General features: G+C 39.7%; 1 protein-coding gene and 1 pseudogene across 3 annotated transcripts; one reads left to right on the top strand and one right to left on the bottom strand.

Moving 5' to 3' along the window:
- The first annotated feature begins 38,003 nt into the window (after nucleotides 1-38,003).
- Nucleotides 38,004-116,439, top strand: IGF1 (insulin like growth factor 1). Of its 3 annotated transcripts, XM_012936127.2 has the most exons (5): nucleotides 38,004-38,169; nucleotides 42,746-42,902; nucleotides 94,074-94,255; nucleotides 95,747-95,798; nucleotides 110,099-116,439. In XM_012936127.2, the coding sequence occupies exons 1-5, from the start codon at nucleotides 38,107-38,109 to the stop codon at nucleotides 110,122-110,124; spliced, it is 480 nt and encodes a 159-aa protein (XP_012791581.2). In that variant the 5' UTR covers nucleotides 38,004-38,106; the 3' UTR covers nucleotides 110,125-116,439. The 3 variants fall into 3 exon arrangements, with proteins under 3 accessions (XP_012791581.2, XP_004602834.2, XP_004602833.2); XM_004602777.2 differs by lacking the exon at nucleotides 95,747-95,798; XM_004602776.2 differs by lacking the exon at nucleotides 110,099-116,439 and having other exon boundaries at nucleotides 95,747-95,848.
- A 15,313-nt stretch (nucleotides 116,440-131,752) lies between these two features.
- Nucleotides 131,753-132,626, bottom strand: LOC101540879 (cyclin-C-like; annotated as a pseudogene).
- Nucleotides 132,627-144,179: the final 11,553 nt, after the last annotated feature.

Genomic DNA, 144,179 nt, shown 5'->3' with positions numbered 1-144,179 from the left:
CTGAGTACCATCAGATATGGCCCCCAAATAAACAGAGAAACACAAAACCATTCAAAAGTCTTTCCATAGGAAAGTCTGTTGTAAGAACTAGAAAGAAAACACTTGGCTTGCATGTGCCTGACCTGGATTTAGTGTTTGGTCTCCATGCCCCAAAACCCCAGGAGTAAGCCCTAAATGGTATTAGGCACTGTAGGGAAAGAAATAGAGGAAGGAAGGAAGGAAGGAAGGAAGGAAGGAAGGAAGGAAGGAAGGAAGGAAGGAAGGAAGGAAGGAAGGAAGGAAGGAAGGAAGGAAGGAAGGAAGGAAGGAAGGAAGGAAGGAAGGAAGGAAGGAAGGAAGGAAGGAAGGAAGGAAGGAAGGAAGGAAGGGAGGGAGGAAATCTATTATACATTAATTTCTTTTTTAGCAGTTATTACCATATTAAAACATGACTAAAATCTATCACTGTATCACTGTCATCCCATTGCTCATTGATTTGCTTGAGTGGGCACCAGTGAGATTTGTTGTTACTGTTTGGAGCATATACAATACGCCATGGGCAGTTTGCCAGGCTCTGCTGTGCAGGCGAGATACTCTTGGTAGCTTGCCGGGCTTTCCGAGAGGTTCAGAGGAACTGAACCCGGGTCGGCCGCGTGCAAGGCAAACGCCCTACCTGCTGTGCTATCGCTCCTTCCATGTGAACTTGATGTTCTGCCCTACTAGTGACAGCAGTACTCAGTCTTGAGCAATAGCACGAGTATAAGCACAGTGTGAAGGCAAATGAATAAGGAAATAGCATGTGCTTTCTGAAAAATCTAGAGGGACTTCACTTTAAAACAGGCCAAGTGCAGGTAAATTATATATTTATCTATTTGGGGGGTTGGGGTCCACATTTAGCAGCACTTGGGAATATGAGGCACCAGGGCTCAGCTGGGCCCTGTCACATGCAAGGCAAGTGCCTTAACCCCTGTACTAACTCTCTGGCCCTTATATTTACTAAGGGCCAGGCCTAGTCATAAGCAGTCCATTAGGAACATAAAATAGCTAGCTAATGTTCTCTAAGCACTTAAGATGTCGTGCAATTTACATGACACAATAAGCAATGTCACCTCATTTAAACTTTACAATTCCTCATTTTAGAGACAACAACAATGAAGTACAGAACTGGGGTTTAACCGCAAAACCCAGTTCTCAACTTTTAATTACTATTTCAAGATAAACCCTCAAACACTGTCTCGTACACAGTCGGTACATTTTGTCATTTCAAACCTAAATACCAAGATTAAAGCTATTTCTGTGGGGTCAGAGAGATAGCATGTGTGAGGCTCTGAGTTTGATCCTAAAAGTATAAGGTGTGCCCCGTGGTGGTACCTGGGCAGTGAACAGGGTGTATGTTTCAGTGGCCACACTGAACACCCAGTGTGGCCACTATTTATTTTAGAAAGGGGTTTCTTGGAGAGAGAGCTCACTGGGCCCTGTTTGACTGCCCCAGAACCACGAGGGACCCACGCACTGTTGACCACGCACTGCTGACCCCCAAGCAGAGTCAGATGCAGCCAGTGAGCACCACAAGATGTAGCCTATAAAAATATTGGCCTGGGGAGTCACTCCTATTCCTCTCAGTAGGCACAGGCTAACTAAAATCAATAAATGGGTTAACCTGATTAGATTTGCGATCCTATTTTTAAACAATAAATAATTCATAATATAACTAAAAACAAAATTTAGCCTTAAATAGTACTTGATTTAAGGAAACACAGCAAATCGCAGAGATTTCTGAAATGATGAAGACACAAATGGGCATCATGCTTATAAAATATATAAGGATTAGTCTTGGTGCTCGTTCCCTGTTCCCTTTGGACATACACTTAATGAACGTTCTTGGGAGTTTCCAGGTTACCTTAACCAGTTGCATTAAATCCAGTGTATTCAGTGGAGTGCCAGGGAAATAAGGATTCATATAAATCAATTTGTCTCACTCCTCTGTTTCTTTGATGGAGCACTCAAGCTCAGAGGAACTAGGAAATTGCTCTTAGAACACGGAGCTCGTCTTGCCTTTGTACATGGCACAATTCAATAAAGGCTCATGTGATTATTAGGGAAAGCTTGTCGATGGAAGGGAACCCTTCACAAAACTATGCACTTGGAAAAACGTGAAATATAAAAGATAGCAAAGAAACAAGATAAAAATGCCGTCCTGCCAGCATTTCTCTTGGGAGATCACAGTGTTCGTTTCAAGAAACGTTGTGATAAGCTAACTTGGACTAGAAGCAAAAACTGTAGAGCCATGGAATGACAGGAGCCAAGACTCCAGGAAAGGGGAGAGAGGACTTCCCTGCACAAAAGAGGAGAATTGTCTCTATCCCTTTGAAAAATGTAGAAAGTGACCGAGGAGAGAGACAGCAATGCTGGTCATGAAGCAGTGAATAAATCATTTTTCATGAGTACTGTAAAACAGAGTTCTGTATTCACACTAGGGCAACCAATAGACTTTTCCCCAACTCAATCAGGTTTAGCTCGGACTTTCTTAGTTACAGAAGTGGAATCCCTGAGGAGTCCCTCAGCTCCTGGCCCACTAGAGTAGTTCACTATATGTGAGCTCACCTGAGAGTTTACATACAGTTATGGAAGTAAGAGACCTCATCTGATATCTGCTACAAAATAAACTTAAAAATCCAAGAGGTTTTGGGTGACATGAAAAGAAAGTCAACAGAAGCTCTGAATAGCAGAATAATTGAAGCTGAGCAAAAGATCAAGAAGCTCCAAGATGGAAAGGAAGAAATCAGCAGGAAACAGCAGAATGTGGAAAATGGTCTGATGAGAAATGAGTAGCATAACAGGGAACTATGGGAGAGTTTAAGAGAAGCAATATAAGAATCATCAGAGCTCCCAAAGAATAGGAAGGCAAATGTGTTGAAGAAACAATAAAGATATTATCAGTAAGCATTCCCCAGAGTTGAGGATTACAGGCACTGAGATCCAAGTGGCCCAAAGGGTCCCAGCAAAAATGGACTCCAACTAGAAAAACTCTAATTGTACTCAATTCAACTCAGTAGAGTTCATAGAAAAACAAATTGTACTCAAAATGACAAAATTCAAAGAGCAAGACAGAATACTAAAAGCAGAAATATCAAAAAAAGAACTTATACACAAAGAAAAATCCATAAGATGTGCAGCAACCCATTTGTGGAATATTATTTTAAAAAAAAGACAAATGATGGTATGAGACTAATACCCAAGGACAGTAGAAACAATGGCCAGAAAACTGGTCCATGTTTGGAAGGTTGCCACAGTGGAGGGAGGGGGTGAGGGGAAGGAGAGATGGGGACCACAATGACAATGATAGTTGGAAATCATTACTCTGGATAAGAACTGAATGCTGAAAGGAGGTAAAGTGATATACATGATAATCTCAAGTAACTGTACTGCAAACCATAATGCCCATGGGGGGAAAAAGAGAGAGAGATGAAGAGAAAGAGAGAGAGAGAGAGAGAGAGAGAAAGAGAGAGAGAGAGAGTAGAGAGAAGTACCTGCCATAGAGGCAGGCTAGGGAAAGGGGTGGCAGGAGAGAAACTGGGAACATTGGTGGCGGGAAATGTACACTGGTGAAGGGATGGGTATTGGAATATTGTATGACTGAAACCTAATCATGAACAACTTTGTAATTTTGTATCTCATGGTGACTCAATTTTAAAAAAAGATACTGGGACTGGAGCGATAGCACAGCGGGTAGGGCGTTTGCCTTGCATGCAGACTACCCTGGTTCGATGCCCAGCATCCCATATGGTCCCCCAAGCACCACCAGGAGTAATTCCTGAGTGCATGAGCCAGGAGTAACTTCTGTGCAATGCCGGGTGTGACCCCAAAAAAGCAAAAAAAAAAAGATAAATAGAAAAATGTGCAGCAGATCTAACAATTGAAACTGTGAGCCATCAGAATATGAAGAGATATAGTACCAAAACTCAATAAAATGAACACCTCTTCAAGAATACTCTATCCTGCTAGATTATAATTCAAATTTGAATGAGCCATACAGAGATTCATGAACAAACTTAGGGAATTTATAGCCTTGAAACCAGGTATGCAAGAAGCATTAAATGAGATTTTTCTAAAGGATAGGATAAGCTTCTCCACTGCACGTAGTATGGCACTCCCCAATGCTGCATATGGTTTCCCTTTGCTGGATTAAGAAAGATATCTATAGGCCTAGCTTGATCACTTAGCAATCAATCATCAAAAATTAAATTTTCTTGATTTATTTTCTGATAACTATTTTCTGTTCCTTGAAGGTTTTTTTTTTTTTGAGCAAGTGATATGAAATAAATTTGCTACATGCCTGCTAAGGGGCAGGCTGGGGTGGAAGGGAACCTCGGTATGTTGGTGGAAGAAGGGAGACACTGGTGGTAGGATTGGTGTTGAAACATTTTATGCCTAAAACAACTATTATTAACAACTTTGTAAATCACAGTATATTCATTGTATCACTGTCATCTTGTTCATGGATTTGCTCAAGCAGGCGCTGGTAACGTCTCCATTCGTCCTAGCCCTGAGATTTTTAGCAGCCTCTCCTTACTAGTCCTTCCCAACGGTGCCACATTGGAGGTTCTTTGAGGGTCAGGGGAATGAGACCCATCATTGTTACTGTTTTGGACATATCAAATATGCCACAGGGAACTTGCCAGGCTCTGCTCTGTGGGCAGTGGAGGGAGGGGGTGAGGGGAAGGAGAGATGGGGACCACAAGTTCTCCAAGAGGGAGAACTAGACAATAAGAGGTAGCTCGGCCACGAATGCCATTGATGAGATTACGTGGCACTGGGGGAAGTTTTGGGTGTGACTGCCAAGCTACTGGCAAAAGGGGGATCTGGGTGGGGGAGGCCCAGTCCAGATCTGAGCAGGCTTGGAGATCTCAGCCCCGGGTCCCACACACCTGGGTTCTTCTGCTGGTTCCTTCATGCGTGAGGCTCCTCTGAGCCTCCACTCTCCAAACGTGGAGAGTGGCCTTGAACATGGCTATGGTTTGGCTGCCGGAACTCTGCTTGGGGCGGGGAGGAAAACTCAACCACCACCCCCCAAGAGGCCCCAGTGAAGACAGTCAGGCTCGGGGTAGGACACTGGTGTTAGAATTGGTGTCGAAATATTGTATGCCTAAAACAACTATTTTTAACAACTTTGTAAATCACCGTATATTAACAGAAAAAATTAATACAAGAGTACTGTCCAATTTTGCAAAAATTACTAAGCTTTGCTACAGGTGAAATGAGTAAAATGGGAAAGAAAACATCTCTTCCAATATTCAAAAATTCTATAATTTTTCAGCAAACATTTCCTAAGCCATAGCTATGATTTAGATGTCTATGGATGTGATGACATTTGTTAGAAATGTCTCTTGCCTTTCTTGTGCCTGAAAATGAGCAATTAAATTCTGTTCTTCCAAGTATGCTACTCACCCAACCTATGTGATGCATGCAGAAATCACAACTGCTGTAAATAAAAATACATTCCATTTGTAAAATGGAGATATAATGAAGGGCCTCAAGGCTCCAAGAAACTCCATGAGGTTTTTGTTTGTGGCATATCATCTTTACCACATAAGGTCCCTTGAACCCCACCAGGAGTTATCTCTGAGCACAGAGTCAGGAGTACACCTTGAGTACCACTGAGTGTGGCCAAAAACACATAACCGGAAAGAACCCCCCCCACTGTCATAGTGTCAAGTGCCATCCCTTTCATGACCAAGGTGTGCTCCCCAGAGCCACAACACATGAGACTTCCAGTGACAGTCACCAAGAATAATCAAGCACCAAGAATAACCAAGCACCAAGTCTGTGAGCCCCGCACATTGCAACAACAACAATAACAGTGAGTAGGCCTGTGGAACAATTTTTTTCTACTCAGAATAAAAAATTACTGAGGTTTAAATGAGTTCATGTGTCTCATAGCTTAAAAATTGTGTTTCTGTGCTTTTGACTGGTTAGAGCTGTTTGTATTTCTGCTGCATTTTTAGATCTACTGTAAACACTATGTTGAAGGCAGATGGTGAGTGTAAAATCCCAACAATCCCAGCGCCGTGCCAGAGCTGCTCCCAAGCCAATTAAACTGCCAAGTTCTCATCTCCAGCTCTTCTTACCTTTCTCCCCGCCTTCCTCACCCCCATTATTTCTAATTCTCTTTAGCTCCAGAGTAAAAGTTTAGGTTGCCACTGCCTGTTTTCCTCCCTCCGCGCAGAATAATAGCATCATACTAGGGAATATTGATCAGATGTGCTTTCTTTCTGGTCATTTCATCAAAATCTTCCCCCAAAATCTCTCTCATGACATCTTTGTGGATACAATGGAAAAATTAGGCAATAAGGCAGAGCGCTGGGTGTCAAAAAACAGCCCTGAATAATGATATACATGAAGCTGTTGAGAGAGAAGGAAAGTGCCTGCCATAGAGACATAGAGGCGGGTTGAGGGAGGAGGGCTGGCAGGAGGGAACTGGGGTCATTGGTGGTAGGAAACGGCCACTGGTGGAGGGATGGGTGTTGAGTCATTGTATGACTGAAACCCGAACATGCACAGCTTTGTAACTGCATCTCACGGTGACTCAATTAAAAAAATAAGAATAATTAATAAATAAATAATAAGTCAATGTGAGTTAGGAGAACCTGATGTTAGTGGGTAGTCAGAATCCCCAAGAAGTCTCCCTTAAAACAGATATGCGCCAAGGATCCATTACAGACTTCCTCAGTCTGTAAGTTGGTTAGAGTGTGAATGAAGCTTATCTTCCTAAAGTCACACTGTGAAATCTTCACCCCAAGGATATTGTTGTAATCAGGAGATAATTGGGAACACCCCTTCATGGGAGGCATTGGTGCCCTTTTACCATCAGGATGCCCCTTGTGCCATGTGAGGACACAGGAGACAGCCCTCACCTGCACATACCCTGATCTTGAATATCCAACTTCCCAAACGGCATGGAGTATATTTTGTTGCTTGTAAATGGCAGTCTCTTAAACTTTGTTATAGCACCCAACAGTTTCAGAAATATCAATAGTTTTAGCAGGTTCCTGTGGGCTTAACCCTCTCTTTGGGTTAATTCAGGGGCTAACTAGTGTCTAAAACTTTGTGTGCAAGCTACTTGTGGGGCAGTGGTCTTGAAAGACTTGCTTCTGAGCCACCTAGACTGCAGGCCACACCTTGAGAAAATCTACAGTGCTCAAGAGCAGTGGCCCTGGCATCTGCTATCCAGAACAACTGGGTAGAATTTTATCTTGACCTCTTATAAATGATCAGGCAAATTACTTGATCTGAGTTCTCACTTTCCTTACTCTTAAATTAGAAATGAATAAAGAAGTTGCCTGCTCTCTGAAAAGAGATAATATTTGCAAACTGTCTGACAGCCCAGAGGAGTGCTATAGTAAGTAGGAGGAAATGCTCAATACATTATGTCTAACAAGTCACTCTGTGTCTCTAGATCCTCTTCTATTCAAAGAGAGCATTCAGAAAGTTCATCTCTATTTTGCCTCTTAGTTCCAACTCTTTATGATTAACACTGTAGCACTGTAGTCCCATTGTTCAGTGGGACTTGCTCGAGCGGGCACCAGTAACATCTCTATTGTGAGATTTGTTGTTACTGTTTTTGGCAATTCAAATACACTACAGATAGCTTGCCAGGCTCTGCCGTGCAGGTGGGATGCTCTTGGTAGCTTGCCGAACTCTCTGAGAGGGACAGAGGAATCGAACCCAGGTCAGCCACGTGCAAGTCAAACGCCCTACCCGCTGTGCTATCGCTCCAGTCCTTTATGATTTAGTAGGGTGAAAAATAGATATGGTAACTCTTTCTCTAAAAAGAATATCTAGCAAATATTTTAGTCTCTTTCACAACTACAGACTACCATCATAATGTAAAAGCATCCATAGACAATAAGTAAATGGATATATATGGTTGCATTTGTATAAAACTTTATCAACAAAATAAGGCAGTGGGCCAAATTTGGTACAAGACTAAGTTTTCAGAATTCGCATATAGTGGATAAAGAGAGAAGGTAGGATTTTTCCTCTCTGTCAGAACAAGTTTAGCATCACCTTCTGAACACGATACATTTAGGATCTTCTGAGGCACTCTGAAATTACATCAGATGCCCATGGAAGCATATATGTTTTCAAATACAACCCTAACAAAAATAGCACAGCATTTAAGAAGAAAAAATGCGTTTCTATAAAGAGTTTTTAAAAATATTCTTATCAATAATTGGAGTTGAAGCAGAGAAAGAGAAAAGCAGCTAGGACACAAACCTAGCATGCAACTTACCAGGTTCAATTCCTGGCACCACGTGATTCCCCCAAGCATCACAAGATTCGGCCTTGGAGGCTCCCCAGACAGTTGGGACAGCTTGGGTATTTCTAGGCATCATAGGGCCTGAGCAGTTTTGAATCCTCAGCCCTTAACTGAACTATGGACCAAGTTGTCCAAGCTTGCAAATGGAATCCCCAAACCTCCTGAGCACTGCTTGGGAGGCTTTTCCCAAAAAATAGAAATTGAGGTTCATGTTTTTCTCTTTAATTCTGGACATACTTATGATTTTAGTAGTGGGAATCTCACCCGACTTTTGAAGGTGAGGTCATAGAAGGTGATAGCGCTTCCACTTGGCTCTCTTGGGTACTCACCTTTGAGCCCAGACTCCAGGATTTGAGGTAGAGGCCCAGAGGTAGAGATTCTAATGAGTAGTACCAAATTGCCAGTCATTTGAATAAACCCTTTTATAATAGAATCCAAGCTCTGCCCACGTTGAAGACCTGCAGACAAAATAAATGATTTGTTTTACTTTAAGCCATAAATTTGGAGGGGAATATTATGAGCAATAGTTAAATATTTGTACTGATAATGGAGGGGGAAAACTGTAACACATTGTTTTGAGGATTGGGAAGTGGGAAGCTACTGAAAGGGTCTTACAGAGAGTACAAACGTAAGTCTAATGATCCTTCAGAAGACCATTAGAAAGAAAAGTGAACATTATTCTACTCAAAGCTGAGAAAAAGGTTTCCATGTTACATAGTAGCAGAGAATTTGGCAGTCTGGTGGGATTGACGGTGCAGCTAAAAGGATTTCCAAGAAGAACATTGAACGAGCCATCTTGCCTCTTCTCACAATTTATGATTAAATGTGACAGGAGAAAGATGAACAAAAGAACAGATTGTTATATGCCAATGAGCCAAGATTTGCAAAGTTTGAAAAGAAAGTGGTCTCATTCCCAGCCTCTCCAAGATTCTCAAATCTATAAATGGCTTAAAGGCAAAGATGATCAAATGCAGGGTATTACTGCAAATACCTTTGTTAAGACTTCAGAAATATTTAAGGTGATACCTCAGAGACCTTTTCAGATAAAAGGCCTTCTAAGGATCTGAGGAGCACACATCACAGGTGGCTCTCTGTTAAATAATGGGGTTTCCAAGAATCTTAAGGGTGACGTACTTCAGGAACCTCCCAGGGAGCCAAAGATTAAGATCCGGCTTCAAAAAGGTTTGTGTGTGCAGCGTTCATCTGATGGATAAACATGAATGTAGCTCATAGAAAATCCACAATGTTTTCAGTATAATTTTTGGGGTGGAAACCAGCCAATTTGAGTAAAAGGGACAGAAACCATACACAATTAAACCAGGCGTTTGAAATGAACAAAGAAAACTACTCTGCTGCAAACATGAGCTCCAGTTTATGGAAAAGAAAGGATCATTCAGAGGATGGAACAATGATTCAGAGGGCAGAACTAAAAGCTGTGAAAAACCGTTCCCAGACAGGAGGATGAACTCTAATTAAAGAACTAACAATATGTTATGTGAATGAATCCCAGAATTATTACGGCCCTATAAAGTGTGTGTTTCTTATTATCCCCCTTCTCTGAGTGGAAATGACTATAAACTTGTTTAATGACCACATTATATGTTGATCTGAGGAGAGAAAAATTGCTTGCCTCTTTAGTCACGGGACTTCAGAAGGTACTGAAATGACAACGCTTGATACCATAATAAAATAAGAATTAGAGATCAGGATAGAGGGGGATGGGTACATAAAAAATAAATATGAACAGTTGAGTTCAAACTAAATTGTGCAAGATTATATTTCTTAAAAATAACAATAGTATAGGGCTGGAGACAGAGTAAAAACTTGCTATTAGTGGGTAGGATATGGTACAATCAAGCAGTATGGTGGATGGGATACTTGCCTTGCATGCAGCTAACCTGAATCCAATCCCTGACACTACATATGTTCCCATCATCACTGCCAAGAGTGAGCCCTGAACACACACCAGGAGTGGGCTCTGAGCACTGGCAAATGTGGCCCAAAACAAAGCAAAATACAATAACAATAGCAATAGCTCTAATTTTACCTCTTCTTATTATAATGCAGCACTAATACCGCTGTCAGAATGTGATGTTTTATGACTTCTGAGGGTAGGTTATAAAAGGCAGCATAACTTTTGCCTCATTAGTCATTGGAATCTAGTCACCATGCTATGGGCAACCCTAACACCCTTGTGAAGATTTCCCTGTGCATCACCCTCTTAGAAGTGAAACTTTGTAGCTTAGATGATCCTTTCCAGTTTACACCAGGTACAGCAGAAATGAGCTGTCTTAATTGAACCCGACAAAAATTGAAGACTTTTTATACAAATAAACAGTTGTGGTTTTGCAATTTATTATGATTTATCATGGTTTGTCACATAGAAATTGGAAACGAACACTTAGAAAAGGCAAAACTGGCACTATAGCAATAGCACAGTGGGTAGCCTTGCACACGGCTAACCCGGGTTCATTTCCCAGCAACCCATATGGTCCCCTGAGCACCACCAAGGGTAATTCCTGAGTGCAAAGCCAGGAGTAACCCCTAAGCATCACCGGGTGTGACCAAAACAAAAAACAAAACAAAATAAAAAAAAGGCAAAACTAACATCAGAACACAGGCATACCCACACTGAAATCCATACTAGTTAATTCAGAGAGCTACACTGTCCAGGGATCAGAACTGAAGTGCATAGTGACTGAAGTGCTGAAGGAAGTTACCCATCCATAGTCCTAGGGGCTTCTATAGTAATTGTTATTGACTGATGTGAGTCATCCTGTCCAAGGTCATAACTCTTTCCTGGGATAGTCAGTATCCAAAGCAGACTAATGTCCAGATACAAAACTTCAGTCTCCTTACCCCAACTTGTCTATCTCTGCAGAACTACCCCAGCTTCAGAAATCTCTGTAGGATCAGTTAAGGCCTGGTTGAACAAAACCCATGTTCCCTTTTCCCAGTCATCTTCTCTCACTTTCTTTGCAGGAGTTCATCCTGCAAGACCACCACCAAGACTTCTGAAGGCAAATCTCCATTTTAGAATCTTCTGGAAGAACTATAACACAGTGTTAGTCTTAACATAATTAAAATAAGAGGCAAGGAATGTGGTGTCTATAAGGGTGACAAGTTGGAATCACTGTATCATTGTCATCCTGTTGTTCATCAATTTGCTTGAGCGGGTGCCAGTAATGTCTCCATTCGTCCTAGCCCTGAGATTTTTAGCAGCCTCTTCTTACTCGTCCTTCCCAACGGTGCCACATTGGAGGCTCTCTCAGGGTCAGGGAAATGAGAGCCATCATTGTTACTATTTTTGGTGTATCGAATATGCCACGAGGAGCTTGCCAGGCTCTTCCATGCAGACAGAATACTCTGGGTAACTTGCCCGGGTTTTCCGAGAGGGAGAACTAGAGATCTAGACAGTAAGAGATCTAGACAATAAGAGCTTCCAAAAGCTTCATTTTATAGTCTCTGGATCTTGGACAGTGATGGGATTACATGACTTCCAGGGGCAGTTTGTGGGTGTGACTGCCTAGCTACTGGAAAATGGGGGATCTGGATCCGAGTCCCAATCAGAGCAGGCTTGGAATCATTCTAGCAAAAGCTCTTAGTGGAATAAAAAAGTCAGAAAGTCAATGCAAACAACTTTGTGATGTTGTTTTGTTTTGTTTTTTCTTTGTTGGGTTACACCCAGCAGTGCTCAGGGGTTACTCCTGGCTCTGCGCTCAGGAATTACTCCTGGTGGTGCTTGAGGGACCATATGGGATGCCGGGGATTGAACCCGACCGGTTGCATACAAGGCAAACGCCCTACCCACTTTACTATTGCTCTGGCCCTTACAAACAACTTTTATTGAATGGCTGCTGCATGGGTAAAAAAACAGATAATCTTTGTCTAGAAAATTTTGCCCTGCAATAAAGGACAAGGAAATATAAGGACATGAGAAGCACATAGAGACCTAGAAATACTGCCAGAAATATTAAAGTATGGACACGTAAGTGAAGTGACCTGAAAAGGTGGCAGTTACTTAGGAGGTCTAATAAGTGAAACATATTCACTTTTAGGAAAAGTAAATTTTATAGATTAAGAAGCTAACTGTGAGACACATATACAAATATATATTCTAGAAAGATCACCACAGCCACATCTTGGAAAGTCATTTAAGTGGGAAGACTAGAGACAGGGAGTGTATTTAGGGTTATTGTAGCAATAATTCAGATGAGAAATTGTGATCTTGGCCATTATTCTTCAATGGTACCTCTTCCTCAACTTCCTGCCAAAGAGTCAACCATCTAATTTGGATGGTCTACACTAACTCTGGCTGCCTAAATTAATTTACTGATTTACTGATTAAATTGAGCAATTAGCTGATTAATCTCTTCTGTGGAGAGGCTGAAAAAGGCAAAAGAAACAGCAGCAGCTCACAAGTTTCAAGATAAATGAGTTCCTCTATAACACAGCACTCCAGAAGCAGCCCCGGTCCCTCCAAATGAAACGGTATTAATTGGACACTTATGTGACGCATCTCTGCCCAGCCAAAGAACAAAGAAATATTAGGGCATACCAGGCACTGATGAGGAAGAGATTCCCTGCCTGAGAGTACTGTCTCCAGGGACTGTCCTGGGGGATGAGAACATTTCTGCTGACAATATATTATGAAGAAAACTGATTATGGCTTGTACCAGAAATTACTGGTCCTTTGTGTTTATCTTGGGGGAGGGAAATTCATCAGCTCCATTTATTTGGTGCACAGAAAAGCAAAGACCATGAAAAATGCCCGTAAGGAAAGGAGACTGGAGGAGGTACTTTTAAGATTTGTTTCAAAGGCTGGAACTCAAACTATCAGGGCATCTAATAGCTTCCCATACTTGTTGAAATTCAACTTGCCTGGTTTAAGTGAGGAACAGGAGTAGGGAGAGAGTCTTTTTTTTATTATTTTTTTTATTAACTTCAGTCCATTATAACCACCTCAATATACTTTTAATTAACAACTTTTAATTTCTTAAGGTAGGTTACTCATGAATATATTTTTAAAATTACTGTGAAAGATTACTGTAAAAATATTTGAGAGTTTAGGAAGTAACTCAGTGGTAGCATACTTTTCTTATATGTGTGAGGTCTGGATTTGATCACCAGTACAAACACACATGTGCACACACACACACACACACACATTTCTCTCTCATCATCTTATCTGCCTTTTCTCCTTTTCCTAATTTTTATGCCATGGAAACCAGTTTCCAATTTCAATTTATCCTTCTCATGATGTTTTATCCACATATAAAACATGTATCTACTTGCCTTTTTATGTACAAACAATAATGTACTATTCAAACCACTATGCATCTCTTTTTAATTTATAATTATGTGTTGGAAAAAGAGCACACCACTACCATAAATGTTAATATTATTATAGCAATGTCACCTAACTATAATACAATCAATTGATATTAAAAATAACAAAAAATAGCTGGCTCCATATTTATTTTAAAAGATAATAAATAGAGCTAGCTATACTTTACTTACATGTATGTATAATATAGTATTGCAGATTGGGTGCTTGCCTTTCATGTGGCCAACCTGGGTTCAATCCTTGGCATCATATATGGTCCCTCGTGCCCCATCAGGACTGAACCCTGAGCACAGAGCCAGGAATAAGCCCAGGGTACCAATGAGTGTGGTCCCCTAAAAAAGAATAGGACAAATAAACAAATAACAAATATGTAATGAATATGGAGATGTTTCTGTATCAGTACACTAGAATCCTCTTGCTTACTGAGCACTCACATAGAATTTCAATATGTGGTCTTCCTACCAGTAAACTTAAATTGAGTTCAAAATAATTTTATAATTATATGTAAGTACATACGTGCGCATTTATCAAATGCACAAAAGTGTGCACATCAAAAAACCTAAAAGATGTTGCCAGATAAATTCTCTAGTTCATTCTGTATGGCCGACATATACATTCCTCAGTTCCCCATGACTTCCTACTGCAAGCACTAAATACCTCTTTGCAATGTTTGCTTGGCTCTGAGGGTGTTTAGTCCACCCACTAAGTAGGTCAGAAAAGTTGGAGTGAACATACCAAAGACCAGTTCTCACTTGGTGATAGCTGGCAAGTTGGTATACAGGTGCGACACTTTCTTCTCCGTTTGATGGGGAAAGACTATAGACTCTCACACAGATGTAGGTGAAGCTTAACTTCAATGGCACAATTGACATACTTTCTCATTAGAGCCCTCCCCTTTTCTCTGTCACTTCTTTATCCCTTACCTGAGCTACCTGGCATTGGCTACAAGTAAACTACTTGCCCTCAACTCTTTGATTAACTGAGAAGGTTGACAACTGAGGAAATGTAATTAGAACCTTCCTTTGGAAAGATCTGAGCAATTTGCATTTTTGCTAAGAATATTTGTTACCGTTCCCCACTGCAATCCCACCCCAGCATATTTTACCGTTGTTTTATTATTTCTCATTCATTTGCTATTTTGTTCAATTCATTCAATAGATACTGAGTATTTACAATGTGCCAGGTCCCTTGCTAACCTCTGGATAAAATGCAGAGCACTGGGGACATCTCATATCTATTGCCTGCATTCCCTTTATGTTGACACCTACTCTGCTTTTAGTAAAGATTAGTTTAGTGTATTTCCATGGTTAGAATCAAAGTATTTAAATGCATGATCTTAGGGATGGAGATATAGTACTTTGGTTATGGTGGTTGCCTTGCATGTGACAGACCCCCATTTGATTCTGGGTACCACATAAGATCCCCAATAGAGCCAGTAGTTAGCCCTGAGCTAAGCATTAAAATAATAATGAGAATAGTAACAATAAAAAATGAAATTCATAATGTTGACTTAAGCAACACATGAGTGAGAAGTTCCAACAGTCTGCAGTGAACAGCCAAAAAGTCTGTGCAGGTTTGCTCAGAGACAGCACTAGATAGAGTTGAGGATGTTGGACCCCTGAAGAAGGTCAAGAGGACCTAGGACAGATGACATTCTTCAGAGATTTTCCATGTTGCTCTAGACAGGAGTCTGGTCCAGGGTTAAAAAAAAAAAAACCTGCTGAGCCACTTTGTCATAAGACTACAACTGTTCTGCTCTTGATTTATGGATGTGTTTTTGTTATTCAGATGTCCCCTTTTCATAATAAAGAGTTTTATTCCAAAAGTGCTAATTAATGGAGGTCTTGCTGTTTTTGAGGAAGGTCAGTCTTCCTTACCACTGTTAAATTCCCAGTCTGTCTTCTCTGCTCCTATAGGAGGGCAAGTGGGCTTTGCTCAGAGGCGACCCTTTCATTCTATCATCATGATTTCCAACCCCAGTTGGGTCAATGAAGCTTTAAGGAAGAATTTGTGCTAGATGATGTTCTCCCAGTGTTCTCAACCATTATCTCACACTTTCACCTCTCTCTCTAAAACCTTTCCGCTCTTGTACTTTGTTTCTTGCTCTAACCAGTGCTTCTCCAAGGTGAGTGATGCCGCCCCTCCCCTGGGTGATTGCTGGAAAGATACCGGGGAGCAGAGTTCATCATTTTGGCAGTTGGGAGATGCTTTCTGTTTGTTCCTTTCTAGACGGTCAATTTCCAGGGGGATGTGGAAAAGAGACAGTGGCCAAATAAGTTTGGGAATGTCTCCTCTAAACACATAAACAAGTTTTTAATTTGAAAGGGGAACCTGGGGAATTCCTACATGGGGACCCATCAACCACAAACCACTGCCCCCATCCCTTCACCTGATGACCTCGCAGGCTTCTGCTGGTTTCCCCCAATTCACTTCTCTAGGGCTCACTTCCTGTACCTCCTATGATTAGGTTCTCAAGGTTTCTCTAGTTCCTTTAGTCTTCAACAAGTAACCAGGTCCAAACATCTCCCTCCCATCATCAAAGAAAATAATTTCCCTGCCACCCGTTCCACCGGCTCCTGCTTTCTTTTGTTTAGTAATGTAACACTCTCCTCACCACATCCCTTTCTCCTCCTCTCAAACATTCCTCACTTCCGCAGTGCTTTTCCATTTACAGATAGACAGGTAGATATAGTCCACATTCTTCACAATTTCAAGCAGAAAACAAAGAAAAAAAACCATTTTAAACATCACCTTATGCAAATTCTCTGTGTTAGTCCTTTTAGATTACTAGGATCACCTGGAAATTTGTGAAAAGCCTAAATTATTTGACATACTGAATTAAGTCTTACTGAATTACACACTGGAGTAAAATCCCCATCTGTGTTTTAGCAGATCCTCCTGTGGACTCCAATGAACAGCTTCGTGTGGAGTTCAGTACTGCTAATTTTTCCTCTTCCTTGTTTGAACTTCTTTCTTCCCTTGACGGACTGGAGCGATAGCATAGCGGGAGGGCATTTGCCTTGCATGTGGCTGACCCAGGTTTGATTCCTCCGTTCTGTTTGTTCTGTTTGCTTGGAAAGCCCAGCAAGCTACCGAGAGTATCCCACTCACAGGGCAGAGCCTGGCAAGCTACCCGTGGCATATTCGATATGCCAAAAACAGCAACAAGTCTCACAATGGAGATGTTACTGGCGCCCATTCGAGCAAATTGATAAACCACGGGACAACAGTGCTACAGTGCTACGGTGCTTCCCTTGATATCTTTGAACTAAATAGTATAGGTTCTTTCACATTTAATCTGTTTCTCTGCAGGCTCTGTCCATTAACCCATAATGTGATTGTTCCTATGGGCTTGTTCTCAGACCCTCTGTTCTAAGCCATGCAACATCTTGTATACACAATAGTTCCCTCACAATCTGCATTTGTCAGGAGTCTTTTGGTTTAGTAATCATAGAAAATTCAATACAATTAAACAAAGTTGAGCAAAGTTAAACAAAAGATAGACATTATTGGCTCCTGTTACATGCTTATCTTGATCCAGGATCTTGAATATGTCATTAGGATTTGACTATATTCTCTTTGTCTCTCAGTTCTGTTTACAAGTGAGTTGGTTTTATTCCCAGTTGAAGTTCCTTGCTGTGACCATTTGAAGCCCCAAAAGTACATGTTCACAGTTCTGGGACACTGTTGGTTTAGGTGTCCATTCTATACCAATCCTGTTGCCAAGACAGATGGCTTTAAAGTAAGATGGCTTTCTTAATTCTTAGTCACATCACCTTCCCTGGAGGAAGGAATGAATCAAACTTAACACAACTGGGATTTAAAATTGTCACCTACAATGCTCCCCAGGCACTTCTTGCTTCTGAAAATGAAAGAGTGAACAACAATTTCAAAGTCCCATTTGGAGTTTGTATTCCAGAAGGACATATAAATGATAAACAACAGATAAGCATTAAGCAAGGGAAGAAATAAATAATGTCTGGTCTGGAAAGTTCCTAGAAAATATTAAAATATCAATAATTGGAGCTGTGGATTCTCAGTGGAAAAAACAATATATACAATTCATACAGTCCCCAGGTTTACATATTGAACTTTTAAATCTAATTGTCTATTGCATCCTGTGAGTAGTGAAACTAAAATGTCCCCAACTGAAATTAGTACATTCCCTACTTTTGACTTCCTACTCATTTTCTTTGAACTAATTTTCTTGTTGATCATCATCATCATCATCATCATCATCCCGTTGATCATTGATTTTCTCCAGCAGTCTCAGTAACATCTCCATTTATCCTAGCCCTGAGACTTTTAGAAGCCTCTCTTTACTCATCCTTCCCAACAGTGCCACATTGCAAGCTCTTTCAGGGCCAGGGAAATGAGACCCATCATTGTTACTGGTTTTGGCATATGAATACTCCACGGGGAGCTTCCCAGGCTCTACCATGTGGGCAGGAAACTCTTGGTAGCTGGACAGGTTCTCCAAGAGAGAGTACTAGGCTATCAGATGTCTCGTGGCTGCATAGCGCCAATCTTCTGGGAGTTTGGTTTTATAGTCTCTGGGTGTTGGCCGTTGGTGGGATTACATAGCACTGGGGGCAGTTTCTGGGTTTGACCACCTATCTACTGGAAAATGGGGGATCTGGGCGGAAAAGGCCCAGTCCCGATTCGAGCAGGCTTGAAGATCTCAGCCCCGGGTCCTGCGCACCTGGGTTCCTCTGCCCGTTCCTTCATGCATGAGGCTCATCCAAACATGTGGGGAGGGGCCTTGAGCATGGCTGTGGCTGGGTTCTGGAGGTCTTCGGCTGCTGGGGCTCTGCTCTGGGCGGAGAGGGAAACTCAACCCACCCCCCTCCGAGGGTTCTCAGTGAAGACAGCCAGGTACAGGGGGAAGAGACTCTGCTTCTTGTTGATATATATTTTTAATTAATGGGAGTATCTTCTTTCTAATTATTTGGGAGATAATAAATAATAAATATAGTAAAAATGGAAGGTATAAAATTAAAATAAAAAGGATTAATAAAAAGGAATAGTGAGATGGTACAAAACAAAAAAAAATATTTTATTTTTGTTTGGGGATCACTCCCGATGGTACTCAGGGAGCATACTGTGCCTGGAATTGAATGCAGGCCTCCTGCATACAAAGCATGTGTTCCAGCCCATTGGGCTAACTCTCTAGCCCCAGTGATGATTTATAAGAAGTCTGATGTGGAAATATTGTTAAAAATGAAGTTCAGTGTGGAAACAAATTACTTTCCTAAGAAATTCTTACCAATCTTTCAAAAAATAGTCTAAAAAATCTGAAATTTTAATTGATTTAATTGAGTAATTTCATCTTGATGTTTATGAGATGAGAAACATTCATTATATAGTTTCTCAAGCCCACTTTCACTCACCAAATCATACCAATTCTGCATCTTAAATGTTTCTGGGACGTATTCTCTGTTGTAAACTCCTATACTCTACTATATGAACTTTATCTCCTTTATTAATCTCTAATTCAAATTCTACCTATTTTTTAACCTTTTGTCTTCCTCCACTTTATTTATGCAAAGTTCTCGAATCTAGGTAGTTTTGAAAGTTCCCTTTATGTTTGTAGTAAAAATTTAAAAATCAGTCAAATGTGGTCACTCAACCTGATTATCTTTTTTTAATTTAATTATTTTTATTTTTTATTGAACCATAGTGAGAACTAAAGCAAGATTGTTAATGATTGGGTTTCATAAAACAAGAAAACAGGCCTGAGAAGTTTAGGAAGCAATTCTTACAAAGAGCAGTGTTGTGATGGAATTCATAAGCAAACCAAGTCTATACTTTTTGTAACTTATTAATAACAAATCTTGCACACTCTCTTTCTACCCAGATAACGATACAATGTATTTTTTATTAATGAGTCACCATGAGGGTACAGTTACAGAGTTTTGTGCTTGTGTTACAGTCATACATTACTGGAGTACCCATCCCTCCACAAGTGCCCATTCTCCTCCACCGATGGCCCCAGGGTCCCTCCCACCCCTCACCCTGTCCCCCCCACCCGCCCCACCCCACCCCTGTCAGAGGGAATTCCTTTTTGTTCTCTCTCTCCTTTGGGGTTCAACCTGATTATCTTTTGACTTCAGTCAAATAAGTGGTTCAAGTACAGGCATGAAGTTGATAAAAATCCAGAGTTCAGGTTTTGCCTGACAAGTAGGATAGGAAGAGAGAAACACACACACACACACACACACACACACACACACACACACAGAGCAAAGAGGTAAATATGGAAACATCAAAGAATTAAAATCCCAGCGGGAATAAGGAATGGTTACAATAAGTCCTAAAAGAAGTGGGATAGAAATACAGAATGCAAAGAGTGAGTTATTTGCATTTTTTGAGATAATTCAATTTACAATGTCCTGAATGTCCTGAATAAGACCATGGAGGTTGAGAGCTGAACTGGGGTAAATGGAAAGACTGAATGAATACAAGAAAGTCCAGAAGGTGAAAGGTAAAATTGTCAGATCAATTTTCCATATGAATGCTGAAATCAAGATGACTTATAAGAAATCTGATGTAGAAATATTGTTGAAGGTGAAGTTCATGTGGAAGTAAATCACTTTCCTATGAAGTCCTCTCCAATCTTCCAACAAAATACTTTGGACAAATATGGATAAGGATGCTGGTAATAACAATACTGGAAAGAAAAGCAGTGATTTAGACAAAAAATTTTCAGTTAATGAAGACAAAATGATCAGTAAAAATAAAATGGGTCCTGAGAAGGAGATATTTTCTTCTATCTTAACCTCCAAAATTGCTCAAAATAACATGATTTAAGGAAAAGAGAAAAAAAATCATCTGTAAGTATACATAAGAAAAATACCTATCTATCATCTCAAACCCTGTTATGCATGAAATCTGAAAACAATAGAGAAAAAAATACCCAAAGAAGACTGTGAAAAATTGCTATTTTCAAGAAAGATGGGCTTCAGTTACAACAAACTGTGAAGGCTGAAGAGGAAGAAGTGGGAAGTTTTGTTGATGACACATCTTAAGTTCTAGAGGGTACTATAGAAAAATAAGGGGAAGGAATAGATATTAAATTTTATCAAATAATGTGTAAAGCAATAGAGTTCCCATGAAGAAATGTAACCTGGAATGTAAACAGGAATCTAAGACAAAATAGTCCTCTTGGTCCTTTACAAGGACATCAGTAACCAGCTTTGAGTGTAGTCTCCTTTCTGAGACTGGCCTCCAAAGTAGTTTTCAGTGATAAGGTGAAAAATGTTGAACACGGTCTTTCTAAAAGCATTAGAAGATCTTTCAGTCTTATATGAATTCCAAAGAAATTCCTATTAAGTTCTAGATGAGAAACATGACCTTTCCAGAGATTGTTTATATATTTAAGGAGGCTGGAGCGATAACACAGAGTTAGGCTTTCGCCTTTCACGCAGCCGACCCGAGTTCAATTCCTCCGCCCCACTTGGAGAGCCCAGCAAGCTACCGAGAGTGTCGAGCCCTCGTGGCAGAGCCTGGCAAGTTACCCGTATGTATTGGATATGCCAAAAACAGTAACAATAAGTCTCTCAATGAGAGACGTTACTGGTGCCCGCTCGAACAAATCGATGAGCAACAGGATGACAGTTCTCCTTAAATCAAGAAAGGAAAGATATTTTCAGACTCTTCATCTTTCTTCTGATTCATCTCAACTCCTTACTTCACCTAACTAATCACTTCACTGTATCACTATCACTGTCATCCTGTTGCTCATTGATTTGTTCGAGCAGGCACCAGTAACATCTCCATTGTGAGACTTGTTGTTACTGTTTTTGGCATATTGAATACGCCACAGGAAGTTTGCCATGCTCTGGCGTGTGGGCGGGATACTCTCGGTAGCTTGCCAGGCTCTCTGAGAGGGATGGAGGAATCGAACCCGGGTCGGCCACGTGCAAGGCAAACACCTTACCCGCTGTGCTATTGCTCCAGCCCAAGTAATCACTTAGAGAGTTAATATGATAGTACAAAAAGGCAACAGCAACTGTCCCAACCATTTTGGTGATTTGATCAAAATCGAAAAAAAAATATTATCTGTCTGTTGTCTTTCTCCTTTATTGCATGGTGGGGAGCACATACCTATAAGTGCTCTGTGTTCATGGTTTATTTTTGACAGTGTTTGGTGGACTATATGGTGCCAGGAATTAAACTGGTGTCACCATATGAATGCAAGTGCCTTAATCCTTATACCACCCCTCCAGCCTTTCGTGTCTCATTGAATTATAACTAGTATATAAGACGGAAAGATCACTGAGACTATTTGTTTTGAATATAATTTCAGAATCCAAAATGCATTGTGGCAGCTAAAGATTTGGTGTACACTGTCATTAATGACAGGATGATATGTGTTATAGTACTTGACACCTCGTAAGGACTTTGGAATCATTTGTGTTAGCTGAATTATTTCTCAATACTTAAATAAACCAGTTTGAAACAGGTCACCTTGACCATGACCTAACTTTTCCACGAAGGAGAGGTCATCAAGCACTCTGTTCACAAAACACAACACCTAGCACAATGTAATAGGCTGCAAACTGGAAAATATTGAAGGCTAGTGGTTTATACTCAGAAAATAAAAACATCCTTTAACTAATAAGATCTATACTAATTGCACTATTTGTCTGCTTAATCTGCAAGATAGATATTGATATCTCAATTTTAGAGGTAGGGAGTTTCCCAGATAATGAATGGAATAAGTTGCCTGAGGTCACATATAAATAATCAGTGATGCTGTAATTTTAATCTCAATATGACTCAACCTGGAATTGCAGATAGGAAAAATAACAGAGAATGAACAATTTTCTCATGGCCGTCAAACCATTTGGAAATATTTCTTGGATTTATTCCCAGGTCTTAACTTCTATAACATTTATTTTGAGGGGACAGGTTTCTACCCTCCCATCCTGATGCCTTTACCCCCCACCCCAACCTGGACTATCTTGATGCTTGGACTAATCTCCCCAAAACTGTTTCTAAACTTCATTTTAGTATTTTCTCTTTTGATGAGGCACACAAATCCTGAAAAAAATTATTTGCTCAGACAGAGGCCCTGTCAGACAGGTTAATGTTAATGGACAGTCCAAGAAGTCATTCTGTTTATTATTTGCTTCTTCTACAAAGCCCATATCAATGAACGTATGTAACAAAAACACAAATTTGTTCTTACTTGTTCTCTTGCCTCACTGATATCTCTGTACACTCTTAATTTATACATGATCCCTCATCATATATTTCTTTCACATTTTAATCATATGTCAATTGAATAGGCATTAAGAGAGGGCTTCCAGGATTCCTTCCATATCTGAACATCCATTAGTCTAGCCATCCTCTACTTGTGATTCTTATCTTAAAACATGACACGTTAAGCACTGGTAGCAGGTATGCACTTTTGCTGCCTCTCCGCAAAAAAATAAAAAGCATAGTAAATTATTTTAAATGTTAGATCATATTTCTATAGTTTCTTCTAGGATGTAAGGTAATACAATTTGATCATGGAAATAAGTTATGGCTTTCTGAATTTACCTTCCAGGGTTACAAATATTCAGTAATAAAATGAAAAACTAACATTAATTGGCTTGTCATAAAGGCAAGAATATTGTCTTTTTTGAGGGGGTCACACCCAGCATTTCTAGGAGGCCTCTCAGCAGATTATAGGGTGTCAGAATGATCTGGGAGAGCCTACGATGCCATAGTTCGTGCTTCCTGGGGCTCCTAGATGTACAGCATGAATTCTAGTCCTTTAAATCATTGGTTTCTTTTCTTTATCTAGATATCTATGAATTCACCATTTTAGAAATTGTCTTGGCAATTTATCAATTGAACTTAGTCATCTTTTTGTGATTCTTCCACATAACTACACCTACCTACTCCGAATACAATTTTGCTATAGTACTGTAAGACAAATTATCCCCCTCTAATCAAATAAAACTATCATTTATAATTCAGATATATAAGTGGCAGAACCCAATTGGCCAACAAGTTACATTCAGTGTTCTAAACTTCCATTAATTACAAGAAATTAGAGCTACACAACCAAACTGAGGACTCAGGACACTAATCCATTTGCAGATGAAGTAATGCAACAATGAAGTCATATAACAAAGCTATGAAGTCATACAACAAGGCCATGAAGTTATACAGCAATGTGCAAGTTTTAATTCAAATTTTCTCTTTACTTTACCTACTTTTAAGAAGCGTGTTCTTTTTTTTCTAAGAAAAATGCTTCATTTCTTTCCCATTGTAATCAGACCTTTAGAAATTCTTACTACTGAGAACTAGAGCTTCCCAGATACTATAACAGTAATTTTTTAATTAACTGGTGATAAGTTAAGTAAGATAATGCTTATAGTAAAAGAGAGAAGAGAAATGAGGTGGCAGTGAGAGGGAAAAATAGAATCAAAGTGGGAAAAACTCAATGTATTTATATGTTAATGCAGAAGCAGAAGAGAAGAATTTCTGAAATGGGGTTCTTAAATAGTCAGAGGGAATACAAATATTTGGCCACTAAGAGAAAAAATATAATATATATGTGTACATACCTGATACAATGGGCTAGAGCTATAGCACAGCTAGTACGGCGTTTGCCTTACACGCAGCTGACCCAGGTTTGATTCCTCCGTCCCTTTCGGAGAGTCTGGCAAGCTACCGAGAGTATCCCGCCCACACACTCCTCATGGCGTATTCCCTGGCAGGCTCTCTGTGGAGTATTTGATGTGCCAGAAACAGTAACAAGTCTCACAATGGAGACGTTACTGGTGTCTGCTCGAGCAAATCGATGAGCAATGGGATGACAGTGATACAGTGATTTGATACAATAAATAGTTGGGTAGGAATGCATGGTGGAAGCAGTATGTAGAAAGACTCTTTAATTTTATACCATTAATAACACAGGAAATAAGATCTTTAACTAAGAGTGAGGACGGTGTTGTACGTGTTAAGAGAATTTAGAAGAGACTCTTCAAGATTGTATTCTTCCTTAACACGTAACTCACTTGTCTCTTTGCTTTTCCACTTGGAGAAGCCGTATTTTCTCTTGAAGACATACTTCCTCTCTTTCTCTCCCCTCACATTTTTTTCTGAGGAAGTTTAAATGAAAACTACCTTACTTCGTGTGTGTGTGTGTGTGTGCATGTGTGTGTGAGAGAGAAAGAGAGAGAGAGAGAGACTCCATAGGAGGTGAGTTAACAGATGTGGAAACGGTCATCAGTGGTGTCAAGTCCCCAATCTTTCCTCTCTTCCTCCCATAACATTCAACACATTACAATATTCATATTTAAAAAACTGACTGAGCATTCAACTTAATACTTCATGGCTATAGGAATTTCTTTGTATTTATATTTAGTGTCCCTTACTAAGAAAGCTGGCTCCTCGCAGTTATGGAAAATGCCTTTTATTTCTTTGTACCCCTATAGTGCCATGAATCTAAGCACACAGCTTTTCCATCAATATAAATAACATTACACTGGGCTGGCATCTCTCAACTGGGGACCAGATGACCCCCATGATAGTCCTCCAGGATATTCTAAGGGCACCACATATGGAAACTGAGTAAATAAGAGAGGACCAGGGCAGGAGTCTAAGGGTGGGGCAAACCACAGGACTGAGGCCATAGGAAGGCAATAAGGTTGGAAGTCTTCCAGTCCCCAGAAGTTTGAAGCACTGTGTCACTGCGGACTTGAATCAGAAACCAACCTGGATGCATCCCCAGCATAATGCCATACAGAAAGAAAATTGGGTTCAGGATTCTAAGTTCTGGGACCTTTTCAATGTTGAGATATTTTTTCCCCTCGGAGCAGGGGACTGAGGGGGGCTCTTAGTGAAGAGGGCACCATCTAAAGAATCAGCGTCCCCACTAGAGAGTCATGTGAAGTGTTCACACTGACTTCAGACCGCCCAAGTCCCTTTAGAAGATGTTGATGTTTTCATTATAGTATTGCTGGATAAATCCAATGAAAGTCTAACTGACCCATGGCACATACAGTAAAAGCTTTTCCCGTAATATATAGGTGAGTTTACTGAGGACTATTTTTAGTTCCTTAGCTTGTTCATTTCTCAAGTACACTTGGAGACTTGTTTTCTACCTCTGTGGTTTCAATTTATTGAAACTCCAATTTTGAATGAGGGGAACATTTGATTCCCTTTGTAGTACTGAGCTTATCCTGCCAGCTAAGAGGCTTGAGGCAACTTGAGATTTTAGTTTTTATTATTGCTTCTTAAAACCACGATGACTACAACAGGTAATTTTTTTTACATATTTTAAAAGAATTACGTTGAGATCCTCATATTTCCAAGCTTTTTATCAACTCTAATGTATCCGTCATCTCTCAAGCCCAGCGCATTTTCCACCTTCATTAAAAACAAATTACTTTGGGTTCATGTTGTTCATTTAAAACCCACAACTGACACTTTTCCTTTGTGCTGCTAGAAAGGAAGGACCTCTTCGAAAATGAGTCAGTGCCACAATCTATTAATGGAGGTACGAGGCAGAAGAAAACAAGAAGAAAATAGGTGGTGCTTCTAGTCTTCACCGCATAGTCCATTGAGCTCAAGAACGGTTTTGTAAGTGAAGGGATAAATACATAAATTAATTTTTTAATACTTAGTATAGATAGAAGAGTAGAGGCAGGAGCGAAGTGCTATGCATATGGAAATAAGCAGGTTGGAGAACTCTACCAACACAATGCTGACCTCCAAAAGAAAAGCACCCACATGGGAACATTCTTCTCCCTTATGCAAAGTCCTCTTTGGCTAGGGACAGTGTGTCAACTTCCACTAATTTAACCCCACGACTGAGAACTATTTGACTGTTCCGAATCCAGTTAGCCTGCTTTATTTTCCCTACTGAACTGAGCTCTCTGAAAAATTATTTTAATAATGCTTCTTTATTTTCCATCCTTTCTACATATACACACATGAGCACATACATACACATCACACTTGCGTTTGCTCACAAGAATGTAAGTCCCTTAAATACAGTGACTTTTTCTCACTCACCACTGTTCCCCAGAAGCTGGAATGATATATGGCATGTAAGAAGGTTCAGTGTCTAATGAGCAAGGCAATAACACACAAATAAATGAATAATTCAAAAGCCTGTTCATCACCCGTGCTATTTCATTGCATGCAAGTATTTTGTTCTTCTAGCTCTGCTTAGAATTGCAAGGGGACAAAGAGGGTTAATAAATAAAACCTTCCATCATGGTCCAGACATAACTAACCCCTCTGCTTGGACATCAGTTTTGTGAGAGGACCCTCTTTTCTCATTCCCTCATGTGATTTTACTACACTCTTTAAATTCAGACACACAAACCCAAAGAGCAATAAAAATAGTAATTTTCTATATTACACAGAGCTCAGTTTATGCATGTATATACATTCAGATGATTATTTAATCACCATTTATGCCACTGAACTAGGCAGGCTCCATGAGAGGAGAGATAATTCTTGGTTTTATTCTTCATTCTATACCTAGTTTTAAGCAGGCTTTCCTTTATACTCAATAACTATTTTATGAATAAAGATGTGAATAAATGTCTACACAGGCATATGAATTCCTATGTGAGGAGAAGACATGAATAAAAAAAGTGATGTGGTGATCACAAAGAGGAGCTATTCCTTCCAGATAACACAGGAGTGGAGACACAGATGAGAGGGTTGAAGGATGAAGGGGGAAAATGTAGCAGAATCTTCATCCAGAAGAACTAGGGCTGAACCAGGCTGTGAAGATGCTCCAGCAGTTAAATCTACAAACGGGGCAAAGCATGTTCAGATTGCAGGACGTCATCCAGGTTGGCCAGAGAGCTGAGTGAGGTTATGTAATGTAAGACCCCTCTATCTTTTCCGATCAGCCCAGGCCAAGATGGTTGATAAAGGTCTTGGGCTGTCTTGTTGATTCTACAATAACGCCAACTGCTGCTGTCTAAACGTCTAAACATTTCTAAGAGGACTCGGTGGTGCTTAGAACTATCCCCTCTTTGGGGGGATTTTGGAATGCAAGCCACCCAACAGAACAAGTGTCTCTTCTTCTGATCACACAGATTACTGAAGGGTGTGAGTCTATCAGACCAGGGCAATTAGTGATTGTTAAGTTGATCTATGATTGCATTGACTTCCCTGGTTCTCTGGCCTCTGGATTTTTCCAGATGACTGTGTATGTGTAGGGCCGTAGCAGGGTTGGGTGGGGGGGTGACGGGGATTGACAAGTGGGGGAGAGGGAGTGTGGGAGTGAGGTGAGGGGAACAGAAAACTGTGAAGAAATTCTCTCAGATAGGAATGTCATGGAGAATTGCCTTTGCTTGCTCTTTCTTTTCTTTCTCTTGTTTCTCTTCCCACTTCTTTATACATGTTTGTTTTTCTTTCCCTTTTCTCCCTTTCTCTTGCACACATATACTTACTTAACTGAAACTGGGGAATTTAGAATTATAATTCCAAACATATCAAATTTCAAGTGCCTCTCTGTCTCAATTACTAAAATCAGACTTCCTGGGCAGAGAGAAAACCTCCACTTTGCTCCCAGCAAGTGATTGGGACATAATGAACATCTGGAATGTATACTCAGCTTCTTTACATGATTACTGATAGACCCAATCCCCTTGCGTTCTTCCAGGACTATAAAAACGTGTTAACATGGTTACATCACACACTTCAGCTGGTTTGTATAAGGCATGATTTTGCCACATGATATTTATTTAAGAAAGTAAATAAGAGCCTCATTCAAAGTGATGCTGTAGCTCAAGGCACCCATGTCAGCCCAACCCTGGCATTTCCTGCCCATTTTCTGGACTTAACCAAATTGCTTGACACTGAGCTATGTAAACTTATTCTCTGGGCAACCTAGTTTTAGGAATTCCAAGAGGATGAAGTTTTTTTGGTAGATCGGGGTGATCCCAAATTCACAGTATGTGGTTGATCAGTACCAACTGACCAGGTGCCTCTTCCAGTCATGCATTTCAGAAATGGACTTTTTGCTTTATAGGGAGAGACAGACAGACAGACAGACAGACACACACACACACACACACACACACACACACACACATCTCTTGTGGGGGCAGAGTAATACTGTACAGGGCTCGATGTTCTCCCTACAGGGTTCCCATTGGTATTTTCCAAGAGATTTCACTGGACAGCCCAAGAAACTATTATTTGTAAACTGCAAAAAGGCAAGGGTATCTGTGCCACTCAACGCCTCCAATGGCTACTGTTGGATTAGTCCCGGTGACTTTCGGCATTTTCTCTCTCTCTCTTCTTCTCTCCCACTGCATAGATCCCCTTCACTCCCTGGGAGTCTAAGATTTTGGGTTAAACCCTTAGAGTTAATCAGGAATGGATCACCCACCGGAGCCAAGGCTGGCCAGAGGGACAACACCTGGGGAATCGTCTGTGGCTTCTAAACACTGGAACATGCATGAATCTGCAAAGTCCACAAAAGTGAGTGGGTCATAAAAATCCAGATGTTGGAAGATTTGCCCCAGATAGCCTCTGGGGAGAAGTGGATGCCCCCCCACCTCCACAGGCCAAACTTCTCTCCCAACTTTTGCAAATGCTGCATTTGCCTCTGGAAGCCTGTTGCTTTCCAAAGCAGTGGAGTGAGTTTAACAACCTTGGCACCTTGCAGAGAAGCTAGCCAGGCTCAAATGTGGGATTACTACCTGGACGGGAACCCAGGCCTGGAAGCAACCTGCCAGCTGCTTTGGCGGGGCTCACATGGCAGCAAGTTCCAAATCTGAAGTCACCACTTTCCTTGGGAAGAATTGGGGTGTAAAGCCAGAGACCAGTTGATTAAAGGGAACTAATTCAGCTAGTATACATTAGCCAAGGAAAGAGGGAAAAGGAGGAGACGCAGAGCACAGTGAATAATTGGAAGCCAAAGTCCAGCATAGTATTCAGAAATCACACAATCTGGTGGAACAATCCTGCTTGAACTGCAGGAAAATGAGCCAGACATAAGAAACTGTCCCTAATCCACCAGAAGCTCCACTTGAGAGTTGCTGGGCAAGAAGAGAATATCGTTCCGAGTATCTTCTAAGACAGACTCAGGGGAGGTGTTTGTCCTTAAGAAGTCTTGGCCCCGTCAAAGAGAGAGTTGGCCTTTGTTTCGAGAACCCAGAGAAGTCGAGCAAAAATGGTTCTTCCAGAGAAAATATGAAGGCCTTCCGTGTCATCAGGGCAAAGTTGTCCAGATCAGAATGAAATGTAGTGAATAGAGGAGGGCTGGCACAACTCAAGGCTGAGACCCACACCTACTGTTTCACTAAGACCATACCCCAGAGAATCTAGTTTCCGCTCTGACCATTCTCAGAGGAGCGTACATGTGACTTCTCATCAGGCTTTTCTGCAGTATCTATTTTGCAGTTTTGGCAGCTGGTTTTGTTTCCTTAGAGGCAACATAATAAAGCAGCCTGGCAGCAGCACAGTCCCCAAACATCATTCAAACATCATTTAGATTTATTAATGAAAGTCATTTTAGATGAAATTAATATTGAAGTCAGTAGATATGAATAAAGCAAATAAAGTGGATGAGTCTCATTGAATCAGTTGAAGTCTGAAAAAATGGCCCCCCTAAAAGAGAGCAATGTGCCTCCGGACTCAAACTACACTTCTCCCCTGGGTCTCAAGCAATCCTACAGATTTTGAGCTTGCTACACCCACACAGTCATGCGAGCCAATTTCAAGAGGAGAAATTAGACATTCGCTGTAGGCAGAGAGGTTGGGAGGTGAAGGGTGCCGAGGGAGGGTGTCTTAGTAATGGAATTCTGTGTTCCAAAGGCCTCAATGACCTCCTGAGATGGGTCTTTGTCTCAAAGGCCTCTCATACCTTTGCTTAGGTTCCTGGCAATGTTTTTCCCAATAAACATTACCAGGAAGTCCACCCCCAACTGTTATCTCTCTGCCTGCAATAGGTAGATAACAGATGATAGAGAGATAGGGATGGATGGATGGATGGATGGATGGATGGATGGATGGATGGATGGACGGTCAGATAGATACTATTGCTTCTTTTCTCTGTGAACTCTAATCCAGCTGGTTTTAAATAGTGAATTCTAAAAGAAGCAGGGATCTGGAGTGAGAATGCAGTGAGCCAGACCACTTGCCTTGCAAGAAGAGGCTCTGAGTTCCACCCCCAGTACTGGCTGCTGCTCTCTGCCCCAACCCTAGCACCTCCTTGTACAGCCTTGGCAGCCTCTAATTCTGCTGGCCCCAACAATACTTCTCTGTGGGACCTGAGTTTTTAACCATCCAGCCTAGTTGACTGACTACAGTCACAAGAGACCCCTGGCCCCCTGATCACTGCTTGGGAGGCCCCCTCTAAAAATTTAATAAAGATTAAAGAAGCTGAGGCCACACCACGGGCTTGTAGGAAAGCTGAGTTGTATATGTGAGCATCTACAAGACATTCCCGGGGCAACTTAACTCCACACCCAGGCATCCGTGCAGAGCAGGGGAGGAATGATAGCCTCCAAAGGCTGGCAATTGCCAAGGGGGATCAGTAAGGCACCCCTAGACTCTGTCTCCTTTTACATCAATTATTAAAGCTTCTGCTTATGCAGGGACCACTAGCAGCAATCTAAAATTCTCCCTTCACCCCCGGTCAGGCATAACTAGAGCAATGCTTCTGAACATGGTGCGCCCAGCTGACCTGAGAAAGAGTGCAGTGCTCTGATGAACCAGTGCTCCTAGGTAATTCAGGGCTCACCAGAAACAAGAGCCTTTTCCTTCCTTCCTTCCTTCCTTCCTTCCTTCCTTCCTTCCTTCCTTCCTTCCTTCCTTCCTTCCTTCCTTCCTTCCTTCCTTCCTTCCTTTTGTCTTTCTTTCTTTCTTTCTTTCTTTCTTTCTTTCTTTCTTTCTTTCTTTCTTTCTTTCTTTCTTTCTTTCTTTCTTTCTTTCTTTCTTTCTTTCTTTCTTTCTTCCTTCCTCAACCCTGAATATGGAAAATCTATATCAGGTGTAATTATTTCATTTTCCATTAAAATCCACTTACTAGAACACAAACACCACTGTGAAAACTCTCAAAATGGAATCTCTGGCAGGACCACTGGGCAATTACTCTACACCTTGGTTCTTCTTACCCAGGTCTGCTCTGATTGACCTGGTGCTAATGTAACCGAGTCTGTGGTGCATATTTACCTGGAGGCAAACTGCCATCCTTAGAGCTAATCACCCACTCAGTTATATACAGATCTTCATATACATGGGACTCTTGAGGGAATGAAGGCTGATTCCCAATCTGGCAACTATGTGAAGGTTACTGATAGAGAGAGGAGGGAAATAAAGGGTTTCCACATGGCAGATTTTGAAAGCACGACCTCAGCTTCATCTTTCACAACACCCACCTAGCGGTTCACAATTCTATCTCCCTCTGCCTTATATGGGCTTTATAGCTTTGGGGGACTAGAGGGAGATAGGGGAGGATGGAATTTCCATAATGGAACTAAATTCACATCCTAACTCAAATGCTATTTTACCCTGCCAGCCTTTTTCAACATCTTTTCACCTGATGAAATTTAGAAATGAAAAATGAATATAAACTCAAAGAGTATTGAAATTATCAAGCAGCATGATCAATACACTTACATGTTGCGTAACTATATTGATTAAGCATCAACTCTCTGTTCCCTGCTTTATTTATCATGGTGACTCTAATTTTCACATCACGCCTCCAAACCAATTACATCATTTGTCTTTTTGAGGGGTCAAAACTGTCAATCACCAGTGATATTATTGACTTCGATGAAGAATATTTTAGATTTTGATACATGTCTGTTTTAAAACTAGGCTTTATATATCTGTTTAAAAAGTATCTTGCTTCCCCTGCCCTAAATAGAAGGCATTTCTTTAAAACATATACTATAAAAACTCAATGAATTTTTCAGAATTCAAATTGTTAAAAGCCTGTGAGGTCTGAAAAACAGACCCCAAAGACTTTGAATTTAAGGTCTGCTCTTGTGTTGTTGAAAAGGGAGATTAGCAAGTATTCAAGAGGTTCTGGAAGCCACTAAAATGCTCTTTGGGAAGTTCTAGGTGGGAAAAGATTTTACAACAGAGTCGCTTTGCAGCTGGGGTGATTCTTAATATCTTATCTTCGCCTTTCAGGGGTCCAGCCCTCCATCCTGAACAAGGACTTGGAGGAAAGAATGAGGAACAACCACCTTCCTTAGATTTCCCCCCACAGCATCTTAGTCCCTAAAGATATGTCTCCTTTCTCTCCACACCCAAACCCTCCCTCCTTTTCCTTATTTCTAAAATGAGGAGTTTAGCCATTTCGTGCTCGGAAAGCTTGTTTTCTTTCTGATGTGTAGTATTTTACTTTTAGCATTATTTACCCACAGATTTTCGTTAAATCGACAAAATACTGTTGCTCCTTTCAACATTGGAGATACAATCAGGAAACATCTAAATCCTCAGAAGATTTTCTTTTCTCCAGCCCGTTTTAAAAACTGCAATGAATCTAAAGTCCGCTGGATTTATTTCGAAAGGAACTTCACAAGGAAACGTTAAGTGCAGCTTCAACGTGATTTGAATCCAGAACTTTTCAAAACGCCCATTCCTCATCGAACCTGGAAAATATGGTGCAGTTTCTCTAAAGCCCACTAGAGGGCGCGCACATTTTTTGATTCTTAGAGTAAGTGTGTCTGTGGGGATTGGCCCTGAAATTTGGGATGTCTCCTTTCCCGTTTTCTTGTTTAAATGGGAGCAAGTGTGGTGAGCCCCCACGTTCCCTCCCTACACCAAGCTATCCCCATCCTATTCAATGACTCCTCATCTGCCATTCCGAGGAGTTCTTTTGCTCCCCTAAACCACAACAGTTTCTGTTTTCAGCATTTGCCCTTTTGACGTTTTAGAAGAAATAAGATCCAAGTTTGATGTTGAAAAGAAAGCATTGATTTCTTTGGTGAGCGGATCACTTCTCTCTGTTCAAGTTTTCCCTGGCTGTGGGGAAAAGGCCCCTTGAAGTGTTTTTGGGGCAGATTCTTTGAACTCAAAAGTCTTTCTGAGAAATCAGCTCCCTCCAGCTGATCTTTTGAGTTTACCTTAGTCCCACTTCAAGAACATGTTGTATCTGGAGGGGGTGGGGGCGCCTCCGACAACACTCGGGGTGTCCAGAAGCCACTCCTTGGCCATCCTAAGTCAGCCAGGCTGGATTTTTCAGTGCTTGGGTCCATGTTAGTGCTGGGGGCCACCAGAGGTACTTCAGTGATGCTCAGAGCACCGGCAGGGATGGCCTCGGAGCCTTACGTGGGCTCCAGCCCTTTGAACTGATCTCCCAGGACCCTGTGTGTATTTCTGAGGACAGATTTTTTCATCTCATTTTATATCCTAAGCGGACACATTTTTTAATATATATATCTCACATATCAGAGACTTCACCCAGAGACCTACCCTTGAGGTAAATCATGATCTAGAGAGGACACCTCTAAACAACATTTCCAAAGTTGCCCCCAGCTCATGGAACTTGTCTTTTATTAAGTTCCGAAATCCCCTTATACGTAAATACCTATATTTTTATGTCTTCCCTGGGCTTCCTGCAAATTATGGTTAAATGGCATGGGGGCAGGAAGTCCCCACTGAGATGGGTCTCTGCCGTTGACAGAGGGAAACCCAGGGGACTGAGTGGGGCCAAGTTCCTGTGTGCCTCACCACCCCCCTTGGAAGCTTGCAGGTCTCAATTAGCCTGCTGCTTAAGGAGATAAACACATTTCCCTTTTTTTTTTCTTTCCTTTTTTTTTTAAAGAAAGGTGTCAGAAGTCTTCTGAGGCTGCAGATTTATGCAAGTTTGCTACTCAAGAAGAAGGCTTTAAGGGAGAGTTATTTATATCCCGTAGTCATTGCACATGCAAAAGGTGAAACTGCGAATCTCTGAATTTCCAGGAGTGGATGTTCTCATGATGAGCCACAGCCTTGCAGGTAGCTATTTTGGGGGCCTACAATCCCCATCTCAGAACGGTTAGATTGTTCCAGGCAGGGGAGGACATCATCATTCAGTCATTTTAGAATGACCCTGTTTTCTCGCCCCAGGGACTGTATGACCAGAGATTCAATTTACTCCTTCCTTGGACTCTCTAGTAATAATAGGTGTGCTCATTTCTGTCGCTCCGAAGCAGCTGTAGCCCCCCCCCCCGCCCCACAGCCTCCCTACCCCAGTCATCAGTCAGAAGGCATCATGCATGAAACATGCATGAGACGGAGTGTTGCCCTACTATTTCCATTTGATGTCTGAAATGAGTCAAGGAAAGGAGTCCGCGCCTCTCGAAAGGAGTCCACACTGGGGCTGCCTGTCCCTGCCCAGAAATGCAGACCAGACCATGCCCCACACAGAAATATACAATAACCGCTTCAGGAAATTGCTTTCCCTATTGGAGCCCGCGAGCTCTCATCAGAATGTTTCCACAGCACAGCTGATGAGAATTACGACTCACTGAAATATCAGTTTTCTTTGATTGTGACATAAAAACTGGGACATAAATTAAAACCCAATTATCCTTTAAGGGTAATTGGGGTTATAAAACCAAGAGCCTGTGTGAGTCAGTGTGTGGCTCTCGCTGGAGCAGCGTCTGAGGGGAGACTGTGGGCTCTGCCTTCCCCCCCACTTCAGCCCCACACGCGACATCCAGGGAGATGACTGCCCCCTCTTAGCCGCGCTGGGGAGGGCCAAGGGAGCTCCCCACAACTTGGGTTCCGGCTTTGGGAAAATGCGGGGTGCTTCTGGGACGTCTGGGTGACCACTGACACTTGCTCCTGTGACCCTGGGGAGCCATGTGACCTTCGCCCAAGAAGGGGGCCCAAAGTGTAACAAAAGGGGCAAGAGCCCCCCAACTCCAGCCAGTCCCTGCCCCAGCGGGGAGTTGGGGGCAGCATTCTCCTTCACCATGCTCCACCTGGCAACGTCTACTCAGAAGGCAGAAGGCTGAACTTTCTTTGTACCAGGGACAGGATCCACAAAAGTGCCAGGCCAAAAAAAAAAAAATACACACACACACACACGCATACCATACCACACACAGAACACAAACATAGCACACACACAGAACACAAACATAGCACACACACATTACACACAGACACACCACACATACAAACACACAGACACCAAACATTCTCCACACACATACCACACACACACACACACCAGACACACACCACACACACCATACACATTACACACCACACATACAAACACACAGACAACAAACACACACTCCCCACATATACACACACCACAGACATGCACACACACACACCCCTCCACACACACATACCACACACACACACACACATGCACACACCCCACATGCACACCACACACACTCCCACATCCCCCCCTCACACATCGCACGTACACACCCATACACACCCCATACACATGCACACACCATACACACACACACACACACGCACGCACATATCTGGGAGTAGGAGGGAGGATAAACCACCTTGAAAAAGGAGAATTTCTAATTTCTCCCAAGAAGCCTGGGGATATTGTTTCAAACCAGCAAGCACCCCCACACCTGCAGAGACCGACCTGGCCACCGGCAGCTGAGGCATGTTTGTATAGTTTTCCACCATCCACAGGGACACCTTACCCCTCCCAGGCCCCGCCTCTGCACTCGAATCCAACCCTGATCTATCCTGCCCGCTCCCGTGGTCTGGAATTCCAAGTGTTTCGCTTCCCTGCCTTTCCCAATCTGTCCTGCCCTCCCAGTGCGCACCGCACTGCGCATGTTTAAAAAAAAGAGCACGACCCCCCTCCCCCACGGCAGTGACACAGAGACTGTGTCTCTGTCACTCTGCTGACAGTCCCAGGAGGGCAGCCGGGTGGGGGAGAGCTGCGGGGAGTGGGGCCACCTAGCAGATCCTCAGGAAACCAGGCTGAGGCAGATGCCCCACTGCCACAGCCTCATTCCAGAGTCCTAACTTTGCTTTCTGGAAAATCCACATTGCTGGGAGTCCTGAGCCACCCAGAAGACTTGCGCCCAGCCCCCTCCCAGAGCAAGCCCCGTTTTCCCCCGGGAGAACTCTCACCTCAGCAAACAACTTTCTGGCCCCAGGACAGCCTAAAGATCCTGGGTGGGGGGGAGGGGGGGCGGAGAAGTATGCCTGGAGAGACATGGTAGGTCTGAGGCGGGCTTTGGCAATCTTATTTCCTAATCCTCTTTCTCATTTACCTCCTCGCAACGCCTAAGAGAACTCGGTCCCAACTCTTTCAACAGAGGATCGCCCGTGGAATCTCAAAGCAAAGGCAAGTATCCATTATAGATAGCAAAACAGCTGGTTTGGGCGACACTGCCGGCCACTCACCCAGTTGAGGGATTGGAGTGACATCATAACCCTGGAGAAGGTATTGCCAGCCAGCTGGTGTTATTTAAAATACACACAAAGTGGAGGAGGGAAATGTGCGTGCTTACACACACACACACACACACACACACACACGTTCAAGTTATGCAGAAAAATATGAACAATGGGAAAATAATTTGCCCCTCGGATGCCCTTCCCCTGTGGGGTCTGGGGGTGAAAGGCAGTCTGCTCTAGGAAGGAAGAAAAAGATTTCATTTTATTTTTTCAGTTGGCTTTAGGCTTAGTAAATGTGCACAGAAAAATCATGTGACAGTGTCCAAAAAGGCGTCAGTGCATGTTACCTGCCCCTCTGTGGGTTCAAGGAAACGAAAGCGTTCCCCTCACCTGGCAAATAGGACAAGGGGTCATTCCAGCTCCGTCTTCCGATCTAATTCACCCCAGAAATCACAGGGTTAAAATCCTAAGGTTTGCTGGAGTTGGTCTTTTCTTTGCTACTTTTCCCTTTTTAAAACCTTGCTTTTTCCCTATGATGTAAAATCTGCTGCCCGAGAGCCCCCCAAATAAACTCCTTTAATGCTAGTAAGGTGTGTGGGCAGATGTGTGTGTGTGTGTGTGTGTGTGTGTGTCTGTGTGTGTGTGTGTGGCTGGCTGGCTGGCTGGCTGGTCAGGAGAAAGTTAATCAGAGAACAGATTCTTATATTCTCTGGCAGTATCAGTATTTTAATGTCTGCTAAGCCTGTCACTAACACACATTCTTTTAAGGGAAAAAAATGCTTCTGTGCTCTAGTTTTAAAATGCAAAGGTATGATGTTATTTGTCACCATGCCCAAAAAAGTCCTTACTCGATAACTTTGCCAGAAGAGGGAGAGAGAGAGAAGGCAAATGTTCCCCCAGCTGTTTCCTGTCTACAGTGTCTGTGTTTTGTAGATAAATGTGAGGATTTTCTCTAAATCCCTCTTCTGTTTGCTAAATCTCACTGTCACTGCTAAATTCAGAGCAGATAGAGCCTGCGCAATGGAATAAAGTCCTCAAAATTGAAATGTGACATTGCTCTCCACATCTCCCATCTCTCTGGATTTCTTTTTGCCTCATTATTCCTGCTAACCAATTCATTTCCAGACTTTGCACTTCAGAAGCAATGGGAAAAATCAGCAGTCTTCCAACCCAATTATTTAAGTGCTGCTTTTGTGATTTCTGGAAGGTAAATATTTCTTACTCTTTTAAGTCATTGGGGAATTTTATTTAAATTGTGTATTGTTTGCTTCTGCCTAGGAATGTTATTCACTTTAAAATGTTCATTGTTTAAGAAGTGGGAGTTATTTATAAATTGCTGAATGTGCAATTTTGTGGGATCTGAAGAAATAGCTCCGGGAGATGAATGCCTTTGCATAGATATCTGTATGAGTGAAAACTATTGCAAGGTACTTATGCTAAACCCTCCACTTCTGCAGGCTTCGGGGGGTCATTATAGAAGATTCCTTTAAATCCTATCTATAGTTAAGGGCTAGAGAACATGGATAGGAGCAGTTGGCTTTTTTTTTCTTGCAGGTGCAGATGTTTTATTTTTAAGATCATGTTCCGCTGTGTGTGTGTGTGTGTGTAACTTGTCAGGACTTTTATTATAAGGCATGTCATATAAAAAGAGTTACATTTGGGATGTTATTTAAAGCTTTTAAATATGATCTTTGGAGTTCAGGTCCCGGAACTGTTTGCACTTAAGCCCGGAGAGTGAAAGTTAAAGTGAAGTTTAATTTGCTCTGTTGAAAAAGAATGCGTTGACAACTCTTGCTGACCTTGCATATTCGGCTAATTTAAACAAATGCATACTGTAGACTGAAAGCGGAAACTTTTCAGTAACTGCTTGTCCAACTTTTCTCTTTGGAAGAAGGCTTTCTCCAGCGAAGTTTGGACTCGGAGGCTGGTGCTGTAAAGCTCTGGGGTGGTTTTTTTTTTTCTTCTGGCTTTGTTTTTTTTTTATGCTTGGGGTTGTAAAGTCTCTTTAGGTGAATTTGGCTGCCTGTGTCAACGGACCGGCTTCTTGTTCCTATCTCTGGCTCTTGTTCAAGTTTCCATTTTCAGCAAAATGATATCTTTCAAAACGTGTGTTTTTCCAATTTGCAAGCACTTTCAAGCCACTGTCACTGACTCCTCCGCGCAGTCGCCTGAGGGCTCAGTTCACTAACTTCACTGCCACTGAGGGCAACATTCTTTTCTCTGCTTTCAAGCACTCCACTGCTAGCACTTTTCCTAGACAAGTAAGTGGCTTGGGAGTTACGGAATCAGCTTTGTGAGACACCTGATTCTGCTGCCTTTGAGATGCCAAGGCAGAGTGCTGGAGACCTTGGCTTCTCAAAGAAATGTGTGTGGATCTCAATGAGTGGGTGTATCTGTGCCTAGGGACACCCACACTTTAAGTGACACACATGGACACGCGTGCACATCTACGTATATTTGAGCATATGTATATGTGTGTTTGCATATATGTGTATATATGTTTATATGTGTTTATTCATGTTACTATGGTATAGCAACTGGGATTTTTGTTTCTCTGTTTAGATGCTCCTTAGAGGCTGTTGAGCGTGATCTTTGCAACTAATTAGAAATTTGAAAAGGTGCCCAGAGGAACTTTTCAAGCTGCTTGTGCTGAACCTTTTAGGAAAGCTTACTTTGTTGCCGCTCAAGCCTGTGCTCAGAGCAGGAAATAGTTTGAAGGAGCTGTGTGGTCCTTCCAATGGGATTCTAGGGAAAGAATCCTGTCTACAGAAAGAACTAGTGAACGGAATGAGCTCTGAGTCTCCTGGTATTTCCCAAGGCTTGAGGCAGTGGGAGGAGAGTAAGGGGAAGGATTGGAGCTTAGGTCTTGGCTCCTGGTGATCACACTAAGTACAGTGGGGAATTCAAGGCAGGGCGGGAAGGGGGGTGATGAGGAAGGGGGGGCTGAGGGGGGGAGGGAGATGGACTCAAATACCAGCTGTGCAATTTGTTCATTGTCTGAATGGACAAAAGGCAGTGACAAGCCTACAGCACACCTGCTGGGTGTCCACATGTAACTAGATGCTCAAACAAACCCCACCCACAAAGCAGCACATGTTTTTAAGTCCTTGGTTTGCTGTTCACACAGCCTCATCATACCCACCCCGACCCGTTGTTAAAGATCCGGGAAACCCCAAAATGGGTACACCTAAAGTGAGTATTTTCTTTTTCAGTGACTATTGCCCTCAGTTTTTGCTGGGCATTTGTAATATAGCTCAGACCTCTGGATTCAGTTGTTCTTCATTTATTTGTGATCAAAAAGACAGGTCTTTGTGATTTTGGATTCCTGGATGATTTTTTCAGTGACGAATGCTCGGATTTTTTTCATTTTTAGCTCATTCTGGCTCTTCCTGCCTTTCTTCCTATTATACCCTCCCCCCTGCTGCCTTCGTTCCTTCTGTGTCTTGCAAAATAAGAGGCCCTGGAAATGATGAACATATGGGGCCACTTGTTTTAGACTTTCAACTCCTCAACAAGTTCATTATTGTTTTCTTTTCGGGAACATAATGTGATCGATTCTCTGGTGTACTGGACTGTTCTCTGAACTGAAGAAAAAAAGGCACTGTGGAGGTTCTATTTGTCCTAGAACTATAAGAGCTGATACTTATCTGACAATATAACTGAGGGTGGTGGAATAAAAGAGAAAAAACGAGAGAAAAAAAAACGAGAAAAGAAAAATCTATTTAAAAATCAATTTTAATATTTTAAATGCTAGAGATTCATATTGCTGGGCTTAAATGTGTAACATTAGACAAAACTATTAAAATCTAGCATAGAGATTTAATGAAGAGCTCAGCTCACTAAAGTTAATAAGTAGCTCTTACTCTGGATTTCTCTATGGAAGAACTTGTGAGCATCTACAATGGCAGGTGCTTAACCAGTGTTACTCTAAACACAATAAAGGAAGGGATGGAGAAAGAATGACTAGAATAGTGTATGTCCTAACCCTGGCTCCTTGCCAGAGCATGGATATATGTTCAGAGAAATCAATTTTTTTTCTTTTGAAAGAAGAAAAATGAAGTGGGATTTTGCTGAGTTTTCTATTGGACCCCCCTCCATTTTTTCTAAAGATGTGTGGTAGGGTTGGCATTTAAGCAACCACACATTTTATTGACTAGAGAATATGAACTCTGGGTGATAGCATGCTAAAAAGCAGGGAGCATTCCTGGTGGCTTTGACTCAGGAAAACAGGAGGGATTCTACGTGGAGGTTCTACTGGGAAAGAAGAAAAATGCTCAGGGACACTGTCACCACTCCTTCTGTCCTATGCCTATTATTTATGATGATTTGCAAACAGAGGGGCTTGTTGTCTTTGACTGTTTTGCAAGTATTAAATAATATTTACATTGTGCTAACAAAAGCCAGGGGTTTAGGATCTTTTTTTTCCCAATAACTGAGCAGAAGTCTAACCACAGACATGGAAATCTTAATGAGAATGATGCAGCCAACTTTGCCATAGATGCTGAACCATGATGCTGAGAGTTTACAGAGTTAGGAAGGAGGAGAGTCAGAAAATGAATTACCAAATATGTTTCTCCAAAAGTGATGGGTTGAATGGATCTGCCACTGCAGGGAGGTCCTCTAAAGCTTTTTATTTTATGACAGCTTCCTAGCATTACTTTGTGTTCCTTTTAATAGAGTGCTTTGCTTTGCATCCTGCTAGCGACTCAATGCTGCTAAAAGTCGATGCATCTGAGTTAGTGGAGCATCTCATCTTGGGAGGCTTCCTGGAAGAAGCACCATAAAAAGAAATATCCTCTAAGCATTGTTTCTGTTGTACTAGAATAAGGACTTGAAACCTTGAAGCCCCCCGGCCCCCTTTAAGCAGTGGTAGTGGTAGGAGTTTATTTGGCTGTTCTTATAATAAGGAAGTCTCTATACAAGATAAAATTTGGGTTCCTGTGTGATTGGGGGTGGGAGGAGGCAGGTCTTTCTGTGGGATTTGAATTCAGTTCACAGGAGGCACTCTCATCACCTGTTGATCTGAATGGCTTGATCTGAGAGGTTTCAGAGTGCAGAAAGAACCGGGTCTGCTTAGCAGAGCCCATTCCATTCCTAAAGCTTCACATACCCCAATTGCTGGGTTTAGTTTTATGTTCTTGACTTTTTTTTTTTTTTGCTCTACTTGTGGTTATGTTAACTGTTGGGGTGTTTTTGTGTCTTTTTCTGCACTTTTGTCCCATTTGTTCTTCTATTTCATCCTCATGAATTAAAAAGCAAATCTGGAACGCCATGGAGTATTTTCACAAGCCCTAGTTTAGCCACAGTATATTCCTTTTCATCAGTAAGTGAAGAATGATGTCCTGCTTCATTTGATATTCTGGTCAATAATGAATGCATATGTCATCTGGAAATGGCCAATCTTTAGAAAATGTAAATGAATAGGATACATTGGGTCCCAATTCTGGCCTGAGCACCTGTGATCATTCCAAAAGTTTTCCAGGTTCTCTGCATGGTTCAAGAGTCACTCTGTTCCCCCTCCAGAGAAAATGTCCATAGTGAGTCTGGTTCACGGAATTGTAATAAGGACCCATGAAGAAGGAGCGTGAGAAGGACTTCTCAAGGTTCCTCATCTATACTGAGGTCAACATATGCTCAGTCTATGACACCTTATGATCTCCTCTGCCCCAGCTGTGCTCTGATTGATGACAGTCATGGAAGGCTGGACTGAGTGTGCCAGAGACTCCTCCCCGCTGCAAGACCCTGGGGGAAAGCTGACTCTCCCTCTTTTTTTATTTTGGCAGGTAAAGATGCACATCAAGCCCTCCTCGAATCTCTTCTACCTGATCCTGTGCTTGCTCACCTTCACCAGCTCTGCCTCTGCTGGACCAGAGACACTCTGCGGGGCCGAGCTGGTGGATGCTCTTCAGTTCGTGTGTGGCGACAGGGGCTTTTATTTCAGTAAGTTGCCCTATCCCTCGCGGCTCCTGTGGCTTTGCAGCCACGGGGAGAAAAGTGTGAGTAACTGAATGACGGCTCATGCCTGCCTGGCAGCTGTCCTCCGCCCCTGAACTTCCTCACCTTCCAGGAGCTGGATGGTTTCAGATGAGGTCTGGCAGGCTTGGCAAATTTAGGATAAAACTTTCCTCCTTAGCACTTCGTGTTTGAAGTCCTTCCTGCTGAGTTTCCTCACCACAATTTTGCTTAACCCGCCCTGCCCTTTTCCATTCCTTTCCAGTGAAAGGGCAGAACAAAATGACAGCAGGTGGGAAAAGGGGCTTTTTTTGGGGAGAAGGGTCAGAGGTAGGGTACCTAGGTTCATATAGACTCACGGAGACCTATTAGGGTGGTTTTAAGCAGAGGTGATTTGGAGCATAAGAGAAAGGTCTGATAGGAACTTGGGAGAAGAAGGAAGGGATCATCATCCCAGATGTCCCTGAAGTATGAAATCACCAGGAACTCCTCTCAGAGGCATGTTTGCACCTACTCAGGCTTTCTCTAAACTGCAATGCCTTATTAAGATGCCCTCTATGCTAATCGACCTTGATATTTTTTTGTTGTTATTGCTTTCCTCCTCTGGGGCTTTCCTGTGATACCTCCATCTGGAAGAGGGTTTCTGACAAATGCAGGGTCACTTGCCCTCTAAGTAGGTCTCTGGTGATTAAAAAGTCTCCAGTCAATAAAAATGTAGACAGAGCGGAGGCTTGCAAATAATGAGCACAAACAAAAGCCAATATTGCCCAAGGGGAAATGATCACTTACAGCATCCACCTCAGAGTTCTCTATCTCCTCAAAGGTATTACAGGAGAGAGACAGATTGAAAACCGGATGCTCATTCTGTAGAATTCTTTGGAATTTCTGAGAGTTCCAGGAAACTGATGCTCAGGACTTTGGTGAGCATGAATCATTCTTAGAGGTTCACATTGTTTAAGTGCAGACAGCTTACCTGTTACCCACTCAGCCTTGAATAGCGTCTGGATGACTCACACACTTCAAGTATCTTTCCTCTTCCTCCCAGGGAACTTGGTCTGTGTGTGTGTGTGTGTGTGTGTGTGTGTGTGTGTGTGTGTGTGTGAGTGACTGGGGGGGTGGGGGTGGGGGGGTCTGTGCTGAACCAGAATGCAAAGGCAGAAAGACAGGATTTGAGGAAATAGCTTTTAAATAACTAGTGACAGAGAACGATCCACACTTTCTAAGATTTGAGTGGGCAGTTTCTCCTTTTAATTCCAGCCAAGGTAATCCAGTGCCATTCTCAGTTGCAAAGCAAATGAACGAAGACATGGGGTGAGTGCTTTTCAAATAGAAATCTTGTTTTACCTTTAAAATGTTCCATGGAAGGTGAATGTGTCACTTCAGTCTCACTCAGAAATGGGTTGTCAGTATTCTTTACTTTCTTGATACTGATTCAGAAAATGGATATGTGGAACATAATTTTTAAAAAAGGAAAAAAGAGTCCAAGAGAATTTTAATCCTTAAAAGTCCATTCATATGACTTCCTTGACCCGTTTCATTAAGTGATTGACAAGCTTGCCGTGTCTTCTACTATGTATCAAGCTGAATTGTCTCATTTAATGTAACATGTTATGATGGGACAAGGCAGACTACATCCATGCACAGTGTCATGGATACAGGACCCTTCTGTTCCTGAGCCTTTATATTTAATAATATATGAAAACGAGATGCAAAGTGAGAACGGAAAGAATGGTTTGGTCCCATGGATCAAGAGAGTTAATACAGAGGTGAAGGTGCTTCCTTGCTTTGCATGAGATCAGTCCTGGTTGGATCTATAGCGCTGATCCCCCGGAGTACCGCCAGGGGTCACTCCTGAGCACAGAGCAAGGAATAGCCCCTAAACCCCACCAGGTGTGGCCCAACTCCACCCCCCCACCCCTATTTTTTAAATTTAAATTTAAAACAAGAAGATAGATTCAGTCACAGGTAAGTATATGTGGCTCTAGACACTTAGAAATATACATATCAAATGTAATGAAAACCAATTTCAAGGCACTAAAGGATTGTTTCATTCTGTTGCTCTAATTCTAGCAAAATTGTGTATTCTACCTTAATATCTTGAAAGTGTCATGTTATATAAGGCAACTCTTGATGTGCAGACTGTGACTTCGGACAGAAAATGGCCTTTTTAAACTATGCATTATTCTTGTTTGTTACTGAGATCTATGTTTTATAAATTCTGCCTTATTCTGTGACTTATTTGTTCTTAATGTGGCATAGACTTTCATGTGCAACAGTATTCTTGTCCATTTTATAGCCAGCTAAACAATCATTTTTCACCTCCTCCCCCCAAATTTCTAGCTCTTTCAAACTCTTCCTTTTGAAAGATTAATGAAAAAGCTGCTGTGTGTCTGACTCTATGCATGAATGAGATATCTAGAAGTGAATGAGAAATTGACTTTTGCCTCCAAAGAACTCAAAATTTAGTTGGAAGATTAAAATTTTCATTACCAAATATCATAAGATTTTAAAAAACTAATAATGAGAGAGGGGCCAGAGTGATAGTACAGCAGATAGCGTGCTTGTATTCATTCCCAGCATCATATATGGTCCCCAGGGTACTGCCAGGAGTAATCCCTGAGTGTAGAGCTAGGAGAAAGCCCTGGGCATTGCCCATTGTGACCCCCAAGCAAAACAAAACAAAATAATCATGGGAGAATAGGTTATAGTCATTTATGCATTTCCTAAATATTTCATCCCATTTTTAAAATTACCTATCAGCATCTATCCTAACAATAGTCAGTCAAAAGCCATATTTACTTACCAGTGATTCACAGTATTCAGTCCTAGGCTGGGCTGATATAGTAACAGCTCATATTCGATGGTTGATGAGATTAAATAGAATGGAAACCATTTGAATAAGATAGAATTACTTGTTTGGAACCTTAGTCTTCAGAACCACTCAGGCTTTGGTTTATCAAGTACTTTTGTGCAATTCTTCTCACATTCCGTCAGCTCTTTGATAAAACTGAGTTTTTTTAAAACTGAATATAATATATACTAATAAATACCTAGAAGCTGCATTTTTGCCTTCCCCAGGCTACAAAGATGATCTGTTTTGTGTCTGAGCCAATTATTCTTATAGGCATTAACTGTTGTCAACAAATTTTATTGAGTTTCCTTTCTGTCTCCTGAGATTTACTGTGTGTGGAAATGTCAGCTTTCGGCATTGAAAGTCTTTGAAACTTTTATTAGAGGAAAATGGTCTTACCTACCTCTATCCCCTGTCAATTGACTCATTATTGTTTTTACTTTATTTTCAAAGTTTGTGATTTGCCTTTTATATTTTAAGCCATTTCAAATCTACTTTGAAAGCTTAGATTTTTTTTTAAAGTAGTGGAAGGCAGTTTCTGCCTTATTCTGAAATCTAGGCATCTGGAAATAAAAAAAAAAAGTCTCCAGACCTATATTTTTGTCTGGACAAAAGTGCTTAACAAGAAGACATATTTTCAACCTTCTTAGGGACAGTAGAGCTGTCCAATACAACAATATCTAATGGAAATCTTCAGAATAAAGTTTTTGTAATGCTCTCTTTGCATTAAATGACCCAATGTTATCACAGGCTTTTATTTCTCTCCAATTTATACAAAAGCACAGTGAAAGAAAACTTCTCAAATGTTTTGTGAACATCTTCCCAGGGTAAATAGAACAGTTTTTCTATAATTAATGTTGCTTCCACAGGCATTTAATGAAATTACATTTCAATGAAGAGCTAATCATTAATTCTGCCCTATGCCTTGGAGGGAGGGGTAGAACCTATAAAACCTGATTTGAGCATAAATCTTCCTTCAAGAAAAATGGCAGTCTGGTAGAGGTGGTAGGTAAATTTGGAAAAATCTTTTGCCAACCTGAAATAGCTCTCTTAGAGAGCAGCTTATTTTATTTATTTATTTTTTATTGAATCACAGTGAGATAAATGTTATTTTCAGTGAAACAAGCAAAAGGGAAAGAGTTTGAAGTGAAATAGAAGCTAAGCTTGCTCAAGACCCAATTTTTGACAGCCTTGGTGATTAAGCATTTTAACATGTGCTTTAGGGGCTTGTGGAGTTTCTCTCCTTAGAGATTCTTTAAAAGTGGATGAAAAATCAACCGTTTGGGATGGTTTCAATTTAGAACTACCCAAAAAAAGTGAGTTTCTAGGGTTCTTTTTAGTTTTTAAGAGTCTATAAAATGTCCCTTAAATAAACTGTATATGCTTTACCTAGGAGGTCTGGGAAAAGGGAGAAGTAAATCAATTAAAGAAGAAAGTTGGATACCCTTTGGGCTATTCTGAATTTATAGCTTTTGTAAAACATAGATCCAATGCATAGTTATTAAAGGCGGCCTGGTATTTTTTTTTTAAAAGGCATCCTCCATGTGTTGAGGCATGCTGTTTTATAAAGAGTTTAAGTCGAACATTCCAATAAATTTCATTGCTAGTGATTGCAACAACCTTCCTATATCTAAGTTATTACGTTATTGCAAACTCTTTTATTTGAAATATAGTGCTCAGAAAACAGCTTCCACACTGTCATTCATTAGATCTACAATTTTGGCAGGCATTTAAATTTCCTGGGCTAAAGTGTCCTTGTCTATAAAACAAGAGAATTTTGTTAAAGTAAATGACCTCTTCTAACTTTTATAGATTGTGTTGTAATTAACAAGGATTTTGTGCTATTCAAGTACAAGGAACCTTGGATTAAAGTAGTTACCAAAGGAAGTTTAAATCTTTTTATCTTCTTTACATAGCTTCTGTTCCTTTCCCAAGATGGGATATTCCATCTATTTAAAGAAAAAGAAGAGAGCATCTTTGTTTTGTTTTGTTTTGAGTTGGGTTCCAAGTACCCTTGGGATTGACTAGAAGCTCAACCATGACCAAATGCAAACAGGTCATCCAACCAAAGACATACATAACTCCTGAAAAGAGATTGTTATTTTTCCTTGCTGAGAAGGACTCACTGATAGTTCACCTCTTTACATTTGCCTTTCTCTTGAAATTGAGAACAAGTGAATATGTCAATTTTTGGATTTCCTATATTAAATTAGAGCAGCAAAGTAAAAGTCTTTTGATTTCTAAACCAAGACAAAAATCTTTCACCATCCAACTTATATGGACTTTTCAATCAAAGGAGAGTTTTATTTCAGAACACTTAAGATTCACTCATCCACAATTTGCATTGCTCTGAGTGGGATTAGATTTGATTCGGGTCATTTGCATTTCTTGGCTTGATACCCTGTAGACCGCCAACCATGTACTTGTGTGACAGCTGGTGGAAATTAAGGGTACCGTCTATGGCTATGGGAAAGCTTTTCTCTTTGAAATGAATTAGTACATGTGGGATTTGACCTTATGATCCCTGTCTTATTAGCACCACTAAATTAATAGGCCACAGATATTCTTAAAGGAAAACAAAGAGTTCTTGTGCTGACCCTAAAGGAGTGCTACTACTCTTAAACATGCCCAAGAGAACCAGTCTCTGCCACCAAAGCACAGACCAGTGTGTACTAGGAACGTAATGGTCTCTGTGCACAATTAGAAAATAATTTGAATTTTTCTAACATTTGAATATTCCAAGTTGACCTCCTCCTGATAAATAATTATTAAAAATAAAAACAAGAAAGCAAAAAAGTTTAGACCAAGAACATGTTCTCTACTGCTAAGAATCTGGGTTTTTAAATCCCAGCTCTGGAACTTACTTGGTGGGTGGCCTTGGGCAAGTTAGCCATCCTCTTGTTCCTTAGTTTATTCATGTAAAAATGGTACTTTCCTAAGAAAGTGGTGATATGAATAAATGAGTTGCTATGTTCGAACATGATCATTTAGGATCCTGCCTAGCATAGAACTTCATATAGATGTTACCTTCTGTATTTAACAATCTCTTCGAGGTTAAGGTATCTGAGTATAGTAACTAGTGTTATACCTGTTTTCTTTCCCTAGAGAGAGCTGATAAAATTTGTTCATAGTAATAGCTATCATGTACTAATATCCGTAATACGACATCTTGGCTTTGTCTTATATTTTTATTTCTTTTAAATCCAGTTGTGTCAGCTGCCTTACTTTGTCTTTTATCTAATCACGGAGGACAAAGATTTGGACAAATGTGATATGTGGGACCTTGAGATCATATGGCTAGTTCTAGGACCCAGAATCAAACTCTAGCTCCTTTGTTTCAAAGCATGTTCATAGCTTTTTTGTTTCTAAGAAGCGTGTTCATTTGACCACTCATATTGTCTAGAGGCTCAAAGAGTAGTAATATAGTGAGATACTTCCTCAGTTTCCCTCTTCTGAGATAAGTATCAGAAATCTTTGGGTGACACATTTAATTCTGAACACTTCTTTGAAAGGAGATAAAAGAGATGAGACAGAGAGAAATAGAGAGAGAGGCCCTTATACTTTACTTCCTAGAAAAAGTCCACAAAAAAAAAAACACTTTTACTTAGGGTTATAAGGACAGTCTTCTTGATTCAAGACTACTATTTAAGAACCTTCAAAGACAGTTTCTTGAACCCCATTCAGATAGAACAACGAAGCACACCCACTCCCTTCTTTCACAACTTTAAGTTTTGTTCTTTCTCCACCAGCAAAAAACAACGCTTCATTTCTTATAGCAACCAGAACTAGTGTTGAGTTTTCTCAAAGACCCACTGAGGAAGAGAAGTATGTTTGGGCCCAGGATTTTGCAATGGGGCCTATGAGAGAGAAAGAAAGAGAGTGGTCACAAAGTACCATACGCCAGAGAGTGAGCCAAGCAGGAAGAGAGGTCCCAGCTCAGCCATGAAGGGAGCAATAACTAGTGATTAGGTACTAGCACCTCCACCTCTAGGGGAAACTCTGAATCACTTACTTGAAAATCATTTCGGAAAGTCTCTTATCTTCAGCAACCAGTAGGGTAGACATTTTGTAGCTCGAAGAGATTTGCAGTCTTCTTTCAACTCTCAGGGTTTTCACGAATTTTGTCTAGAGCAAGGCTTCAGAAACGTTTTCCATTCATGACCCATCTTTACCCAAGAAATTTTAATGCAACCCAGGTATAGGCATACAAATTTAAAAAACATAATGACAGTAAGTTATAAATTAATTTTTAAACTAATTTTTTTCATGATCAAGGGTCACAACTCACAGATTGAGAAGGTCAGGGTGTTGAAAATCATGTATCATGACAAGATTTTTCAGGGCCTCATCCTGTGAGGAACCAATTTCATTTTGAGGGTATCCCTTCCCGTTTCACAGCTCATCCTAAAGAATTAGACACTGATGCCAGGCACAGGGTTTGTCCCATGGAAAGTTCTGATTGCTTGTGACCATGGACTTCCCTTCTTATTTATTTAGCGTTTTTGTAAAAAAAAAAAAAAAAAAAAGGTTGGGATTTTGTTGTTGTTGTTTTTGTTTTGTTTGAGTTGCTGCCCTGGCAGAGTTTCATCTCGCACCTATGTGTGAAACACCAACAAGCTCTTACATCACAAAGAATTTCTTTGGTTGCTGTCAAAGTTCAAATCCCCAGGCCTTATTAGCTGTTAGACTAACGAGATGACAACACAACATTTTGTTGGTCTCTATCTACACACAAGATCGTGTTTTAAATATAGGAAAGAGCTGTTATTTGACATGCCATTCCTTAACTGCACTAAGTTCTATGCCTATTTAATGCATTGTTTAGTCTCACATTGGCTAAAGTCACTTAAAGAAGCACTTGGCAAGTTCTGGCTTTTCATTCTTGGCATGGCTGCCCCTCTCTCTTACTTTTTCACTGAACCTCAAATACCAAGAAAAATCCTCCAGTTACTTTATTGCTGGCACATTGCTTTCTGCAGTTAGCCAGGACTTTTGCACGTGGCCTCTCTACGTCTTTTTTCCTAAGGTAATTAATGGCTTTGCAATATTTGATCAGTAGCAGCACAGACACAAAGAGAAATTGTGCAACCAGCAGAGACCACACAGTCTTTTAGATTGAAACCTTTTGCATTAAATGCTCAGGCTTTCTCCAGGGATAAAGCCAGGCAAGGAAAGGGGCAAGAGGATAGGCAGGGGGCTGGGGGGGAGGCAAGGGGAGAAACCAAGTGAAGCCCTCAGGAAGACACCTAAGAACCTGCTTACTAAGACTCCCTGGTTCCCATGCTCCCCTGGGCAAGATGCCTAAGTTTTCAAAGGAAGTAAAATTATGGATGTTTCCAATGAGCAAGGGAAACAGTCTACTCGGACCCTAGGACTGAAACTTAGAAGAAACATGTTCCAGTTCACAGTGCTAATGAGAGACAGAAAGGAAAAAGGGATGCGGTTGATTTCAGGTTCTGGGTCTAGTGAAACCTGCTTTCCTGAGCAGCAAGGAGACATATCCATGTCAGTGTTACCTTATAACTTTAAGTGACCAGAATGACCTCCAGTTAAGTTGACCTAAAAGCATATAGATCTTGGTGGCTCTTTAATTCAATAAACTCACCTGAGATTGAAGTTCACACTTTTGTTCCCTTGCTATAGAAATTTGTACAAAGTACTTTCTTGCCTGTTCTCTGCACAATACTCAGAGTTATCAATTGTACTTTGCATATTCCCAGTCTGCTGAAGGCCATCATTTTGACTATTATCATATATTATATTATCCTGGTTCTTCGGTCACACTCTCCAATGTCAACTTGGGTAAGAACTGCTTTGGAGTGACTTAGCAATGTTGTATTCCTGGAAAACTAGAAATAATCTGACTAACTGTTGGTTCCGGGGGCTTCTCTCATGGCACCGAGCCAATAGAAATTTATGCCTGATTTGTAAGTTTTTGCAGATTCCAACCAAATATTCTATGGACCTCACTGGATTTTCTTCTTTCTTCTATGATACGTTTAAAGATCTAGAAAAGCTACTGGGGTCTGGGGGGATGAAACTTTGAAAATGTGTTTATGGTAGATTCAATCCAGTGAATATGGCTGGGAAGAGAGCAATACCTCTGTGCCATTTGCCCTGATGAAATGGGTCTTTCATCAGAGGCAAATGATTAAGAAAGTCTGCACTGAGCCAACTCTGATGTAGCCAAATCCCGATGATATATGAAACTGGGGGAAGGAGCACCAGGAGTTAAAAGTTTTGAATTAAACTGCTTTTGGGACATGGTCAGCCTCTTCTATTCTCCTTGCTCCCTGTCTGCAGCCCCTGTGTGAGACCAAGTGACCGGTTTTTAAAGCCTTCATCCTCTCAACCTTTCCCGATCCCTGAAACTAACCTGTTACTGGCAATGCCACTAGCATCAGTGTTTCTCAATCTCAGCACCATTGACCTTTTACGGCAGGCAATGTATTCCTGGTAGTGGCGGTTCTCCTGTGCCTTATAGAATGTTTTTGTTGTATGTTTTGGCTTCTATCCTCTGAATCCTCTGAAATAAGGGAAATTTCTGATTTCCCTTATTCTTCAAGATAGTAAAGAACTGTCAGGCATTGCTAGGCATTACTTGGGGTAGGGATAATAAAAGTTCACCTTAGTAGTTGAGAATTGATAAATTTAAGACTACAAAAATGATTAAATAAATGAGAAGCCATGAATGAAAGCAAGACATGAACTATTCACTCAGTCCGTAGACAAGCAGAAATCTATGATCACTGCCGTGACAGAGTCACTTTGAAAACTATTTTCTGAGGAAAAAATGTTTTTCCTAGAGGTCATAGTAAAAGCGATTTGGGGTAAATCCTTTTCACCTTATAGCTATGGAAATAGCATTTATTTTAGTAGCAGCAGTAAGGAAAAGCATAAATGGGGTAGCACAAAATTGTTATGTTGGATGTGTGATTGCCACTACTCAGTGCAAATGAAAAAGAGATCAGTTGCCTTCAGCCTCAGATTTGTAGTGCCTCCCTTCAGGGCCATACAACAAATAAGCTCTCAGTTCTTCACAAGTGAAAAAACCTGTTTCAGAGTTCATGGACACAAATGTACTCCTTCCTTCTTGTATCTTTTCATTTTGTGGATCATCAGTCTTTTTATTGCCCAGACACAAGTCCTAAGGAGAAGATCAATGGAGATGACTTTGGAAAACGAACATTCCACTCTGGGTCCCACCCAGCTCTCTTTATAGCTCTGTGGCTTTGGAGAAATCACTTGCTACCCTTGGGTCTTATATTCCTATTCCTCATTGGTAAAAACGGGAAGAAAACTATCATCTCTCAGTGTTATTTTGAGGATCACTTTAGACGTATTTTGGGAAGCACAAAATATATTCCTAGTAATTTATTGAATGGTTTATTTTGTCTTGTCCCTCTTATCACGGCCCGCATATTAGTTCAATGGTTCAACTTTATTCATTTATGATGTTATCTGTAAATTCAATTATGATATAGAAAAATTAAATAGACAGTATGTCTTCTCACCCTTACTAATGAAAAAGAAAAGTATGCTGGTGTCTTCTATTCGCTTATCACCTTGCATTTTGACTACCTAAGTGTTAAAGAAGAGATCTTTAGAATGTTTTCTTAATATTGCTATTTATTTCCTCATCAGAGGAAGCAGAAAAACAGCTGGACCTATCATTTTACCACACTGAGCTTTCTTAAGGAGTTTCTACAAAGTGGCAAGGTAGACTAAGGTATCACACACTGGTAAAAGATTTTTATTTTCCCAAGTCAGCTTAGGAAAGACTTTCAGACTAAGTAAGAAATGGCTTAACCTCAAAAGGCAGAGTTCAGTATGTGAATGTAACTCACCAATCAGAAAGAAATGTCTTTGCACTCTCAAACTACCTAGCTAAACTACTTCCAGTCTGACTTTTTATTGATTTGATTTTTGTTTTGTTTTATTTACTTATCTAATTTTATTGATTCACCTTGAGATATAGTTACTAGCTTACATGTTTGGAAGCTAGTATCAATCTCACAATGATCAAACACCCATCCTTCCACCAGTGCACATTCCCCACCACCAATATCCCCCAGTATACCCCCACCCTTCCCACCCTCCCACTGCCCCCATAACAGACAATATTCCCCATACTCTCTACTTTAGGGCATTATGGTTTGCAATGCAGATACTGGGAGGTTATCATGTATTATTTTGTTTTAAAACATCTTAATGAAAAAAAACTGTTTCATCAGTTATAGACTAGAGAGCACATGGCTCTTATAGCCCAGAGATTTCACGTACAACAGCAACCAGAAACACAATTTGACATAACAGAGACATCTCTGAGCCACACAATCAAACATTGGTTACTTCTGCTATAAATTTTCTCCTCTCCAATTTGAACACTTTGATGAAAAAAAAGAGTAAGTTTGAAAGTATTTTTATGTCCTCCACAACATCCCAGTAGTGGACTATGAATTAAACTCATTGATTTAGTTAATGTTGAAAAAGTCATGGCAAAGCAATTTTTTTAAATAATGATCAGAATGTGACCCCTGACTTTTCATTTAACATAGCTTCTTCTGCCTTTAAGCTCAGGTATTAGATTGAAGGTTGAAAAGGAAGAAGAAAGACGTGTATTTAAGACGTCACTTTTTGGGAACCCTCTTCACTGTTACCAAGGGAAAATTTTTAGCTCAATATTAAGCTAATTCTAGTCAAAGGAGAGTTTTTGAAGGCTGTCATCAGAGTCCTCACAAAGATTCCACCTATGGAAATAGCTTTGGTGACAAAACCTGGGTCAATTTCTCTCTCTTTTTTCATTGGAGACATTTACACTAAAAGGAGTGATGGTAAACTTAGGACACCATATAGGAAAGTGTGGAACAAATTTAATCTTGACAGTTATGCTCCAAGTTATGTACCAACCCTCAAAGCATACTGTAGGCAGTATCTATTTCCTCAAGTATAAGGGGTCCAATTACTCTGTCTTCACCAAATGAAGGAAGTGAGATAGAGAAAGAATATAATGTATTTGAAATCACTGGACATGCTGGTGGCCATTCCATCACTTCACTCTCAGAATAGGTCTCTTCTTGCACCTGGACGCTTTGAACTGAACTTTTATAAGCTCAGCTCAGTCCATAACTCAGAGTGAACTGCCAGACAATATTCTAGTAGCTCATTAAATCAGACTTTGAAAAGGCACCCCCTTAACCGTTCTTTGCAATTTCAGCCATGCATATGAAATTTTCTTAGCCCAAGTATGGTAAGCCTGACTAGTTCTGTGGCTCTTCCTACATCTTAGTGGTTGAATGAATCAAAAGCTTCTATTAAAAAAAAAAAAGCAAAAGTCTATTGCTTTTTTGAAGGCAATTTTAAATAGTGTAATATTTTCAAATTTTGTGTTGTTTAACTCAGAAAATGCCCCAAACAAAAGGTATTGTCAATGCATTATTTCTGTTTCCACATATTTCCACACACTAGTCGTCCATGAAGGTCTTCCATGAAGAAGCTTAAGTTTTCCTAAATATTTTGAGTTTAATATTTCTTTCCACCAAAGTTTCCAGTCATTCACAGACATATTTAGTTTGGCAGAAGGTGGTGGTGATTCATGGAATGAAGAAATTTGAAAGCAAAGCTACTGAAAATGGATATAATTTATTCCGGGGCATAATTTAGGAGTGAGAAATTGATAATTTGTTTAATTTTTCCTGGTTTCATCAACTGCCATCCTGCCAAATATTTGTTCTGTATGAATGCTTTATTATTTCTGAAACATAACAAATTTTAGCTACAACTAATATCAAATTTGGTTCATTTTTTTCACTGTTTTTGACTCTATACCCTCAATCAATGGTTATTGAATGAATAAATAGAAGCATATTGGAATCGTTTTCAGCACATTCCTTCTTATGGATCCAGTCACTTCACTGAGTTTGTCAACCATTGAAAATGGTCCCTAGTAAATGGATGATTATAGTTCTGGCATAGTGCTGACTGCCAGCTGACTGCATTCACCTTATAATTCCACTCTCAAATAGGTGAAATCACTGAAGATTTCTTCTTTTCTTGTATTGTCCTATGGAACAGATATTTGTGGCTAGGGTCTGAAACAATCAATGACATACTCAAACAAGAGGCATCGTTTCAATATTAAGAGAGGTGATCTGTAATCCTGAATCAAAGAAATTTTAATGATTATTTTTTACCAGAGAAGCAAAAGAGGGATTAATAATATTGAACAAAAATGCCATGATATGTAAGCTAAAGACAAGCTAAATCTAGTTCAGACTCAATAAGAAGTAGGAGCTAGTTGGTCTCAGTATATTAAAATCATTCAATAAGTGCTATGGTCTGGAGTGATAGCACAGTGGGTAGGGTGTTTGCCTTGCACTCAGCTGACCGGGTTTGATTCCTCTGTCCCTCTCAGAGAATCTAGCAAGCTACCAAGAGTATCCTGCCCAGACGGCAGAGCCTGGCAAGCTCCCCGTGGCATATTCGATATGCCAAAAACAGTAACAAGTCTCACAATGGGGACATTACTGGTGCCCGCTCAAGCAAATCGATGAACAATGGGATGACAGTGCTACAGTGCAGTGCTAGTAAGTGCCATATTTATACTCAATATAAACAATTGTTTTAAACCCCAATTTTTTTAAAAAAGTATTATATTAATCAGGAAGAAGGATGTTTACTATTAGTAGAAACTGGATTTAATTTGTTGGTCTAGAAAGTGTTTTGAGGCAAAAAAATATAATTTATAATGGGAAATTTGGGCTTAATAATGTTCTGTGAAACACCTATCAGTGTCACTTAGGATAAATCAGGTTTAATATATGAAAACAGATCTCAAACCTCACTACTCAAAGTAACATGAGCATTTGTTAGAAAATTATAATCTGGGACTAAATCCTAGATAAATTGAATCAAACCTGCACCTTTGGCTGGACACCCAGGGATTTGTGTGCACCTTAGAGTTTTAGGAGCCCTGGTTCAGATAATTACAGGAAATAATGGATTCCTATGACTTAGTAACTCTTAATTTTAAGAAAGAGAATACAAACTAGAGATGAACTTTCACTGAAGATTTGAAAAGTGTTGTTGAGACTAAACCTGCTTGTGTTCATTAACTATATTGTAATTCAATTTATCAAGTCCCAATTCTCCAGTTGGTTGAGCCTATTCTTATAGGAAGTGTAGAACTTTTCTGGGGATAACTCCGTGACTTGACCTTCTGTGAACTGGTCATTGGAGCTCCTGATTGTTGTGGCTGCAATTTCCAGACCCATCACTGGGGCCAGGAACTTAGGTCCAGTCCTTAGATCTTGCCAGCTTCTTTTTCAATAGTTAAGTTTTTAATAGAACAGCCAAGCAAGACTACTTTAAAAAAAAATCTGATTGCATTGAGTAGATAAATGTGTGCTTTATTAATATCAAATTGCTTCTTTTGTCATACTCACCCAGGTCCTGATATTAATTATTATTATTACTATTATTCTGGGCTGGAGAGATAGCACAGCTGGGTAGAGCGTTTGCCATGCTGACTTGGTTTCGATTCCTCCGCCCCCCTTGGAGAGCCCGGCAAGCTACCGAGAGTATCCCGTCCACACGGCAGAGCCTGGCAAGCTACCCGTGGCGTATTCGATATGCCAAAAACAGTAACAACGAGTCTCATAGCGGAGACATTACTGGTGACCGCTTGAGCATATCGATGAGCAATGGGGTGACAGTGACAGTGACAGTGACTATTATTCTGAGTTGTTGGTGCCATTAGGAACTTCTACTGGGACTTTGAAGGAGTGCTTTTTTTTAAGTTGAGAAAAGTGGGTTTCTGTCACTTGTTGGACAGGGAAGGTTTAAAAGTGCATTTGAAAGAGACAACTTGCTCTCCAGCTGAAAACCTTCAATAGACCCATCTCAAGTCATTAATGAAGGCTGAGGTATCTAAAGGAACTTGCTTCTCCAGGAATATGTTATCTCACAGCAGGGCAAGTAAAAGTGAGACAGGAATAGTTTACAATGTCTTAAATGACACTAGAGTGAAGAGGGTTTTAATTGGGCTATTAGGAAATCTAGGTTTTACTCAGCACTCTACCACTAAGTACTTGCTCAATTTGATAATTAGTGTCATGGTTCTTTAAATCTGTTTCCGCTGGAACAGTAATATTAAAATGAACCAGTACATTCTACTTCTGAGATAGGATTATTACAATTTTCTTTCACAACTTTCCAGAGAAAGGCAAATTTCACATACATGCACATAGGTTTTCACACACCTTAGCTTGATAATATTCAGCTCTCTAGAATTAGGTGGCAATAGACTCAGCCCACAAGTATATATTCAATGTGTTTGTACTTAAGCCACAATATTTTGATGTAAATGTAACCCTGGCTTTTCAGATCTCTGCCCACTGAAAAAAACTATTATAGATAAGGTAAGAACTCAAAAATTGTTCCAAATTAGCATTTACTATTGTTTTATAGAAAAAAAACTTAAAGAAATCCAACTGGAAATTAAGCTTATTGTATTTTTCTTATTAGCACTCTTCTTTTATTACTTTTTAATGGTTCTTGGGTAAAATATATGGAAGTAAAAATAAAGTGCTAACCAATTTAATTAGAAGAGCATTAAACTGGGTACCTGCTCTATGCTAAGCAATAGCCAACAAGTAATAGCCAACAGGATAAAGCCTTACTTCCTAAAAGGCCTTACATTCTTGCAAAGCTCACTACAGTCATGTAATTCCAGGCTCGAGTCAGGTTAACCCTTTATTATTCCACTTGCCCTGTTTGAGTTTCCCAAACACTAATGTTGATAGGAATGGAGTTAATACTGCAAAGCTAATTTCACAAGATGTTCTGGACCTACTCCTAGATAACAGACATGCTTTATTTGATCCACACAATATATATTTTTCTAATTTTAGAATTATAAAAACCAAGGAATTTTTAAACGAATACAAATATTGACAGCTTCCCTTTAAAATTGTGGTTCTCTCTCTCTCATTGGAACTGCACATCTGTTGGACCAATTCAGTACTAGAACCTTTTTGGGTGGAATATGCCAATTTCCCCACTGCAGAGCTAGGAGGACTTGCTTTCTGCATCCACTGGACCTCAACAAGCATTGGCCCAGGCCACATCTGTCCCACAAATAAAAAGTCTCTAAGGACATTAATCATATTTCTTTCTCTCTCATATCTTTGAACTAGTACAGTCACTGTTAATTCCTATGAATGAGATATATCCCTTAATTTAAGGAAACCCATATTCCCTCTCAAACATATCTAGGTAGCATTAAAAAATAGTCCAGGTAAGACTTTAAAAGATCATTTAAGCAGAACCTGAATCTTAAAAATTGAACATTGAGAGATCACCCCAAAAGATTATTTCTTAAAGAGCAAGTGGAGTGTTTGGCTTGGACCTTGTGAAATAGGAAAGGCCAGATTCCCGGACAGTGCAATGAATATGCTACACAAGTACTCAGTGTGTTCAGGACAGTAGAAACCATCAAAACCAATCTGTGACAAAGCGACTTATAGCACTGAAGCTTTGTTGCTTCTCTCTCTCTCTCTCTCTCTCTCTCTCTCTCTCTCTCTCTTGCTCTGTACACAAAACAGCTGTAACCAATTCACTGGGAGATTATCCATGTGTCCCTCCTTCACTTCCCATCACTCTTCAGCTCCTCTTCATCACTCACCAAAACTATTGCAACAGCCTTCTCAGTGATCATTCTGTGTCCAATACTGTTTGACACCAGCCATCCCACCCATGAGATTAATCTTTCTAAAGCACAGTTCTAATCATTTTATCCCTTTTCTAAACAATTCCCAGTGATCATCTATGGCTAAGTAAATTAAGTCCAAACTCCCCAATTGTATGCTAAGGCATTTTGTATAAGGTCTCTATCTAACTTTCCAATTCTATTTCTTAATGTTTCTCTACAGCAAAATTCACAAACTGTCAGGAGTTGGAGCCCATCTTCAGAAGTATTTTGTTTCATAATGACAATGCTTTTATAAAACTCTAAATTATCAGCCAATATTTACTAAACAACTCTTCCCTCTATAATGACACGTTTTCTGCTGTATATTCTAATCATCATCATTCTCAAATACCCTGAGAGTACTGCTCTATTTATCCGTCTCCTGATTTGTTCAGTTTTTTTTTTTTTGGTTCCTGACATATTTCAGTTTTTAACATGAATAACTCACTACTGCATTATTTTTTACCTTTCTGGACTTCTGTTCTTTTGTCATATGTCAGCTCCACAAACAGAGCAGCAAGGTGCCTTAAAACATAATCATTGTCACTGTCATCCTGTTGCTCATTTTTGCTGGAGTGGGCAACAGTAACGTCTCCATTGTGAGACTTGTTACTGTTTTTTAAATTTTTTTTGGCATATCAAATATGCCACAGGTAGCTTGCCTGTTCTGCTGTGTGAGCCATATACTCTCGGTAGCTTGCTGGGGCTCTCCAAGAGGGGTGAACGCCCTACCCGCTGCACTATCTCTCCAGCCCAGCATTAAAATATAGTTCAGGTAAATTCAGGTAGTTCTCTGTAAAATCATCTATCAACTTGCCAGACATCCAACTTCATCCTGGTAGCAACAATATTACTCAGTGGCACTTATAATTTACTCTATATTGTGTTGAGACAATGTTCATATTTTTTATCTTCTGGTTAAGGATATAAGCTTCTCAAAGGGAAAGGCTGTTTGGTTAACTTCCTTCAAATCCCACATGCTTCTTGCTTCTTTACACAGTGCAGTCGATGTCTGTATGGAATTAATTAAGTTATTCATTATTCTTTGGTTTTCTAGGCCTAGATCAGTCGTGTGTGCCCATAAGAAGGCAGTAAGTCATTTGAAATGTAGACATAGTTGAATGAGAAGGCCCCTGTGGATTTTTAGGTATTTTCAAATAGGGAGTGAGAAATGCTGTAACTTAAAGAAACGGCTGAGGGAATTTGAGTAAACATAGCAGACCCTTTTTGTTAGAATCTGGTTGTGATCTTCAAGTTAAATTATTATTGCATCTCTCACAAGGAGGGTCAGCAAACCTCTTAGTCTACTCGACTTGTATTAGAATTATGGGCGTTCATCGAGTGTTGAGACGCAGCTGAAACAGTGAATTGGGCCAGTTCCGGGTACAGTGCAAATATTGTGAGGGGAAAATGAAATAGAAGTAACACAGCTCATTATATTCAAAGGCTCCTTTTCTAAAGTTCCTGAATGCCCCCAAACAAGTATTCCTACTCATTCTTATTTATCCTGGAAGCAGGGTGATTAACAAATGCATCAAATAGTGCCAAGAATCAAAATTCAGTGAATAATAACGAGCACCTTCCATGTCTTAAGGTGTGACATAAAAGCCTTTTAATTTAATTTAAACTTTAATTTAATCTTCAACCTGGTTAAAAAATGCAACTCCTGGGATGGAAAAATATTACAGAAGGTAAGGTTATACCTTGCATGCAGCCAGGTTTCATCCCCAGCATGGCATGTTGTCCCCTGAGCACTATTAGGAGTAGTTTTTGAACACAGAACCACTGTCTGGACAGTGCTGAACAAAACAAAGAAAAGTAAAAAAAAAATGAACAACATTACCCATAAATAGGAACTATCTAACTGATGGTATTAAAAATAATAACATAAAAATGACTTTTTAAAAATGCTTTCTACATAATCACAAAACTGGTTAATTAAATTTCCAAATTAATGTAAGGAAATGTGTATTGGTCTCATACTTTATATAGTCTTGTGAGGTTTTCTCACAATTTGACACCAGAATCCAAATTGTGTTAATTAAACTACAGTCAAGTGTGACCAACTGTGGTAGGTACTGGCATCAATGTTAAAGTTAAGATACAATTTGTCACCTGCAGGCATATCTATCTGAATCTGGGTAAGAGATATGAATATGCTTTGTTCTCTGAGGAAAAAAGAAATAATGTGTGAACAGCTGCCATGACTTCTAGTTGATGGAATCTCATAACAAATTTCCCATTGTCAATCTTCCCAACTCAAGTTCAATGATGTCTCCAAATTCTACATGGAGTTATAAGGTTTTCCTCCTACTCTGTTTCTCCAGCGCTGGATAAGATATGACAGATTATCAAATGAACAGAATTTTTCAAAACAGAAAATGTTTTGAGTTAAACAGAAATCTGAGAACTGAGTGCCTGTCTTATTATGTTAGAATAATATTCATTTTGTTATCAAAGAGATAACATAAAGTGTCAACGGGCACTCTGGACAGTGAGGTAACCTAAACTGCTAGATTTAGGATGTATACATATATATATATACATATATATATATATAAAATCTATAATTATAGATTGGATGCTGGGACAATTGTCTTCCCTGTAAATTGGATACCTTAGCCCTTCCTTAGCTTCCCTACAAGGGAATTGTGAATATCACATGAGATAATATCTGTGGTATCAGCATAGAATTTTCAAGGAATCATTGACAGCTGTGGGTTTCTAGAAATCATTTGAATGAAGCACTGTTAGAATTGGAAGAAAGCTAGGCTAGGAAACATTCTGAAGTCACAAGTAGGCTAGCCAAATGACTTTCATGCCTGTTCTTTAGAGCAGTGGTTTTCAACCATCAGTGTCACAGTCTGCAGAGGTAAAAAGATTTAAGACTACTTCTCTAAAGCTTAGGGACTGCCTTTCTTTTGAGAGGTCCCATATGTTTTCTGTGGACTAGAATTAAAAGGACAAAAGTAGGAGTAGCTCTATTATTGGTCAGTGGATCCCACATCCCAGATAGAGGTAAGAGGTTAATTAAGTTCATCTCTGGGGCAACAGAAATGAGCAAGGTTGTTCCTAGAACACAATTGCTTCGGAAAAATAGGCTTTTATTTCAGGGAAAATCTCCCACAGAGAAACATGGAACACCAAAGAGAACTATAAATAGGAATGTCATTTATGTCGATTATAAATAGATTTGCCCCCTTTTGATTAGAAGATTAATGTTATCAGAAAGTCTGTAGTTGAACAGAAATGAGGGGAAACTCCTGACAAAATATTATTACATACTACCAGTTAGATCAGATACTTTTTCCCCTCTGAGATATTTTCTTGCATTGTCCCTAAATGAAGACTCTTATCATTTGAGATTCTAATTTAGTTTGATTTAATTTGGAGTCTATGAAATATATTTATTCATTCTTATTAGTTTCAATGAATTCCTGTTTAATTTGCAGACATAGCACTCTCTCACACACACATTCACTCATACAAACAAACACACACACTCACACCATTTCTTAAATGGAAAGAATGAATAACTTGAATATCAGTGAATCAGTGTTAGGTTTCCAAAAGGGGCAAGACTTTCTCCTCAGATGCTCACAAGATAGTCACGAGGTCCTTTTATGAAAGTTCTGTTACAAAAAAGGGGAGATTTTCTATCAAATGACTATGTCCTTGTAGGTTCTTAGCAAAAATAATGCCCACAAGGAGCATAATTGCCACAGAAATAAAGTAAAAGACCAGTAGAGGAAGATTTTTGCCCCTTAAGCTGTTGCCTGAGCACTTCTCAAATAAACAGCCATTTTCTTTTTATTTTGGAGGGAGCATTACCCTTGGGGATCCAGATACTTTAGTTCTAACCAGCCAACTCCTCATCTTCTGCTCATGCCCGTGATTCATCTCTTCCCAGGGTTAGGGCAAAAAACTACAACTTCCCATCCAAGCTGTCTGCTAGGTTCATCCAGGGGTGGTTGTTTGGGTAAGAAACAGCAAATCACCTCATTCTTCAACCAGACGTGATAGAATGCAAAGGAATGCATGAATGAGAAAATGAACAATTTTATCTGTCTCCTGAAGTTCTTGGTCCCAACCACCCCAGATTTAATATTTAATATTGAGAAAGAGACTGTGGAAGTGATTGAAAGGAGAGGGCATATTGAATGAACAGGGCCCTTCTGAGAACACACACACACACACACACACACACACACACACACGCACACTTACACACACACTTTTGAATGTCATATTTTGATTTCACGATGGAATATTTTTTAAGCGAACATAGCTTGTCAACTGGAAATTCACTGCTTGACCCAATGTTCTGGAAAACACTAATCTGGGATTTGGAAAATCTGAGTCTCAACACATAAAGAAATATATTGAATATTTTTTAAGATATAAAATTCTTAGAACCGCTGGACAGGTTTCTGTGTGTGACCTCTCTCTTCCAAGAGGCATTGCTCAATAGCCCAGCTCCATCAGAAAGCTGACATCATGCTATTGTGCAACTCACAGCCATTGCAGTGGCACTTTGCTAACTGCACTTGCTGTGTATTCAACTACTGTGAAGCTTTAGTTTTGGAGTCAGAAGTTCTGAGCGGGATCATTTCTATGAAACCCGAGTCCTTGGTTCTTCAAAGAGTCAAAGTACATTTGGATCTTGCAAATTGAGAATGTCAGAGCAATGTTTTCCTCCTTAATCAAAACCCAGGGATGGTAGGGGAGGTGGCTGGGACCATGTCCTCCCTCCCTCTTGTTCTCTTCCCCCACAATCCCAGCCAGGATTTTCCAAGACGGACAGAGCTGAATGGGAAAGAAGCTTTGAGCTTTACTTCTTGAGTTCTGATCCTCTCTACCAAGCTGTGTTCATGGTGGACTCTGACACAGTGGGATGTGGAAACACGAGGCTGAGATCATCAATTTGTCCTCAGACTGAAAGGTAAACAGAAATAAGAAAGACCTTTTCCCGCTCGTCCCGGCATTCCCCATCATGTGTTTGGAGTTGTGGCCAGTATTCCAACTCTGCATGCAATGTTAGCCTCTGATTCAGTTGACCTCTTCAGGGGAGATCTTTCATCCAAATGCATCAGTTCTCTGGCTTTATCCAAAGTTGAGCATGAATCCTTTTTGGTTTTTGTTAAATTGGCTGGCCAGAGAACTTTGTGAAGAGGTCTCTTAGACCTGGCTTAGATGGTCCTGGTCCTAAGGAAGTTACTGGCACACACAGGTGATCAACTTCCAATGTTCCTCTATGCAGCTGTTTTTTCAGGGGGATCTAGGAATAGCATAAGAATGAATCTGCCCTTCTTCCTAATGTATTGCCTCGACGAAGAATAAAGGGAAAACCCCGACATTCCTCAGACATCATGAATCACTCCCAGAGTTGACAGTTGCCTCAGTGAATGGCATGTTTCAGAAAAGGAGCTTCCAAAAATTTGCCTTAATGCCAGAAAGTATTATGAGAGGACACATATTTGTTTGAAAGTCACATCTGGTTTTTAAGATAGGTGTTTAAGACGGTTACGATTTAGATAGGAAAGAAAGTCCCAGCAGAGAAATAAAATTCATAGAAAAGCACATAAATGGCTGGATATAGGCATTCAGTCAGTTGTTTAGGTAATCAACCAGTGGGAAAAAGCAAACTCAAAAAATTGGAGCAGCAATTGTGTTAAAGAATAGTGTTAGCTAGGGCCGGAGCGATAGCACAGTGGGTAGGGCGTTCGCCTTGCACGCGACCGACCCAGGTTCAATCCCCGGCATCCCATATGGTCCCCCAAGCACCGCCAGGAGTAATTCCCGAGTGCAAAGCCAGGAGGAACCCCTGAGCATCGCTGGCTGTGATCCAAAAGCAAAAATAAATAAATAAATAAATAAAAGAATAGTATTAGCACATTCTGAGCTCTTACTATGTGTAGAGCACTGCTCTACATGAATATTTAGAATAATTTTTGATTAATTCATTCTAATTAATTAAGAATTAATCCTTTCAACAAACCTGATGGGTAGGTACTTATTATCCTCTTTTATGAGTAAGAACCCTGAGGCATAAGAAAGTATGCACAACACGCTTATTCATAGCATGTTTATTCACAACATGCTTATGCAGAGTACAGCACTTCTCAGGACAAAACCAAGGTTTCAACTCAAGGAAAGAAGCCCAAGGTTTATGATCCCTAGAAACTGGTGATCTTTAGCGCATATACTACTCATAACATGCCTTCATACTTTGCTTTTACTTTCATATCTTTTCCCTAGCTGCACAAATAGTGGTTACTCTCTGAGATCAAGCTCATATACTTCTTGTTCAGTGAGTACACATATATCAGTACATCGGCAAGAATTTTTTTCCCAGGACTGGGGATGTAGATAAGTGGGAGAGCATTTGCCTTGAGGCCCTGGGTTCAATTCCTGACCTGAGAAGTAGGGAATGGAGGGGTGTCAGAGACAGAGATAGACAGAGACAGAGAATTTCTTTCCCTATTTCAGATTTTATCTTTATTTATATTTACAGGAATTTTTCCCATCTTGCTTTTGAGATTGTGTTCATCTGTGAAAACTTTTTCAGATGAGAATTGATCTCATCCCTCCCTTTATATCTCAGAATCGGGAACAGCATTTTGCATTGTAGAAAATACTCAATTAACTTTGCGTGAATTGAATGGAATGTTGGAGTTTCCATTCAACTGGTTGAGTCCTGAAGGAAATGTTCCCAAAGCCTGTCATACTTCTCTAAGATGATCTTCCCAAATTCAAAGCAAATAAAAAACAGAGAAAAGGAAGTAATCTTGAGTAGCATAGGGAACTCCCCACTCCTAAGAATCCACAAATTATTAAAAATAGTACATAAAAGCAGAGTGTGGACAAACCATGCCTCAGGCCACAGACCAAGACCACCATTCCAGGTTTAGCCTTTTCTAGCTGTAAACCCAGATTACTGGTACTAAGGCTTGTCAAGTCAGAATAATGGCCACACATGGATCCAGCATCTCAGCAAGGACGTGGTGTTCCTGATTTCTGAGATGATTCCCTTTATCAAAACAAAGATCTCAGCTTCTCGTCCCCTAGAACCAAATCCTACTGGAGACTCAAAAACACCCAACTTAATTAAAACTTTTTTTTTCACATTGAAGTCACACGTTTTCACAGGGTGCAACGTGTTGCTAACCCAGCAATTTCCAAACTAAACTCCTCAGCAAAGCAGGTGCTGCTTTCTTTTTAGGACCTGTGGTGTCCTTAAATTGCTTTGCTGCTGAGATATTTCTGAGGGTCACACTGCTCTAGCAAATTCCAGACCCATTCCTTAACCCAACTTCTTTTTGGTCTAAAGAGTCTATCGTCTACAGGTGATCTTCTTAGCCAATAAGAAGCAAATATCTCATCTTTTTTTCCAACAATATGCTTTCAATATTTGTCATTAACCATTATCATGCTCATCAAGTGAATAAAAAATAGTAAGTGCAAAACTATGTCTTAAGGAAGGATGTCAAGAAGGTATTATGGAATGGCCTATAGTTGTTTAATTGGCAAGATTGACCTTAGATGAATTGAACATAATACACCTATAAAGCTAAGTGCATAAAAGTGATTATAAGTGTGCAGATATTTACCAAGTATCTAGTGTATGCAGGGAACTGTAGCAGATGTTAGGGCTATCATACTAAACCAAAGTTACAAGGTTCCTGCTTTAAGTACCTAGAATTTATTCATCCAGAAAGGTTTGGGTTGGGTGGCCAGTGCTAAGGGAGGCCAAGAAATGAGATCCTTGTGCTTTGGAAGTATCTGGAAGTAGAACAATAGAGTATATTCTCCCGCCTTTATTTTTTCTTCTCAACTATAAGAATATATTACTTTCCAGTTCTGATCTTCTTCTTTTCACATTTTATTATTAATGAGTCTATCACATGCATTGTTGCCTATCCATGGATTTAGATTCCTTAGGTCAAGGAAGACTTACTGTTGGATTCTTCTTGGGCTCTTGGTCTTTCCTCTTTATAACCCAACAAAAAGGATGCAACTAAAATGATCAGGTTTGTTGACATTCAGCTGGAGAGAGACTCATTGTTCCACTATATTTTTTTTCCTGAGACATGCAGGATACTCTGGAGACTCTTATCCTGGGAATGCCTGCATTTCTTTAGGTACTGTGGGGGGAAAAAAATCAAAAAACATAGGTCTATCACTCGGCACTTGCTTTCATGCATCTAAAGTGCCTATTTCCCATAAATGTAGTATTCTTTGTAGACAAACAAAGTAGACAATAGTAGAAAACAGTAACCAATTCTTAAGTTGTTTATTTTTGAGAATTACTCAAGTGTTCGATGACAAGGAGAACCAAAGATTCTAATCCTTGAAGTTTGAGACAATAAGGATAATCATAGAATTTTATCACCTCTGTTAAAGAACTCACCTCTTATTTGGGAATTAATGTGTCTGCCTAAAAGAATTCTGAGGAAAAAAAAGAATCCTGAGAAAAGACAAGTGGGGCTAAGTGTGGGGAGTCACTGATCTAATTCTAGATATGTAGATATGTAGATAATTCTAGAACTGTAGCACTGTAGCACCGTCATCCCATTGTTCATCAATTTGCTCTAACGGGCACCAGTAACATCTCCATTGTGAGACTTGTTACTGTTTTTGGCATATCAAATATGCCACGGGTAGCTTGCCAGACTCTGCCATGCAGGCGTTATACTCTCAGTAGCTTCCTGGACTCTCCAAGAGGGACGGAGGAATCAACCCTGGTAGGCTTCGTGCAAGGCAAACGCCCTATCCACTGTGCTATTGCTCCAGCCCAATATGAAACTATAATAAATAATTTAATATGATATTAGAATATATTTTGACATATGCTTATTTTCTCATTAGTAGCCTTTTTAATTTTCTAAAATTATTTTATTTATTCTCCTCTGACACTATCAGATTATCCTATAGCAAAATAATCTGAAGCTCATTCAAGGCTGAAATGCTATAATTTGACGTTCCTAGGTTTCAAATACTGTGGTTAGTAGAGAAAAGATCTTGATCCTAAACTCTCCTCTATTGAAATTTGAGTTAGAAATAACAAATAAAAAACTATATACATATAGAAGTAAAAAAAAATGATAAACACTGTATATCTTAAGAAGTTACATATGAGGGGCTGGAGTGATAGCACAGCGGGTAGGACGTTTGCCTTGCACGCGGCCGACCCAGGTTCCATCCCCAGCATCCCATATGGTCCCCTAGCACTGCCAGGAGTAATTCCTGAGTGCAGAGCCAGGAGTAACCCCTGTGCATCGCTGGGTGTGACCTGAAAAGCAAAAAAAAAAAAAAAAAAGTTACATATGAGCTAGCAACCGAACTTAAACACACCATAAGTTTTAAAGCAACTATGTAATATACCTTCCACATAGTAATAACCGTAATTTCCAAGTTCAATGATATATGGCCTTAGCTTTCAAATTTGGTATAGATTATGAAAAAAACTGAGTTCAGAAAATCAATATTTTACCAGGTTTATTTTAGTTCTAGAGCTACCAGAAGCTCATTGGTCTTCAAATGGAGCATTGCCGGGCTGGAGCAATAGCACAGCAGGTAGGGCGTTTGCCTTGCATGCGGCCGACCCAGGTTTAATTCCCAGCATCCCATATGGTCCCCTAAGCACTGCCAGGAGTAATTCGTGAGTACAAAACCAGAAGTAATCCCTGTGCATCGCCGGGTGTGACCCGACTCCCCCCCACCAAAAAAGTGGAACATTGCCTGGAGGCTGTTTTCAATGGCTAAAAACTGCTAAGGTCAGCAGAAGGTTCACAAAGAAAGTCAGAAATCAGTCCAAGAAGCTGATATAGTTTTGTTACAGCCAAAACAGTATCTTATCTCTTCATGCTACTCTTACTCTGTCATGAGCAATTTTTTGGTGAAATTCTGTAAAACTAAAGAGATTTTTTTAGCTTGAAGCAGTAAATGAGTGAACTGGGCAAGACAAGCATAAAATTGAGTGAGGAAAAGAAAGAATGTTGAAGGGTCATATCAAGCCTGCAAAGAAATGCTTCCTTTCAAGGACTCTATTATGTGAAAACCTACCCCCACATAATGGATATATTCTCAATATGTTTTCAGTTCAGATGTACTTTACAGATACACTTTTTAAGTGTGTGTCTTGGAACTCCAGGGAGTTGAACACCTCACTTTTAGAGACATTCTCTATCTGCTCAAGACACAGGCATACAAGAGGAGAACTCATGAGGTAGTGTTTCTTAGAGAACCCTGTATTATTCATATTTGTGTTTCATTTCTTCCAAGAAGACATGCCCAAACTAGGAAACCCTAGGAAGTTCAGAAGGTAAAAAAGATTCTATCACAAAGAGAGTCAGATGAATCATGGAATTAAAGGTTGGAAGCAACCTTGGAACTCATCAAAATCCTTTGCTCAGAAAGCACTTTTTTTTTCAATATCCTGACAGGAGGTCTCTACATCCTACTGGTAGGGATAATAGTGGCAGGAAAATTCAAACTTGGAACTATTTAACCTTTCTACATCTGCCAATGAGCACTAGTCCATGGTCCAACGGTTATAGTCAATATTGTAGAATAGTGTTTCTAGCTTTTCTACTGATAGTGCATAATCAGTCCATGACAGGTAACTGACTGCTATAACTTTTTTTTTGTTCAACAAAGAGAAATCCATAGCAGTGGGCTATTAGAACCATCCACAAGATAGTCATCCCTTTCATGAATGGAAGTCATCCCTTGGTGACACAAGGAACCCTCACCTAGCAGGGCTTCTTCTATAAAACTTGGTTGTAACTTGTACGTATTCTGACACTTTATTCTGCTTTTATTTATGGTTAACTAATGAATATATATTATCCTTGCAAGTTCATAAACCCCTATAAGGCTAAGACTTTGCCTTACACAACCACTTTCACAGACTTTATCATCCTTACGATAGTGTCTTAACTAGTTACCTTCATCTCTAGGTAACTAGTAGTTTTGTTTCCCTATTATTATTATTATCCACAGTAGCAGAGACCAGAGTTTGATTAGTGGGTAACATCTGTGGTGCTAGGTGACTACTCTTGGATCAATGCTTAAATGCGGTGCTCAGGGGAACTCGTAGTGCCAGGGATAGAATCCAGGCCTCCTGCGTGCAAAACATCCAATCAGTTGGCCTACCTCTTCAGATACTTGTTTGCTTTTTAGACTAACTTATGAATTCAATTGCAATTTTGTATGGCAGCAGACTACCCAAGTTAGAAATTATTTTCTCAGCATATATTTTGATTGACTTCATATTTCTTACTACTTGATTGATAGAAAAATGTGCCTGACATATAGATAGTAAATACATTTGTTAAATGAATTTATAAGTGAACACACACAAAAATGAAGAATGCTCCTCTTGTAGGAAGTTTTGGAGAAGGAAGGCTTTATTTGACTGACCCTCACTCTCTTGTTTCTGTCTAGAATTGCTGATACAAAGGTGTCATCATCCCTGTTAATTCAATACTGATGTAATCTGAACTTTTGCTCTGTGTAATCACAAATTGGGATAAATTTCCTAGAAGAGAACAGCCTTTGATCTGAGCTGTTAAGTAGAAAAATATGAAGTTGGCCTCTTTCATATTGTTAAAAGAAAGGGAAGGTCTAACTTTGACCACCCCTTTTCATTTTACCCTCTCCCTGCTGTAGTACCAACCAAGTCCTACCATAGGCATCACAAATTTGACTATTTGTTCCTTCCCTTGCTCCATTTATGCACCCTGGGTGATCTATTACATTCCTTCCCAGAAACTCAGTATAAATATATCCTAATCCAATGGACCAAAATTGTGATGGGGACTTTTAAGGCACTGGCAAGAAGCCAGTGGCCTCAAATGAACTTTGGTCTCTCCAAACATAGTTATCAATAAAATTTTGTCAAGTAATAGACTTCCAGGATTACATTGGTTTAACCTACATGGAAGTTACTTTTTCTCTCATGTAGAAGTCCCAAGATACACAGTTCTGCTTACTGAATTACCTATTGAACAGATCAACTACCCCACAAAATTTTCAGTGATCCAGGCTCTTCCTAGATTTTTGCTTCACCATTATTACCTTATGACCCTCATCTGTAAGGTCCAAGATGGCTGCTGAAGCATCTGAAAGCAACATTCCAACCAGTAGAAAGTGTAATTGCAGTGTACAGGATCACCTATAAAAAATTGTTTTCAGCAAAAAGTAGCTCCTTGTCTTTTAAGGAATTTTCCTAGAAACTGTCATGCAATATTTTTATTTACATTCCATTGTTTAGAATTTAAGCAAATGGCTACACATAGCTGCAACAAAGGCTGGGACATATAGTCTGATTTATTATGGAAAGCACTATTCCACTGGAAAAAACATTGAAAATTATTGTTTTCATTATTGTAAAAATAGAGAAAATTAATATTGGGCAACGACTAGGAATTCCTGGCAGAAGGACCAACTCAGAACTTTTTTTTTTAATTATATAATACAAGTACTCACCTATGTACTACAAATCAAAGGTTTACCTGTCAGCCACATCCAGCTGCCAATTCTGGCAGTATTACCCAGCATTACCTAATAAGCCATGTGTTTTCTGAACCATTTCGGAGAGCGCATAGTTCAAAATGGAACATTTCAACAATGGGAATAATAGCTCTAGCGTAGGTTCCTGTAAGATGATGTGAGATAATTGATGGTGCTAAGCGCAGAGTCTGGCTTATAGTAGACACTCAGTCAACATTTATTATTGTTATCATTCTGCCTGCATGTAAAACTGGCTCTGCTCCAGGCTGGAGACCAATATGGGCAGAAAACATAATCAAAGCTCCTGGCGGTCTTTTTTCTTGAGCAATTTCACACCCTATCTATTAGCCAGATGTGTTAGAGCAAATAAGAGACTGATCAGAAGAATATCTTTATCCTTAACTGCCCTTTCCTTTCTCTCTTTGTGGAATGGTGCTGGATGAGAGAAAAAATTAATAAACTTCTTTGTGGTGTAAAAGATGACAATTAGTATCAACACAGAGCTCAAAAGAGACTACTCTGGCAGAGGCTGAGGTAATGGGATATCCAGAGTGCAAAAAAAAAAAGTATTCCTTTAAATTTTCCCTTCTTATCAGTCTAAAGCAGAATTTCTTAATCAGAGGTGTATGAATATTCCAAGGATACTACAGGAGAAAATAGTGTTATTGCGTTATTGTCATAGGACTAGGGGACAAAGCTAAAGAGAGGGAGGACCCAAGAAGTAAATAAGATCAGAACTATAAAGAAACAAACAAACAAAAAACTTGAAAGAATCTGATCTAAATAAGTAAATGAGATAGGACATGTGTAAAGCAAATGTTCCCAGGCATAGCTATATCCTTTGTCATGATTTGATCCATTTTCTATATAACATGACTTAGAAATTCTTCCATGGTCTTGGGGAGCATATGAGCTTCCCAAGTGTTAGGGCGATTTAGGATGCTATGCCTTTCCTACTTCAGTCTACCCTATGGCATGTTCCAATTATTTCCTATCCCTAATTGTCACTTTTGACTCCTGAAACTATCATCCCTCTTCACTTGCTTTCTTTTCTTTACCTTAGCTAAAATTTGGACCAAGATTGGAAAGTTCTAGAAGCAGGAGAGTCATGAGTGATAAAATTTTTCAGGAGTGGTAAGAATGGATACCAAGAGGGAAACCATATTGGAGAGCTATGACAAGGGAACACAATGCACCATGTTGTCCACGTGGATAAAGGGGAAAGTGAGTAAAGACTTGTCTGAGGAAGCAGAAGGACAATGGTGTTGATGCAAGAAAGTTCAGAGGAGCTTTAACATTGATTAATTATCAATGGGAAGGACATTAACATCTAGAGTTACTGTATCATAAAGGTGTTTCAGAAGACAATTCCAGGTGCTCATCAGTGCTTCTGTTCCAGAGTTCAGAGAGAGAGGTTGAACATTTCCTTATACAGGTGATAAATGAAATACAGCTTAACAGTTTAAGGTATTTTAATTTAAAAAAAAACTTTCATTTTGAACTGAGCTACATCAGATCCAACAACATGACCAATAATCATACATACACACACTCTTATTTTTACCAGTGTTTCTTAGTCAGGGGTCATATGATCCTCTATGGTCTCCCAGAATATTCCAAGGAGGTCATAGTGAAAATTGTCTCAGTGGGGAGGGCACAGCATGAGAACAAGAGGCCAACTGGTGGGACAGGAGCTGAGGAAGAAAAGCAAAACAAGGTTTGAAGGGGGCCAATGCCATAAAAGAACGAGAAACACTGCTTTAGACTAACAACAGAAATCCTATTTATTATAACTAAATTTCAGAACCACTGAATCATAATGCATTGCAGCTATCATAATAAATAAAATGTTCCTGGTCCAAATCCCTAATTTCCATATAAGAATTGACCTACTTACAAGTGTAGGTGATCTACTCTTCCTCACGCAAACTTAATGTTGTTGGTCATCTGTAATCTTCTAGGAGAATTTTTGTTCTTTCTTTGCTCATTTATTCACTTGCAATTTAACTACCAACTACACGTGGTTATATAATCTAGCTACAAAACTATGTTCCCCCCAAGTGAAAGTGCAAACCCAAGTGACAAGCAAGCAGTGTAGAATAAGGAGCTAAAAGATCTAGATTTTTTTTTCCCCATGCAGAAAAAGCTAGATCCCTGACCATGAATGTCAGTTCTTTCAAGATCAAATTTCTGGATTAGAGGGAGACTCAATGGATAAAATGCTGGTTTTGCATGCAACCAACCCAGGTTTGATCCCGGGCACCATTAGGAGTGACCCCTATGCACAGCCAAGGGGTGGTCTTCAAACATGATCAATAAGGTCTAACTTCCTCCTCTGAATAGTAATGGCATCTGTCTGAAGGAGCTCTCAAATGCCTTGAGGTGGGGTGCTCCTTGATTCTCAGAGGTATCTGCTGTCTTCAGCTCAGTCTGCATCTTCAGTCCACACAAGATGGAGCCCAGGCCCAGCCGAGTCCTGCAGAAGGCCCATCAGGACAAAAGCTGGCCTCTCACTGTGGGGGCTGCTGAAGGGAAGCAGCTGAAGCAACACTATCAGTTTCCTTCCCATTCAGAAAAGAACAGCCGAGCTCCTCCCAGGGGAGGTGATTTTGGTCTTGACAGTGTGAGGTCTGTCTTATGACGGGAATGGAGTATTACTGTAGAATGGGGGTGCTTGCTGGCTATGAGTCTGAACGCAGAATCAAAGATAGAAGGCATGCCAAGAGGTCCTCAGGTCCAGTCCCCTGCCTCTGTCTAAGCCTTCCAAAACAGATGGTTGTCATCCTACATTTAAAGATCTCCAGGGCAGCTTTCCACAGTGCTCTGCCTCCGTAGCTTCTCACAGTGCCCTGAGTCCACGTGTCCCCTCACAATCGGGAATTTCTTCCCCGTTTTAATGGAAACACCTTTTGTATTACACAAGTCTATTTACTATTATCTAGCCCTCTGTGGAGATGGGTAAGAAAGCTCCATGTGTAATAATAACCTTTCTTATACTTGGCAATGCTGATTAAGTCACCTCTTCGCGTTTTCTTTTTTTGAGTTCAGTCTTAACTTCATTTTCCACGCAGTTAATTTTTTTACTCCTATCTGGATTGTTTCCAGCGTCTCCAAATGAGTCTTAAAAATAGGAAGATGAAATCTGAGTTCCCACTCTAATTAAAATCTCAGCAATGCCAAGTTTTGTAGAAGGATTACTCTCCAGGCTTTCATTTCATAATTCTCAGCATATGCCTGCTGTCTATTACAATTCTGTTGTGGTACATTCTCACTTTTTCACACACTCAGGACCCCACAGATATTTTGCTATCTTACTAGTCTCTGCTAGTTGGAGTCCATCTTTGTCTGTTCAAAACATCTTGCTCTGAATGTTCTGACACCCACCACCACCACCCACCATTCTAAACCATTAAAGGTCATTTTCAGTTCTTATCTTCATTTCTAGTATTGAAAGACAATTTTCCTGACTTGAAGCAACGCGAAAAACATTCTAGTCAATGAGTTATTATTCAGGAAGGAATATCAATTTATATCCATCGATGAAGGGCCTTAATACCACTCATTTTTAGGGTCAGAGAGATAGTACAGCCAGTACTCTGTGTGCCTTGCATATGGCTCACTGGTCTTCAGTCCCTGGCAATTGCATTTTGTTCCCCAAGCACCGCAAGGAATAATTCCTGAGCACAGAGCCAGGAGTATGCCTTCAGCACTGCCAGGTGTGATCCAAAACCAAAACTCAAGCCTCTCATTTCTCCCAGTACCAACAAGAATGGTTTGAGCATGAATAACAATGCAGATTGCCACCTCTCCATTAATTTATTTATTCAAGAAACATATTTATAGCGCCCTGAACAAATCAGTTCCTTTACTCATTCACTTATGTGTCCATAGAATCTGTAGAAAAATTTATTTCTTAGGCATCCCCTGCAAACCTGTGGAGTTGTTCTGGTTATAGCAGTGACCAGGACAAATTCAACTCTCTTCTTGGTGGATCTCACATTCCAATGAGGCAACAGGAAGGAACCCAAGTGCAAGTCGACCCCAAAATAAATGCTAGCATGTCAAACCTAGAAAATGTTCTGAAAGAAATGAAATAATAGGCACAAGAGGTGGGACTCTCTTGATGAGAGAAGACACTCCCACTAACATGCTAAGGATTTTACATGTTAGTCCCATGCTATTCTGAAGCAATCCCCTTTAACAAACCTTCCTTTCTCTCGAACTCAATTTTGCTGAGTGGTTAATGCTGATCATTCAGGTTTCTTAACTTGCTAACTGTTTTCAAGAATTCATTCGTGGTCTTGATCAAAAGAAGTGATCTGCAAAAGGTGTTTCAGTATGCCCCTCTCTTCTTTTCTCAAGAAGTTCCTAGACCTTCCTGGAAAGCTGGAACTCCAATGATCTGTTACGGGTGGGGAGAGTAGAACAATCAAGTAGATTTGTTTTCTGCAAAACTTCTTACAATGTTGAAGGGTGGGTGAGATTTAATGGAAAACCCAGCTTTTTGCATGGGGTCTATGAAAGCACACTCTTTGGCCAATGCTGAACTAAGTATATAAGGTGTATCCTTTGATGTCTTTTGACATTGAATTTGTACTTGGGATATAATTCCAAATCACATGTAGACAAGGCATAGACCTACCCTGTATATGTCTTAGAAGAGTTAGGGAAGCCAGAGGCACTTCCCTGCCTTCCCGGGCCTGCCCTGCTCCAGTCCCCTCTAGTCGTCAGGTCATGAAGCAAAAATATTTAGAGAACTCTTTGAATGCCTGAATTTCCTCCTTCCAGGAAAATCCACAAACTAAAAAAGAATATAACATATCCTAGAGAGGGTTTACAGGCCTTCTACCGAAACTCATCCACACACTAGAAGATACCCAAGAACTTGTGCAGAGATCAAGTTCTAATAAGTTTCTCTCTCATACCATCATGACTTCTGGATGTGGGCATTTTGAGTTGCCTGTGGGTTTCTTGGGGACCCGACCAATGATCTTCTTCCCAAGTTCCTGCAGCCTTGGTAGGGTCCTTAGGACATAGGGCTGCTCGTCCATACCCCTATGCCTGTTCTACACTCAGCCAGAGAGAGAGAGAGAGAGAGAGAGAGAGAGAGAGAGAGAGAGAGAGAGAAAGGAGACCCCCTCAACACAGAAGTACCAGCCAACCCTGGGGAAACCCAGTTGGCTTTCCAATTAGTGAATGAGGTCATTTTGCTTCTGATATTTTTCCAGAAATAGATCTGTGAAACAGGCTTGCACTGAAGTGACCCAGCCAGGCAAGGGAGAGGAAGTGACTAGAAAGGGAATCATTAAAAAAAAAAAAAAAAAAAGAAAGAAAGAAAGAAAAGAAAAGAAAAAAAAAACCCTCTTATTCTTTAAAGGGAGATGGAAACGGGGACCTAGAGGAAGGTTATAATTACCAAGCCCTCAGAGGCCCTGCTTCCCTCCCAGCTCCCAATATGGATTTCCTGCCTGCGGGGCACCATTTGATTTAAAACTTTGGGTTGCCTCACACATGCTCATGAGAAGGGCTCAGAAAAGAAATAGAGCATCATTTGCCCTCTTCCTGACACTTTGGTGTAAAAGCAGTTAGATTAATTAACCCTGTTTCCCCAGCAGGCTTGATCTTGACACTTGCTTGAGAAATAGACTGGTTCCATGGAGCCTGCCTCGCAAAGAACAAATTAGGCCTTTTCTTTCTACAGATTTGAACTTCTTTCTGTTGCTAGAACCACCTTGGTTCTCTAGGCCATCACCAGGGATGTATTTTCCTTCACTCCCTTTTGCCATGAGTGTTGAATGATCTGTGAGTGCATGTTTCAGTGCTGTGGCCCTAGGAAGGTGCCCCAACACCACCCCTCTTCTCCTGCACTCAGCCCCTCCCTTGGAGGGGGACAAGAAGGGAGGAGGCAGAGAAAAGGTAGATTTGAATCTTCAGGAAGTCTGTCTTCTGGTGTGGCTTTTAGAATTGAGCAGACAGGCTTTGCTGCTCATCAGAGAGTTTTGAAAGACCAGGAATGCGCTGACCTTGGTCTCCATCAAGCACTGCTCACAATATCTGAGGAAACCCAGCTTTCTGGTTTTCCCTTTGAGTGGAGCATTGTTTTTTAGGCTCTGATTTCCTTCCCTGTGACCTGGCACATGGAACTCAGGTGCTCTGTGGAATGCAGTATGCCATAATGTGTGCGCATTAAAGGGAAAAAAAAACAGGAAGGGAAAAGGTGGAGATGTGATTTTTTTGTTTCAGTGTAATTTCTTACTTTGAAGGGTTATGAATTTTTTTTCCCTTTCTGTAATAAAAAGTGCTCTACTAACAGATGGGGTTCTTTATTAGGCAATTAGCAAAAGAGATGTGAAGTCTTTCTGGAGTGTTTTAGACCTACGAGGATGGTCCTGGGACTTTTCTTGGCCCTTTATACCTTGCAACTTTCTCCTACTTGATCATATATTAACTGCACACATTGGAAGTCTAAGAGTCCCCATCATCTGGAAGAACTTGCTGGAAAGGCTGTTCTTCCAGAACAGTCTCAGACCTGCTGAAGCAAGCAGGCTGGGGTAGGAGTGAGGGTGGCAGCTCTTTCCCAGTAACACAGATCTGGGATCAAATCTGAGAACCAAGAGTGGTCTTCATCGTTGTGTCACCACACACACCGGCATTCCCCCAGCAGGCCTCTGAGTGATGTCAGGCATGAGCTACTTCAAGAAATACCATCAGTGGATGAATCTACAAAGGATCCCATCCTGATGTTGGGAGTACTCAGAAAAGTATACGGAAGTAGATAAAAAAAAAAAACTAAGCCAGGAAGTAGATTGAAAAGTGTAAGGAAGTAGAAATGCCTGATATCAAAGGAAACTTCAGACGCCTAAATCACTTGAACTTTCTGTATGATCATCTCCCATCATAAAATGGGAGTGATTCCACCTGCCTCACAGAGCTGCAGCAAGATGCAGAGAAGTGTCTGAGTGATCATGAACTGTCAGATACTCTTCAATTGGTGAAATCTGCTCCCTGGAGCCACAGTACCAACCTGCATTTGGAACTGCAGAGGGTGAATGGGAAATTGGAGAGGAGACAAGGCATCTCCTTTATCCTCATCTCTATTTCAAACTCTAAGTCTGGTGCTTAATGCCCGCCCATTCATGAGCTCTTGACTGGATAACTGTAATGAATATTTAGTGAGTGTCTCCTCAAGCAACCCTCACAAGCACTCTGGAGGATCTACACTATTTGCATGCTCCAGATCAGAGAACTGAGAGGTTAAGTAATGCCCCCTTCCCCCCAGTCACAGAGTGAGGAATGATGGAGCCAGCCGGCAGCTGAGGGCAGGGAGACTGTCTCCGGAGCCTGTGCTCTGGACATTTCTCTGCTCAGCTTCACAGTGAATTTATTAATGGTGATGCTAAGGTAGGTGATGGAATGTGACATTTTGGGAGAGCTTGCTCTGAACCACTTACCCTGTTGCATGCCCTTTGGGTACCAGAATTCATCACAACTCAGTAGAGGTAACTACTAATTAGGCAACAATTAGTTAGGCTATACCATTTAAGGAGAGAAACTAAGACACAAAGCTGGCTCTGATGTTGATGTTCTTCTTTCCAGTATGAAAATGTTTTCATACTGTGCCTCTCTGTGTATGATTTGTGCATTTCACTTACTAATCTATTTATCAAGAAGTATCTATGAAGGGCCTAAGAAGTGCCTAATATGGTGCTTCTGGACATAGAAATATGATGCCATTTCTGCCCTTACTTTTTTTGGAAGATAGTAACTTAAATAAAAATTATTTTTTAAAATTGCAACATGTATCTCTGAAAAATAGTAATTTTAACAGGATTTTTTTATTAAACAAACTACAACATATTTATTGAAGCCATTGCCCCTCAATAATTTGCTCAACATCATCTGTCTGCTTCTTCTTTTTGTATGAATTATTTCCAGTTTCTGCCCTTAAAATGCCTAAAATATATTGAGAAAATGGGCAATCCATATAAAACACACAAAGGTTATTGTACAGTTAAGTACTAGCTTGCAGTACACAAAATTTTACACCTGTCAAGAGCTTTGTAGGTATGAAAGCATCAGCCAAGAATTCCCTTGGGGTCCTGCTGGAAATTTCTCCTACTAGGTTCAGACTTCAGTTGCTCTGCTTGCTTGTGCTGGAGCTGTTGAGTCCAGCTTCCCTGCCCTACAGTTTCCATGGACACTGTCACAATGGAAAAGGCTCTAAAGGGGAGGTGACCCGCTGGCCCATTTTAAATCTATTTGGTTCTCTCCCTGTCCTCATCTCTGAGAGCAGTATGTAGCACAGAGCAAATACTCCATAGACATTTGTGACCGAATGATTGTGACCAGCAAGAAATAATGGAGTAGAAGCAGGGCTGGATATAGTTGGCCTATTTTGGAGTGGCAGGAGAAGGCAAACTCTTAGCGTTATTATACCCTGGAAGAAGTGAGAAACTCTCAACAGGAGCCAGATAGTCCATTGAGGGCTGAGCTTCTGAAGGCCCGTGGAAACAGAACCTTTGGTGTTCAGGACATAGACTCACCCTTCCATCAGTAGAATGTGGTGCAGACTGGGTGGCACTATTCCTGGAAATGCCCCTCTCCAACCTTAGAGAAGCAACCTCATAGGTACTTGGTGATCTTGGACATTGAGAACCAAGATCTCTTGCCATCTATTTCTCCTGTTTTTTTTTTTATTATTATTATTTTACTTTGGAACTCTTTGCATGCCAAACCCAAGTCTTGGTCACACCCCATGTTTCCTTTAGAGAAAAGTGCCCTAGTAATTGAAAACAGAAATTGGCTCTTTAATTCTAATTCGTGGAAGGCAGGTAAGAATCTTGTTTGTGCACTACCTTGGCTGTCTCTTTTTTAACCCTGGGAGGAAATCTGGACGTAATCCTCAGCTCTAGTCTTTCAGTCTCTCTGGTCCTTCTGAGCTTTCACCAAAATAAGAGATTGTCTGATAATACCCTTTGACTCAATCATTTTGTTCATGAGAATATCTTCTTATAAATAATCTGTAATGAATATAAATTTGTTAAACTAATGAAAAAACTAGAAATAGTCTAACTTCCAGTAACAGGAAAAATGGTTAAAGAAATAAATATTGACACATGTACTCAAAATATTCTGTATCTTTATCTTATAACTACAAAGATTGTCTAGCAATATGGAAAATGTTCACAGTACTATGTTAAGTAAATTAAAAAACAATAGAATTTATTCATGGGCATATCAAATTGTTGAGCATAACTAGATGTGAACTAGGAAAAATTGAGAAAATGAAGATAATGTGATTTGTTTGGATTCCAAGAATATGGGTTAAAAAATAATTATTTCAACTTCTGCTGAGTTTTTAAGACTTTGTGAAATTCAGGGGGATTGGGAATAAGATGGTTTGGCTGCATAATAGAGCTTATAAACACTTATGAATCTAGAAAGATTCAGAGTGTACTGGGTGAAACATGAACATCCAATACTCAGCCATATCCCAAACTCAAGGATTACACAGAGTTCTTTCTTAAGGGAAAAACCTAGCATGACATCCCTTCTATTCTTTCCAGAATGTACTTAGAATAAGATAGTGTTCTGCCTGGGCTCAAACCCAGAAGTTGATTTGATGGGTTGATTTAGATGACCTCACCCATATTCTCCGTATCTTGTGAGAATGCTAGTAATGGTGTCATTGCCTAGAAAACCTTCCATTTTCTATAGTTGAGGTATTCTGATTATGAAAATTGTGGGGGTTTTGTAATTTAATTCTTTTCATTTTATTTTGCTAAGTCCCAATTTGCTCATGTGAAAGATGGGTATGGTAATAGTGCTTACTCCATGTAGTTGCAGTAGTATATAAATGGGGTAAGTAAATAAAGTAATTTTTACATAATGGCTTAAAAGAAACTCCCCAACAAAGGCAAGCTAATGGTAATACATTGTTGCAAAAACGTATTCTATGTGTCAAAGAAATAGTTTAAATATATAATAAACAAAAGAATTAAATATCACTTTCCAATCTCAGAAGGAAATTTTGTTTAATAGAAAATTTTCTACCAGATTTGATTATGAGTATTCTTTATATTTGTTTGAGTCTTCTCAAATTCATCTTTTCCTATGAAAGCATTGTCTACGATATTTAAATCACGTTTGGAACTAAGTAAGTATCAAATTGGGTAGTATGGTCTGCATGGTAATTCTGACATTTGAACAAAAGCATCATTTTAGGACAGATGGAATAGCAGGAGAGAGAAACACTGGTGGCAATGGCACCAATGACTAACCCAGATGGGGGAGTTGAGAAAGTTGGAGGCCAAGAGCTACCGCCAAGCACAAGAGAGGAATTTGGTTTATAAGGAGAGAGTTAAGACAGCAATGGCCTGAAAAAGAGCAATCTGGGGTGATTTGTGGCCTGTTGAGTACCAATGGGGGAAAAAAGATGTGGCAAAAGAAGGCACAGATGTTCTGAAAAAAATGCAAAGAATTTATGACAGTTCATAGTCTGACTGCAGGAAATGCCTTCCGAGGGCAGATCTTAGTGGACCATGAGAGTATGGGTGCATTGAGACAATATGAAAATACTCCTACTTTATAGAGGACCTTTAAAAGAGCAACTTGTTGAACCAGAATCTAACAGAGGAAGAAAAGAAGTTACTGGAGAAGAAAAACAAATAAATGATAAAGTCCTTAGAAGCAAATTGAAATGTTGATAAGCCAACAGCTCCCTTTTTTCTTGTCATTTTTTTTCTGTAAAAGTTATTGTCAATGACTTGAATTCACTGTCCAAAACTGAAGATGTGGGTTTCTCACTCCACACTCAGTACCAGAACCCCTCCTCGGAGCCCAAATGCTTTACTTTTTCATCCCGCGCTGATCAAGAAGGTTCTGTGAGACCACGAGAGTCTTTTCTCCTGATCTTCCCATTGATGTGTACATGCTGTTTTTATACAAACATGACCCATGCCATGGACGTAGTGGAGATTCTGAACTTCAACCCATCAAGAAATTAATGAGTGTAATAATCTCCTTTCTCCTGTGTGACAGTATTCTTGTGAGAGCACAGGAAGCAGATACTTGCTAACAGGCTGTTAAGAGAAGACTGAGGCTACACAGCTACAAGAATGTTGGTCCAAAGAGAGCACTTGGCCCCTGAGCTTCAATCCTCACTTCCTGATGCTTTGGATATAGCTGCTTACCTGAGTTTTAGCATGAACAAAGTCTTCGGGCAGCCTACAAAAACCCAGGTCTGGGCCAGTGTGAACAGGCTAAAGACAAGTGTTGAGGAAAATGAAATGTCTCCCAAGTAGTGAGCCTGGCACTGAAGGAACTTTCCCAGCTGTAGGACACATTAGACCTCACGTTGCTTGCTCCTGATGAGGCCAACAAATTCTGCAACCATGGGCAGACTGTGTGGTAAATTGGAAAATTACTTCTGGGGCCACTATGTCGTTCTCAGAAAGTAAATTCACAGAAGTAAGGGATTGGCTAGGAGGCCAAAAGGCTGTTGCTTCAGAAGGAGGTCCCAGAGCAATCAATGAGGTCATTCGTGGTGTATTTTAGTATGTGAGAAAAAAGAAAAATGAGTTTGTTTTCCCCAGCCAATATCACAAGCTGAAATATATTTTTCTTTGTTGAATTTAGTAAAGCGAATAGGAGAACTGGAGAAGTTTCTTGACTGATAATATTTGCTAAGAAGCACTTAATAAGATTTGGAGATACAAGCAAGCTCTCAGACCCAGATGGAATAAAGATGAGAACAGGATTTAACTTTCTCTATCTCCTTCTCTCTCCTCTATTCATAGATTCATCATCCATATCTTCAATTCAGAAAAATATTGTTTGGGAAGGGAGGTCACTTGGAAGGAGTTGGATGGCTAAGTGCTAACAGGCTCAGTGACTGATTGCCAGATGACTAAGAAACCCTTGAGTTTGACTAAGTTGACTTTCAGTTTGCTAGAATGTTGGGAGACATATAAAATTCTAAAATTCAGTAGTCTGAAGAAAGCACTTAAAGTCTTTTGTTCATATTTAAGTAATCACATTCTAAGGTAAAGTGGAGAAAATTATAATGGAAACATTCCATACAAAGAACTAAATGATGGTCTGATGAGTTTGGCTTTTAATAAAAAGTTCAGGAAATATTATAATCACTCTCTGAATGAATCAGTCGGCCTGATTCTGCTTACCTGCTTGGTATTTTAATAAATAATATACTGCAGATTACTTAAAAACTTCTTTGCAGGGTTGTATTTTTAAATTTTTTTTATTGAATCATAGATACACAAAGCTGTTTGTGATTGGGTTTCTGTCATACAATGTTCCAACACCTGTCCCTTCACAATATTCATTTTCTAATACCATTGTCCCCACTTTCCCTCCCTTGTATATGTTTTTCAATTCTAATGACCCGGATATTGGCTTATTTTAAAAATAAAAGTAGATGGAAGGAGGATAACATTAGAAAACCTATGTTTTCTAATAGTCATCTTCTAATTTTGTTCTCTGGCAAATTATGGATGCCAAATGGCACCAGTGAGGACTTCCCTTGAAACCCATTTATATAATTAGCGACAAAATGACATAAATTGTTGCAAGAATTTTTTAGTGAAATTAGGAATCTATGTCCCTGGAATATTCTCAGGCATCTGTGGATATTGTACAGAGAATTCAAAGATGACTATCAGACCTGAAAGAAATTAGTGAAATGAAATATAGTTCTCCCTATTAAATGCTAGAGTTCAGCATTCTGGTCAACCATATTAACAATACTCCTAAGGCTAATTGCTTATTCACCTTGAAGATACAATTTTTCACAAGTAATGGTAAATGGCAATGATCCTGAGGTTTCCATAAAAACTCTTCTTACACTAATTCTTATCTTCTAGGACTCACATTTGTGAAGGCCACCCCTCTTTCTCAAAGCCTTTAAGATCCTAGTTTTCAAAATATAGTTTGATTCTTTCTACCTTTTAAACAGCTCCAGAATCTTGCTTACCTTTCACTTCCTTCTAATTCAGACTTATGTCCAACCTTGAACTGGCTTCTACAATTCCAATAAATGGTCTCGTTCCTTTTCTTTACTGAAACCCTCATCCACACTGGACATTTCCCCATATTCTTCTACCAAATCCAACACTGGTCCTTGCTTTCCTTAAACCTAGTCAATAAATCTTGTTTTCATCTGAAATTGAACCTGACGAAGAGGAAACTCCTGAATATCTTGTCAAACTTCATTCATCATCTGTTTCCTTGTTATTAGGGTGAAGCACTGATATGCTATTTACGTGTTATTGATCAAGAAGTGGGTAGGATAACCAACCAGGTAATCCTCAGATTCAGATTTGTGGAAAGCATGCCAGACATAATGCAGTATTTTGCTGCCAACATCAGAAAACTGAGTCTCAGAGAGTTTTGGAGACTTGCGTGTTTGCACCAAGAATCCAGGGCAGGAATCCAATGTTGTTTCTCATATACCATACGGTCTGTTTTTTTTTTCTTTCCTCTCTGCATCTGGCACTGTTTGCGGTGCTCTAGATACACTTCCCAAGACCTTTTAATTTAGAAGCAATGCTCTTGACACATGGCATGAAAGGGACATCACACGCAATCCAGCTGGCACTTTGGGTGCTTGAGGCAGTTATTTAGATCTTATAACAACCTCCGACATCTTCTCCCTCCTGCCCTCCCCTACCTATGTTTAATTCGTCACCGAGGTGGGCTGTGCCTTCTCTGCAGCCCTGTCCGGGGCTGTGTGCTGCCACAGAGGCTGTGTACCAATGGCTCACCCCTTCACACAGACCCAGTGCCTCTCCTTACAGGGCCTCTGCCTCCTGACACTATCCTTTCAGACGTGCCAGAATGGCCTGGCAGACATTATCCCTTCACTTGCCATGCTGGCCATGTAACACCCACCCTTGGGAAAATCTCCAGATGTGCCCTGAGCAAAACAGAGATCTAAGTGAGAAGACTGACAGGGAGCAGGGCTCCTGAGAATGCAAGGCAGGTGCCAAGTTGTAAAGAAAAGAGAAATGATAGACCTTAGAGTGAAACTAAAAATAAAGAGCAAAGTGCTTTAATACCCCTTTGGCTGATTCATCTTTCTGTTGTACCAGAGAGAGGGGCGTTCCCCTCTATTCACAAGAACCTCGTGTTTTGCCCACAAGGTCTCTCTTCCCACCTCTGAAAGAGCAAACTAACAATTGCAGTGTAAGTAGAGAAGATAATGTTGGTGGAACGGCTGTAATCTCCAGGTTGGAACCAGACTCATCTTACAATTCCAGTCACAGTTTTTCTGCAAAAAGTTAAATAACTGAGGTTCTTATGCACGATTCCTCCACATCCTGTCTTAGAATTTCTCTTGTTATCTGCTTTTTGTTTCATTCAGGTGTAAGTCCAAGATGGTCTTCGCTGGTGTTGCAATGGTTTTGTTCAGCACTCCCCCAACATGGAGTGGAGATTAAGTAGTTCTGGTAACATTGTATACTTAAGACTGCTCTTTCCCAAAGCTTTTGGTTGGCAGGAAAGAAAGCCCTCATATTTCACTCATGCCAGGGAGGGGACTAAATACTAGTTCCTAGCCTGCCATGAACTTCACATAATATGAGGTTTTACCTGACATTCATCAGTGAACAAAACAAATTTTTATTGTTTACTTTTTTAACATTGATTGAGGTTCTGTGATTTGCAACATTGTTAATGATAGCTTCCCATGTACATAATTCTAACACCAGTGCACACTCACCTCTCCCCCTGAAGGACCCCAATATCTTTCTCTCTCACCAACCCCCCCCTCAAATTCAGTTGTGTGGATCAGTTCTCCTGTAAGATTGCCTTTGGCTCTTTGTTGCTACCTTGCTATGTATCTTTAAGTCTCACCTATTAGCAAGACCAGTCTGTGTCTATCCCTTTCCCTGTGACTGATTTCACTTAACATGCCATCTTCTAGTTCCATCCATGGCACAGCATATTGCATGATTTTGTTCTTTCTTAGAGCTGCATAGTATTCCATTGTGTATATATATCACAACTGCCTGATTAATTCATTCATAGTTGGGCGTTTGAATTGTTTCCATATCTTGGCTATTGTAGTAAGTGCCTCAACGGAGGTTTGCATTTTTCCTTTTGAATTAATGTTTTTGTGTTTGGGGGTTAGATAGAATGAAATGGTATCACCATATCCTATGGGATTTCTATTCATATTTTTGAGAGATAAGTAGCAGGGGGAAAGATAAGGAAGAAAATAAAAGGGTGAGGGATAACGTGGAGAGAGAGGAGAGGGGAGATTGAAAATTATTAGGACACATCTTCTAAATATATACATTCCCCAAACCCATCCCCTGCCTTGTAACATTGTTTTGAATCAAATGGATGGCTATTAACACTGAACAAGCAATTAATTTAGTTCAAAAAGTCTTTGAGAGAAATTCAAGTTCATAAGAGGTCACATTAAGTTACTATAATATTCCTTTGTTTAACTTGATTGGTAGAGTTGATGTCATAGAGCATCTATTCTAGATTAAAACTGTTCAGGGCAGCCTATACAACTCAAAAGTGAGATCACCATCCAAAGAACTGTTGCTCATTAATTTTAATAGAAAATAGTTTTCCTTCATCTAGAACACTATCCTTTACAACCAAACATTGGAAAGGATGATTTTTATGTATCTTTTCTTTCTTTCTGTTTGCTTGTTTTGTTAGTTTTGAGGGGTCTCCTCAGCTAAATTGTGGTACACTAGCACTGTATGTGGCACTCAGGAGATCATATATTGCCAGGGAACACACTCAAAGCTCTATATGTACCAGGCATCCATTCTAGCCCTCTGAACTCTCTCCTTGGTGCCAAGAATAAATGTTTAAGAGAGAGTAAGAGGATATCTGCTCCCTCCTTTTGTGAACCAACCTAGCTCTTTAATAATTATTAGACGAACTAGCACTTATTTAGTTTACAGCGTACCAGACACTGTACAAAACAATCTACATACATTCTCACTTAATCTTCACAACATTCTAGGGGACTACTCTTATTATGTTTGTTTTACAGACAAGTATATGAGCCTTTAGGAAATTTGGTGTCTTGTTGAAGGTGAACAATGAATAAGAAGTGGAACCCAGGTATACCTGACTCTAAACTCTGTGCTTTCCAGCCACTCCACATATTCTAAATCTAATATGAATAAGCCCTTTATTATTATGACATTTCACAAGCAAATGATTTTCAAATCCTATGATATGCTCTAAATAATCAAGCTATACAAGTGGAAAGTGGTAGCTAAATGATATAGCAGGCCCAACTGAAACACTTGAAGCAGAAAAATGGTCTCCTAGCACTTGATTAGCTTTTACCTTAGACATTGATAAACCAAACCGTTCTCTTAGGACCACATTTCTGTCCAACAAAGCATTTCTCTTGCCAAAGTATAATTTTGTTGGCTACATCTATCTTTTCCAAGCCCTGGAATCAAACTTAAGTTAGTAAATTGTGCTGTCCTGGCAAGATACTGGTCCTCCGGGGCATTGTATCAGGCTAAAGTCATACACCACGTTACTTCCCACTCTGTCAGCCCATTTCTCCAAAGAGTCCTAAAATGATAATGTTTCTGCTCTGATTCTCTAGCATTCTTGCCTTTGGGCCCAGCACTTTAACTTGGAGATGAAGGTAGACTAACAAGTACGATGTTCACGCTTGCCCTTGAGTTGGCAGTTCCAGAAGATAGGACTGTTTCGAGAAAGGGGCGGCCAGAGAGGGCTATTCTTTTAAAATCCAGAGACACACAAACATTGGCGTGATTAGGTAACTGGAAGACTTTGGCCTTGGGGGTGGCAGGAATTGAGTAGCTGAGAAAAGAGTTGCTGAGTATGGGGGGTGGTGTTAGGTCAAATAGGGCCATGATTCCTAGAAAAGATGACCTTGTCCAGTTGAGATGGTAGCGGGAGCAGCAAACACTGGCAATTAAAAATTAACATGGGCCAAAGTGAAATCAATGCCTAAATTTGATAGATTTTTAAGAAAAGTTTTTGACGTGCATTCATAGAAAAGAGGACATTTTCTCAGAGTTTGCTTTTACTGATGCCAGAGGTCATAGATTCTACTTGGGAAGATTTTTATGCAGAAAAGCAGTAGACAGTCTCCATTAGTACCATAGTAAGCCAGCAATAAATCTTTGAAAACCTTTTTTCAAAATAATCCCAATTTCAAATTTTTGACAATAATTTTGATAGTGGTGATAAATCACTTAATTCTCTAATAAGTATTTGAGAATGCACCCATGTCACCAGGGATATAGTGATGTGGTTAGTTTACAGCAATGAAAGCTTCTTTCCAGAGGCTTACTAAGCACATCACTACATAGACCTCAGTACTTGTTTTAATGCAAGTGTAATTAATTTATAAAAGGGTTCTTTTTTATGGTTTTATGTTTTTTTGGGGGGGGCAGTCACACCAGTAGTGTGTGGAAGCTACTCCTAATATAGTGCTCAGGGGGTACGCTCAGCAGTGATTAGGGCACCTGTTGGTGCCAAGAATTGAACATGGATCTCCTGCATGCAAATGATGCCCTCTGAGCTTCCTCTCCAACCTTCACAGAACTTTTTTTTAAAAGGGAAAATACTGAGTCATCAAAGAGTTTTCAAGTAAATCTAAGTCCACAGGATTCAGGAAAACAGCAAATATTTACAAATTGTATTGTGGGACTGGAAAATTGATCTTTTTAGTTTCTATCTCTTAAAGATTGAAGCATGATCTTCAATTTTTCACAAATGAGATTTGAGTGTTAAATGATAATTTTAAGATCACTCACATTTTCTTTTACCCAACTTTTTTACTAGTATCCTGTACAAAATTATGTCAGTGGAATAAACTTTTACTAAATAAGCAGAGCTGCTCTAAGAAATTATCATTTCAAGTTACTCTAAGTTGTCAACATCTCTGGTGTTTTTGATAAGAAATGTATATAGATCTTAAAATCTATAGATTTAAATTGTAGAGTTTGATTATATCATCAATCTTCAATTTATCAACATTAAATGCAATTTAGTTATTTTAGCTAATAATCTGTTTATTCTTTTACAAAGCATAATTATAATTTTTCTAGAAATAGCCCTCTAAACCCAATATCAATAGTCTTACTTCCCTTTTCTTGCTTTCAAAATGTAGTCAAGTTCAGGATTTCACCCTGTTATTAATTTCTAGAGAATAATAGCATTCCTCAGAAGCTGAAGATCATCAAGTACATAATATATCTTTAGAACTGGGTATTTCTCAAATTGAGAAATGTTTACATATTTTATTATTTAAATACTGACTCTTCAAATCAATGTTTCCTCTTTTCAATGATATTTAAAATAAAGCTTTCTCGCTAAACAAGAGGGAAGTTTCAAAGGAAACGAAAGTTCAGTACAATGTCCCAACTGCATTCCCAGAAATCTAGGGAAAAGATAGATAACCTTAGCACCAGCACCATCAGAGGCAATACCATTGTTTTAAATATTTTATGTAAACAACAAAATCCCATAATGGGCTTTTGATGTTCAAACACCAATCCTACCACCCAAAAGATCTTAACCCCACCATTATCCGCATTTCCCCAACCACTCTGCAAGCCTGCCCTTAGCAAGCACATAGTCATTTGTTTTGTATGTTTTTTACTAAAGGACTTAGCATAAATTCTTCAGTAAATTTTTCACAGTGATACACAATTTGGGCTCTTTGCTCTAGAAGTGATGAGCCAACTCCAATCTCAGCATTACACCTTCCCCTTCAGAAAGAAACAAAAGGGAATGAGTTACTTGCATCCATGTGAAAACACGAGACTCAGCTAATTGGTGTGGTTTTGATGATGCCACAATTCTACCTCAAACCTAGCAAGTTTGCCCTGAAGATTATTGAATTACTCTACTGGGCATGCATTATTTAAAGGAAAGTGCTGTTAGTACAGATGCCAACTGTTTAACCATTAAAATTCCATCTGTTGGCCAACTTTCAAGATAAAGCAATGTATTTTGACCCTGTATTATCTGTTCATAGAGGAATCAAGGTCTAATTTAAAGGGTAGCCAACATGTCTACTAAACAATCTTTGGCCTACATACTCTAAAGAATAACTACTGACAAAATAAATTTAAATTTTCCAATTTCAAGACTTTGTCAGCAAGAAAAGTTCCGTGGAATGTTATACCAGCTTGTTCATTCTAACGGTTGTGTGACTATAGTGACACTTTATACTACTAATATCAGAGAACTCTGGAACTATGCTTAACTGCAAAATTTTTTCTATCACCTTTATTTTGTTATAGTATTGAATAAGCATGTTGAGTGGTTTGAGAATCTCAGGAAACTTAAGTGACAATTTTTTAATTTTCTAAGTTATAAAATATTTGAACCTTTCTCTTGAAGGAAATGTGACCCTGGGCCTATTGTATATACTGCTAATACTGTATTAACAATTACATTTAATTCCATAAGAAAAGTTAGAACTTTTTCATGAGTTTCATGGCTATTGATAATTCCTAAGAAGAGAATAGGCAGTGTATGCATTTTCTTTCATCCTAAGAGGGATTTTGATGTTTTCTCATAGCAGACAAAAAGCTTCAGCATCTAAAGGATCTTAGAAGGAACATTATTTTAGAGATATATGAAACAAACATGCTAAATTGGTCCTGAAATTTCCAAGATATTAATCTCTGTCTTAAATGAATAATATGAATTTTTAAACAGTTGTTCTTGAGCTAGTCAAGTTTGAACATTTCTGTAACTATTCCTACCACCCCCACCTTCAAATATCAAATTACTATTCCCTGGTCAAAAAACTAACCTTAATTATATCTCTTAAAAAAAAATCTATAGTATCAACCAATCGTTGAATATGGTGTATAGTAAGAGCATATAATTCTGTAGTAGGCCCAGTCTTATTCGTCTCTCTCACCTCCACAAGATGAAACCATAGTAAATGCACTCTCTTGACTTAGCTAATCTTCTCAGTCTCTTGAAACTGCTCTTAGCCAAAGGTATGGAGAAATACGTGTGAGTTACAAGAATTGTGTCTGCCCATTTTTGTCTCTTTTCTTACTATAGTCCCAGGAAAAAATTTAAGAAAAAAAAACAACTTTGTTTTACATCATTCAATGGACCAGTCACAGCTTGCCCATGAGAAGGCAAGTCACCTGCACTCTTAAGTCCTCTAATGCCAAGTGAAAGTACTGCAGAGGGATCAATCAGGGCCAGCTGTCTGGTTTCTCCCAAATGCCTCCACTATGAGAAGATGAGAAGCTCGTACAATTTGCCCAAACCTACCCAGAGAGACCAGAAATGAACCATCTCTGAGTTACAACTCCCAGCTGTTCCAAGAATGACAATCAATTAACCTTATGGAAAGGATGCATCCTCCCTATCCCTGTGCCGAGCATCAGGAAAACATTTGGATTCTTAGAGGATGCCATGAGCAGTTGGCCATTCCAGCTGTGAGATCCACAAGCTAGTTTGGTAGTCGACCATCACCATGGGTCTCATCTCTCACAATTAGGAAACTGAAAATATACATGGGGAATTTGACTAGCAAACACCATTCTGAAACATGGTGCCAGTATTATGCCAGTGTATGATTTTTCATTTAGAATATGTTATCTCTGTTCGAGGGATTAAGAGGACACATAGTGGTTTGATGATTCAAATTCTTCTGGATTAGTGGTTCACAGATTTCCTCCCATAAACTCTGGACATCAGTGGTTTCTCCCAAACCAGCTCCTTTCCCCACCTCCCTAGGAAGGAAAGGAGATGAGTGAAAGCTGAGGTTCTGCCCTTCCCTGTTTTCATCTGAGTCATAGAGTTTCACTGTTGTTAGTTTTATGTATGCTGCCATAAGTAAGCTTGGGTTTAAGAAAAAAGTTCTACTATAACAAAAAGTATACAAAGAATTCAAGTACATTTTAAGTTTCAATTTATGTCAGCTTTTATTTTTGCCTTCTCTTTTAATGCTAGAGCCAGAGAAAGTGTGTCCAAATCAAAACAAAACAGAATAAAACCAAACCAAAAATCTACTTGCCAAGTAAACCTGATTTGTAAATATCAAAAGAAGTTTGATTCATGGTGTTCCTTCTGAGAAATTAGAATCATATGAGATATGGGCATTCAGTTTATTCTGTTTTAGTCTAGTAGCTATTCTACCTGAAAAGAGAATTGATTATTCTGTCTTTTTAGAGGTAAAAGGAGGAAGACCCCAATCATATTGGCATTGTCATCAGTTCCAAGTTACAAGGTTTCTGGGTGTCTCTGTAATGGTACACATAAGAGCCCAGAAAAGATTGGTCAGAGAAAGTGAACCAATGTTTATATAGGATCTCTATACTAAGCACTTTTCATAATGATCTCATGTAAACCTCAAACAAACATAAATGCAGAAAGCAAAAAAACGGTATGTCCAGAACTGTACAACAGTTCTCTGCGGCTCTTTGAGACACTTAGGCTTTTCAGGAAGTATACCTGAGCTTGCATTCTGACTCTATCACCTACTGTGCAAATGACCTTGAGCAAGTCATTCCCAACTGAGTCTCAGTTTTCACACCAGTTCAGCGACAAAGCATTTTCAAACTTGAATCTTCTGTGATGCTCAGTTCGATGCCATGCAGAAGCAATTACACAAAAGAGCAAGACCTGCGCTGTCCTGCACATCCAAACGTTGCAGGTTTGCTAGAAAGATTAAAAATATATATATAAAACACAGCCTTCTTTCTTAAGACTCTTAGAAACTTTCCAGGTAAGCCAACATGTCAGGAGAGGCTTCCACTGTGCATAGACAGATTCTAGAGCTTAGGAATCAACACAAATAAGATGCGTGGTGAAGAGTGAGTGCTAAGGAGTGTGGTAGAGGCTCAGGAAATATCCTGGAGTCCAGAAAGATCTCTGGGAGTCAGGAAGCTTCGGAAACAATTCAAGTTGGAACATAAGACGATGTGTGAGTTGACTCGATGTGAGAAGAGAGTCTTCAGGGATGGTGGGGAACCGGAAGTTTGCAGATTTTACTCTAAAGACAAGTGCTGTGCGTTTGATTTGTCAGACAAGCCCACGGGGTACGGCTCCAGCAGTCGGAGGGCACCTCAGACGGGCATCGTGGACGAGTGCTGCTTCCGGAGCTGTGACCTGAGACGGCTGGAGATGTACTGTGCACCCCTGAAGCCTGCCAAGGCAGCCCGCTCCGTCCGAGCTCAACGCCACACCGACATGCCCAAAGCTCAAAAGGTAAGCCAGCCAGGGGTGGAATCTGTGTTCCCCTCTCCCTAGAGGGGTGTGGAGGCGAGTGTGGTCAGCTGGGAGAAACAAGTTATGCCTCAGAGTTTCCTGGTTTGTAGATAAAGCTCCTCACTCTCAGCATATATGCCCACTCCTTTAGTCAATTCCACGGCTCTGAATGATCTGGTAACAAGTAGGTGGTGGAGAAGAGAACGGAAACATGAGTTTTGGTATCAAACAAAACTAAAATTCTATCTCCACTAATTACTAGCGGAGTATCCTTGACCAAATAGAATTGTCCAAGCCTTAGCTTCATCAGGGAAAACTTGAGATAAGAATCCTAGTTATTGCATCTGATCATTTTCATAATTAAAATAGCATATATATATATATATAATGTTTTCCGCATGCCCACAGGATGTAACTGTTGGACAAGTGTTAATGTCTGTCCTAAGTGTAATTAACAACAATGTCTATAACCTTTCCTGTCTCAAATTCTGCAAAATGCAAAGGGGAAAAAATACGCTAAAATGGAACTATTTGAAATTCAGGTGAAGTAGTACACTTTATTAAAGGCAAAAAGCATTAAACGTAGAAATTTCTGTTTGGCTCTTAGAGCACCTTGAAATTTCTGTCAAAATTTGCAGGTGTCTTCCTATGAAGTAAAGTTGAAATACACCGTAGAGGTACTATCTATGCCATTTAAAGTACCTAAATCATCTGCTGCACAGTAATCACTTCTCTAATTTTCACTGAATGAATGAATGAATGAGTGAAAAATAAATATATTATTACTCAAATTGCCATTACTGAGTAGAAAGCATGAGAACAGAAGGGAAGATAGAGGAGGAACATTGAGGCCAGGAAGACCAAGTGAGGAAAGATAAAAACTGTCATTTCTGTTCCCTCATGGACTCTGTTGACAGGAAGATGAAACCACAACCTCTGGTTCTCATTCTGGGAGTCTAAGTAACATTGTGTGGAAAGCATGAGATAAGAGACTAAGATGCTCATGATGCCAGTGCTATCTGTGCTCCTTCCTAGTCCTGAAAGACAGCTGAGGCTGGAAGAGATCTTGGGGGTGGGGGACACCTCAGGGAGCCATGTTGACTGATGGAAAGGGACAGACTTCAGGCTGGTGGACAGGGTAAACAGAGGCAAAAGGGCAACCAAGGGAGCAAGTAGCACAGAGATGGTGCTTCAAATGTGAATGGGAAACATACTCAAGGGGACAAAGAAGGCAGGTTCGTTCTTTCTCTTCCCAGGTGACCCAATGCTTTTCCATTTCTGTTGGGGAGTGGGGAGGGGTTCCAAGATGGGTTCCAAGAGTTTGGGGAGGTTGGGTCTTATCGTTGAGGGTCTACACACCTCTTCATCACCAATCCTGTCTTCTGCATCTGATGGAATCTGGGCATTCTGGGCTGATTCAAAGGCTCTGTCTCTCCCGGACATGGAGGGAACCACCTGTTCTCAATGCCATTGTTTTTGTGATGTTTACAGTCTTCGTCCCCATCTATCAACAAGAAAATGAAGTCCCAAAGGAGAAGGAAAGGTGGGCCAAAGAAACACCCAGGAGGGGAACAAAAGGAGGGGCAGAAGTAAGTCAGCAGATCAAAGGACAGAAGAAAGAGCAGAGGAGCTAGACATTGTGAACACAGTGGCAAAAGCAGGAAAATGGAGGAGAGAAGGACTAAGCAGACAGAGGCGAGGATGATGAGAGAAGAGCAGACAGCGATAAAGAGAAGTGGGAAGTGTTTAGAGGACTTGAAGACAAATTAGGCCTGGTGAATCTAGAAGTTGCTAGATAATGCATGTAACCAAGAGAAGTCAGCCATGGTGAGAGATGGCTAATAAGCATGATGAAAATGGAGAAGTAAAGTCCAAGAAAGATGGTGGCCAGAAAGAAATAAATAAATTAAAATGTTAAAGGGACAAGCAAGAGACAACATTCCCCTCCCTTCAAAAGCAATTAAATAAGAGTACGCATTATGAAATTTTGTATGACTATTTATTGAAGAATCATCTTTATCAATACATGTCAAGTTAAATGTTAGGCCCAAATTCTCAGCAAGACTGAATTGCATCATAGAAGTTCCCAGATTTCCTTTGCTGCAGTGTCACAGAAAGCTGCATTTCTTAATCAAGTTCAGGTTCAGGTCAAAGGGCATCCAATATTTTGTCCAGAGGTCTTTGCGGTCTATGGAGTCTATGAGAAGAGCTAGTTGAAAATTTTATTTGTTTATACTTTGGAATCAGATATAAAAGTTTCATTAATTTTCCAGTGCTGCCATAAAATAACCATAGACTAGGGTGCTTTGACATCAGAAACTCATTTTTGTACACTTCTGGAGGCTGGAAATCCAAGACTATGATTTTTCAGAAAAAAAGAGGTTCCTTCCAAGTCTCTTAGTTTATAATTATTAGTTTTCTCTTACTTGTGTTTTTCACATCATCTATACAGACCCTTTGTCAGATTTCCTTTTTGTGTAAAGACACCAGCCATACAGCCATACTGAATGTCCTTCTAAGACATCCCAAGGAATCACCTCATTTCAACTTAATTACCCAGATAAGGACCCTATTTCCTACCTCAAAGTCACAATTTAGGGTTCTGAGTACCAACTTAGGGCACCAACATATGAATAGGGTAGGAATTAAGGGGAAATAATTCAGGCCCAGAACTCTGGTGTCTGTTTCAATCTCTGTAAGACACATTTTCTTTGTTTCTCTGTTTCTGACTCTCCCTCTCCTACTTACCCAAATATTGATCTTTAGATCCGATATTTTATGAGCTCAGTGTAAATTTTGTAAGCATGTTATGTTAGAGCTACAAAAAATAATCAAACTATTCTCTCAGAAGCTATTTGATTGAATCCCTTCATTTTAATAATACTAAAATTCAGAAATGGATGAAGATATGCTTGACTTTTGAGCTTCCCTCCTTCTGTTCAGCAAAAAACAGCATAGAATTAACCTGGACTAAAAAAAAGAATTCTAAAATAAAATGATAGAGAGATAATGGTCACATAAAAGCCCCCACAAATTTAATATTTTCCTCCAAAAGGAAGGATATGGATAAGGGTAAGTGAGAGAGGGAGAGTCAGAGACAGAGAAACAAAAGGGTGTGTCTTATAGGATAAAAATAAGAACTGGATTTCCTTGAAAGTAAATAAAAATAAAATCACAGAATTTGGGTCTCAGAGATCTCCTTTAGCTACTTTGATTTGATTAACAGAACTAGCATCTTATACAGATAATGAAGCTAAAAGTCTCAAGATCATCAAAATTGTGGAATTAAAAGAGCAAAATGAGTGAAAGAGAGGAAATGCTCAGCTATGTGAATGATTACAATTGGGAGTAAGATTATGAAATCAAGACATAAAGCGTCTCCTAATAGCCTACTTTGAGGATGTTAAAAGTCCAAAAGAACTTCCTTTCTACTACATCCAAGTCTACCGTGCTTTTTACTTCAAGATCATCCTTCCTTCACGGTTCACTGAAGTCCCAGGTCATATCTTCTAATTTAATCTAAGATGTTCCTGGCTTAAGTTGGAAGAAAAGTTCCACAAAGAAGCATGTCAGAGCTCAAGACAGAAGCCACACTACTACTGGTTTAGTTGCAAATGGATGTTGTTTTATTGGAACAGACCAAAATGTCGGGTTAGTTAGTGACCGAGCCCAGCTGAGATTTCTCAGGAGACACTGACATCTTCTGCTAGAATAACTATGCTTTGGGGGCAGCACTGGGCTTGAACCACCACCCAAAAAGTGTTTGCATTATATGGATGGCTCTTCAAAGGACCTAAGTCTAATAGAAGACTGGACAGTTCATGTTCTATGGAAAAGTTCCTTTGAGCATCCTCTCTTTCCATTTTTCATAGATAACTGAGTAATTATCAGCTATATACCTTATATGTCAAGGATTTGAAGCACATATTTAATCATATAAAATGATATACTTCATTCAAGAGAAAGGGCTAAGACTTTAAAATCAAAAAGGCAATAGTAGGGGCTGGAGAGAGAGCACAGCGGGCAGGGCGTTTGCCTTGCACACAGCCGACCCGGGTTTGATTCCCAGCATCCCATATGGTCCCCCGAGCACCGCCAGGAGTGATTCCTGAGTGCAAAGTCAGGAGTAACCCTTGTGCATCGCCGAGTATGACCCAAAAAGAAAAAAAAAAAGGCAATAGTATTTGATGACTGAAGAATGCTTAGGTCACAGACTGGATTAAAATACACATATTTTTTGAGTGGCCATTATCAGCTATAAATCAATCATGATATATGGCAGTATGTGATTTATGAATAATATACATAAATAGAAGTAATCTCCTCCTAAGTAATAGAAATAAAATTGAAAGATTTTTCCCTCTATCCCTTAATATCAGTACTAAGCACTAAACTTTCTTAGTGCTTACTATGTGGCAGCCACCATTTTAAGCACTCTGATGTGTACTACATATACACACACATGCACACTCATGCCCATGATCTCAATTAATCTTCATATATGGCATAATGCTAGATGGCAAAAGGGATAGAGATAGGAATCAATGAAGGAAGAGTAGGAAAGAAAAGAAAGAGAGAGGGAGGAGGGACAAATAAATGATATAGGTATGTGAACAGTGGTACGATTTCAAAGTAAGTATTACTGTTGGCATGAAAGGATTTTTATTCTTGTATAGGACAGTGAAGCTAGTACAGAGTAAAACAGGGAAGTCACAGGAATTATGCTCTCAGGTGTCTGACATATTTAGAATTTGCTTTTCTTACCTAGATTAAAATGATTCAAGGACCTACTACTAAAGATGGCAACAGACTAAGTACTTTATAGTGAAAGTTATGTCCCTGTCAGTATCATCAGTGCTACCTTAAAGTGGGCAGAATAGTAATCATTGTTTAAAATTCTACTAATTTTTAACATGATGTCAGACTAAAGGAAATATGTAAGGAGTCATGGTGAGATACTGAAGTGTTGTAAGTACTTTTAAAGAGCATCTACAGTGTGCAAACTTCTATGATTGACTTGAAGGAGAGAGAAGGGTTTCTTCTAAGACTCAGGAGTTAAAAGTACAGAATCTAGAGTTGGAAAGCTGGGTTCAAATTCTGAACTTTTTTATTTACTCACTGTATGATCTTGAGCATATCATAAAAATGTACCCATGCCTCAGTTTCCTCATGTGCCAAATGAGGATGATAACTGAATTGACCTCATATAATTATGAAGACCGATTGAGATCATGGGCGTGAGCATGCATGTGCATATGTGTAGTACACATCAGAGTGCTTAAAATGGTGACTGGCACATAGCACTAAGAAAGTTTTAGCCACTGTTATTTCACAGTTATGAAAATTAGAGCCATCTGATTAAAAAAATAGGTCTCTCAAGTGGAAGTGGATCTCATATTAACAAAAACTTCAAGTCCAAGCTTTTCAACACTTTTTGACAATGTGGTGCTGAAATTTCAAGCATTTGACAAGCAAAGATAACTCAGTCTTTGACTAAGACCTTTTCCAACCCAGAGAAGCCCATTTTTATGAAGAATTCCAACTTAACTGGTAGCTCTGCTCTCCCAAGTGAAGAACCATTAACTGTCATTTTGAGGTCATAGAATGAACTTTTTGGGAAAACCACCATTTTTTTTTCAACCACTTAAAATCAAATGTAATATGTGTTTTCATTTCACGGTGCCTGGGGAAAATTTAATTGTAGCATGAACTCCAGCTCTTGCTAGTTTTAAGTAAAACTGCCAAAATAAATAGAAATGTGGGATATTTCCGGGCTCACACGGCTTCCGGGATATTTGAGTTTCTAGGACTGCCGATTTGGTGCCTTTCACAAGCATTTGATCTTCTTTCAAGCATCTCCTGAAAACAAACAAAACCTCAAACAGCCTCCAATAAGCATACTGCAAGGATGCAGGGGTAGAAAAGAAGGCAAAGAAATGAACTCCCAAAGAGTTTCTCCCCTTCTCTTTTCTCCATCCCCTGATCACCTTCCTCCCACTAGTCACTAAGAGGGAACAATATTTTCTTAAGCAATAAATTTACTTTTAAGAAAAATTTTTTTATCATTCCCTGGGGGAAGATGGGGTCTATACTGGTCACTTGCCTATAGAAAAGGAATAGGATTAAAAAATATATATTTACCCAAAAATAACTAGCTGATTTTTAATCCCAGAATACAGTTGATAAGTCTAAAATTATTGTAATAATGAAAGATAAATATTTTTAGATAAAGAAAAATGGGTTTTATAAAGATTTGAATAGTCATTACAGAGTTGCTCAGGATGTATATTCACCATAATAATACAAAGTCCAACTACTGATGCCTTTGAAAATCAGAGTCAGTATTTATTGACCAAAGCAAGACAAATCAACTTTCATTGAAATAACTGAGGTTCTTTAGAGCTTATTAAACTTCTAGAGCTATATGGTCAAAATTCAGCATCTATACCCTCAAAAACATTATAGAAGTCAACTCTCCTCAATGTCCACTTATTTGGATTCTTCTTTCTTGCCTTTAGAAAATGTTCCACTATTTTCATTCAGCAGCTAAAAGAGGTGAATTCTAAACAAAAATTATGTGTAGACTTGAGAATAAAAAACATGGGTCTGAGAGCAGTAGAGAGATTATGTGAGACAAGGGGCTCAGGTGTCCAAATCTGGTAGTAGTAGAACACAGCTAAAATTTCTCACCATCGTAGGAACATTTTTGACAGCTCCCATGAACTACAGCAACATAAATAACAAAAGCTAAAAAGTATTATGGAAATTTTTCATCTTTAGTTTATCAACTAAATTTAAACATCCATTGGTCATAAAACTAACTCTTTGGGAAAAGTGGATGTTTGAAATAAACTAAAAGGTACATCCTTTTATTATATAATTTTGTAAAAAAAACAATTTTAAATGCTTTTTGTAGTTATTTACTTATTATTACTCTATCAAGTAGTTTTTGGAAAAAAGAGGATTCTTTTATTTTCTTTGTTTTTCTTGTGTTTGTGGATGTGTGTGCATGCATGTGTTGTTATATGTAGTTTTGTGTGCCAGCATTATCATATACACTGAGGGTTTGGGGTAAATGATTTTCCAAAATTATAGGTAAAAAGTTTCCTCTGTAAAAATAATAAAGAGAAACTTCATAACTGCTTTTTTTTTCTTAAAGACCCAGGTTCTACACTTAAATAGAATAGTATACAAAAAAATCATTACTTGAAGGAACAGAGAGAGAATCTGTTTTCTTTCCAGAGTATCTCAACCACTTTCAACCAGAAATTAGTTATTTTTACAAAGTGCTAATTTGAAACTTTAGAAATATCTATGTCAGTTCTTAAACAAGGCAATCAAAAGTTAGTACATCCATCCCATCTTCCAATCAGTATCCTCTGTCCCTACATCTACTAGAAATTAGAATTGTTAGTAAGCACTATCACGTGCCTTTTCTTCCACTTATCCTTTCCTTAACCATCATCTAACTTTTTCTCCTTGCTCTGACAGAGGCCTTTATTCCTGTTGGCAAAGAAACGTGTATTTATTTAAACAGGTCCATGCCACTATCACTATTGAGGCAAAGAGAAGCAATGACTTACACTCTCCTCCTTGCTCCTCTAACTTGCAGTCAGAATTTTGTAACAGGATGCTCTTTAGAAATAAAACCTATGAAATGATTAGTACAGTTGTAACTCCTGTCTAGTAACAAAACTCCATTGCTTCCAATGAGAAATTACAGAATTTTGCATCAAACCCAAAGTGACCCAATGATCCATGCTTCCAAGCTGGGCTTCATATTCCTTTTTTTCACCCCACAAAATTCTGTGTTTAACTATATAAACATTCTCTTGGGGCTTTTTGTCTGACCATCTACGTAGGGTCAAATAATCAAAGATCAACCAGCCCTGCCATCTGTGAAAATATGACATGCTATTTTTACAGCTGTAGATAACAATTATGGCAAAACAAAAAATTCCAAATGATTAGAAATAAGACCAACACAGGGGTTGGGGTAATTTTTTTCTAATCAATTGACAAGTATGGAGTTGGGAAGCAGTGTTCATCAATATTTATGTTGTGTGTGAGTAGGGGGTGCTCGATTAGTTCATGAGGCAAGACAGGATCAGAAGAAATGAAAAGTGTAGATGGAGTAAGTAAGAGGAGGAGGAGGAGGAGGAGGATGGTGATGGTGATGATGATGGTGGTGGTGATAATGGTGATCTTGCTGATGATGATGATATTGCTGCTAATGATGTTGGTGAAGATGTTGATACTGATGATTTGGTCCATACTTATTTACCTGGGCTAGTATCAGGTCCTAGTTTTTCTTTCTGTAAATAATCTTTGTTTTCTTCTCCAAAAGAATACTAGGATATGGTTTGTAGAAGTGCTTTTGGCACCCAGCAACAGTTTTGAATTTTAAAAACTGTATGCACCCATGAATTGTCTTTGTGCCATTTTTGGTCTTGGGAAAGCACTGGCTGGCACCCTGCACCTTTACTTTTATATGCTGAGGGCACACATCAACCTCAAAGAGACGCAAATCACTTTCACTTGTCATAGTGTTATTTTATTCATCCTAAAAGTTCACCAGAGCCTTCCAAACTTCCAAGATTCCTCTCAGTTTGGTGAGGAGGAAAATTCAGAACACAGCATTTCAATGTTCTGCCCAGATATGTCATACACAAAGAGTGAGTAGAGAAGGGAAACACCCTTTTCTCCTAATCCTGTGAACTCATCGCTGTTTCACTGAAATGACACTAAAAGGTACCAACCCTGGGCTTCTCAAATCTCCAGAAGAATGCAATTATGTTTTTACCTACACCTTCTTAAGCACTCCCACATAACTGGTCTGTAAGATGAAATAATGACATTTTGGAAGCTTAAGAGAAGAAAAAATAAATCAAATCCAGTTTTTAGGTAAGAATGTGCTGAAACTTTAGCATGTATCAGTGAAACTGTTAGAATTTGGTGTTTCATTTTTCTAAAATACCACAACATTTGAACCTTTTGGCAATTTCAAAATCAATTCCTTCTGGAGCAGCTAGTGTGCGTAAACCATTTTTTATTTGAAAAATAAAAAATAAATGCAAACAGCTAACTAAACAAGCTACTCTTGTAGCTGGTCTAAGCAGCTGAGAACCCTAAAAGATTTTCAACCTCCTTCAAGACTATGAAAAAAAACATAAATACCTCTTACCAGTGAGGGAAAATACCCTTCAGCATTTTTTCTCTTTTATTTTCCAGGATTTTAAGTCATTTTAGTTAGTGATATCTTATATTATAGACAAAACTATTTGAAATAGTTTGATGATATCCTTTGAAGAGTGAGAAAGTTGCTTAATCAGGTTAATCTTGAAATAATCATGGAACCAATTCCAATTCCAATCATGTTCCTAATTCCTGTGATTCCTGGAGACATACCAGTCACAAAAGTAAAAAAAGGAGAGTGATGTATCTAAAATCTCAACATTCAAGGGAGTACTGTGCTCCCAGCAGATAAGTACTCTTTCTCCAGCAGCACAGGATGTGTTTTGTTATCTGTAACTATAAAAAATACTGGGCGTGGGGGTGAGTGTCAGGGGACAATATTTATAGCTGGTATTTCTTAGGCACATTACATATGAAAAGGGTATAAAGAGTTATTTGCCTTTATAATCTTCACTTTTTACCTGTAAATATTAATTATCCCCTTTTGTACCCCACATTTGCCTGAAAATGACTAACTGGCTTTCTAAGGTATTGTTTAATGAAATGACTAGACCGGAATTCAAACTCAAGATGGTCTTCAATTTGTGAACTATGTACAGTGCCGTTTCTTCTGCATTTGTTAAAATTTACCATACCATGGTCCATCAATTTTAAATTTTATCAGAAAGGATTTCTAAGTTCTTTGTCCTTGTACAGACCAGAGCAGAAAATAGGAGTCATACAAGGGTGGCTGTGGAACTAGATTCTATATGCCACCAATCTATGCTGTGACAAGCATTCCATCATTTGCTACTTTTCTCAAACCATCTAGCATCTGGGGAGGAGACAAAGATACAGGAATCCTGCTACTTGCCCTCATAGAATTTACCCTGCAGTAAGGAAACAAACAGTATACCCACCCTTCAACAAAGATAGGCCCAGAGGGGGGCTCTGATAGCACAGAAGCCAAGACAAACTGACTTTGCTAACAATCAAGTTAACAAAATGGATCCAAACCAAGAAATAGATACTCTGCACACAGAGATAGATAGGTTAATAGATAATATGGTTCAATGCCCAGTAAATATATGAGGGTGACTAGATACAACCATAATATTATGAAGCAGATGCCCTGACCCCTCGCTTGTTCTACTGAAGAGGAAACTAACAAGGAGAGAGCAGACCATGATTGACAAGGGTCCCACAGTTACCATGTGGAGAGTTGGGATCTAATCCAGGTGCATAATCCCATATCATCCAAGAGTCAAACTGATTTAAAGGAGCAAGGATTTTCTCAGGATAAATGTCTGCATGAAAAAATGTAGAAGCGGGTAGGGGACCTGGGCAAGCTTATCAGGGTGCAAAGTACATGTAAAGAATAGGAAGGAGAGAGGAAGAGAGGGATGGTTGGATGGGAAGGTGCTATATTGTGGTAGTGTAAGAAAAGTTTAGCGAAGTTGCTGAGATGCTCTGGAGTTTCTCAACACTGGTTAGAAACAGAGTTCTGTGTTTCCTAGGAGGGCTCTGCCTCAGTATCTACACCAGACTGAGTCTTGGGCTAATAGGAGGGGCCTGGGACAAGTAACGATAGTCAGAGGAAGGGGTCTGATTAGGGAATTATGAACATTCCTCAAATAACCACAGAAGAGAGCATAAGTGATCTCCAGCCAAAAGCGTGAGGTTAATCAGATCAACATGATATTCAAGCAACATCCTCTCCCTTTGTCCAAGAGAAGGCCACTCCTCCATAGCATCACTCTCTCCACACATGTAATTCATCCTCTGTTTTTATAAGTCTCACATTAAAGTATGGACTAGACTGTGTGGCACTTTCCTTGGCTCCTAGTGATAAGAGGCTTGCCCAACACAACTCGAATTTGAACTTGTGATTCCCTTAAGTAAAGAGATAACACCTTTATCAAACTTAATACTGAGGCAGCTGACTCCATCTCCACAATCGTATTCATCTTCTAGCCAAGAAGTAAGGTAACCAGGAGTCTACCCTTTCCAACAGGTAAAGCCCTAATAAATGAGCTTTACATTCCATATAGCTTGTCTCCGTCTTGCCTTTTGCGGAAAATCCATGTAGAGCTTGAACTTTAATGCTGTGCAATAGGTTGCTAATATCCCAAGTAGGACAGTATTTTCCCAGGATTTGTATAGAGTACCAAAGTTTTCATAAACTTTTTGTCATACAATACTTAATCTGTTTGGAATGGGTGGAGATGGAAACATGGTCCATTGAAAAGTCTACTGTTTCCTCCCTGAAATGTAAAGAGCTTATTATCATCCTTCTTCTACATTCTGACCTTCTGGCCAAAACTCATAAAGAAAGAGGGCTTCATTAGTTAAGTACTGTGCTGTTAGGTTTCTATTGCTAACCACCAGTGGGACTCAAGTGACCCTTGTGTTGAAGGAAGGCATCCATTTCCAGTGTAGACTTTTACTTACCCTGTGAACCAGTATTTTTTATGCTCTCAGATCATGAAGAATTCATGGCATTATCAGCTATCATTATTGAGAAGAGATTTAGACCTTGAGGCATCAGATACAGTTTTCCCAGCACATAATAAATATTAAAATTTCAGATGATATGGGTATCTTATTAAAATAATAAATGTCTTTATGATTAATCCCTGTTGGCTGGAGTGACAGCATAGTGGGTAGGGAGTTTGCCTTTCACGTGGTGGACCCGGGTTCAATTCCCAACATCTTACATGGTCCCCCGAGCACCGCCAGGAATAATTCCTGACTGCATGAGCCAGGAGTAACTCCTGTGCATCGCCGCATGTGACCCAAAAAGCAAAAAAGCAAAAATAAATAAATATGATTAATCCCTGGTCTATGTGTTTGTTCTATGTAACGTCAAGGAAGCCCCCAAATCTCAGTGAGCCTAGATTTATTGTGAATGTCTGCAAATAACATCACTTCATGAAGTGGTGGGGAAAAGTTGGCGAAACGATTATGCAAACTTATGATGTGCTCATGTTAATCAAGATTAATATAATTATTATTGTCAATGTCATTAACACTCCATGATCTTAATCGAAAAGTCTGTGGGTAGCTTTCCCTGGGAGTAAACATGAGAGGGCATCATGGGGGAATGTGAATGACCCTTTCAGAACATTCTCCCACTTCTTAAATCTCTACAAATATGTCACACAATGTGTAATAATGCTTATCACAAATGAAGTCCCTCTTACCCATATTACCGGGAGAGCTGGCTAACCTTTCAAAGGAATACATTTCTTCAGCCAGCATCCTTGAGCTAGAGTGAGAAGCAAAGCGGTGTTGTTTTCAAATAATCTTACCTTCCCCCCACGTCAATTGGAAACAGTATTTACTCACTACTGTTTTGCTTTTAAAAATATGTCTAGTTGTGTACTAGAAACAGTTTCAGCTGGCTTGTTTGTCTTGGACAAGCTGTTGAAGTGAAAATTTTTTGCTTAGCTAAATGTGGGACAGTTTCATAACTCTTTAAGAAGTGCATGGAAGGTGAGTGCCAGCTCTGCCGGCTGCTTCTAACATGTCTCCACTTGCCGCCCATTGTCACCGGTAGCCAGAGTAATTAAATTAAGACAATGAGCAAAGCAACAGATGCAACTGAGACCAAATCCCAGAGTGCTTTTGTTTTGTCACTGTCATTGTCTGCAACAAAGAAGTCGCACGTGAAAGCCTGGGAAGGAAGCCAAATGGAAACCAGACAACATTGACATTGCAGCTGGGTTTGAATGGCCTCCGCCTTCAGCGTGTGTGTGCATGGGAACGGCCGTGTTTGGAGTGGAGGGAGCTAGACTCAAGGGAGCTTCTGCCCATGACTTTGCTGTGATTCCTAGACAGACCTGGGGGTGGGGGTGGGGAAGGAGACTGGGAAAGACCAGAGGATGCCTCTGCCCCAAATTTATATTCTAAACCTCTTCTTTCAGAGTAAAGAAAAAGAATCTCCAGCCAGAAAGATAGTACAACATGTTTGTCTCTTTTTTCTGCTTCCTGGGTTGCATCCTGGGTACCACCAGGAGTGACTCCTGAGCACAGAGCCAGGAGTAAACCCTGAGCACTGCCAGGTGTGGCCCAATACTCCCCTGCACCCCTAAAAAAATAGAGAGGAAAAAAGAAATCTCTGTTGGGGACAAAAGATAAGACCAATTCGATTGACTCAAAACTTTTTGTAAAGCCCTGATTTTTTGAAAAAGAAAATATTGAATAGACCTGAAATTTTTCTAATGGAAATTTGGAATTAAAAGTTAAGAGTTAAGAGAGAAGATTTTATCTGGCTTTTAAGAAAAGAAGTTGCTATTTCATTCCTAACTGAGTTTCCTTCCTCTGGGAATTATGCAGATTCTTAATTGTTTTTTTCTAAGCTCTTAAGCAAACAAACAAAAGAGTTAAAACTTGCAATATGTTTTTGTATCTGTTCATTAGTTAGTTATTTGGTAACAGCCTATGTTCTCCAAAATAGATATTTGAGATGAGGACCCATTGAGAATTGAACAGGAAATTTTGAGGAATTTGGGTTGTTAGCAATCCTACCCTGCAGTTTCAAAGGTCTCACTCCACATTTTAGGAAAATTACCTTAACAAGGCAGAATAAGATAGAGGATGAGGAATGCAAATAGAGAGCTGGAGAGATTGCTCAAGGAGCTGAGCACTTGCTTTGTGTGCAAGACTCCCATTCCACCCCCAAAGCAAATGCCCCCCAAGCACCGTCCTCAAAGACCTCAGGCACAGAACTGGGAATACTACCTCCTATCCACAGCACCTCTGGGTGTGGCCACCTGCAAAAAAGGAATGCAAGCTTACTTGTTATTCCACAGTAGATGCTTTGTACAGCACAAAGAGAAGCAGACTTATCAAATGTATGATCACTGGGGAAATTTAAGTAGGTTCTTTGGGGGGGAATGTTAGGTGACAATCTACCTAAAGTTTGCAGCATTCTGTAGTGGAAATTATGCCAGCTATTTGAATGAACAGTTTCCTTCTATCCAGGTTGTGCAGGATATTAATCAGCAGTTTACAAAGTGCAGACTAGATTTTATGAAGGATGTGGTGGCCACCTAAATGTTCCAGGTAGAGCTGAAAAGCATATGTGGGGGGAAAAAAAAATTCCAAATCCCTATGGGCCTTGCCAATATCTATCATTTTCAGGGATTGAAAACTGCTTCTGCCCTAGTTTACTCTCCAGGTCTCGACTTTGGAGGTTACCTAAGATCCCTTACAAATCTCTAAGCTCTAGGTGAGAGGCATTTAAGCTCTAAATGAGTAGGCATTTACCTTAGCGAGGAGGCAGACTTTGGAGATTCCAGTCACCATAATGCAACTCTTATTTTGAATCTGGATGGAAACATCTGGGGATAAGAAGCACTCTGGCTCTTTGAGTCTTGTTTTGTACCAATATTTGTCCACTATGTCCCCAGTAGAAGGCCTCCTGCTAGAGGTAGAAACAAGGGAGGAAGCAAGTTTAGTATATAAATGTAAATGCCATTTCCTCTTGATTTATTTCACATTTAATTTGTCTAAATAAACTTTACTGTGTATATTTATTCAATGATCATATAATAATATTAGAGAAATAGAACTTTTCACCTCTTTTCATAGGTCCATATTTATACTTATTCATCCATTTATTCTTTTCATTCATTCTATAATTATTTGTGGAGCAGCTATACTATTCTTGTATTGTCAGTTTAGAGTGTTCTCACAGCAGGAAAAAAAAGAAAGATAAAATTTTTTTAGGTAACTTGCTATCACAGGGCTTCCATTCTGAGAAAGACTCAATATTTGTTGGGTAACCACATTTCTTGTTAATGAGTGAATAATAGAACCAAAGCAAAGATTCTAAGAATTTTTTTTCCTGAAATAGCTGGTTTCAAATAGATGTGAAATGCGAAGAAGAAGCAAGAAAAAATAGGAGAGAGAAGGGGAGGGGAAAGAGTAATTCTGTAATAATATGTTGGTAGCTAATAATTATATAGTGTTTCCCATGTGCCAGATCTATAGAAAGTGGAATTTTGTGCTAATTCTTTAATCCTAAATCCTGTAAGGTAGAAAGTATCATCCTTCTAGTTTAGGATAAAAAAATTGAGATTTCATTTTTACAAATTTACATAGCTAGGATATTAGGGAGTTGGGGTTTGAGACCAGCTCACGATATCTGTGATTTTGCAAATTCTACATCAATTAGAAAACTTTCTAATCCTCAACTTTTAAATATCTTCCACTTGCTAAAGGAGAAATGGGCAAAAATGCAAGAAAAAAAAAAGAAAATCGTTTATTAACAAAAAATAAAGCAGAACAAGCTACAATTAAACAAGGTGGTCCTAGAAAGTGATCTTTCTTTCTCATTTGGTAAATATCCTTTAGGCCAGAGATTAAATTTATTATGATCTCTTTCCAATCAGTAAATGTATAATAGGAATAGAGGGCTAGAAACACATTTTGGTGTGCTGTTACAGTATTTGTAGTGCCATGCCACGACAGGTTACACTAAAGTAGCTTGAGTGAGGATTAGCTAAAGTAAAAACTTAAGACCCATACACCCATGTATGTATGTCTTTCTCAGGAAAGATGAGTAGGACTTTAAAGATAAAAGGTGTGATTCAATATTATCAATGAATGGGTAGGTAAGAAAACTTCGTCAAGTTGATGTTACATCTTCTTCTTTCTTTTTAGGAAGTACATTTGAAGAACGCAAGTAGAGGGAGTGCAGGAAACAAGAATTACAGAATGTAGGAAGTCCTGAAGAGTGAAGAATGACATAACACCGGCAGGATCTTTTGTTCTGCACAAATTGTCTGTTGAACACCAGAAGACCTACCAAAAAAAAAAAAGTTTGATAATAACAATGCAAAAGATGGGCATTTCCCCCAATGAAATACGCAAGTAAACATTCCAACATTGTCTTTAGGAGTGATTGTTAAAAGCTTTGCACCTTGCAAAAGATGGTCTTGGAGTTGGTAGATTGCTATTGATCCTTTATCAATAATGTTCAATAGAGAAATATATGTATATACACACTTAAAATATATACATATATACATATATATACACACACATATATATATTTTAGACCCTGCCTCTCAAGAGCCACAAAGCATGGGTGTTGTATAGATCCAATTGCACTAAATTTGTCTCTGAATCTTGGCTATTGGAGCCACTCATTCAGCAGCCTTGTATAAGTGGTTTATTAATTTTTTTATTTGCACTTCTTTCTACACAACCACAACCTATTTGTTTTACAATGTCTAATAATCTTGTTTGTCTATCTCCCCTCCCCTCTCATGGCCTTTGTATTTGCCTAACGTGGCCTCCTCCATAGCAAGAACAAGCAATCAAATATTACACCAGTCTTTGGCCCACAAAACTCTATCTGTGACATTTGTACCAAATATAAATTGGATGCATTTATTTTCAACTCAAAGCTTTATTTTGCCACCTCTTACTTAAAAAAAAAAAAGTAAGTGGTAGCAACTTTGAGGCTAATCATTTTTAGGCATATGTTTGAAGCATATTAAAGTCTTAAACTTTCCATTGTTCCATCCAATGATATGTTTTTATGTAACCTAATTAGTAACTTCTCTCTCTTTATGTTTTTCCATATAAAGCACTATGTAAATTTAGCATATCGATAATACAGGATATATCAACCGTATGCAAAACTCTGTTTTTTTAGTACAATGGTGCTATTTTGTAGTTTGTTATATGAAAGAGTCTGGCCAAAATGGTAAAAGGAGAAAGCAAAAGCAAAAGGGGAATCCTGGAGCCAAAGATGCCACAGAGGGGAAGGGGACTGAGAATCCACTCACGGGGGAGAAAGAAGATCAGTTCTTCCCATTACGCCTTTTTAGGAAAATGTAAGACACAAAGATCATGGATATGAATTGATGGGCGAGTCCAGAGAGGAGTGGGAAAAGCAGAACGCTAGGAATTTCAACACTTCTGGTTTCTTTCTCTCCCTGGAGAGACAAATATGCTGATTCTGCCACAGACACACTTCTGTGTGACCTTGGACAAGTTATTTCACCTCTCTGTGCCTCAGTTTTCTCTTCTGCAAAATAGGGGCAATATGCCATCTTCCTACCTCACCAGGGTGGTGTGAGGATGAAAAGATAAAGTTCCAGATGTTTACCCTGGGTTGCTTAGAGAGTGCAAGGTCAGAGTCATTGAGTTGCTGGGATGTAAGGAATTTTATTTAAAAAAAAAAATCCACTGACAGGTTCCTGGGAAATTGAGTAGCTGAAAGTCCCTGACTTGGCATTTTTGTCAACATAGGTGACCAGCTGTTAAATGACAATAGCTCAAACCTCACGTAAGACATTTTCAAAATGAACCAGAAATATGATTCACAATTTGATTTTGAACTCCGCATTTGGATTTAGGAGTACAAAGTTTAAGAGAGAAATGGGAAAAGAGAAAAAGAGAAAAGCAAAAAGATTTCTCCCAGCAAAAGGGTGATTAACTAACTGCCGATGCTGTCACTCATACACTTCCTGGCAGTTATAAATTAGTCATCCTTTTCCAATTATAAGTGATACACTATTCAGTTTGAAATGCAGTTACCATTTCTCTTGGGTCAAGTGAAAAAAAGCCCCAATATGTTAAATAAATGTTAGACAAATATCTAGTTAAAAACTCAGTTTCTTTAATAAAATTTGCTCTTATATATATATATAGATATATATATGCACATAGTATTGTAGTTGCTAAAATATGCTTGACTGCAGTTGCTAGTTGAAAGACAAAATTTTCCTCCACAACTAGAAATTTTCCCTCCTGTGTCCTTACAAGAGGGGCTTCTTGGCCTTTCGTGGATATTTTTTAATCCACTCAAATAAAAATTGATATCCAAAAATCCAGTGATGAAGATTGGCCCACCGTGGCCACCCAAGTGTCTGTGGATCAAGATTTTCTCATTAGAACAATGAATCATCTGTCATTCAGATCTTTTTATCAGTCTTAGAACTTTTTTTTTTTAAACCTCCCCTGGGGTTGATTACCTCATGCACACTTTATCCCTTTCATTCTTGGAAAGTGTATATGGAAAACAAAATCAACATCTTTAGTTTTCATCCCACTGGCTCACCTCAAGGTTCAGAGGCCAGGAAGAGGAAAGGAAAGAAACTTTCTGGCTTTCTGCACACTGCAAAATGCAGAGCTCACCTAGTGGGACCCCTGCTCAGCCCGCAAGCAACTTAACCCTCATTACTGCCAAGCTCCCTATACAGTGTTCTGGCCACTGCCAGCAGAAGTCAGAGAAACCTTGTAATTTCTGCTCTTCACTTGCTTTTCAGAGAGAGGGGTTTAGTCCAAGGATATGCCTATGCCAGACTCCACTGTCTGATGTCTTATCTCAACCTTTTAAAATAATAAACTCCCAGCAACACTTCACAGGCGATCAAGGAGACTTGTGGGTTGCCATAGTTAGAGAAAGTAATTCTAAGGAGTTTTTGACTTATTTTTGTTTTTCATGGAGTGATTCTATTCATAGGCAAAAATGCCCTAGCAAGAAAGCTACAATATGTAAAGCTGAATTATCTTTCTTAACTTTTCCTAACACATGATCTTCTCCAACTGAATCAAAAGCCAACTAATGAAAAATGTACTGATTATACTAAGTCACTGTCTTCTTTTCAAAAAATCCAAAGAAGCTAATGTGTAGCAAACTCTATAAGTTGCTTGCTCCTCACATTACTATAGCAGGATAATCCAGGATTTTTGGGCAGGAGCACCCAAAATGTTATAGCTGAAACAACTTTATATGCTTTGCTTTGGAATTATATTGCTTTAGACTTTTTAAATGCTACGATTTTTTTTTGTATGTTGATAGGAAAAGCTGCAAATGCTGGTAAGGTTGAGATTTCCATTTCTAGTCATAGTTTCCATTAAATTAACAATATTGACTCCCTACGTTAGATTTCTGTTCTCACTCCCCCAAATTATATAACGATTATATCTGAACAGTTTCAAGAAGGAGATCCCATAAAAATGTTAAGACATCTATTAGAACCCATTCCTCTATTGATAAAGAAAGCTGTCACAATGCCTGCCTTCCACATACACTCACATCCGTGCACATACTTCCATGCCTACACGCACAGACATACTCATTCTAACAGTCCAATGAATTCTTTGACTAAATCACTTCCTTGATAAATCTTAATTTAAAAAAAAAAAGAAGCAGAAGAAAAACCTGACTTCCCTTGAGAATCTTCCCTCTTTGGAATGTCAAAGTCTGATTGATGAAATTATCCCATGCACTGTGGTGGCTCCAGGGTTTCTGATCCTAGTTTATGCACTTGGGAGGGTGTTGAAAATGAAAGATGTAGCACATTTTGCTTTCCCATTTATTGTTTGGCCAGTTATGCCAACGTGGTGCTATTGTTTCTTTAAGAAAGTACTTGACTAAAAAAAAGAAAAAAAGAAAAAAAGAAAAAAAAAGGAAAATTGAAAAAAAAGAAAGCATAGACATATTTTTTTAAAGTATGAAAAACAACAATTCTATAAATATATGGCTTAATAAAATATCATCAAGTCTAGCCACCACCACCTTTCAACATTTTGTCACTCACAAGTAGTACTCTATTCACCAAATTGTGAGTTTGAGGGTGTCGGGGTAGAAGACAGACAATTTTTAAAATTAGAAGTCCCTGTTATTTTGCTGGTCCCCAGATATATCAAATTTAGCAATATATTATCCAACTAAATACCTTGATCAAGAGCATGGAGTATAAATGGAAAAAAAGAAAATGACCGTAAAGGCAAACCAGTGAACAGAATAAGATGATTCGGTTTCTTGTTGATTTTTGTATTCTCTGCTCCAAGACAGATAGTTAGCAAGTGGAGAAAATAAAAATACAAAGAAGAAACAATAGATAATTTCACCTGCAAATAAACAAAACCAGCTTCTGCCACATCCTCGATGACTAATTCTCTGGCATTTGCTAGTTTATAGAAGATGTTCTCCTTTCATCGAAACAACTCAAAGAACTGTTGTTCCCAGAAAAAAAAGCAATCACTAGTCTCACTGGGAAATGCTGGGAAGTGTTTCCCTCTGAGATGGCAGTTACCTATTGTTAAGGAAAGAAGAATTTATGAGAACTTGTTGGAAGAAATTGCTGGCTAACAATCTGTGAAGACTTTTTGTTTCATTTTTACTGGGAGGGTGGTTTTTTTACTTTTTACAGTTATTATGAATATCTTAGTGCTCAAACCTGACTGGTTCTCTTTTTTTTTTATATTGGAATGAGGAATGATAAGTTAAACCCACATAGACTCTTTAAAACTATAGGCTAGATAGAAATGTATGTTTGACTTGTTAATGCTATAATCTGACTATTTAAAGCATTTTTGCTAGTTTTCATCTTAAAAGAGTGTCCTAATTTATTAGAGCACGTTCTCCTCAGCTCTGTTCCCACCCAAATTACCTGAGCTTTTCCACCAGTGTTTTCAAAAGGTAAATCGACTTTATTCACTAGGGAATAATTTCTCTTGAAAATTTAAAATACACTCGTAACTCTTTCTGTCCCTCTCCTACAATCATCCAAAAAGTCAGAATCTGAGGGGACAAAATGAAGAGGAAAATTTTGTTGATTCTTTTTTTGGGATTTGTTTGTTTGTTTTCCATGCTAGTGTTTAATCCGGTAGTACATTATTGCTTCTTGCTATTTTAATATTCTAAAAGTCTTTCCTGTTAGGTATTAGAAAGACACGTAGATATCTTTTTGTGTGTGTGATGTATATTTAAAAATAAAAAGAGATGCGAAGACTGAAGCTTTAAGTGCGTATGGTACAAGATAAAAGTATCCATTTAAATAGCCAAGTCCTATCTGGAAGAATTCTTTTTCAAAAAAAAAAAAAGTCTCTCAGTTAATTTGGTGGCACAGGGGACTTTTGAAACTGTCTTTATTCCTTCCAGCCTTTATTCATGTTTTATCTGCCTCAAATTTTTTACATAGAGCTGACCAAGTTGAAACTGAAAATCAAAAGGGGCCTCTTTAAAAACATACAGCTCACACTCTGATTAAAAATATACAGCTCACATGTTCACTGTTCATTGGTGATGCCACAGCAACCTTAAACTGGTCCCTCCTTCTCTTCATTCTCTGCTCTCATTGATACTGTTTTGAAAGAAAAAGTTTAATTTAGACAGAAACACAAAGTCTAAATGAAGCCTGATGGAGAACATTCACTGAATCACCTGTCACTTTCAAAACAACCTTTCAAGATCCTTCTCCTTTTGAAAATCTCTCTCAGGCCTATGATGCCCTAAAAGAAAAAAATATATATATTCATTTTCTTTCACCCCAGATGCACTGATGTACATGTAGGGAAAATGAAAGTTGAGTGCTAAAATCTCTTGCGAGCACCCACTTACCCACCCGTAGCAAAGTCACTCCTGTTAATCCCTTAATCTGATTTGATCTGGATATTTATCTTGTACCTGCTGCTAAACACACCGCAGGGAGGACTCTGAAACCTCCGTCTATCCCATCTCTGATCTGTGTCTGTGTATCATTAAAATGTCTATTCAAAACATCAAAAACTCTCATTCTGCAGCTTCTATTCAGTTTACAGAAAGGCCTAAAGGCCATGGCAGATCACTTTGCTAAGAGAGTTAATGAATTCGGAGAACTGGGATGACATCATGGATTTTGCTTCATTTGTTTTTATCGCGTTCATAGGCCAAGGGTGATCGATAAACTTGCAGACACTGAATTAATTTTCCCTGCTATTTTGAAACCAGAAAATAATGATTGGTCGTACATTATATCTTAGTTCCAAAGCCTATTTTTTATTAAATTAACTCTGATTGTATTTGAAATTATTATTCATTTATGGCAGAGGAATATTATTCCTAATAATTTCTAAAACTGTAACTAACTGAATCATTATCTTACATTTACTGTTTAATAAGCATATTTTGAAAATGTATGGCTAGAATGTCATAATAAAATGATATATCTTTCTTTAGTAATTACATTAAAAATAATCCTGTTTGGTTAATTTGTTCTTTTGGACAATGGTGTAATGTGTCATTTCTTAAGAATGCTATATAGCTTTTGGAAACTGGCCTCACATGCTGGGGGAAAAGGCAGCTGAGATAGAGAAGGGAACACAAAGTAGAGGATATTGGGAGGACCCATTTGGGTTGAAAGATTCGAGCTGAAAGTAGACTATAGACTGAACGTGATGGTCACTCAATACCTCTATTGCAAACTACAACACCCAAAAGGAGAGAGAACAAAAGGGAATGACCTGCCACAGAGGCAGGGTGGGGTGATGGGGGATAGGGTGGGGGTGGTGAGAGGGATACTGGGATCATTGGTGGAGGTGAATGGGCACTGGTGGAGGGATGGGTAAATGATCACTGTATGGCTGAAACACAAACACGAAAGTTCCTAAGTTTGTAACTGTAGCTCACAGTGAATTTCTAATAAAAAAAAAAAAAACTTTTTTAAAGTAAAAAAAAATACTTTGGGTAAGTTAATTTTCAAAAATCATGACCAACAATTTTCTTATCCTATTCTTATTCAAAAAATGAGATCTTCAAGGGAATTTTGTCAAGCACTGAATCATCTTCCTCCAACTTTTTCAAAATAATGAAACCATAAAAAAAAAATTCTGTATAGCTTTAAGGTCATTGCCATGAAGTAGACATGAAAATTTACCCAGAAAAAAATAAAACTAGTCATACACCAAAGTGGATCTAACTTATAGAGCCTACAGATTATATTGAAAAACAAATGTTTGAAAGAAGTTCTACAAATCTATAAGACATGTATGGATTGCACCACATATGAATTAGAATAAAATATATTTAAGTAACACTCCATTCACTGTAGCCAAAGGAAAGTTACAATCCAGGACATGAAGCTTTGGTAAAGATTGTCTCAGATAAGACACATAACATACAAGTGGATTTAATACCCTCCCACTGTCACTGTCACCCTGTTCTCATCGATTTGCTGGAGCGGGCACCAGTAACATCTCCATGTGAGACTTATTGTTACTGTTTTTGGCATATCAAATATGCCATGGGTAGCTTGCCAGGCTCTGCCGTTCGGGCGGGATACTCTCGGTAGCTTGCCGGGCTCTCCCGAGAGGGGCAGAGGAATCGAACCTGGGTCAGCTGTGTGCAAGGCAAACACCATACCCATTGTGCTATTGTTCCAGTCCTACCCTCCCATGTCAAGAGATTTTGAAAGAATGTGCTCTCTTAGCCTGGAGTTTTTATTTCAGTTATTTGGCAATTATTTACCAAAAATATACTATGCAAGTCTAACTCACATAAGTTTTCCTAGAAGTACAAGGTGAAAGGATCAGTCATTTCCCACTTGCTTTTAAAAGCATCTCTTTTCCTTGTTTTAAAATGCTTTCTAAGGGGCCGGAGCGATAGCACAGCAGGTAGGGCGTTTGCCTTGCACGCAGCCGACCTGGGTTCAATCCCCGGCATCCTATATGGTCCCCCAAGCACTGCCAGGAGCAATTCCTGAGTGCAAAGCCAGGAGCATCGCTGGGTGTGACCCAAAAAGCAAAAAACCAAACAAACAAAAGATACTTTCTAAACTGCTTGAAAAACTATCCAATTGCCACTGTTTGTTTGTTTGTTTTTAAATGAGGGGGTTGTAATAGATTTTAGGAAATCATAATAACACTAAAGGCTACTTGTCCACATGCTGCTCACCGTCACTCCTCACCTTGTTTCCTCAAAGTGTAGGTTGTAGGAGAAGAGATAGGGGAGGAGGTTTCCCTAGAACTAACATTTCTCAGGTCATCATCGATAGTTGGTGATTTACACAATTCCTTCTGTAGCTTCTCTTCAACATGGACAACACTTTGCTCCCTTGGTTCCTCATTGGCTATCTAGTTTGGGTTCTGTGGAGGGTGAGATTGAAGGAGGGTGAGTTGGGAGGCAAGAGCAGTGCTGGGCAGAAATCAGCTGTTCAACCACAGTACTTTTTAAAACTCACCAGGAAACCCTAGACTGCCTCCCTGCCTCCTTGTCTTTTAGTGAGATAGGAACTCCTTCCTATTTAATCCTTCCATTTTCCCCCTAGGAAGAGCTTGCTAGGAAATTCTCTTGCCTTGCATAGCAGTCTTGCTCTATTTACAACTTTGCCCAAGGCTGGGAGTAGGAAGTACTTGGGCTCACCTTTTAGTACTGGGTATGTCCCCAACATGCCTTTCTTCTAAAGAAAAGAGAAATTCTATCTCTAAAAAAAAAAATTCTACCTTCCTTCAAGGTCTTTGAGGTCATATCACAATCATCTTTTACACACGTACATAAATATTATTCCTACCTGTCAGATCTTTATTAGTGATAATGGCCACCATTACAATGACATATTTACCAAACACTTGCATTTGCAAAGATCAGTCACTATACCAAATCCAAGTGGCTTACCTGTATTATCTCATTAGTATTCATAAAAAAAAATCCATCAGTCAAGCAGTGTTATGAATCTTATTTTACAAAGGAAGGAATAGAGGCTTAGAGACAAAAGACCAGCAATAACAGCCTTGAACCTGAGTCTGAGGAGGTCAAAACTTGTGTTTTTTTGTTAATTTAGCCTAAATCCAGACACACCCACAATTCTCTTCACATTGACAGATTCACTTTTGTTCAAATTTGCTTTGACATGCTAAAGATAAATACAGCAAATTGTACCTTCAACAAACCTATTTGTAAAAATAATAAATCATAAATTAAGATAAGCAAGTATTTTTCCCCAATTCCCAAGGTCTCTGACTGGATTTTCAACCATGTGCCTTGTTTTCAAAAGACTTCATATCAGAGTAACTCCTGAGCATCACTAGGTGCCCCCCGCCAAAAAAAAACAGCGCAAAATACTTCATACCTATTGTCACTACTCATACCTCTATTCATTCAGATTGCATTGTTGGTGGGTGTGGTTCTTATTGTGCATGTAGCACCCGTTAGAATGCAAGTTCAGTACACTTGCATTGAAGAAACATAGGTCCAACCCAGAAATAAAACACTTCCATCTAAGTAACTTTAGAAGCTGATTATTAAAAATCTCACCAAGAGCTTTGGCAACAATCCACCTGCTTTCATCTTGACAATTTGTCAAAGCCAGTGTGCTTTCAAGGGATCTGGTTGCATTGGGGTTTCTAGAAACAAAAATGTACATTTCATGAGATCCACATTCCTATATTCCCAACCCTTCAGAGCAGCATCAGTCAGCCCACACCAGGGTTCCTGCTGGCCACAGCACACTGGCCATAGATAGCAATTTTTTTTAATCCATAGGTTGCATTTAGATCACGATGATGGAAAATGATATTGTAGACATTTATGGAGCAGAGGGCAGGACTCCAGACATTTAATGTAAGTGATAAACCTATTTATAGAATCCTAGAGCATGTTTCCACTTCAGTTATAAACTTAAAATATCTTTGTATGATACTAATATAAGTTGAATTTGGGAGAATAGCAATTATGTAAATGAGGAGAACAGTTGTAGTCTTGCACTTTTTGCTGTTTGGAACTTCTCTACTGGCTTAGAGAAAACATTACAAAAGGTAATGAAAACTCTGCTGTTAGTACTTCCATCAAAAGGCTGACAGCTATCTCATTCACAGTGCCCCACAGACAATAAACATATGACCATTCACTCATTTTTTAAAATAGAGTTGTAGAAATTTCTGAGCATTTTTCATACCACATGCTATTTTGTTATAAACTATTTCCCTTTTAGTTTTCTTTGATATTCCAGCTCAGGCATCATTTTGACCTTAATTTAAACTGTACAATTCAATCTTATCTATTAATTTTATATCAGTCCATTAAAGGGTTTATCATAAATTAATGAGCTGATAAGATTGAACAAATTGGCTATCCACAAGGATTATGAAGTTCCCTGTTCCAGAATCTCTGGGGTTGGTGGCAGATCCTGAGCCCTTTTCCTCCATGAAACTTCAGAAGGTAGAAAGCTCAGCTGAAAGCTGGTACCATCCTCACCTGCTCACAGATAGAGATTAAACCTCTTTGGGATCCAATAAAGGATAATGGTTATGGTTAATATAACATCTGGTTTCTAAATGTCCTTTCCTTCTCCTTGTGATGGGATGTGATGATTTTGAAAGAATAGGATAGTCACTAAAAACAGAAACAGATGTAAATTGAATCGGAGACAATTGCAGCAATACATCAGAAGTAAGAATTTAACCTTGGACTTTGAGCAAGGTAAAAAATGTGGCTGGGAGTCTTCCCTTTTTAATGATTATTACCAAGAAAATCTAAAATTAAGTAAGTGCCCTATAATTTTCTGCGTCGACTTTGCTTATGTAGCTCAGTGACTTCTGCTTAGTTTCCAGCCTCCTCCAGGGGGAACAGTGGAGAGACTCTCTTTCCAAATGGAAATCTGGAGAAAGTCATAACATCTGCCCCGGACAACTTTCTAAATTCTCTATACAAGTTCTGTTGCTGAATTCATCATTTCATTTCACATACATGGAGCTCTCTTTCCCAGCTCAAAATCTTGAAAGGAATAGAGAGAGAAAGAGAGACAGAGACACAGACAGGGAGTAAGAGAGAGACAGAAACACAGATGGGAAAAGTGCTTGCTTCTAGAAAGAGCGGTGAAGCAGTAAAAGAGTCCAGCACATTCTAGTACCTAAAATGTTCTGGTCCCCAGTCATCTTTGACTCCGAGCTTTTATTTCAACCACATATAGAGTCTAAAATGTTCAAAGGTCAAATAACCCCTAGACCCAAATTCTTTTGTGGTTATTTTTTTCTTTTTCCTGCCTCTGGAATGGGGGACGTGCTGATCTCTTCCTATAACCAAATAAAGTTTTGTGGTGTGTTAATATCAAAAAGTCTCTCCTGTCATCACTAGATTACACTGCTGCAATGAAAGTCACAGTGTTGGGGCTGGAGCAATAATAATAGTGTGACCCAAAAAGGAAAAAAAAAACTCATAGCGTAATGCATTTATTTTTCTGTTAGAATGCTCTGTTTGTTCTCCTGTTTGCTCTCATAGACATTTCCTCAGCTTCCCTTCATTGGCTTTTTCACCAGGACCAGTATTTCAAAGCACCTGTGCTCACTGGTTTCTGCATAAGTCGGGCCAAGAAGATGTAGCACTAACAAAAGTTGGGGAGAAAAGTCACAGCATCATCCCTTTCCCTCCCTATGTTTATATGGTATGTTGCAGTTCATCTCTCCATGCTTTCTGCCTTCCACCCTGAGCTGCATGTTACCCAAATAGACCTAATTTAAACCAAATGGTTTTTTTTCAGATAGGAAATCACCTGTTCTCCGTGTCACCCTGCTCTAAAGATGGGTTGACTATCTGACACTCTTCATCTCTATGTTCAATCACCTCTTTTATTTGACTCCTCTTCTCTTTCCTACCCATGTTCAGTGTACTCTGTTTGAAACTCCTAGGAAGGTGACAGGGAACATAGGGACAGTGGTGGAGGGTCATTTTACACTTTGGTGGTAGTGAAAATCCAGTAACTTGGTACATCAAGACCATAACTGTTACCATAACTATGACCATGTGATCTAAGCTATAATAGAAAATTAATTATCTAAGAAAAAATCCTGAAAGATTTCTGCCCCATTAACTAATACACACACATAAATAACCATGGTCATAAACAGAAGCTTAGAAATTAAGCAGATGTGAATTTGTTTTGTGGCTCTGACACTTCTAACTGGGTATTTGGGGCAAATTCAACATTCTTTTGACTCTGGGCTTCCCTTTTTTGCAAAACAGGAGTAATAAGAGAATAAGAAGAAGAATAGCCCACTTCATATGGATATCTAAAGGTCAAACATTATCATGCAATAATTCTAAACTTTTAAGCTTCTTAAACAGAGACATTTCCAAAAATAAAAGTAGAAGCTGTGGGTAAACTACATAGGGTGACAAATTTTTTCTTATGCTAAAATTAGGACATTTAAAATAAATCCATCAGCATCATTATAACATTAAAAGGGAAATTATTATAATAGCATGTCATGCATATAATCTCAGAATAAATAATATTTTCTTAAATTTAATAAATTAAGCTTTATGGGAAACTCATCCCATTGTCAAACACACAAGCTAAACACAAATCATTGTTTTCAACCATTTTAGTGCACTCATCAACATATAACTTTAGTCATTCTGCCTTTTCCTTTTAAGCATGTTTGTTCCTACCCATATTCTTCTCTGTCATCATGCTATTCTTAGAAATCTATTAAATGATATTTGATGGCCTGGTCTCTTATTCCTCAGACTTCAATTTTTTCCATAATGTTAAATAATAAAAATATCCCTGATGTGGCACACACTTATTCCATGAAAGAAAAGTGAACCTATTTTCCAAGTCCTTCCTTAAGCCATGAGGATTTATTTAGAATCTTTCAATATGTGTGCAACATTATTCCAAATCCTCCTTGGGGCTGCTCCTGCAGGACCCAGGGGTGTATCAGTCAGCTGGAAAAGCAATTTGAGAATTTCTAGGATTGATTTTTGAAAGTTCAGTATCTACAGAAACAGATGCTATCCCAGCAAATGTTGGCAGTGTGAACTTTTGTGGAAGACACTTTCTGTGGTCTTGTCCGAAGCCTGATCTACAGGATACAGCTACATTTTTAAACACAGCACATTCTCTGCCATATCCTTATATGATCACTTTGTAAAAATCTTATGCAGTAAGTTAAAGGAGCATGATAAGCTAAGGAAAAATCTGTCACTGAACTATTGGCCTAGTGAGTCTTTTAGGTACGTGCATGTTCTCCAAGCTTTATTTGTACAATTTCATTAAGCTGCTTCTTTGAGTCAAACTGTTACTACTTTGACACTTCCAGGGAGGCAATTCCACTGAAGAACCACAAATTCCTGGGTTCTCATGAGACCTTTTACCTGAGAATAAAGTGAATGTAGGAAAATAAATATGTAAATCCATATGCTTCTAGTCAAGGTTGTCTCTGAAAGTCCCAGAATCAGAGGAAAGTATGTGAATAAAGAAGACACTTTAACATTGTTCTAGTACTTTTAATAAATTGTAGATATTTTCCCATACTTTCTCCCCTACAGACCAGCACCACATAATATAGAGACAGACAGGATTAAGGGTAACATCTATTAACAATGAAATACCATTTTCCTTTCCATAAAAATAACTGCCTTTTCTGGGGATCAAACTCATGACCTTGGACTCATTGGCACTCTAATTTAACCATGCCCCAAATATAGGTTTGAAGCCAAAGGATCTTCAACCCACATGCAAAAGTGTAATCAACAGAACCACAGAAAACACATAAAGTAAACAATATATAGGCAGAAGGAACACGAAGTGACTACATTCTTCAAATCCCTTAGTCATCTGAAGACTTACTAGAAATTTCCATTTGCATATATTCCATCACTTTGACTGCAACACATTATCTTCTCTCAGACCCCGAAAAGTTTTCAGTTTATGGCACCATCACTCGTTCAACCAAGTTCAAAACTTGTGGAGCTTTCCTTAGCAACACATTTCACCATCAAGTGCATATTTAGTCTCAAACAAAATATCCTGTGAACTTTATCCAAACTTCTCTCATATCTCTCCTCCTGCCTATACCCAAAGGAATCGTCATTATTCCTTTGCAAACAGATTGCATCAACTGTCTACCAGATTTTCTCTCTTCAATTCATGTATTTAGATGATAACAAAAATTCATTTAGCACACCTCAGAAACTTCGGTGACTACTCAGCGGCTGCTGCTCCAATGTGTTACCTTATATTTCCCCTATATCTATTATATTGTATTCGATTTGCCAAAAACAGTAAAACAAATCTCACAATGGAGACATTACTGGTGCCCGCCCGAGCAAATTTATGAACAATGGGATGACAGTGCTACAGTGCTATTATATTTAAACAATTCTATGCATCCCTGCCTTTTCATAAATCCTTTTCCGGCAGGCACATGCCATTAGCCAATGCCTCCGCCTTGGCTTGCCCCCCACCCCACCCCGGGTGTGTGACCCCTCCACTTACAGCGCAGTTGGGGCGTGGCCTCCACAGTGGGAGTGTGGCCTCCACTGTAGTGGGCGTGGCCTCAGCTGGGTGGTGGCAGCCGAAGTTATTTTCCCAGTTCCCGGTATTCCGGAGTCACATCTCAATTTTAATCACCTAATTTCGTGAGTAAGATCCTACCTATCTCAAGCACTATAGGCCAATAGCCCACTAGTCTATTCCAATTTCACCAAAAATACTTGTGAACACAAGAAGCTATACAAGCCCAATATAAATGACCACATCCTTCGAAAGCTTCACTGGAGGCTCCACATAAGCATAGAGGAACACCTGAGAGTAAGGACATATTATAAAATGGGTGGGGGGGAAGGCAACCACCATTGATTGAGCTCATCTAGAATCCTTTCTTGCTACAGGAGGGAATAGTGGTAGTAAACTGGAAGTAAACTGTATCACACCTTCATACAACCACAACAACATGAAAAAACAGCTCAAATCCCCACCATGAGAAGAGAGGATGAAGAGTCCAGAAGCCTCAACAGGCGTTACCCACAAATATGAGCTCTCCGACAAAGAGTTCAGAGATGAAATGCTGAAGATGTTCATTTGTTCGTATCACTTGTTTTCCCGTTGATCTTTGATTTGCTTGAACGGGCGCCAGTAATGTCTCCATTTGTCCCTATCGCATGCTAGTGTAGCCCAATGATATCTGTTTGCTCCAGGAACAGGAAGAGCCTCAAACCAATCCTTCAGGGTGTTGATGAAGAAGTCTGATTATCTCATTGGTGGGCGGCCATGCGGTCTTTTGTCCTCCCGTGGAATCCAGTCAGTAACAGCTCTAGTCCAGCAGTCGTCTCTGAATTGCATTATGTCTCCAGCCAATCTGACTTTTGATGTCTTGGCAAATGAGACAGTGTCCCTGATTTTTTTTTTCTTTTTGGGTCACACCCAGCGATGCTCAGGGGTTACTCCTGGCTTTGCACTCAGGAATTGCTCCTGGCAGTGCTTGGGGGACCATATGGGATGCCGGGGATCTAACCCAGGTCGACCGCGTGCAAGGCAAATGCCCTACCCACTATGCTATCGCTCCGGCCCCTGTCCCTGATTCTTGACCGTCAACGGAGGTCGGAACTCCGGATTCCTTCTCTCACTTGAGATGTGATACTCCTAGCATAGCTCTTTTGATTCCTCTTCGGGATATCCAAATAGCGTTCTTATCCTGTTTGTGTAGGGCCCAGGTCTCTGAGGCATACGTTAGTGCAGGAAGAACGGTGGAATTGAAACGATGTGCCCAGAGTCGGAGGTCCTTTGTCCTCTTAACCACTTCTTCAACACTCTTGAAGGCGTTCCACGCTGCTGTCTTCTTCCTGTGCAGTTCTGGTGCCAAGTCGTTCCTCATGTTGAGTTCTCAACCCAGGTACACATAGTTGCTGCGTTCAGAGATGTTAGTTCCATTGAGAGCAAATGGAGTGTCAGGGACTAGTTCGTTTTTCATGAGCATTGTCTTGTTGAGGTTCAGCTGCAGACTGACCTTTCCACACTCGCGGTTGAAGTTGGCAAGCATTTGTGCCGCTTGGCTAATGTTTGGTGTTATGAGAACGATGTCATCAGTGAAGCGGAGGTGGTGTAGTTGCCAACCGTCTATCTTCATTCCCATTCCTTCCCATTCCAGTCGTCACATGAAATAGACTTGTATAGTAAAGTTGCCGGATATAAAATCAATACCCAATACCATGTCTTTCCTATACGCAAATAATGAGAGAGAAGAAAGTGACATGAAAAAAAAACAATCCTGTTCACAATCATGCCTCAGAAAAATCAAGTACCTCAGAATCAGATTAACTAAGGAGGTAAAGGACCTATAAAAAGAAAACTACAAAACAGTACTTCACAGAAAAAAAAAGAGGACACTAGGAAATGGAAAGATATCCCCTGCTCATGGATTGGGGGAATTAACATTGTCAAAATGGCAATACTTCCCAAAGCCCTGTACAGATTCAATGTGATCCCTATAAGGATATCCATGATATCCATGACATTCTTCAAAGAAATGGAGCTAACACTCCTGGAATTCACATGGAACAATAAGCTGCCATGAATAAGTAAAGCAATCCTTGGGAAAAAAGAAGACGGGAGGCCAACCTCAAAGTCTATTACAAAGCAGTAATAATTAAAACAGCATGGTACTGGAACAAAGGCAGAGACACAGACCAATGGAACAGAGTGAAATATCCTGACACACACCCTCAAATATATGATTATCTAGTCTTTGATAAGGGAGCAAGAAATGTGAAGTGGAGCCAGGAAAGCCTCTTTAACAAATAGTGCTGGCAAAACTGGACAGCTACATGCCAAAAAATGGGCTCAGATCTCTACCTAACACCATGTACAAAAGTCAGATCAAAATAGATTAGTGACCTCAACATCAGATCAGAATCCATAAGGTACATTGAAGATAAAATTGGCAAAACCCTCTACGACATTGAAGCTAAAGGTATCTTCAAAGATGACATACCACTGGCCAAGCAAGTGGAAACAGAGATAAACAAATGGGACTATCTTAAACAAAGAAGCTTCTGCAGCTCAAAAGAAACAAGGACTACATTACAAAAATAGTATATAGAATGGGAATGTATATTCACCCAATACCCATCTGATAAGGGGTTGATGTCAAGGATATATGAGGCACTGCTTAAATTCTACAAGGAGAAAACATTCAACCCCATCTCTGATGGAGCAATGAAATGAACAGAAACTTTCTCAAAGAAGATATCCGAATGGACAAAAGGCACATGAAAAAATGCTCTTTGTCACTAATCATGAAGGAGATGCAGATCAAAACAATAATGAGATATCATCTCACACCACAGAGACTGGCCCACATCCAAAATAACAAAAGCACTGGTGTTCAGTGTTGGCGCAGATGTGGGTAGAAAGGGACTCTCCTTCACAGCTGGTAGGAATGCCAACTGGTTCAGCCCTTTTGGCAAACAGTGTGGATGCTTCTCAAAAAATTATAAATTGAACTCCCATTTGACCCAGCAATACTACTCCTGGTAATATATCCCGGAGAGACAAAAAGTATAGTTGAAATGACATCTGCACTTGTGTGTTCAATGCAGAACTGTTTACAATAACCAGAATCTGTTAAAAAAAAAAAACCGAGTTCCCAAGAACAGATGACTGGTTAAAGAAACTTTGGTACATCTATGCAATGGAATATTATGCAGCAGTTAGAAAAGATGAAGTCACGAAATTTGCATATAAGTGGATCAAAATGGAAAGTATCATGTTAAGTGAAATGAGTCAGAAAGAGAGGGATAGACATAGAAAGATTGCACTCATCTGTGGAATTTAAAGTAACAGAATAGGAAACCAACACCCAAGAATAGTAGAAATAAGGACCAGGCGGTTTGCCCCATGACTTGGAAGCTGGCCACATAGGCTGGGGAAAAAGACAGCTCAGATAGAGAAGGGAACACCAAGGAAAGGGTGTTTGGAGGACCCGCTTGGTTTGGGAGATGTGTGCTGAACGTAGACTATAGATGGAACACAATGGCCACTCAATGCCTCTATTGCAAACCACAACAGCCAAAAGGAGAGAGAGAGCAAAAGTGAATGCCCTGCCACAGAGGTGGGGTGGGGAGGGATGAGGTGGAGGTCATGGGAGGGATACTGGGATCATTGGTGGTTGAGAATTGGCACTGGTGGTACTCGATCGTTGTATTCTGAAATGCAAACACAAAAGTTTGTAAGTATGTAACTGTAATTCACGTGATTCACTATTGAAATAAATAAATAAACTTAAAAAAATTCTTTTTTTCCATTATCATAATTAAGATACATCCCATGTTCTAATTCTGTCATTCAGAGCAGTGTCAAACCTATGGATCTTTCTCTCCTTTGGACTCCTGTACCTCACTTTTAGCAAAATCATTCATTAATCATATAATCCTCTACCTACGATTTACTTACTTTTCCTTCATGAGATGCTTGCTTATCAATCATATTGCAGATTCTCTGAAAACAGGCACTTTGCTTTAATTCCCAGGAATTTATCAGATCCTCCTCCTCCTCCTCCTCCTCCTCCTCCTCCTCCTCCTCCTCCTTATCATCATCCCGTTGATCATCAATTTTCACCAGCGGTCTCAGTAATGTCTCCATTCCTCTTAGCCCTGAGATTTGAGAAGCTTCTCTTTACACATCCTTCCCAACAGTGATGAATTGGAGGCTCTTTCAGGGTCAGAGGAATGAGACCCATCATTGTTACTGGTTTTGGCATATAAATATGCCATGGGGGGTTTGCCAGGCTCTCCCATGCAGGCAGGAAACTCTCGGTAGCTTGCCAGGTTCTCCCAGAGGGAGAACTAGGCTATAAGATGTCGGAGCTTGGTTTTTATCATATCCTAATGTGGGAAAAACACTATTCTGAGAAATATAGTCATGAAAACACAAAAAACACACATTATTGTAAGAGGGGGGTGGAAAATATATACTCAAGATCCTTGGCAAATAGAAAACAGGAGACCAATAGGAAAAAACATAAATAGAATCACTGCTATTAAGTCAATTTTTTACCCAGGCCCGGTAGTCTTCAGAGGTACAAAATGAATCATTTTTGGCTTCCCTATTCTCCTCTAGCAATCCCTCCCTATAAAGTCCATCTTATCATCTGCTCCTCTACTTCATGCAGATGCCACACAGATTTCTCTTTTAAAGTACAGTCATTACAATTCACTGTCTCCTAGATTCACCTCCACCAGTACAGGGGCCTCTGAAGTTTTGATATATCTGGTCCAAAGTGGGATGTTAAATGGGTAGAAAATAGTGAATTTTGAATATTTAGCACACAAAAATAAATATCATACTTATATATTGACTACATGCTGAAAAGATAATATTTTGGCATTAAGTAAAACACATTATTAAAATTAATTCCAAGTTTCAGTTCACATTTTTAGCTTGACTGTTAGATAGTTTTTAAACTGTTAGTGGCTTATATATTGATCCTCATTCTATTTCTACTGGACATTGCTGACCTAGAAAATCCACTCAACAGATAATGAGCACTTCCTGCCTATTGGGCATGATTCTGCCTAATACCTAACTTCTAGTACAGCCAAAACTGAAACCTGGTGAACTCCCACTGAATGTTCCCTTTCTCCTCCCAGGGCTGCTCTACAGTTTGGTTCTTCTACTTTGGACGACTCCGTTTCAACTTTCCAGAGTTAGGCATTGAGACATCTTTATCTTTCCTCACAGCTCATCCTTTGCCAAGTCCTCCATGACTTCCGCTATAGCCTTGTCTGTTTCCTTCCTCCCTTCTATTCTCACATCTATCCTGACATCTCTCAAACAACAATTTAGTAAGATCTCTGCATCCAACTCTTCTCATTCCAGAATGATCTACACACTGCTACTCTAGCAGTCTGCCTGACCAACTACACTAATGCCAGAATCAAAGAATGATGCATGCAACAGGACATACATAAAGCAATCCTGATAGATCCCTTTTATTTTTTATTGAATCACTGTGAGATACAGTTACAAAGCTTTCATGTTTGAGTTTCAGTAATACAATGTTGAATAACCATCGCATTACCAGTGTACATTTTCTACCACCAATGTCCCCCGTATCCCCTTACCCCCTGCCAATCCATCCCTCCCTTTCCTCTGTGACAGATAATTTCCCTCTTACTCTCTCTCTACTTTGGGCCATTATGGTTTTTAATACAGATAATGAGAGGCCATCATGTTTGATCCTTTATCTACTTTCAGCACACATCTCCCATCCCTCGAACCATCATTGACTTAGTGATCCCTTCTCTATTCCTACTGCCTTCTCCCACAGCTCATGAACAGTCTGATAGATTCTTATAAAGTAATAAAGTGAACATAGTAGATTTATTGAGGGAGCACTACCTGTTTTTCAGTGACTAATAAAATTTCTTTTAGTGAATAGTCATGTCTAAACATCTCCATAATATGATTACACTCATTTGTGTGTTATGAAAAAAAGTATGATACAAATATCCAAGGACAGTATAAGCAGTGGTGAGTTCTACAAGTAGTGTTGGGGGGGGGTGTCGCAGGTAGTGAGAGGGGTAAGGAAGAAAGGAAGTTAGGATAGACAAGAGACTGCTATGACAATGATATTTGGAAATTATCACTCTGTACAAGAATTGAATGTTGTGGGGCCGGAGCGATAGCACAGCGGGTAGGGCATTTGCCTTGCATGCAGCCGACCCGGGTTCAATCCCCAGCATCCCATATGGTCCCCCTGAGCACCGCCATGAGTAATTCTTCAATGCACAGCCAGGAGGAACCCCCTGTGTATTGCCTGGTGTGACCCAAAAAGAAAAAAAAAAGAATTGAATGCTGAAAGAATGCAAAGAGACAAACAAACATAATATTTCAATACCTGTATTGCAAACTATAATACTTCAAAGGAAATAGAAAGAGTGAAGAGGAGAGAGAGAAGAAACAAAAGTGACTGCCATAGAGTCAGGTGGTGGGGAGTGGGGTGGAGAGATGGAAACTGGAAACTTTGGTGGTGGGAATGTACTGGTGAAGAGATGGGTGTTGCACTGAACTCAACTATAAACAACTTTGTTTCTATGTATCTTATGGTGATTCAATTTTAAAAACTTCATAATTTTTATTTTGCTTTATATGTCTTACTCGTATGTAACTTAGTGCCTTAACACAGCATTGTGAAAGTCAGTGTCCATACAGATTCAGCAAATTTAAATAAGAGGATGACATTTCATTGCTGTTACAGGTATCACTCAACATAGAGATTAGAAATTATGGCAAATTTTCCATAAAATCAAATCTTAAATAAAATCTTATTGCTAGTATTCATGAAAATTAATGTATTTTACCAAATAAAGAAAGCAAAAACGGTTCAAAGGCATAATACAATCATAAGTAAAAAAAAAAAAAAGGCAAGCCCTTCTAAGTCATAAATGTGGTGACTTTCTGGAAAATGCCAAATATTTAAAATAAAATTAAAATGAATAAAACTGGGCCGGAGCAATAACACAGCAGGTAGGGCATTTGCCTTGCATGCGGCTGACTGCGGTTCTATTCCTCTTCCCCTCTCGGAGAGCCTAACAAGCCATCAAGAATATCTCGCCCGCACAATAGAGCCTGGCAAACTACCCGTGTGGTGGTGTATTAGGTATGCCAAAAACAGTAACAAGTCTCACAATGGAGACGTTACTGGTGCCCGCTGAAGCAAATCGATAAGCAATGAGATGACAGTGATACAGTGATACAGTGACTGAAACTAAAAATACCAGTAACTGGCAATAGGATTATTGCCTTATCTTGCCCATCATCATCTTGCAGCTTCAGACACTGCCACTAGTGGAGAATCACTCAGGGAATTTCTATCTGGAGGAGGTTTTGGTTTTGGCATCTTACTTCGAATAGTTGCCATCTCTTTTCTCTCATCAAAATTCTTCCACTGTTCATATAGTTTTAAAATGGTGCTGATTATTTCCAAAATTTTTTCCACATTCACAGAAAGCTCAGTGAACCACAACCTGGCATTCTTCTGCTGTACAACACAGGCTACATGTAGGCCAGCTAAAACTATCATGTAAGGTGGATACATGAACGATGAGTAGGCCAAGACTCGTCCTGTGACATCACTCACTATCCTCCATGCAAGGAGAAGCAACACGTCCTCTTGGCCCCTGCACATACAGAAGCAAAGATCTATCAGGATGATACACTAGCAAGCAACAATCCATGAGTTCTAAAAGACAAAATTCACTTTCTAGTCTATGGTTTATTCATCCTTTAAGGGAATTTCTTTGGAAAGGCATAAGAAAATCTAGCTTTTAATACAGCAACAGCAGTCAATCTTGTGTTTGAGATACTCTAAATTCCTCTACTTTGTATGCTAAGCACACACCTGTAGGAGCCATTAATACAGGATCTACACTTTTCAGAGAATAACTAGCATAGAATCCCTTGAAATAGACTAGCAGTGGCAATCACTTGTTGTCTTAATTTAAGATGTTCACAAAATGCCAGGATAACATTTGTTAAAATATTTGTAATTTCCAATATTCTTCCTCCAAGAGAAAGTCTAAGTCCTTATGGCATCCCCTAAACAGCTCTTGTTTATTCAAACTTTATGGCAAACAGTGGGAGCTCTGCCAAAAGTTCCCTGCTGTGGAACACAACTTGCCCTGCAGAAAAAATAATAATAATATTTTTTATAAAAAACACCAGCCAGCGGTGAGGCCCACGGAGCAACCATGGACCCACTTTGCCTTGTAGCTGGTTGTTGTGCTCCTTCAATCCAATCATCTTGCTCTGCTCATAAAGGCAACATTGAGAAGAAGAGGATGGTATCTTATTCTCTTATTCTGTTTATGTAGAACAGCAACACTTCGCTCTGTAAACTGTTCCTATCTATCATTTATAATCAGATCTCATAAGTATGTCCACTTTGAAGGTGGGGATCTCATGCCTCAAGACACAATACTTGTTTTGACCTTTTAAGCAACAGATTGTGTCTGACATTTTAAAGAATCTGCCCCATCACACTTCTCATTTGTCTTGCACAGATAATGATGTCATTTGCTCTCACGGAAATTCCCAGCTGCTTACAGAAGTCTCTGACACATAATAAACCTTTAATAAGCATTTACTGTGGCTGAAAACTCTGGGGCATCCTCGGGAGACGGGTGGGTCATGTACCCACCCTGCAGAAGCACCAGCAGCTGCACCTACCCCCACAGCTGCTGCCACTCCACCTCTTCTTGCATGTTCTGTGCAGAGACGCCAAATTGCGAATAACTTGAGGTATCCCGGTTCCCAGACTGAGAACTCTGGTGTCTTATTGGAGTCAAGGTGGGCAGCCTCCCCCCATTCTCTGTATTTCCAGAAGCCCCAGAAGCCATGCTCACCTCTGACAGTGGACTCCTTGTCAACTCATTGGCCCACACTATAGGTCCTGAAGTTCCAGGCACAATCCTAATTCCTCAGCATGGAGATTCCAGTAGGAGAACAACAAATTAGATGGGAAAGTAACATAGAAGTCAATAAACTCAACAAACAAAAACAATAACACAGAACAAATAGCTTAATAAATTTATAGAGAAGGACAAACCTAGCCACACATAAGAATCCTATCTGCTGTATCCAAACTGGTTTAAGGCTACTGGAAATGAATACTGTAAAATCTTTATTTTTAATCAGTTCCTCAAATGAAACTTCACTAGTCAACATCTTTCCATATTTAGAACCCACTCTACATGTGGTTTGGTCTTTTCTGACTTGGAAATCATCTTCTAACAGAGATGCAAATATGAAACTGTGAAAAAGGATTCTCATTTTTGAACGAGGTAAATTATCCTCTGAAATTACTATGTGAGTCTAAAACATACAGAACCTTTTCATTTGCAAGAATTAGTGGTTATGGAGTGGATAAATAAATGGACAACAATTGAGCCCAAGCTAGGGATGAGAACAGGATGCCTTCAGTTATAATTGATAAGACTTGACAAGCATTTTGCACCTCCCAGGTTAAGAGCTGCCAGAGAGAAGAAATGCCCAAGGCCAAGGAAAAGTTGTGTAAGAAGAAAGCTTAAAGAGGAGTATGGAAGCTTAGAAGGAGCCACATACGAAATAAAGTGTCATTTGTCCTTTTCTAATCACAACTCAGTTTATTCAGGAGATTTGGCAGGGCCCTGTTTGGAATAAAGATGCTCTATTAGCCAAAAAAGCCAGTGGAGATTAGGTAGCCAAATAAACTGTGTTGGCCTTCCTGAACTTACCAGCTGTTTCCTTTGAATGGAAATAGAAAAATTAAACCTTCTCACTTCAATATGAAAATAATTCTTTCAGACTCAAGAGAGCATGATCAGGTTCTTACAAGAGAAACTATTTAGCAATGACTTAATAATTCAAGCCTAGAATACAAATGCAAGGGACCAGACATGGAATGTTCATCAGTCTTTCTAATGGCATTTGCAGAGTTATTTTTATGCTTAATCAAATGAGTCTCAGACAGCTTTTGAATATGGAAAGGATGATACACAAATGTTTGTGCCAATTTCTGGTTATGCACTTTGCTTAAAAACTGACTTAGACTAGCTGAAATTTTGACTTAGAGGGTTTTCTTAGTGAGAGCACAGTAAAATATGTGGACATAACATCTGAGTTGGGATAACGTCACTTTACTCTGGATCTCAAGGTAGTAAAAGGTCAGGGAGGTGACAATGTGACAAATTTGCTTTGCACAATTTAATGAGATTTTATACCGTAGGTTGAAGCACACAATTTTCATTAACATTTCCTAGGTGGGGAATACATTGAAGTTCTCTATTAAAAATACAATAAATGTCCCCAAACTGAAAAATTAAAGTGTTTTCCCTTCATTTTCTTAGAAATGCATATTTAAACAAAACGCAATTGTAAAAGAGACAGAAAGAAGTACCCATTGCAAAACATTTATTTCACAAATTAAAGAAGCTTTGAGGTTTTGTTTAATATCAGAAGCTCTAAGATCTTATTGGACTTCTGAGAGCTGTGCCATTTAAGTACCACTGAGAATCTTGCTTCAATTTTCCATACATTAGAAATAAGACCAGAAATCTGGAGGGTAGGTCACACTGGTGGTGCTGGTGAACATTAAATGCTTGAAATAACTGTATAATGAACAATTCTGTAAATCACTGTGTTTCAGTGCTTTAAATAAAAATAATTTAGAGCGAATTTTTAAAAAGAACAGAAATCCCCCCAAATAATACTGCATCAGTGGGTAGCTGTCATTTTCCTCAAAGCCATTGTTTTTGTATCTTTCCCACAACATGATGGTTTCTAGGAAATACCTGGTTAAGTAAAGTAAAGAGGGGAGGGGGGACCCCAGCAAAATTTGACCAAAAGTACTAATTCATGTGAAGAGAAAAATAATTTTTTTCTTGGCTAAAGTAATTTGGTTTGGCTTTTCACATGACCCAAATTCATCAGATAATTACCCGTTTTCTGTTTCTCTTCGTGCCATTTTGGTCTGGCCTTTGGATCCTGAATATACCCACAGTCCAAGGGATTAACTGAAAATTTCCCCTGATATTATTAAACCCATATACCATGCATTTTATGGCCTTCTGCAGGGCTTGAAATTGCCAACAGTAGAAAGTACACTCAAGAGATTGGCCCGGGTCCCCAAATCAAGTCAAGGAAAAAGAAACATTAAAATAGACGAATTGAGGTTTCAATGATGTGAAAAAAGAATTATTCTAGAGTGATTATATAAATGAGTCACTGTCACTGTCTTCCCATTGTTCATTGATTTGCTCAAGCAGACCCAGTAACGTCTCCATTCATCCTATCCCTGAGATTTTAGCAGCCTCTCTTTACTTGTCCTTCCCAACCATGCCACATTAGAGGCTCTTCAGGGTCAGGGGAATGAGACCCATCATTGTTACTGTTTTTGGCATATGAATACACCACGGGGAGCTTTCCAGGCTCTCCCATGCAGGCAAGAAACTCTCGGTAGCTTGCCAGGTTCTCCGAGAGGGAGAACTAGGCTATAACGTGTCACGTGCTTCTGGGAGTTTGGTTTTATAGTCTCTAGATGTTGCCCATTGATGGAATTACACAGCACTGGGGGCATTTCTAGGTGTGAATGCCTAGCTACTTGATAATGTTGATAATGGGGGACTGGGTGGAAGAGGCCCAGTCCCAATCCAAGGAGGCTTGGAGATCTCAGCCCCAGGCCCCGCACACCTGGGTTCCTCTGTTGGTTCCTTCATGCATGAGGCTCCTCCAAGTGTGTGGAGAGAGGCCTTGAGCATGGCTGTGGCTGGGTTCCGGAGCTCTTCAGCTGCTAGGGCTCTGCTGGGGGCGGGGGGAGCAAAACTCAACCTGCCCCCTCTGAGGGGCTCCAGTGAAGACAGCCAGGCACAGGGGCAAGAGAGTCTGCCACAAAAAAACAATCCCTTCAAAAATAATCTGCAAGTGGGGCCAAAGCAGATCGGACATTTTCCTTGCATGAAATCCACCCAAGTTTTAACCCCCAGCAACCTGTATGGTCCAAGCCCTGAGCACTGCCAGAAGTAAGCCCTGAGCACAAGCCAAAAAAAAAGAAAAGAAAAAAATATATATACATATACCTATCACATATATCTGCAAAACAATCTCTTTGCTGTCAAGAGTGCAAGAAGTTAGAGCATATCCCCTGAGCATCACCAAAATGGACCCAAGGCCACCAGGTGTGGCCCAAAACCAAATTTCAGTAAACTCATTCTATATAAACACAATTCAAGACCTGAAGAGATGGTACAGTGGTGAAAATCTCACCTGCTTATGCTGTATGAGTTCATTTGATTATGATATACAATCCTCTTCAAATATCACTGAGTCAGATTAACTAACGTATATATATATATATATATGTGAGTACATGTAAAATTAAACTAATAATCCCACACACCTGAGAAAGTTTAAATGTAAATACCTCTTGATTATTGTGAATACTTGTTAGAGTTGATCAACTTTTTCTACATTAACATGCATAGACACACACACACATACACACACACACCAATTTGCTCTGGTGTGACTAAACAGAGACAGTAAGGATGGTGATAACCATTATTGAACTTATGTGTGAGATTTTGATCTAAATCTTTCACAAATAAAGCCCCACTTGATGTCTAGCCTCTCGGGTAGATACCATTATGCTGTCTGGCAGATGATGAAAGCATGGTATGAGGATTCATAAACCTCCAATTTTCTCAGCTAATTAGAAGAGAGATCCAGGATAGAAGGCAGTCAGTCAGCCATGTCCTAGAATTTATACTATTGCCCACTTAACCCATCACCTCATAAAATTAATATTATAGCTTGGAATGAAGATGACTGGAATACCCCATGAAAAATACTTCCCCACCCTAGCCTCTAGTTTCTGGGGACCATACCTGTGTCTTGTAGGATTTAGTAGTGTTCTTGGCCACATAAAATAGAAATGGTTACATTAGTGACTCATTTAGAGTTCTGAAGAAGACTAGGGGATTGATAGGGCATTACTTCTATTGATAGTTCACAGGGGACAAACCAGTAGTGAGCTCTTTGCTGAAGGACCTGACCAGGAAAGCAGAGAAAAGGGTTCCCAAACTTCTTCTGGAAGTGGCCATCTAACATGTAGCAGGGCAGACCATCCTCTGGCTCAGACTTGCCCTTCCATCTGGTCCCACCAGTTTGATCTGCTCACCTCAATCCACTGCTCATCATCACTGTCTCCCCTGCTAGAGAGTCAGACCATCATGGGACTCTATCACCCATTCATCCAAAGCATACAACCTGATAACCTGACTCTGCCCTCTCCCTGCTGTCACCTGATTTTATGTGCTAGCTGACAAAGTACTTCCTTAAATAGCTTCCTTTGGGATTTTCAAGGCTCTCTCTCACTCAGAAAAACTGATTCTGAACGATCAAAAGTCTTATAACACTGATATAGGCCTCTGTTTGGGCTCCGTTAGCCTATTTTATTCACTTCTTCCTTTTTCACTTTGCTACTCAAAGCAATACAGATGATTTGCGTAGAACAGGCAGGAAATTTGAAAATATAGAGAAGTCACTATTTAATATTTTTCTTTTTAGCAATAAGTCTTCCCTTCGAAAGATATTCAACTCAGTTTAAGAAACAACCCAAACTGATTCACTCACATGAATGTTCTGTCTCCTTCATTTGATTTGTTTTTCCCTCTTTCTCAAATCTGCAGACGCTCTTCTTGGGCATAGGTCTCTTTGGCACTAGAAAGAAAGGAGTTTGAGGTCTTAGCTTTTACCCTAAATAAACCATTAACTCACTGTAAAATTTGTGGGGGCTCTTTGTCTGTGCTGATGGTCTCTTCCAGTTTCCCCCAGCTTATGAGGCACTAGGCGGCTATGCCTTCTGTCTGTTGTCCTCAGGAATCCCAAAAGCAATGAAGCTTTGTTTAATCCCATTTTGCTAAGAGAGAAGCTGAGGATTATCATCCAGGTGTTGTGACAAGTTCACAATTAAAATCTAAGTTTTCTGAACTCTGAGACACTTTTCAGTCTACAAGTACAGTAGCACTGTTGTCCCATTGTTCATCAATTTGCTCAAGCTGGCACCAGTAACGTCTCCATTGTGAGACTTGTTGTTACTGTTTTTGGCATATCAAATACCCCACGGGTAGCTTGCTTGCCAGGCTCTGCCATGTGAAAGGGATACTCTTGGTAGCTTGCTGGGCTCTCTGAGAGGGACAGGGGAATTGAACCTGGGTTGGCCACGCATAAGGCAAATGCCCTACCTGCTGTGCTATCGCTCCAGCCGACAAGTCCAGTATTTAGATTAATTGTATGTATCCCTGTGCATGTATTTGCTTGTAATTACAGAGTCACTAAATCTATTATCATAAGGAAAACAATACTGGGTAAATTCAAAGTCTACAACACATCAATGCATAACACAGAAAGGAAATGCCTAATGCTCACCCCACTCAGGGGTAGAGCTATGGAGGTATCCTTGTCCAAGTATATCTGGGCAGAAAATATGAGTGAGCAAGCAAATTCCCTTTGGTTGACCAATCTGGATTGATTACGTTGATGGGACAATTTCTCACCCTGCTAAGACAAGACCAGACGAGAGTTGCAAAATCTTTTAAAAGGGCAAGGCAGAGACCACAAGCATTCTGGCAAAATGCTGTTGTGTAGTGGCCTCACTTGCAAACTTATTTTGCTGAAATGATAAGGATCCCAGGCAGGATCTCTGGCCAGGAAACTCCAGTACCTCCCAATGAGGGAGGGGGCCCACTGGAAAATGGACAATGAACCATATGCAGACTCCTATATCCCTGACACAGCAAAACACACTTTTTGCTCTGGATGGCCAAGTTGTTTTCCCACTGTGCGCGTGGGAGGGATGACGCATTCTGTGACAGTAACTGCGAACAGGTGGGGACAAAAACAAGGGTCACTTCCAAGAGGTCTGTTAAAACTCTCCCTTTTCAAAGTCTGAGGAAATAATAAAGTGGCGGCCCAAAATGAAAGTCTGTCTGTTGCTATGCATTCAGCATACACCTTGTATAGCCCCTCAAAAGTTTCCATGAAAGTCACAGCTGTTATTTGAATGTTGGGTTGAGAAACTCTCCAGGCTCATGGCAAAGGAAAATACCTTTGTTGGTTGTTACACCTGCAACAGAGATGAATGCGAGTTGAGGTCAGGTGCATCACATTGTATCTGGAATCATAATATCTTTCATTTGCACAGAGATTTACAGTTTATGAAACTCTCTTGTGTACATTGATGTATTGTAAAATTGTGTACATTGATGTGTGGCATCTTCCTTATCCAAGAAATAAAAGCTCGATTCTATTTTCGAATCAGTTTCTGCAGCACATAGGTGGCCAAATGTTTGAGTGTCTAAATTAATTCGTAGCATCCAACAATGTCCTAGCATCTCACAGCTTCTCAGTCCACTAATTTCTTTTTCCTCATAATAACAATGAGATACAGCTTATTTCATGCAGGAATGTATTTTGTTTTTAATGGCTGACTTATAATAATCACATATGCACTTATTGTGGTGGGGCAGCACAGTCAGCAGTGCTAGGGAACTATTCCTGGCTCTCTTCTAATCGAATGACCTTTGGCAGGGAACCATATGTTGTGCCAGGGACCAATCCAGGGTCAGACAGTTGAAGCGACTGCAGACAAGAAAAAGGTCATAACCCTTGCACTACCTCTCTAGCCGCTGCTGCATTCTAGGTATCAGCTCTCTGTCAGACAAATGATGTGACCACTTTCCATTACTTATTGAGTCTGTGATTCAAATACTATGTATTGAACTTGGAGTTAGAAAGATTTCTAGTTATTATTATAAGCTCCTCAATCACAAATAAAGAGAATAGGCCCAAGTATAAGATCACATAGCTACCTACTGGTGAAATTAATATTGGAATCCAAGGCTTCTGACTTTTTCTCTTAAGTTGTAGTTAATATTTTGCATTGGCAAACTTTTAGGGGATGCTAGCTATATAGTCATACTGTTCAGGTATATCAATTTTTTAAAAGCTACAGATAGATGCAACAACATGGTTGGATCTCAGACATAATGTTGACTAAGAATCAGACACAACAGGTTATGTATTATGTAATTACATTGATTTACAGCTCTGGTAGTGGTGATAGAAATTAGATATCTGGTTCTTGGGTGGAGATGCCCCTCTTATAGGAAGGTATGAAGGAGCTTTCTCAAGTTATTGAAACATTTTATATCTTGATGAGGGATAGTTGCCTGGAGATATATGTATGTGTGTACATATACAAGAATTTCTTATGCTGCATATTTGATATCTGTTCATAGCACTGTTTATAAGTTGCACATCAGGAGGCAGCAAAAAATGAAAATCAAAGAAAATAGAGATGTTCCAATTTCTCATTAACTTAATGCTATTGAGCAAAATAAAATTATTCTGGCCCCCAAGTGATTTCTAATCTGAATTATTCCTTTTGGCTGACTTTCTCTATTACACAAACCACAAAGTTGCCAAATATCTACTTCTTCGAATAGTCTGGCTTTTTCTTGAACAAGCTGTGGGTTGGGCAAATTGACCTTCAAAGTCACTTCCAGGTCCAAATTTCTGGGATTTTTTGAAAAATAGATGCCAAAACATATATATAATCTCTTAGTGGGAAGGAACATCAGAGGCTGTCTGGTTCTTGTCTCTTATTTTGTAGGAGAAAAGAGTAAGCATGGAAACTGGAAACAGCTTGTCCAAGGCTGTCCTCACAGTAATTAGCACAGTGCCACAGACTTCACCTTAACTCGCTTCAACAAATAATCTTGGGTGTCTTCTAGGTGACAGACACCACTTTAGAATTTATGCAGGGCTCCCAGGTTCCATAAAGCCATAGCCAAATCCCTGTTGCATGACTTTGTGAGAGAAGCAATGAGCTCATTTCCCACATCCTAGTATGAGAACACCAACAAAGTCAGGAGACATTAAGAGGAAGTGAAACAAAGGCCAAAGCACCCCAAAATATAACCACATAATGTTCTTTACTAAGCTCAACCATCAAACCAAGCAGGTCTTTTCATAATCCAGGGTGATGTTTCTCAGACTCTAAAACATGACATGAGAAGTACGTCAAATATACTACTGGAATTCCCAATTGATGACCTAAATTATATAAACATAAAATTGCCAATATTGTAAATTTCAACAATCTTTTTCATGAATTTAAAAAAAAAATTTATGTCAGCTTCCTGGACATAGCCAACAGTGCTTAGAAGTGACCCCTGGAAATCTCACAGGACCATATGTGGTGTTGGGGATTTGAAAGAGGATTTTTACCATAAGAGTGATGTGTAGGCAAGTATTTTACCTTTTGTACTACTTCCGTAGCTCCCAAAGGTTGTAATATTTTTTTTGCTTTATTGGTCACACCTGGAGATGCACAGGGGTTACTCCTGGCTTTGCACTCAGGAATCACCCCTGACAGTACTCAGGGGACCATATGGGATGCTGGGAATAGAACCCGGGTCGGCTGCATGCAAAGCAATCACCCTACCCTCTGTACTATTTCTCCAGCTCCAAAGGTTGCAATTTTTAACAAGCACTTTTCATTTCCACCTGACTTAGCAAACGTGAGGAACTAATGACTGAGGCATTCTTACAAAGTGGCTGTACGAACTAAATAAACATGATGATTGAGAACTTTGCTGCTCATCATAAAAATTTGTTATTGTGGCAACAGTGTAGTGTCATAGACCCAGTAGATAATTTCAGAGAAAGTTATAAGACAGACCTTTCTTTTTTAAAAAATTTTTTAAATTTTATTGAATCACTGTGAGATAGTTACAAGCTTTCATGTTTGGATTACAATCTCACAATGATCAAACACCCATCCCTCCACCAGTGCACATTCCCCACCACCAATATCCCCGATATACCCCCCCTTTCCCACCCTCCCCCTGCCTCCGTGGCAGACAATATTTCCCATACTCTCTCTACTTTTGGGCATTATGGCTTGCAACACAGACACTGAGAGGCCATCATGTTTGGTCCATCATCTACTTTCGGCATGCATCTCCCATCCCAACTGGTCCCTCCAGCCATCATTTTCTTAGTGATCCCTTCTCTATTCCATCTGCCTTCTCCCCTTCGCTCATGAAGCAGGACAGATGTTTCTTTTTTACAGATCTTTCTTTTTGAAATTTTTATTTATTTTTTTAATTGAATCACAGATCTTTCTTAATCCTATCACTGACTAGCTATGCAAACTCTCTTGTTCAGCTGTCTCTCTTCTCTGACCCTGTACTTCCTCACTTACAAATGGAAGAAGTTGGATCAAAGAATAACCCACATTTTTCTCAGTTCTAAGAGTCAAACTCAAGAAGTCTCGTGACCATCAGCTCTAAGTCATAACAAAAGTTGTGACTCATGTGCTTATTAGACTTGAGCCTAGCAGACATTTTTTTTGTTTGCTTTTTGTTTGTGGGTCACACCCAGGAGTGCCCAGGGCTTACTCCTGCCTCTGTGCTCAGGGTCTAGGGTACATATGGGGTGCCAGGGATCAAATCCAGTCAGCCATGTACAAGACAAACACCCTACCCACTGTATTATCTCTCTGGTACCTAGCAGAGTCTTATGGTAGTTCCTGGGGCCTTGATAAGTCACTAAGTATGACATAGTGAGGGTGTGTAGGGTAAAGAAGAGGAGGAAGATGGAAAAGATAGAAGAAAAAACACTGAGGAGACTATAAGCTCTCACGGGCCTTCAGATATCTCTTGCAGTAGACTTTGAACACAGTCCTCCTTGCCTTTCCCCTCTCATCTATACTCATGCATTATATGAATTCTCTTGATCAAGTTGGCCCACTAAGGTCCAAGAGCTTAAATATTGTGTGGTTGCTAGCTATTTTCTTATGCCTTTTCTTTAATCTCCCATCACTTCTTCCATGTCATTGTGGTCTATTCCAAAACTCTTTTATTCTCTGAAAACATTAGAATCCACACAGCACATTCCCTTCCATTCTTATATAGCAGGTATATGGTTGATGTGTATACTTCTAGCATTTTAACCTAATGGAGATTGCAAATGTGAAATTCCGGCAATCTCCCTGTAAATCAACCTCCTTTTTGCTTAACATGACTCAAGTGACTTGGATTGCAGAAGGGCTATCCAGTAGACCCAGGATAGATACCCATTACATTTTTGAAGAAAGCAACACGAATATTCAATGCTCAGTTACCAAGAAGTGACTGTTATTTTGAGGACACAGCTGAGCTACTTTGGGCTGAGAAGCTCCCAGGGGAGCATTCCTTCTCCCAACACAAAGGATTTGCAAAATAGATCGGGTCTTATTTCCACCATTTAGTGAGACATAAATAGAAACATGAACTTGTAGGAGCCACAACCCCATCCACTCTCTGTGATCTAATGACTCCTAGCCTAGTCTCCTACCTGGCATGGAAAACTTTTCATGAACTTCCTACGTCTCTCCTTCATACTTTGTACAGCTTTCCAAGTACTGGAAGCCCTCGCTCTATGGTTCTCAAATGGGAGGAAGTGGTTCTTCCCATTAGAATCATCAGGGAATATTTAAAACCAAAAGTCCTCATTACATAAAAACCTCTGAAAGTGAGACTCAGGCATCAATATTTTGTAAATCCCCATCCCACCCATGACTATCTCACTCTTATCACTAAGGTAGAGAACCACTGCTTTGAATAGCTTAAGAATCACTTAGAGGACTTGCTAAGAATAAAAAT

The sequence above is a fragment of the Sorex araneus genome, chromosome 10 (assembly GCF_027595985.1).
Source record: "Sorex araneus isolate mSorAra2 chromosome 10, mSorAra2.pri, whole genome shotgun sequence".
Lineage (NCBI taxonomy): Eukaryota > Metazoa > Chordata > Mammalia > Eulipotyphla > Soricidae > Sorex > Sorex araneus.
This window is presented reverse-complemented; position numbering and strand designations above follow the sequence as displayed.

What these genes read in the sequence shown, in the direction of transcription:
- IGF1 (XM_004602776.2), top strand. Translation starts at nt 38,107, where the DNA reads ATGGGAAAAATCAGCAGTCTTCCAACCCAATTATTTAAGTGCTGCTTT. An exon ending in CGACAGGGGCTTTTATTTCA is followed by an intron (nt 42,903 to 94,073) that starts GTAAGTTGCCCT and finishes TTGATTTGTCAG; the next exon opens with ACAAGCCCACGGGGTACGGC. An exon ending in ACATGCCCAAAGCTCAAAAG is followed by an intron (nt 94,256 to 95,746) that starts GTAAGCCAGCCA and finishes TGATGTTTACAG; the next exon opens with TCTTCGTCCCCATCTATCAA.